Here is a 121,896-nt window from a genome sequence, read left to right as displayed (position 1 = left end):
TTTTTTTAAGTGTATATTTGTAGAGTGAGGATTACCCAGCTGAAAATTATTAATTCTGAGAACTACCAACTTTTGAAAAGCAGTAATCTAGCAATTAGGGCTATGCTGGAGAGTTTCATCTGCAAACCTTCCCTCAGGAACTCTGGGTTCATGAGAATGCCCTGCAAGAAATAATGATGGAGACTTTATGACTAATGGTCCAGCAAAAGAGACTATAAACCTGACTTAGAACGAAAAAGAACAAGGCTCAGAGAGCAAGAAGTTGAATTTGCAGGCAATCTTAATTTGGGGTGAGGGGAACAACCACGGGTAGCTGGGCAATGACCCTGACCCCCTTGCTCAGGGGGGCTGTAATTAGAAAAACTGCTAACCATCTGAGGTTGGCTCAAAGGACTACAAGCACTAGGAGAGCAAAACTTTAGGCACTTAGAAGTAGCCATGAATGATGGTAGGAAGGGTCACACGGCAAGGCAGGTGGTAACAGAGAGATCAAGGGGTGTAGCTTTTCCCAAAACTTCTGCAAGGAACAGTGGGATCCAGCACATATATGCAAAACCCCCTGGGAACCTGCAGGAGCCTTCTGGAAGCAGGATTCTAGAAACTAGCCTGGTTAAGAGACTAGAATAAAAAGCAACTGCAGTTGTTACAAAAGCGTTGATTTTTCCCAAAGTTGATATGTTCTGGGGAAAATAAGTGCCATGCAGGCATATAAAACATTGCTGTATTTGTGTGTTCTATATTTTTCCTGAAGACAAAACATCACAAAAGAATTGTCTTTAAATCTTTTATTTTATGGGGCGCCTGGGTGGCTCAGCCAGTTGAGCATCTGCCTTTGGCTCAGGTCATGATCGCAGGGTCCTGGGATCGAGCCCCATATCAGGCTCCCTGCTCATCGGGGAACCTGCTTCTCCCTCTCCCTCTGCCTGCCACTCCCCCTGCTTGTGCTCTCTCTGTCAAATAAAGTCTTAAAAAAAAAAAGTCTTTTATTTTATGTCTGGATGTATACTTGAGGCCCTAGAAATGCTATCACGTTGTCTTTCCCCTAAATCATGCCTGAGTGCTCTCAGATGAAAATGTCAATATTATTGCAACTTGTGATCTTAAGGAAACTTTCTATTTTTTGATGAACATGTTTGGATTTGGAAAACAGGGGCACCATTTGGGTACTAAGGTTGAACATTTTGTTTGATTATGATTTGTTTACAGAGTCATTTTGTAGGTAAGCTTAAGACTCCACAAAGAGCCATTCTTTGTAGTTGTGTTGCTTTGGAGAATTTGTTAAAGGCCTTCCCACTGTTCAGTTGATTTCACAATGGATAATTGGAAAGCTGACAGGATGATGTGTTTCCCCTCCACACCACAGCCAAACATATCAAAAGGGTTGTCTCCATTTCATCATTCTCTCACTTCTCGGCTCACTCTGCTTGGCCCCCCCTCCATTATTGTTTCATTGAGACCATTCTCACCAAAGTCACAGATTGACCACGTGACTGTACCCAGAGACCATTTTTCAGCTCTTATCTCGCTTGTTGACATTGTTAATGACGTCCTTCCTTTAAACGTTCTCCTCTATTTCCATGACTTTACCCTCTTTGACTAACCACTCCTTGTCAGCCTGAGTTCCCTTTTCTTGCCCTACCTACCCACCTGTTGGCTTTAATTGGATGGTTCCCTATACCCATACTTTTATAGTCTCCTGTAAATAAATCTTCCTCAAATTATCTTATTTCAAGGGGGCCATCTGCTTCCCGTTGGGGCCCTCACTGATAAACCCACTCCCAACCTCTTCTTAAAACCCTTCAATGGTTTCTCATTGCTATGAAGGTAAAAGACCTAAATCCTTTAACATGGCTACCAAGTCCTGCCTATTTCTCAAGCCTCATCATTTATTTTTGACAAGTATGCTGGATTATTTTTTCAGGATTTTTATTTATTTATTTTAGAGATATATATAGAGAGAATGCAAGCGGGGTTAGGAGCAGAGGGAGAGGGACAAGTAGACTCAGCGCTGAGTGCAGAGATTGAAGGGGGAGCTTGAGCCCAGGACCCTGAGATCATGACCTGAGCAGAAATCAAGAGTCAGACACTAAACTGACTGAGGCACCTGGGCTCCCCAAGTACGCTGGATTTTAGTAACAGAAGAGTTCATTATCGTTCTTTTGCATTATTTTAAACTTTACATTTAAAAATAAATATAAAATAATTTCAGACTTACAAAAAAAGTACCAAAAGTAACCCAAAGGGTTCCCATATACCCTTCATTCAGCTTCCCAAATGTTACCTTTATTTATTTATTTATTTATTTTAAAGATTTTATTTATTTGACAGAGAGAGACACAGCTAGAGAGGGAACACAAGCAGGGGGAGTGGGAGAGGGAGAAGCAGGCCTCCCGCGGAGCAGGGAGCCCGACGCAGGGCTCGATCCCAGGACCCTGGGATCATGACCTGAGCCGAAGGCAGATGCCCAATGACTGAGCCACCCAGGCACCCCCCAAATGTTATCTTTAACCACAATATGATGATAAAATTCAGATAATTAACTTTGATACACCACTATTATCTAATCTACAAACCTTATTTAAGTTTATTAATTGTCCCACTAGTGCCTTTTTTAGCGGGAAACAAGATCCCACATTGCTTTAAATTGTCATGTCTTAGTCTCCTTTAATTTGAGACAGTTCCTCATTCTGTCTTTGTCATTCATGACTTTGACAGTGACAGAGCCCTGGACATTTGTTTTAAATGTACCTCAACTTGTATTTTTTTTTCTTATTATTCTTCATAATTAAATCCAGGTAATGCACTTTTGGCAAGAACACCACAGAAGTGATTGTGCCCTTCTCAGTGCATCCTGTCAGGAGATCACGATGTCAATATGGCTTGTTACTGTGGATGCTAAGTTTGATCACATGGCTAAAGTAGTGTCTACCAGATTTCTTCATTGTAAGTTACTGTATTTTTTCCTTTATAATGAATAACTACCTTATAGTAAGATACTATGAGAATATGTAAATGCTGAGTTGTTGGTACTTTTGCCCACCAGTTTTATCATCCGTTGATGGTCACTGCTTGAAACAGTTATGACTGTGGTGTTTGTCTAGCGGTCATTCTCATCTTTCTTTCTACACTATTAATGGAATTCTCAAAGGAAGAACTGTCCCTTCTCCCCCATTTGCTCATTTATTTAATTATTTACTTTTATTAGAGTGGACTTGCGGACATTATCTTCTATGGGTTATAACCCACTGCTATCATTTTCATTACTCAAGTTGTCCCAGATTTGGCCATTGGGAACCCTTCCCATGTCCTTTCACAACCCTATACTTTTTCAGACACTTCTTACTTTCTGGCATCACAGGGGACTCCAGGCTCAACTTGTATTTGTCTTGATCCAGCTCAGGAATTCCAGGAACCCCAATTCCTTTTATTGGAGAATAGTATTTAGAAACCAAGATCTGAGCACTGAGTATCCTCTACTCCCGGGGCGTCAGTGCTTCTGACCCTCTCCGCAGACAGAGCTAGGAGGGAATGGATGCACACACCTGCACACATCTATACTTGTTTCTCCCCACCCCATGTGTGTGATGAATTCAGACTGATACCTCTGATTGCAGTTCAACATCACAAGGTTTATCCCACCATTCCTGCTTTCTTTTTTTACTTATTTGCTCAATCCTAGAATACTCATAGTTTCACAATAGCTAAACAAATTTAATTTAACCTTAGCATATATAGTTAAAATACGGTGTTCCAAAGTTATATTGACTTAGTTCTTTTCTTCCTCATCCATGTCAATCTGGTTGTGTCGTTCATTGTAATTAGTTTGTAATTTGTAATTCATTTGTATTCAGTTGGTTCATATGTTACTGTTTGTATTTCTTTTTGGGTTCTCCCTCCCCAACATCCTGGCTGATTTAAATTTATTTACTTTTGGGGTATGTACAACTAACATGGTTCTAAAAGTCAGAACTATAGAAAAAGTTGTACTCCTAGACCTGTCACTCCCCTATATCTCTTCCACTCCCGTATCCCCTACACCCTATTCTTTCCACTCCATTCCTCCTTACTCACTGTAGGTACCCAATCTCATTATTTTTCCAGTTTCTCACATATGTGTGCGCATGTGCGTTTTGCACAAATAAACAGATACATGCATAGTTCTTGCTTACAAGAAAGGTAGCAAACCATAGCACCGCTTCATGCTTTGTCTCAAGTCTTGTATTGTTACGTTCTGCTCTTGGAGTTTGCACAGTTTCCCCTTCACTCAAGAACATTCATACCCCCTGTTAGCCAGCATCCTCCCTCCCCCCACTTAGTTCCCTGTACTTCTCCTTCAGACCTCGGCCCAAGCATCACCTCCTTTAGGAACGTTTCTTTGACTGCCTTGCCTAGTGCAAATACCACTTTTAACTTTATACCGTATTTCCCCTATCACTTATCACAATTACAGGTTTATATTTATTTGTGTGAATAGTTGATTAGAATCTTTCTCATGCCAACACTATGTGGGCTGGACCATTGTTCTATTTCACTCACTGTTATATCCCCTGACCTAGCTCAGTGCCTGGCACTTGGTATTTGTTTGTTAAATGGGAAAATGAGTGAATGAAATGCTGGTAATATATTTCAGTAACATTTCAATAAAGTCAAGTAATTTGAATAATACAACAGGTTATTATAGGTTATTTTAAAATGATAAGCTGCTTACATTTACTTCACTATGCGACTGCTACCTTCATAAAAACCCAAAGAAATAAATTCAGTTTTTCTTGAGTTTCCATAAAGTATTTAATCTGCTTGTCTTTATTCTCAATTCCCCTTTTTCTTTTTTTAAAAGATTTTATTTATTTATTTGCCAGAGAGAGAGTGAAAGTACAAGCAAAGGGAGCTGCAGGCTGAGGGAGAAGCAGGCTTCCCACTGAGCAGGGAGCCTGACTTGGGGCTCGATCCCAGGACGCCGAGATCATGACCTGAGCCCAAGGCAGACGCTTAACCAACTGAGCCACCCAGGTGTCCCATCAATTTCCCCTTTTCCAAGAGTAGGGTCATCTTTTTGAACAGTAAGCCATGCCATTTCCAATGCCTGAAGAGCCTCCTTTTTTTTTTTTGTTCCCCAGTAATGACTTCTCAGTGACCCTCTTGACCACCTGCCTGTTAATAGACTTGGCCAAGGCTGGTGGATGTCCCCTAAATCTCTTCTTCCCTTCTGTAGCAACAGAACCCCTTATTTTAGCTACATTTCTTGACCTTCCTTAAAGCTAGATGTGGCCATATACCTTAATTATGGCCAATGAGATGAGTGGAAATGGTATGTGTACCTTCCAGGAAGTGTCAGTAGGGAGCGTGCCCTTTTCCTTCCCTTTCCTCCCTCCTGCTGGCTGAAAGGGGGAAATGGTGGCTTGAGTTGGAACAGTCTCAGACTTGGAGCTGGAGCAACAAGACAGAGGAGCCTGATATATACATTACTATATCAGGGATATATAATGAGGGAGGGAAGGAGGGAGAGAGAGAGAATGAATGACTATCCGCTTGCTTAAGCTACTGCTGTTTGGGTTTTCTATCACAGCCAAATCAAATCTTAAATTATTATAGTTTGCCTAACCATAAATTCCAGACCTAGAGTCAATATTACCATTTAGTGGATGGGGTTAAAGAACCTAAACAAACATTTGTTGAATGGAAGATCCCACACAAAGGAAAGCAGTGATTTAGGGATCCTTATAAGAGTGGCCCACTTTATGGGGCACCTGGGTGGCTCAGTCGTTAAGTGTCTGCCTTCGGCTCAGGTCATGATCCCAGGGTCCTGGGATCGAGCCCCGCATCGGGCTCCCTGCTCGGCGGGAAGCCTGCTTCTCCCGCTCCCACTCCCCCTGCGTGTGTTCCCTCTCTCGCTGTGTCTCTCTGTCAAATAAATAAATAAATAAAATCTTAAAAAAAAAAAAAAAGAGTGGCCCACTTTAGGTGCAGGAAGTCAGGACTGTGGGGGAAAGGGGAACAAGCTAAAAGAAACTTTCTACAAGGGGAAAGTAAGACAAATCCAAACTGTGAGACGTATACAAGTTAACTGACCCAAACTGTGATGTAGATCAGTGCAATGCAAGAACTTTGATGGATTCTGGATAGAACAGCAACAATAAAACAGCTATAAAATATTTTTGAGACAATTGCATAAATGTGAACATAGACTAGATCTGAGATAACTTTATGGAATTATTATGAACTTTCTTATATGTGATAACATTGAGTTTATGAAAGACAATGTCTTTATTCTTAGAACCTGCATAGAGTTGAATGTAGGTACTGAAAAACAAGTATCTGCAACTCACATTCAATGGGTTTAAAAATGAAAACAGGCCATATTGTTAGGAAAAGATGAGGGACAAGTGAGAACAGTTAGATAAAGACAGATTAAATACTTGTCAGGACTTTGGGAAAAACTGTATTTATTTAGGTTTTTGGGAGTGTGTGTGTGCTTGTGTATAAACACAGAGAAAGTATATGTAGTAACATTAGTAACTGGTGAATTTTGGTGAAGGGTGTACTATTCCATCAATTTTTCTGTAGGTTTGAAAGTCTCAGAATAAAAAGAGAAAATGTTAGTGATGCTGTGATATTGAATTTGCCTAGACAAGAAGGTCTGCATCAATTAATGTAAATTCTGTCTCATACTGTTTTTTAAAAAGATTTCCTAAGTAATATTGGCCCCTTACAGTAATCTTTTGCTTTTATGGAACGCCAGACCCTGTGTGAAGGGCTCTGCACGCATTATCTCATTTAAACTTCCCAGCAGCCCCGGGAGGTAGGGACGACCGTCCACTCCACTCCCACAGGGCTGCTAAATGTGTTCAGTGTCACACAACTATTAAGACTCAAAGAGGATCTGAAGCCAGGCAGTTTGATTCGTGACCCTGTGCACTTCGCTACTTTTATACTTGTACCCAGTGTCTGTGCCATCATGGGGTCAGAGTAGTAGCCTGACCACACACATCGGCTTATCATATCTCTCAATTGTCCGAATGCAAGGCCACGTCTTCAAAGCATTTAAACCCAACAGAGCTTCACAAGGTTTACAGTCTGGGCTATTTGCATCCATTCTCTTAGAGAGTCATTACTTTTCTATGGCTGAGCCAACTACATGCTACTAATTGTAATTTGATAAAATGCTTTAAAGACCCAGAATAAAATGATATCCTTACTTTCTATAGTATAGTCATAGGTTTTGCTATTGTATTAATGATAAATTGAGGAAAAGTATTAAAACACTACACATCAGAAATATCTCAGTCAAGCAGAAAAGTCAAAATGTTGGACACTATTTGAGATGTCTTTATGATGTGTACTAGGGACACTCACTAGGGACACTGCATATGGTTGACCTGCACCACACAGCGTTGAGAGGCATCAAATAGAGATTTAGAGAGACTGCTTGGTAACAGGCACAGGGGCAAGTTATGCTTCCTGGAAATACTTTTCAAACTTGGACTGGCAAGGTCCCTGCAATTCCATAAAACGTATTTTTATCATTATAGGCTTACAGAAATAGGCCTGAAAATCTAAGACTCCTAAGGAAATATTGATGTAGAAATAAAGATGGAAATGAGACCAAATGCAAGAAAGTGTTAGTATAACCAACACATAATCGCTTTTATTAACTTACAGTGTGACTTTATTAGAAGAGAGCTTCTTCGTTGATTATTACTAATGAGATGCAAATGGCATGCTAGTCTTCTCTGTATCAAGAAAAAAAAATAAATAAAAAGTCCTGACACTGAAGGTTTGCATGGAAATCAAGCAAAATAATTTATTGTTGAGTTCAATAAACCTCTTGTATTCCAGCAAGAAAAGGATGAGCCCTTATAAATGAGCCACTGTTTAGGAGCTGAAAGGCACCAGTTGGACCCAAAGAAAACAATATGTTCTCAAGATGATGTGGCAGAGCTGAGAATGGGGTGGGGGGGAGGACAGTTACAAGGTAAATATGGACACCAGATGTTTCCATTTTGCTCATTCTGAATTTTTGTTTCCTTTTTCTCTTTAATTTCTCTTAATTTTTTAAAGCTCCACTCAACATGGAGCTTGAACTCATTACCCTGAGATCAAGAGTCCCACACTCTTACCAACTGAGCCAGCCAGACACCTCTTGAATTTTTGTTTCTTGTTGACAGATGGAACCTAATGGACATAGAACTCACAGACATCAGGTAAGATCTCCATTCATTTTCCTTACTCTAAAACAGTCCCTGTAGTATCTGGGGTCTACAGACAGGTTTCTGGGGTTCCAAAAACCCCTTGAAATAGGGAACAAAATTATTGGGGGGAGGTGCCTGGCTGGCTTAGTTGGTAGAGCATGCAACTCTTGATCTTGGGGTCATGAGTTCGAGCTCCATTTGGGCATGGAACCATTTTTCTTTTACCTTAAAAGAAATAAAAGTGTGTGTGTGCATGTATTTTTTTGCTAAGAACATCTCATAGCTCTCATCAGAGTCTCAAAAGGATTTATGACCACACAAAAAGGTTAAAAATTACTCTACTAAAATACTGCCATGGGAAATATAGTCTTTACTTGGCAGAGTATGTCAGGAAAAGAAAAATATGGTCATTCTATATTTTTGCCTGTAATTTGTAAAAGTGAACATGAAAGCTGTCCAAAGTTGTGAAAGGCAAAAACTGGGATATTTAAATTGCCTCTTTTAGGTCAAAAAAAATTTTTTTTTTGGTAGGCTCTACACCCAATGTGGGGCTTGAACTCGTAACCCCTAGATCAAGAGTCACAGGCTATACTGACTGAGCCAACCAGGTGCCCATTTTTGGTCATTCTTTTTATATTGAATTGGAGAGATGTTTTGGGATTCTGTCCTTAGACTTAGTTTTGTCAGGATGACATGGTGGAAGGCCAGCCTGAATTAATTAATAACCAGATTTATGCAGTGTTTAAAGAATTTCAACTCACAGGGGTGCCTGGGTGTTGCAGTGAGTTAAGCATCTGGTTGTGATCTCAGGGCCGTAGGATTGAGCTCCGTGTCAGGCTCTGCACTCAGCAAGGAGTCTGCTTAAAAGACTCTCTCTCTCCCTCCCTCTGCCCATCCTCCCCACTCTCTCTCTCAAATAAATAAATAAAATCTTTAAAAGAAAGAATATCAACTCATAATGCTGATTTTAAATAGAGATAAATAGATTAATAGGTAGATGGCTAGGAGGATGATGGATGGATGGATGGATGGATGGATAATAAATACTCAACTATGTTGTCAAAGAGCTTAAGGGAATGGCTTTAATCCAGTGGGATATCCAAGCAGCTCACCTCCCTGCCCTCAGCTACCCCCTCCCTCACACATACCATGGGGTGGCACCCAAACCCACCTCACAGTGACCAGGCCTTTGCCCTTACAGGCCTTTGCTTATTTACTTGAGCACCCACAGACCTGGCAGTTTTGCACCCAGAACTTTCCCTGAGAATGAATCAAAGGAGGCTGAAACTTAACTCTTCTACAGGCAAATCTCTCTGTGCTCCTGAGATGACATCGTCCTTTGAAATCGATCAGTTCAGGCCCAGATGACTGGTGCTCCAGGGACCTGCTGGGGCCCAATATTTTTGACATTCTTGTAGCCCAGTAAGGATCCCTGCTAACCATAGTCACTGACTGAGATTTGGATACCCCATGCTGATTCTTTTCTACAATCTCTCCTTGAGACTCTTTCTTGAGTTCTTCTTGCCTGACTCTATCCCCCAATGCTCCCTTCTTCTAGACTTCCTGCTACAACCTCTAGAAGCCCCATTTCATGATTTACTGATTACACTACTTCTCAAGTCTTCATTGAAATTTTCTTTACCTGCTACTTTATCTGGCTGCCCTCTGAGGATATGATTTCATCTGGAGCCATTTTGAGAGGAAGTTTCACATTCTCAGAATTGAGAGATGGAGTTTGTGTCATCTGTACTTGTGGCCATAACTCTTGTGTAAGAGCTCTTGTGTCTCCAAGCTTCAAGTCTGGCTGTCCTATCCTCTCCTTCTCTATTGCTAACCACCTACTTCTGATCACTCCCCTCAGTTACAGCATCTCTTTTGTTCTTCCCCTTCTCATGTTCTCCTGTCTTCCTGAGAAACTCCAATGTCTAGGTGGATGGTTTGTGTTCTACCTCATCAGCAACAGGACTCTGTCTCTAGAGGTTTCTACCTTCATAGACACACCTAGCACTTGAGGTGACCTAAGAACATCCGAAATTGTGGATTGAAACCCCCACTCAGAGGAGGGAGTCTCTCTAAAACTATGATAGAAAACCAAGAAGCCATGGAAGAAAAAATCTGAAAAATAACAAGCTGGGGAAATTGATTTGCAAATCACTTCACAGACAAAGAGTTGTTTTTCTCAATTAGAAGCTCATATAAAATCAATAAAAAGTACTTGTACCTAGTAAAAAATGAACAGTGCACAGAAAAGTCAATACAAATGCATTTTAAAGAAATGCACCCAAGTTCACACATAACAAGAGAAGCACAAATTTAAAACTACAGTGAGATACTTTTCTCACCAAATTAGGAAAGATCAAACATTTAAGAATATGTTTGGTAAGGGTATGTGTAAGGAAACAGACACTTTCAAAACTATTGAGAATGTAAATTGCCCTCTATGAAGGGCAACATGGCAATATATATCATAATTACAATGCCTGGCTCCTTTGAACCAAAAATTCCACTTCTAGAAATATATATGTATATATGTGTGTGTGTGTGTGTGTGTATAACCACTATTTTCTATGCAGCTATAAAAAAAATCAGGAAGCTTAGAAGTTCTATATTTGAGATAAGAAAGAAAAGAAAGTAATGTGCAGGACAAGCAGTTAATGATGCAATTTTGTGCAAAAATACTTTAAAACAATATACACATACATGTATACAGGTACATGTATATATAGGAAATGCTTTTATAATGCATGGAATATCTCTGGGAATAAACACAGAAGCTGATGGCTATATTTGTCTCCGGGGAGGGGAACTGGGCAACGAGAACAAAGTTAGGAGGGAGACTGTGTCTCTTAGAGTCCCAGCAAGAAACTGAAGGCACACTTGAAGTGGGCATTTTGAAGAGGGGCAAAGAAAGACTATTTACAAAACTGCAGTGCCCCAGGGCCGGCAGCCTCTGAAGTCATAACCACCCCTCCTGCTGAAGGAGAGGTGTATGGCCTTGGTTCCTGGAATCCACTGAAGGTGGCAATGTGGAGAGAGATGCCTGATTGGAGCCATGGCCCAGGTAACTGCAGGAGAAGACCCTACGGCTTAGGCATCCCTCCCTTGTTCTCCTCCTGTCTTCCAACCTCTGTCGTGGGGCAAACTGCATGCGGGACGTTCCAGTGCATACAACCAGAAGCCACGGTGCGAGGAACTCATTGATGTCCTTCATGCAGTCCAGCCTTGGGGGCGAGGAGTAGGGTGGCGAAGAGTCAGAGCACATCTGGAGGCAAGGGGAGAGTATCGGGCACAGAGATCTACTTTTCATTGCATTCTTCTTTGTAGCCGTTGAATTTTGTACTGTGTTCATGTATTTACATTAAAAATAAATCACACAATCTCTTTTTTAAAGAATAGACAACTATTTATTTCCCCCTCCAACTATCTATCACCTTTGCTTTCCTTTTCACAGCCAAATTCATGGTGGGCGTTATCAACACTTTCCGTCCTTCCCTTCATTTTTCAAGCCCAGCTTCCAACCCCGTGACACTTGAATGTGCTTGGCCACCAAGGTCATTAAGGTCTGTGCTGCTGGCTAAATTTATTTTACTCTACTTTTGGGAGCATATAACACTACTGATCTCACTTCACCCTTTCTTGAGTGCTGTTGGTTTCTGCAGCCCAACACCCATCAGGCTTCCCTCCTGGCTCCCTCTCCTTCTCAATTTCCTGGGTGAGCCTCTCTTCCTTTGGCCACCCTCTAGACATGGTATTCTCAGGGTTCTGTCCTTGGCCCATTCCCCTCTCACATAGTGTTGACTCTCACATTCCCATGCCTACTCCCTTGTCTTTAATGTTCCCCAGCCATCTTAATCCCAGGCCCAAATCTCTTCTCGAAACCTCACACTTGGAGATATCTCCACTTGGGCCTTCTACCAGCTGTCTGTTGGGGGCTGAACTGTGTCCCCCTAAAATCCATATGTTGAAGTATTTCAAAATGTGACTATATTGGGAGATAGGCCTTCAAAGAAGAAATTAAGGTAAAATGAGGTCATTAGGGTGGACCTAATCCAATATGACTGGTGTTTATATATATATATATATATATATATATATATAATATATATTCTCATCTATATCTATATCTATATCTATATCTATATCTATATCTATATCTATATCTATATCTATATCTATCTATCCTCTTCTTATAAAAAAAGAAGAGGACGTTAGGACATAGACCTACAGAGGAAAGACCATATGGGGTTGGGGTATAGGGAGAAGATGGCCATCAGAAGAAATCAACCCTGCACATACTTTGATCTTGGACTTCTAGCTTTTAGAACTGTGAGGAAATAAATTTCTGTTGTTTAAGCCACCCAGGCTATGGTACTTTGCTATGGCAGGCCTAGCAAACTCGTGCACTGCTCAGGCTCAAATTCTCCCAAACCCTTCTTATGACCCTGCCCCTCACTCATCTGAGCCTGATTATTATTTGCATATATTTTCTCAGCACCAAATCCATTTTGCAGAAAAAAAATTTTTTTTTAAAGATTTTATTTATTTATTTGACAGAGAGAGACACAGCGAGAGAGGGAACACAAGCAGGGGGAGTGGGGGAGAGCGAAGTAGGCTTCCTGCCGAGCAGGGAGCCCAATGCGGGGCTCAATCCCAGGACCCTGAGACCATGACCTGAGCCAAAGGCAGACGCTTAACGACTGAGCCACCCAGGCGCCCCCAGAAAATGTTTTCTAATAGTTGCATTAAAGATGCACAAGGCCAGCCAATCAGAAAGCAGATAGTCAAAGTCACTTTGTGGTGATATACTAGCTTCCAGCTCTAACGTCGGTGAGGATTCGGGATGCCTGGGTAGGGTAGTGTTAGATCTCTTCCCCACAAGTCAAGCCAAGAAAGCAGAAGCTTTACAATAAAATCCAGGGTAACATTATCAATTAAATTGTTTATTCTTTGAATAATATTTTAATTTCTAATATTTTAGAGATATTTTAATAAAATGACATCTTAAATTTTATAATGTAAAACCAGCAACAGTACCAGCATCACATCCACTTATTATTACCACAGCAGCAAGGTCTTAAATCTTTTAAGCTGTATTTTGAAACATGAAGTATAATATAAATTTTTTCAAGTATCAATAACATTTATAAAAGAATTGTATCCATTTGTTTATGCTCTTTGTGTTGGCACTTGAGAAAGTTGCTATGCTAACAGTAATCTCCCAGGATCCTCTGTCTCCTCCCCCTTCCCACTCCCACTCCCCTCCCCCACAACTCTCCTCCCCATGGCTTCCTCTCTCAGCTCCTAGCATTTGGACTAGGACCTCTCAAAAGTGATATGCATTCCTGTCTCTTCTAATTTCTCCTCTTGAGTCTTGATTCATTTTCTCTCCATGTCTGATTCTGCTGCACCAACCCTTTTATCTGTATCTCTGGTGTTCAAACTCATCAAGAACTGTGACTTGATTGGGCTGGTTTAGAACCATCCAACATGGAGTGTGTGTGTGTTGGGAGGGTCCTTTTAGGCAGAGTCTTTGATCCTCTTCATAAGCTGGTGGTGTAGACCACTTTTATTTTTTTATTATTTTATTTAAATTCAATTAATTAACATATAACATATCATTAGTTTCAGATGTAGAGTTCAGTTGGCTTAGACCACTTTTAATCAAAGTATGGTTTAGTCTTACCAGGAAGCTTGTTAGAAATGCAGAATTTCAGACATCACACCAGAACTACTGAGTTAGAATTTGTATGTTAAAAAGATCCCAAGTGATTCATGTGCACACTAACGTTTGAGAAGAACTGATCTAATTGTCCCTTATTTGATCATTATGGCAGAGCTGCAGCTGATATACATATACAAGTTTGGGAAGCACCGATTTACTTGTCCCTTGTCATATCATCAAAGCCAGGCATAAATAGGCATAGCAGTATTAGCATAAGGAACTGTCTGAGCCCACCTTTCTCCAAAGGTGACAGTATAACTGGTAGGTATTTGAGGATTTGTAGCTATGAGATTTAGACATAGTTCAGAATAGAATGGTGTAAAGATGGAATACCATGGACAGCGCTCTAGCCCTGCTACATTTGAGATACTGTAGATGGTGGAAAGCTCAAAGGGCTGCTGGTGTAAGACACAGTGGGTTTGAATCCTGGCTGTATCATTACCTAGCTCTAGGAATTGAACTTGTTAATTTACCTTCCTTAGCTTCACTTTCCTCATTTGTTGCTGGGGGTGGCAATACTTATCTACTACAGGTTGTTTTGAAAAGTTACTGAAAAAAATATCACCAGACAGGCAGGTCTGGTGTACAATAAATATTAGTCCCTTCCCTTTTCTTGTCTTGTAAAACCTCAATTAGAATTAATAAAACAAAGTCCTTGCAAAAGAAAAATAACAAGATCCCTCTAGCTTGGAGCTTATGTCCATGGTTTTGACACGAAGGCTGTCAGAATTGGTGGTGGTGGTGGAAGAGGTGGACATCTGGCACCCATAGTCTTCATACCATTTCAGTAGCTGAAGGAGCCCTGGGAGGGGGGCTGGAGGGCAGGCGTACTTAGCTCTCTACACCTTCATCCTGCAGGACTAGGAGTTCCGCACAGCCACTGGGGATTCAGCCTGGGATCTGGCCCTACACAGGGGATTGTGAGGAGCCATTCTTTGGAAGACTCAGTTGTTGACCCAGGTCTGTTCAGTTCCCCTCTGGCTGTTAACTACACCACCACCGCTCCCCTGGAGCTGAGCCCCTGCCTCTGAGCCATAGTCTTCCTTCTCTTTACGGGTGGGTTGCATCACTTTGTGGAGCAGCTTGGCCATGTAGGGCTTGTCGGAGCTTGCACAAAGGTTGGTTAAGCCTTGCATGGCTCCTGTGCCTTCACAGCTGTAGCGGCTTTCCTTGTTCCCCATAGCTTTGTTCTGACATTCTCATACCAAAATTTGTCCACTTCTTATGTCTACCGACTCTGCAGAGATTACTCTGCCTCCGTTCACTTTTATACAAGCTGAGTTTTAGTAATCTCTCTTCTATGCCACAAATCTAAAGGCTAAATTTTAATCTGCATCAGATTAAGATTATATTTTAGCTTTTCTCGTGAAATTTTATTTTATTTACATGTGCATCTAAAAGATGTTCCCTTCAGGGCGTCTCTGAAAATTTATTTATTTTTATTTATTTATTTATTTTTAATATTTTTATTTATTTGACAGAGAGAGACACAGCGAGAGAGGGAACACAAGCAGGGGGAGCGGGAGAGGGAGAAGCAGGCTTCCCGCCGAGCAGGGAGCCCGATGTGGGACTCGATCCCAGGACTCTGGGATCATGACCTGAGCCGAAGGCAGACGCTTAGCATCTGAACCACCCAGGCGCCCGTATTTTTATTTTTTAAAAGATTTTATTTATTTATTTGACAGAGAGAGACACAGCAAGAGAGGGAACACAAGCAGGGGCAGAGGGAGAGGGAGAAGCAGGCTTCCCGTGGAGCAGGAAGACCCATGCAGGGCTCGATCCCAGAACGCTGGGATCATGACCTGAGCCGAAGGCAGGTGCTTAACGACTGAGCCACCCAGGCGCCCCGTCTTTGAAAATTTAAACCACATTTGAACTAAAGACCAGGTAATGCTCAAAGATGATCTGATAGGACCAGGAAGCAGCAGTTGGCCGGGCTTCCATGAGTGGGCGGGGCAGGTCTGCCTACCAGAAGAGCTGTGGGAGTAAAATGCAGCAAGTGGCTCTCTGGGATCAAAACATTCAATTCATCTGGTTTCTAACTTGTTTCCTGGACATCAAGTTTGCCAGTGTTGATTCTCCCTTTTGCCTTCCATATTGCTTCACCGCAGGTGATTTATGCTCATCCCCATGACTGAACCTGGACACTCAGGCAAATAATTCAGTACCAAATAACAAATGGTCACTCTTTAAATATTGGCTCAACATCTAATGAGAGCAAAGACTTAGTGCTATGTGGGAAGGGCATAGAAGAACGAAGAATCACTGGTGCAGAGCTCCTTGTCCCATCTCTGCACAGAGCATTTCTTTCTTTTTTAAGTTTATTTATTTAAAAACATTTTAAAAATAAAGTTTATTTATTTAAGCAATCGCTACACCCAACGTGGGATCAAACTCACCATCTGGAGATCAAGAGCCGCATGCTCTACCCACTGAGCCAGCCAGGCATGCCGGCAAGGAGAATTTCTGCGCTGACCCCAAACTTGCCCGCTCTGCTTCCTGAAGCCTTCTGGTCCCTCTCCCAGGAAGAATCTGGTGACCAGCTCTGTCACTCCAGCAGGCCCTTGGGTTCCATTCCTTAGAACCTGCTTATGGGAATTTCGCTTCCAAGCGCACACACTGCTTCTCCCACACAGGTCACGTGTGCAGACACAGTGGTGAATGGGACCCCGCAAGTGCTGGTTCATGGCTAGCATCTTCCGCCGTATCTCCTTCATGGTGGCCAAAAGCCCGTATTTTAGGAATGTGACAGCATTCACTGCTGTTCTAAGGGGCTGGTGTGGTAACGGAAGTAGAAAGGGAGTCCTCCTTTACCCCAGTGTCTGCCCCCTGACGCTAAAGCCTGGAGGGTTCCTATACCCATCCTTTCACCTTTGGAGTGATAGATAAATCCCCTACTTGATTTTTTTTTTTTTCAGTTCCTCCAAACAATTTTTTTTTTTAAAGATTTTATTTATTTATTTGACAGAGAGACACAGTGAGAGAGGGAACACAAGCAGGGCGAGTAGAAGAGGGAGAAGCAGGCTTCCTGCAGAGCAGGGAGCCCGATGTGGGGCTCGATCCCAGGACCCTGGGATCATGACCTGAGCCGAAGGCAGACGCTTAACGACTGAGCCACCCAGGCGCCCCCCTCCAAACAATTTTAAGCTATTCATACTCTTGCTAAAATTCGTGTGTGTATCATAAAACTATGAAACATGGCCCTATTGTTTGGACTTACTAACTTTTCATAATGAATTTAAAAATGAAGTTAAAGGAAAAAAATTAAACACACACACACATGCCACATTTTCTGCACCGAAAAGAGAAGGAAAACAAGCCCAAACACCCCACATCTATGAGTTCCCTGATACTGATTTCAAAGGGGCAATCTCTCTAGAGTACGTTTTTGTTGTTATTTGTTATTTGTCAAACCAGACATCTCTCCGTGAGCACACGGCCAAGACCCAGGTAACTGTGCACTGTAATAAGAGTGTTTTTATAAATTATGCAAATACACAGCGCTTTCCTAATGGCCAGAACAATCTAATTGCCGACCTTAATCCGGGCCCTCGTTCCCAGCCCCCGCCGGGTGGCGTTTCCTGCCTGCCCCTCCGCGCGGCCTCAGGTGAGTCCCGCGCGCTCCGCGCTCTCGGGCCTGCGGGAGGAGCTGGAGCGACAGCGGAGGGCGGGCCGGGGCTCGGGGGCCGGGGAAGGGGGGGGGGGGCGGACGGAGATCCGGGTCCTGACTGCAGCTTCCTCCCCGTGGAGCCGCATTTCCAGGCACCTCCGCAGCCCTAGCCCCAGCGCGCCGAGCCGTTCCCGGCCGTGCCGCCTGGAGGCGCGGAGCCCGCCGGGCTCGCCCAGCCCTGCAGCTCCGGCCGGGGCGGAGGCCGCCGGACCGCGGAGATGCGGGGCGGGGGCAGGGCGCGGGGTAGGTGACTTTATCCCGCCTCTGTTTCCCTGCCCCGGGGAGCAATGACATCACGCGGCCTTCTCCAGGCGCCGACACAAAGAGCGGCGCGGAGAGGCCGCTGCGGGGGGACCCGGCGGCCGCCGCTGCCGCCCCGGGCCCTGGGGCCCCGCCGGCCAGGCCCGCCGCCCGCGGCCCGCGCCCTTCCTGCTCCTCCTCCGCCGCCGCCGCCTCGGTCGCCGCCGCCCGCGCCGCCCGCGCCCCCAGCGCGCCGCTGAGCCCGCGCCGGGCCGCTCCGGCCCCATTCCCATGCGGGCGGCGCGGGCCCTGGGAGGGGCGCCCGCAGCCAGCCGCGCAGCATGCACTGGGGGGTTGGCTTTGCCTCGTCCAGGCCGTGCGTGGTGGATCTGAGCTGGAACCAGAGCGTCTCCTTCTTCGGCTGGTGGGCCGGGTCCGAGGAGCCCTTCTCCTTTTATGGGGACATCATCGCTTTCCCTTTGCAGGATTACGGTGGGATCATGGCAGGGCTGGGCTCCGATCCCTGGTGGAAGAAAACACTTTACTTGACCGGGGGAGCTTTGCTGGCCGCAGCTGCGTATCTGCTCCACGAACTCCTGGTCATTAGGTGAGCCGGAGAGAGGGCCCCGCGCAGGGGCGCCGAGAGGGGCACCTGGCCAGGGCAGGGCTGGCGCGAGGGGGGACCGTGCCAGCCTCTCGGTCACGCCGTGCAAATGCCCAAGAATCCTGCCCTTACCTTTCCTTAGAGGCAGTCTGTGGTCACCTGGCCTGAGGGGCAGTTTCGAGTTGACAGGAGAATTAAACTGGTAGTGGGAGGGGAAAACATTTGTGTCCCAGTCCTTTGGTGCTAAAGAGCAAAAATTCTCCGGGTTGTTGTGGAGCAAGAGTCTATTAGGGAATGCCCTTAGTAAGATCCTAAGTGCAATGTTTGCAACAATAGAATGAGGCCTGGAAAAAAAAAAAAAAAAAAAAAAAAAAAAAGAAAGAAGAATGAGGCCTGGTAGAGATACTAAGTTACACTTTCATGAAATGCCTTATTTGTTTGTAGGTAATAATGCCGGGATATTAACCACTAACCTTATCTTTTACATAAAGGTTAGTTCTTCACTATCCCTCCCCAAATTTCAACATCATCAAAAAGCTGCAATTGCAAAAGCTCCAGAGACCTCTGGGTCCCCGTGAAAGAGGCATGGTCAAGTAGGGTGCTGTGCAGTTTTGACGCAGCCTTAACCTGGTTATCGGCTGCTCAGGTGTTTTCAAGCTAAGCACCATCGTGCGGTTTCAATGCCATTGGTGTGCGAGCAGTGGGAGATCCGAGGACGGGACTAGCACATGGGCGTGCTTGACAAGAACACGGGAGTCACCCAGTGCCGTAAGCAGTGGCATAGGCTGCCTGCCGCAGAATGTTTACAGGACTGACTTGGAAATGCCAGAAAAGGGAGGCCCCTACTGTTGGTACATCCAGAAAGACCTGAGATCTTTGTTTGAGTAGGGTAATGCCATAGGCTCCTAGGATGGGCCTTTGGCTCACTGATAACATCAATTTATGATTAAAATTTCCATGCGTTGGAGCCATATGACCCTGGGAGATGACCAGAAGTGGGCAGTTTTCAATAGCTCAGAATATCCCTGTTGGCCAGTATTTTTTAAGTAGTGACAAATGTGTTCCACACTGCCTTTTTCCAGGGGGGGATCCTACACAATAGCTTATAAACAAAGACAGTGATCCGTGACCTTTAACAGGCCTGCAGGGATTCCAGGACATTGTGACAGGCTAACTTAGGTATTTTGAATATTTCTAGTCTCTTGAGAGGGTGGGAAATCATCTAGGTCTGAGGAAATGTACTGGCTTTCACTATTATTTAGCCATAATTGAGAAGTTTTATTTTAAGCTTATTATGTACCCTGAATTCTCTCACTTAGAAGGTGGCTTGAATCATCTAGTCGAAACACATAAAGATTTTTAAAGTGAATTTCTCTAGATCATTTCTTATTTTTGCTAGTTTTAGAACTTGATTTCAAGTTAGATTTCAAGCTGTATGAAAAAACCAAAACATCTGTACAGTACTTTAAATGGTAACCCAGTTGTTTCTCAATTATATTCCAGTCCAGAACCTTTTCAGGATCCAGAACCATGTGGCTTCTCACCAGTTTAACACTTTGTGGAGGGGGTGAAGGCACGGCTTCATAGGACCAGGTCTAAACCTTGCTTAAATGACCTTGCAGAAATAGCAAGGAGCCCAGAGCTCATCCAGGGAACAGGCCACACCCTGGCAGGTGTGGTCTCTGGACACAGAAGAGCCCTCTGCCCACAGATGTGTCCTTCCCCACTTAGCATACTACTTGGATACTTCTTTAGATTGGGACGTTTTTAATCCTTAGTTTATTCACTTTTGTTTCTTGATGGATGTCTAAAGCCTGGGTAGGAAATATGTTATAATGGAGTAGAAAACCCTGTTATAAGGCAAATAATAAAAATGGCTGCCCACTTTTGATCCCTTAGTAGGGACTCTGTATAGAAGTGCTTTACTTGCATTTATTCCTCTCAACTGTGGTTGGATGCTTGATTCCCATTTCTTAGAGAAGGCATTTACAACTGAGGGAGGGAGGTTAAACCACTTGCCCAAAATCACACAGCAAGAGTAGTAGGATCCAGACCTGGGAATGTGTGTGTGCGGAGTCTGCATTTTTTCCCGTTGCCTCCTAGAAAGTACCAATGACAACATAAGCCTGGCTGGAGGGAGACGAAGAGAAACGTAAAGAATTGGGGCATGGCCCAGGGAAGACAGGCCTGTGGCAGGGACCTGAGTTTTTGACAGCCTCTAGGGACACAGAAAGACAGGGAGAAAGACTGAACAAGTTCTGGGACTGTAAGTCAGAGGTGACATGACAGAGACTTCCATTTAGGGCGAAATCTCAGTGTCAGGTGTCTCTGTAGTTTAGGCAAAACAAAACAATCCAGAATCTGCAGGATGGAAAACACACCTTGAAATGATTACAGTGTCTGAGGTCACGGACAATGGTAAAGTCGTTACCACTCGACTTGGATTTTCTGGGGGAGAGACTTAACCTGAGTGTGTGGCCATGTGTCTAGCGTGTAAAGGAAAGTTGACTGGTGAGAATTACTTAGGAAGTTTCATTAAGGAGTATAACCAAAGGAGGTATTTTGAATTTTATGCCTGCTTTTCCCATGGCAGTATTTTTAACCAAATATTGTCTCAACCCTCTACTTTACTTCCCCTGAGTGGTGACAGCCTAGCAGCTATCTTAAATTCAATCCATTTGAGAATGTGTGGTTTGTAAATTGAATGACTAAATGATTGTGTTGTTGGTAGATCTTTTGCACTTTGGGCCCTTGGGCTCAACCTGTCCTAGAGAATTTAGGGACTCAGAGCAGCCCCCAGGTCAACCAACATCTGACCTCCATAAACCAACAGCTGGTCAGCCGTACACAGAGGCATGGTCATCCATGATATCCGTCATGATGGGAGTAGAGGCTAGTCTTGCTGTTCTGTACGTGCTCTCTTATATAACCCTCATTATAAAGCCACTTTGGAAAGTACAGCTGTCCAGGTATTTTAAAAAATACCTGCTCCTCTGATTCTTCTGCGTTAGAGAGTAGTTTCTGATGTGTGGAAGGAGGGCTCTGGAGCCAGAGTAGGTCCACATTCACTTTGCTTATTTTAACCATGTAACCTTGGAGATGAGAAGAAGCTTCTTGGCTACTTGGTTTTCTCATCTGTAAAATGGGGGTAATCATAGTAGCCTGCCTTATGGAGTTGGTTGAGTTAGCACGTGTGAATTGCTTCGAACAGTTTGACATGGAAGTGAGCATGCAATAAAAGTTGGCCATCATTGGCTATCAAAACTTCCTTCCGTAAGTTCCAGGCTTGAGTGGTCTGAGTCAAACTGGCTGTTTTGATAGAATTACTTGAGACATTGCCCATTTCAGTGGTGTTGAAGGGGCTTAAGGGCTTGGGATCTGGAGCTAATAATGACCTGATCTTACAGTGATACTCCTTGGACAAGTTATTTAACCTCTCTGAGCTTCAGTTTCCTTATCTACTGTATAGTATAATACACTGAATTCAAACTATAACAATATCCATGCTATGGTGTTACTTCAGAATGAAATAATATGCATCATGTATACAAAGTCATTGGCATATGCTTGTCACATCCATTCTTAATATGATATGGCCCAAGTTAACCATTAGAATTAGGTATTTCTGGCCAGCAGAGCAGAAGATTTTACATTTATCTCCTCTCTTTCCAGTTCTTAAATTTTTGTCTGGCTACTTTACATGAAAATACCACTCTGTGACTTGAATTATTGGACTGGACAAAATCAGTTAATTGTCAAATCTAGTTTGTGCTCTCTGGGAACAGTCTAAGACGCTTCTTAATTTTAATATCTGACCTCCCCAACATTTCATCTGAATGAAAGTCTTTGTTTTATATAGCAAATATTGCCGGAAAACAGCAAATATTTGTGTTCTTTTGACTTGAGCAGTGTTTTCCAAGTGAGTCATTCTGAACTCTTTAAGTGGAATGGGCGCTCTGGTGGTAAACTTCTCCGAAAGAGTTGGTTTTACTGAACGCAGATACCTCAGGAGGTGAGCTCCATAGGCTGATGATACAAAGAGCTTGCCCTTGCTTGGGTGGAAGTAGGTTAAACTGGGAGTGATGTGAGGGAACCAGAGGCTCAGGGAAGGCCTAGGGGAAGAGTGAGGTCTATTTGACTGGGAAGTGGTTGGGTCGAGCTAAAGACGGGGAATTGCAAATGGTTCCTGAGGGTGGTGTAGGAGCGAAGCTGTGGGGGATGATGAGATAGTGTAGTTTAAGGGGATAAGACCGTATCTCTGAATGAGAATAGATTTCTACCATTCTTACACGCTGCTGGATAGCTCCACAAATATTTACTGATTTTTAAAATTTAATCCTCATGCTAATTGATGCAGAATTGGTACTGCCCTCACTTTCTGTGGGTGAGAGGAAGAGAGGCCTAGGATAACGTGGCCAGTAAGAAGCAGGGCTTGGATGTGACCCCAGGTATCCACACTTGGAATCTAGCATTTTCTCTATTATACGGTGTCCACTGAAAAGCTGCACCAGGGAAATGCTCCCACCCAAAAAAGTAGCCAAGGGAAAGCTAGACGTGTGGCTGAGAGAGAAGAAAGAGGAGAGGCAGGGTATTAAATTATATGCTGTGTGTCTAGAGTGGGGACCCTGGGAAGCTAGAGAAGATGAAAGAGAGCCCAGAAGCCAGCTTCCTTGGTATCACACAGATGAAAGGCCAGGTGAGGGCACACATGGTTTGGAAGGGGGACCAGAATATTCAGGGTCTCAGATTCCCTGCAGTCTTGGTTCCTAGCAGAGTAAAACTGTGCTGTTATTCCTGGGTTCTAGGGACAATTTCATGGTACAGTCCAGGGGTCAAGAACGTAGACTCTGCTTTCCTGGTTCGGTCCAGGGTATGCCATTTACTAGCAAGGTGACCTTGGGCAAGGCAATCCTCTCTGCCTCAGTTTCCTCATCTATCACCCATGATAAGAGTAGTAGCTTCCTCATAAAGTTATTGTGAAGATTAAATGAAATAATACCTGTGATGCCCTTAGAACAATGCCCGACACCCAGGAAGCACACACTGTCATTTTTATCCCTTCAGCTTGTGCCTGGCCACCAAGCATAGCCCGCTGGAGAAGGGTGGGCCTGTATTACAAAGTACTCTTCCTGCCCCCATGGGCTATAGTTAGCCGAGGGAGGTTGATACATAGCTACTCTCTAAGCCCTTGGGGTCACCGTGATCGTTTGTAAGGTTGTCTCGTGTTTTGGCTAAGCCTCCACTCTGCTCCTGGGTGAGGTGAGCCCCCGTGACAAACAGATCTGCTTGTTCATGGAGGAGCTACAACCCACCAGGGACCTCCGGGGAACTCAGGGAATTGAATGTGTAACACGTGGATTGTTCTTTATTTCTGTTTTGGTTTTGGCAGGAAACAGCAAGAGATTGACTCCAAAGATGCTATTATTTTGCATCAGTTTGCAAGACCTAACAATGGTGTCCCCAGTTTGTCTCCTTTCTGTTTGAAAATGGAAACTTACTTAAGGATGGCTGACTTACCCTACCAGGTACTTGTGTACAAACGTGTCTTATTCTCACGACAGTAACATCAGAGGGGGAGTTCCTCATCTCACACGGTGGGAAGGGCTTGCTCTTGGTGGCCGAGGGGTGGGTATGAAATTAGCAGTGCCTGGTCCTTAGCAGCTACTTAGGAGAGCCTGGATTCTAGGGTCTGTTGGTTTTTACATCCAGTTTAATGGGGGATCCAAAGGGTATGGACTTTTGTAAGTTTCAGGGTCATGGTATTTTTTTCCTGACATAGATTAGGCCTTGGTTAAGCTTGGATAGGCCTCCTGGGCAGCTATTAATAAAGGTGGGGTACCATTGCTCCATGTGGTTTTTTCCTTGAGATTTCTGTTTGATAGCATTATATTTTGTCTCTCATGAATCCTAGGGGCCAGAGCACCTGGCAGGCCACCAGGGAGCTAGCTGTAGATTTTGTGAGAGCTTTTCCACAGTGCTCCATGTTCTGTTTGGGTGGCTTTCAGGGAAACATTCGCTCATTTCGGCACTCAAGAATGAACAGAGGCATGTATTTAACAGTATCCATTCTTCTGTGAGCTGTGTCTCACAAATTTGGCAGGTTGTGTTTTCATTGTTACTCAGTTCTATGTATTTTTTTAAAAAAATTTTCCCTTCTCTTTCTTTTTCACCTGATATCTAGCTATATATACAAGTTTGTAAAGCTTTGATTTTTGTTATTGTTTTTTAATTTTGTGATCAGAGCAGACAGTCTCTGTGATATTGAGTCCTTGAAATTTACTGAGGCTTTAGCCTAGAGTGTGGCTAGTTTTTATGAATGTTGAAAATCATTCCATATTCTCCGTTTGGGTGAAGAGCTCTCTAGATTTACTTGCTTGAGCGTTTGTTTAGTGGATTATTTAGCTCTTGTATATTTCTGCTTATTTTTTGTTTGCCTGTTCTAGCAGTTTCTGAAAGGAGTAGGTTTAAATATCCACGGGTATTTGTTGATTTATCTTTTCTTCCTGCCATCCTCTCAGTTCTTGCTTTGTTTTTTTTTTTTTTTTTTTTTTAAAGATTGTATTTATTTGACAGAGAGACACAGCGAGAGAGGGAACACAAACAGGGGGAGTGGGAGAGGGAGAAGCAGGCTTCCCGCTGAGCAGGGAGCCTGATGCAGGGCTCGATCCCAGGACCGCAGGATCATGACCTGAGCCAAAGGCAGACGCTTAATGACTGAGCCACTCAGGCACCCTCAGTTCTTGCTTTATGTAAGAGATCATAATGGTTAGGTAGATATAATGTGAAAGGTCATATTTATACTCTTTTGTTTCTTCTCCCAGTATATATAGCACATGGCTGTGTCCCCTGCTTTTTTTTTACTTCTTGAATTTTTATATTGTCAGATATTGAGATTGATTCTCCAGCTCTCTTTTGGTTCATATTTGCTTGGGATACCCTTCTCCATCCTCTTTCTCTTTTCTTTGTGTGTATCTGTCTCTCACAGGCAATGTATTACTTGTAGCCAATCTAAGAGTCCTTAATTGCTGCGTTTTTTCATTTACACTTGTAATTATTGTTTAACTAAGTTATCTCTAACATCTTTATTTATTTATTTATTTATTTTTTCCTAACATCTTAATATTTTTTCTCATATTATATTGGTTTTTAAATTTTTTTCTCGTTTCCTGCTTTCTAATGGATAGATAAAAAGAAACTTTCTTATCATTTAAAACAAATTCTGTTTTTGTTGTTATAGCCGTTGCTCTTAAGATCCAAATTGGAGTTTATTTATCCCTATTATCATTTCTCAAATGCCGTCTTAGTCCTCTGATAATACAAGGATCTTACAGGTTCATGTGAACCTTGGGTCTTTCTTTTCCCAGCCCTGATCCCAAGTGTGTTGTTGTTGTCTAATGTTTTTAATTCTGGAATTTTGGAAATCCTTTCCTTTTTTTTCCTGGTTCTTTTTTAGGCAACAAAGCTTACTAAGTTTTTGACCAGCCTTATTTCCCATGTATCTTCTCCTCCTTGATTATTTATCCTTATATTTGAGCACTTTCGTGATGCCCACTTTCAGATTGAGCCTTTATGCAGCAAACCGCCAGTGGCTTTGCATGCCTGAGGACGTCTTTCTTTTGCCCTCACGTTTGAGATGTCTGCGTTCAAAGTTCTTTGCCTTTAGAGCTTTTTTTTTTTTTAAGATTTTATTTATTTATTTGACAGAGGGAGAGAGACAGTGAGAGAGGGAACACAAGCAGGGGCAGGGGGAGAGGGAGAAGCAGGCTTCCCGCCGAGCAGGGAGCCCGATGTGGGACTCGATCCCAGGACCCTGGGATCATGACCTGAGCCGAAGGCAGACGCTTAACCATCTGAGCCACCCAGGCGCCTCCCTTCAGGGCTTTAAGAATATCACTGCCTTGTCTTTCTGCGTCGGTATTGCAGACGCAGAAAAATCTGATGTTAGCCAGATCTTTTGCTCTCTCTTTCTTTCTGGAAGCTTTTAGAATTTGCATTTAATCTCAATATACTTAAATTTCACTATGATGTGCCTTGGTGTGGGTCTTTATGTATCTTGTTTGGTCCTTTCTAAACTCTTGTAGTATGAAATCTTGAATCTTTTTTTTAATTCTGGGGAATTATTAATTTTCTCCAAATACTTCCTTTTCTTTTTTATTTGTTTTAGCCTTCTTCCTTCTTTTTTTTTTTTTTTTAAGATTTTATTTATTTATTTGAGACAGAGAGAATGAGAGGGAGGAGGGTCAGAGGGAGAAGCAGACTCCCTGCCAAGCAGGGAGCCCGATGCGGGACTCGATCCCGGGACTCCAGGATCATGACCTGAGCCGAAGGCAGTCACTTAACCAACTGAGCCACCCAGGCGCCCAGCCTTCTTCCTTCTTGTCCCCTATTATCCGGATGCTGAAATCTCTGCTTTTATTTTCTCTATATCTGAATATATTCCTTCATTCTTTTCTTCCTCCTTCTAGCTGAATCCGTCTTCCTGACATTCCGTCGCATCTCTCTGTCCTCTTCTTATGCCCATCAAGCTGCTTGTCTATTGTGTTCAACTTCTGTATTTTTCTTCTTAATAGTTCTCCGTGATTTGTATTACAATTTCTTCTTTTACACCTTAGAGGATCTCTGTTATGCTAATTAAAATTGGTCTGTCCCCATAATCCTGCTTCATGGTGTAAACATTCCGTCTGATGAGGTTGTACACGTCTCGTATCGACTTTGGTTTGAGATTTCCTTTTGCCAGAGATGTCCACTTCCCTGCCTGGGGGTTTGTACGGGGCAAGGGCCAGAGCTTACGCTACAGGTTGGTGCCTCTGAGGGCATGTAAGAAAAGTAAGAGGTGAGCCCAGGCACCCCCAAACCACTATGGTCCCTCTGGTTTGCTGCCCCTCTCCAAGTGGCTCCGACTGGTCAGGGCTTCACCTGTAAGCTCTGACAAAGTGGCAGCAACGGGAGGAGGGGTCTCCCTTGCTTGTAACAGAGCAGCTGGGCCAAGCTCTTGGCTGCCCGGATGTTAACCCTGCAGCTCCCGGTGCCCCCCGGCTTGTGGTTTCTGAGCCAGTTTCTCTGCAGAAGAGGGGATGGGGCGGCAGTGACCCTCCTAAGGCAGTGCTGGGATGAGATGAGTGACAGCCTCTTGGCTCGGTGAGTGCTATTATGGAGGCGCCACTGGGGAAAACGATGGAGTGGTACCTAACGGACTGTGGGTGCAGGGCTCTGGGAGGGCACGGCATGTTTGGGGACCAGAAGGGGGTTGTTTGGGACTGGGAACTGGAATGCAAGGGCTGAGTCTGGAGAGAGGAACACAGCTATTATTTAGAACTTTCTAAGCCAGGAATAGAGGAGAAAACAGCACTGAAGACAGACAAAGCTTGAAGCATCTAGATACAGTGGGTCAGATCGGAAAGGTCATTGTTGAGCTTGGTGTTGGCAGCCAGCGCTGGAAGATACGTGTCACCGAGGAGCTCCAGCAGCTGCCTGTCTCTGTGTCATCATCACTCTTGACCCAGTCCTGACAGTTAGCTTGACAGCTTTGGGGCAGTTAGGGCGCCGGGACTGAATTTTGTGCTCTGTAGTCTCTGAGGGCTTTCTAGATCTCTTGCGCCCCCTCCCCTTGATGAAGCGATCGCGCTGGTTGCAGGGGCCAGCCCAGCTGCCACGCTGTGCTGCCCTGTCCCCTCTTGCCTGCAAGCCTGCCAGTCTTGCCAATCCTGCCTTTACCAGCAGCCCAGTTGCAGAGCAGCTGATTTTAGTGCGTGTGACTGGAGCTGCGGGACACACGTCTCACTAGGAGCCTGAAGCTGGTGCAGAGGCCTTGGGGGAGGTGACCACTTACCCCCTTGCAGAATTATTATTTCTTGTTTGGTACATATAATATATCTCTCTATAATGTATATATTTTAAAAGAAAGGTGTAGGCGTGATTTTTCTTCTGTGAGGTCTCTGTGAAAAATAAATGGAGGGGGTGTTCAGCTCAGGGCAGAGATTTGTAAGAAAAAAATGGTTCTGTGGTTTAGAAGGCTGCTCTGTGCCTGCCACGGGTGCCTCGGGACCTGGGTGCCCTCAGTGAGGGTTTGGGTTGATGCAGGTGGCACCTGGGAAGTGCTGGGTAGGGGTGGGGGATGCATCCCCTGTGCTCAGCGGTACTGAGGCATTTTGTCGGAGATCCAGAGAGCTCTACGCTCTGCCCCTTCTTTGCCCTGTGCCTTGAAAAAGAAAATTTTAGGGCACCTGGGTGGCTCAGATGGTTAAGCGTCTGCCTTCGGCTCAGGTCATGGTCCCGGGGTCCTGGGATCGAGTCCCACATTGGGCTCCCTGCTCAGCGGGGAGCCTGCTTCTCCCTCTGCTTCTCTATCTCTGTCTCTTATGAATAAATAAATAAAATCTTTAAAAAAAAAAAAGAAAATTTTAAAATGCCATATTCCTAAGAGCACGACTTTATATTTGAAGTTTTTTTTTTTTTTTTACGTTTTAACAAAAGAGAGACTGGAATAAATATTTGATGACCATTAGTAGAAACTAAAAGGCTTTTGTTTTTTTTTTAAACCCTGATCAATGGGTCACAGTTACTATCTTTCCATCTTTTTAAAATCAGAATACACATATTAGGTCAATTTTGAAAACTTTTCATTTTGTAATAATTGTAGATTCATAGGAAGTTGCAGAAAAGGTACAGGGAGGTCCTGCAGATATGGTTAATTTTTTTTCAAAACGAAAATATCTTTATCTTTTTTTTCTGATTACATATAGATGATGTATGGTCCTTATAAGAATTTCAAACAATACCCAGAGTGTAAGTGGGAAGTGAAAGTCACCTGGCATCTTACTAGCTAGAGATTGCCATCACTAACACTCTGGGCCACCCTTCCATACATTTCTCCAGACACACACAAAGATGCCTACATCGTTTGCCGTAACTGGTTGTATTAAGAAGCCTGTATTTCACACAATAACTTTTTTTAAATATGAGAAAGAAAAAGAAAGAAAATGGCTCATTTGGAACTCTACTCTGGCTTTCAGCCCCCTTTTTTTTTTTTAAGATTTTATTTATTTGAGAGAGAGAGAGAGAGCACTAGAGAGAGAGAGAGCGCTAGTATGAATGAGGGGCAGAGGGAGAGGGAGAAGCAGACTCCCCGCTGAGCGGGGAGCCCGCCCTGGGGCTCGATCCCAGGACGTGGAGATCATGACCTGAGCCGAAAGCCGAAAGCCGACGCTTAACTGACTGAGCCACCCAGGCACCCCCAGCCCTAACTTTTGATTGTTCTATTTATTTGCTGATCTTGTCTGTCCCCCACCCCCGCCCCGTCTTTTTGTGTTAAAATTTTCTAAGCTACAGACAAGTTAAAAGTCTAGCACTGTGAATACCCATATGCCCTTCACCTAAATTCATCAATTATTGCCTTTTTTGTTTTATTTCTCTTTATATAAACCATCGTGGACAATTTTTTATGAACCATTTGAAAGTAAGCTGCAGAAATCATGACATTTCACCCGTTAACACTTCAGTATGCATCTCCAAAAAATAAGGACATTTTTTTTTTCTACAAAACTACAACACATAGTTGTAAAGGGAAGTGCTCCGTTTTTTCCTTTTTATATGGGAGAAAACCCAGTTTTCCCTATTGTGTGTTTCTTTCCTGTGAATCTCCTTTACTACTAACATAAAACACTTCATTTCTGACACTTCTGGTCACCAAATGTGTGGACGTTTTCCTCCACACCAGGCAACTCTCTGTGACACAATCTGGGTGTCCTGTAATTTAATTCAATTCTGACACTCTCTACCCAGAGACAGTGTCATATCCCACAGGTTAAGGGCTCAGTCCCACGGACTGTATCCTTCCCCCTCTACAGAATTCAGGGAAGCACTTACGTTTACCAGTTCATTAAAAATACATTAAAAGATACAAATGAGCAACCAAATGAAGTGATACGTAGGGTGAGGTCTGGGAGGCTCCGAGTGCGGAAGCTTCTGTTCCTGTGGAATTGGGGTGTGTCACCCTCCCCGTATGGATGTATCTGCCCATCTGGAAGCTCTCTGAACCCCATACTTTTGGGATTTTTATGGAGGCTTCCTCGCATAGGCATGATCAAGTATTAAGTCCATTTCCAGCCCCTCTCCTCTTTCTGGAGGATGAAGGAGGGGGGCAGGGTTGAAAATTCCTGGCTGCTAATCAAGGTTTGGTCTTTCTGGTGACCAGCCACCACTCAGGAACCATCCAAGGAGCCCACGCAGAGTCACCTCATTAAGACAGAAGATGCTCCTAGTGCTCTTATCACTTAGGAATTTTTATAAGGCTTTTAGGGGCTCTGTGTTGGGAACTGGGGGCAGAGACCAACATATGTATTTCTTATTATTTCATAACAGTGGATGCATGGATTTTTTTTCCCCAATGTGTTCTAATCCACAAAAGTTGCTCAAATTATCTGAAATGTAGCCAGTGGGAGACCTTTCAAGATGGCTCCAGGGACGCAGTGAATGTAATGGATGTATATAAGCTGAAAAGTGAGGGGACCATGGTTAGTGTAGCAAGTCAGCGTCCCAAGACTTTGGGATTACTTTTTTAAAAAATTTATTATTGTTATGTTAATCAGCATACATTATTACATCATTAGTTTTTGATGCAGTGTTCCATGATTCATTGTTTGTGCATAACACCCAGTGCTCCATGCAGAATGTGCCCTCTTTAATACCCATCACCAGCCTAACCCATCCTCCCACCCCCCTCCCCTCTAGAACCCTCAGTTTGTTTTTCAGAGTCCATCGTCTCTCATGGTTCTTCTGGGATTACTTTTAAGGTCTCACATTCTCCATTTCAGAATGGTGATGGTGATGTTAATACTTCTGATGAAGGCACCTGTCAAACACTTCATGTGCATTTTCTCACTTACTCCTGCAACTGTTGTTATCCCCATTCTGTAGATGAGGAAATTGAGGCCCAGGAAAGATTAAGGGAGACCCAGGGAGGACCAGGGCCACACTGAATAAATGATGGAATGAGATTTTTAAACTCAAAGCCTATGGCTTTCACTGCTATGCTAATAATATAGTGTAAGTGTAGATTCTCTCCTAGGGCAAACTTGCAGGGGGAACTTCAGCTCGGGAAAAATATAGAGGATTTACCTCTTCATGTTTCTTCTCAAAACTACTTTCAGAAACTACCCTCAGTGGGCCAGTCAGACTCCAATTGCTTAAATAAAACAGGCCAGGAGTTCTTGAATATATTTAAGGAAGTTAAGGAAAATTAAGTATTATTTTTAAAAGATATGTTTTTATTTTAACACTAATATAACCAATTCTGAAAAATTGAAGTTCCTGGAAAGATCATCTGCATCTCATACTCTTGCCAATTACTTTAAACATTTTTGTGTTTCTCTTTTTAGTATTTTTTGAATTCTAATTTTTAATTAGATTTGATCATAGTGTCTCTAAAGTGTTGTCTCCTATTTTTTTATCTAGCAAGCAAGCAGTTGATCTTTTTTATTTTTATTTTTATTGGAGTATAGTAGACATGCAATGTTATGTTAGTTTCAGGTGCACAACAATGATTTGACAATTATATACATTACAAAGTACTCACCACAATAAGTGTAGTTACCATCTGTCACCATACAAAGTTATTACAATATTATTGACTATATTTCCCATACTGTACTTTTCATCCCTATGATCTTATAACTGGAAGTTTGTACTTCTTGATCCCCTTCACCTATTTTGCCTAACTCCTACATCCCTTCCCTCTGACACCCACCAGTTTGTTTTCTGTATTAATGAGTCTGTTTTTGGTTTGTTTGTTTGTTTTTTTTAGATTCTACATATAATATTCCACATATAAAGCATATGGTATTTGTCTTTTCTGTCTGATTTATTTCACTTAGCATAATACCCTCTAGGTCTATCCATATTGTTGCAAATGGCAAAATTTCATTCTTTTTTATGGCTGAGTAATATTCCATTCTATCTATCTATCTATCTATCTATCTATCTATCTATCTATCCATCCATCCATCCATCCATCCATCCATCCATCCATCCATTCATCCATCTATCCATCCCACATCTTATTTATGCGTTCGCTTATTGATGGACATTTGTGTTGCTTCTGTACCTTGGCTATTATAAATAATGCTGCAGTAAACATAGGGGTGCATATATCTTTTCAAATTAGTGTTTTGTTTTCTTTGGGTAAACACCTAGTAGTGGAATCACTGGATTGTATGGTGTTTCTGTTTTTAATTTTTTAAAAAGATTTATTTATTATTTATTTGAAAGAGAGAGAGTGCACACAGGGGGAGGGGCAGAGGGAGAGAAAAACTCAAGCAGACTCTGCACAGAGCACGAAGCCCAGTGCGGGGCTTGATTACAGGACCCTGAGATCACTACCTGAGCCAAAACCAAGAGTCAGACACATAACTAACTGCACCACCCAGGCGCCCCTCTTTTTAATTTTTTGAGGAACCTCCATACTGTTTTCCATAGTGGTTGCACCAATTAAGTTTCCCACCAACAGTGCATGAGGGTTTCCTTTTCCCTACATTCTTGCCAATGCCTGTTATTTCTTGACTTTTTGATACTATTCTGGCTAGTGTGAGGTAATATCTCGTGGTGGTTTTGATTTGCATTTCCCTAATGATTAGTGACATTGAACATCTTTTCATGCATCTGTTGGCTATCTAAATCTTCTTTGGAAAAATGCCTGTCCTGGTCCTCTGACCTTTTAGAAATCAGATTATTATTATTATTCTTTTTTTAGTATTGAGTTGTAGGAGTTCTTTATAAATTTTGGACATTAACTCCTTATTGAATATATCATTTGCAAATATTTTTTCCCTTTTGGTAGATAGCCCTTTTGTTTTGTTGATGGTTTCCTTTGTTGTGCAAAAGCTTTTTAGTTTAGTCCCAGTTGTTTATTTTTGCTTTTGTTTCTCTTGCTTGAGGAAACAGATCCAGAAAAATATTGTTAAGGCTGATGTCCAAGAGATTACTGCCTACATTTTCTTTTAAAAGTTTTATGGTCTCAGAGTGCCTGGGTGGCTTAGTCGTTAAATGTCTGCCTTCGGCTCAGGTCATGATCCTGGAGTCCCAGGATTGAGTTCCACATTGGGCTCCCTGCTTGGCAGAGAATCTGCTTCTCACTCTGACCCTCCCTACTCTCATGCTCTCTTTCTCAAATAAATAAATAAATCTTTAAAAAAAAAAAGTTTTATGGTCTCAGGTCTTAGATTTAGGTATTTAATCTATTTTGAGTTTATTTTTGTGTGTAGTGTAAGTTGTCCAGTTTCATTCTTTTGCATGTAGCTCTCTAGGTTTCCCAGTACCATTTACTGAAGAGACTTTTTTTCCATTGTATATTTTTGCCTCCTTTCTCATAGATTAATTGACCATATAAGCATGGGTTTATTTCTGGTCACTCTATTCTGTTCCATTGATCAATGTGTCTGTTTTTATGCCAGTACCCATACTGTTTTGATTACTGTACCTTTGTAGTATAGTTTGAAATCAGGGAGTGTGATGCCTTCAGCTTCGTTCTTCTTTCCCAAGATTGCTTTAGCTATTCGGGGTCTTTTATAGTTCTATACAAATTAGGATAATTCATTCCAGTTCTTTGACAAATATTAATAGTATTTTGGTAGGGATTGAATTGAATCTGTAGATTGCTATGAGTAGTATGGACCTTTGAATAATATTAATTCTTCCAATCCATGAGCATGGTATATCTTTCTATTTATTTGTGTAGTCTTCAGTGTCTTTCATCAGTGTCTTATAGTTTTCAGAGTTTTGGTCTTTTACCTCCTTGGTTAAACTTATTCCTAGGTATTTTTTTTCTCTTTTGATGCAATTGTAAATGGGATTGTTTTCTTAATATTTATTTCTGCTAGTTCATTATTAATGTATAGAAATACAACAGGTTTCTGTATATTAATGTTATATTCTGCAACTTTACTGAATTCATTTATTCTAACAGATTTTTGGTGGAGCCTTTAGGGTTTTCTATATGCAGTATCATGTCATCTACTAATAATGACAGTTTTACTTCCTCTTACCAATTTGGATGCCTTTTATTTCTTTCGTGTGATTGCTGTGGCTAGGACTTCCAGTACTATGTTGAATAAAAGTGGCAAGAGTAGACATCCTTGTCTTGTTCCTGATCTTAGAGGAAAAGCTTTCAGCTTTTCACCATTGAGTATGATGTTAGCTGTGGGTTTTTCATATATGGCCTTTATTCTCTTGGGGTATGTTCCCTCTATACACACTTTGTTGAGAGTTTTTTATCATGAATGGATGTTGAATTTTGTCAAATACTTTTTCTGCATCTAAAAATAAAATTTTTGATGACAAAAACCTACTAGAACTTTCATTTCCATAAGAATCAATAATTAATTTTTGTTACTCCAGTTTTTAAAAGGGGTCTAGATAAAATGTACCAAATGCTCAGGGAGGGGGGTGGTCTAGAGGGAAAGGCAGAGGTACAAACAGTAATATTATAAGAAGAGGGGAATATACACTGTACAGTGGAAGTTGGAGGAAAGGAAGTGATGGTTGCACCTTGGGGAAATAGTTCACCAACAAGGTGAAATTTGAACTAAATATTTTAGGATGGATATGACTTGGCAGAGGTTGGGGGAAAGGATTCCTATAAAAGGTAAAGCGTGTACAAAGTCAGAGAGGTGGCAAAGACTTTGATGTGTTTGGGTGTGGGCAGTTGGAATTCAGAAGACTGGAGGGGTTGATAGCAAGGAGGCTGGGCAGGCGGGCAGCAGCTAGAAGGTATAGGCCTAGACTGCTATGTGGAAGGGGTTAGAATAGACCCATTAAAAACCACTGGGTAATTTTGAGCAGCAGAGATCTTGTATCTCATTTGCATTGCAAACAGTTTCCTCTGATGCCAGTGTGCAGGGTAGAATCTGTCTGCAAATGACAAGGGTCCTGAAGGGGATGTGTTAGGATGATATGGGTGGTATAAAGAATTAATCTGAAACAGGTGCTATGTTATATGGTAAATTTACATCTTTAGTGTACAAATTACAAGAATGTCTGATGTACCAGCAACTTTTAGAGGTATGTGACATTTCTCCTGGGCAACATCAAGGGAAATGTCTAGTGCCTGGCCAAGGAGTGGGGGCAGCAAATGTCACTCTAATTCCCAGTGTTCATAAAGTGTGTGACTCCCTCACCCTGACTCCACCCCATCTGGGACCATGTCCTCTGAGACACTGTAAGATTCTAGCACGAGTGTGAATCAGAGGGGAACTTATCACAGATACAGAGTTCTGGGCACCATTCCTGGGATTCTGATCTGAGCTGGGGCCCAGGAATCTACATTTTAGCTGGTACTGGAGTTGAATCTGTTAGATGCATGTTCTTACATCTAAGTGTTATAATTTCTGGGGCCGCTTGTTTGCAGTGTAGTGGTATTAAGCATTATTTAGGCATAAGCTGGTGGGTTTCAGATGAGGTCTTTGGTTAGTAGCCTGGCCAATGTGAGCCTTATTACGGTTTATTTTCACTGTTTTGCATCTGTGGCTTGTTCTTACATTATAACTAGATGAACTGTTACCAGGATCATTTCAGCACTACCTCTCCTCTCTGGTCTTTTTTATAACAATATACCAGAGCTCATGATAAAATCTATGGGAGTAAAGTAATATCTTCATGTGAGGTAAATCCTTTTTTTTTTTTCCTTCAAAAGTGACTATTTATGGTCTTAAAGAGTTTATGTGCTGAGTTCATTCACTTGAACAAGTACAGCCAAGATCAAATATAGGGTTGAAATGTTTGTTTGTTAACCATACAGTGAAATTTAAATAAAACATTGCTTTTCTCTTTTTAAAATTTACTCTGCTTAGAATTATTTTGGTGGAAAACTTTCTGCTCAAGGGAAAATGCCTTGGATTGAATATAATCATGAAAAAGTTTCTGGCACAGAATTCATAATTGACTTTCTGGAAGAGAAACTTGGAGTGAATTTAAACAAAAACCTTGGCCCTCACGAAAGAGCCATCTCCAGAGCAGTGACCAAGATGGTGGAGGAGCACTTCTACTGGTGAGTCCCCTGGGTGTGCTGGGTGAGTGCCCAGGGCCTGTCCCTGGCCTTTGGACTAAGCCCAAGTTCTGTTTCACTTTTCAGACACTCCCCAACCTCTTCAAAGTTTTCTGCATTCTGACTGATTTAGGGGTCAAAGTTATGACCATTAAGTTTCTAGGTATCTAGACCAAGAGTAGACCTTTTTTATAGAGGCCCAGCTAGCACATATTTTAGGCTTTGTTTTAGGCCATGGCTCTGCTTTCGCTCCTTAAACTCTGCCATTGTCATGCAAAAGCAGCATGGATGAATGACACGGAAATGATGAGCAGGACTCTTTCAACGAAACAATAAAAACACTGACATTTGAATTTCATTTAATACAAAATGTATTCTTCTGACTTTTTCCCCCAACCATTAAAAATGTATTTAAAAAATTTTTTTTAACTTTTTAATTTTTATTATTTATTATTTATTTTAGAGAAAGAGAGAGAGAGAGAGAGAGAGAGAGCAAGTGGGTCGGGGGAGGGGCAGAGGGAGAGAGAGAGAGAATCTCAAGCAGGCTCCACTCAGAGCTCCATCTCATGACCCTGAGATCATGACCTGAGCTGAAAACAAGAGTTGGACACTTAACTGAGCCACCCAGGCCCCCCTCCAACCATTTAAAAATATAGAAACTTCTTAGTCTTTGGGCTGTGTTTTGCTGACCCCTGATCTAGACTGCAGCTCACTGAGGTGAGGAAGATATTTCAACTGACTCTGCCCTTTACCTGCACAAATTGCGGAAGTAAAATACTATTACATCAGACACCTAGAGGAGGGAACAGAAGACTAAGTCAGGATAGAAGTCTTAGGTGAAATGAATTATTCAAGCTTTGTAAAATTATCGTCAGTTTTCCTTAGACGACAAGAGCTTCTCCGTGTTCCAGAAGTCAAGTGTACTAGTGCTTTCTGAGTATCTTTGTCCCGCCTGGCTGACTCCTAGGTTATGTCCCTTGTCTGAACCATCATGCGCTGTGTGGAGGAGTTGCCCGTGTTCTGCGTGTGGTATGGTGTTGGCTAGGACCTGTGAGTTAAACAGCTACAGGTCTTCTTGGTTTACAAACTCATTGTCATGTGGGCTTTTTCTTTGCCTTTCATCCATTTTCTGGAGTTTTAGCACCTTTTTGGACACCCCAGTAGGTAAGAGAAATTTTCTTCCTGATTTCTCTAAACTTTTCTTATTCCAGAGATTTAATTAAGAATTGTTAAGCCCACTTTTTGGACATTCATTGTGACTCCTGGGTCATTGCTCACCCAGTAGCTTTCACCTCCCCCACTGAGAGATACCCACTCAGTGAAGGGTTGATTGTAGAAGGTTCTTCCCCATCACCTTCCGATCTCATCAGTCGGCTTTCTTTCTAAATGGAAACTTGCTTGTTCTTTCTAAACAGAAAACTTGCTGTTCCCTCTCTTGGATTTTAAGTGACTCTCTATTTCTCTTTCTGCTTGCAGTTCTTGCCCAGTTTATTCCAGGGCAGACCTGAAGTGCCGCTTCTCTTCCCCCTCTCACTGTAGAGGTGAGGGGGTGGGGGGTGGGAGCAAGGAGGGAACCCGGCAGAGAGTGGAGGCAGGGGTGCAGATTAGCCTGGAAGTCATCACAGACTCCGTGTTCCTGGAATGAACCTGGTCTTTTCTTGAGGATACCTGTGGAGAACTGCTGGGACTCCCGTCTTCTAGAGTGCAGGGGTTAGAGTGTGGGCCAGACGGATGGCTGCATGTGATGTCCTGAGCCTCAGGGAAAAGTCCATGGGACAGAGCCCATCTTCCCTCTTGCCAGGTTCCAGTCCCCACTTTGCAGCAATTGAGGGAAATGAAGAACCAGCACAGGGCCACCCGGACCCTCCCTCTGTGCCTTCTTTGGATGCAGTCCTCCAAAGTGCTACCTTGTTTGACTGATGGGCCCATTAATGCGGAGAGCTCTTGCTTTGTGAGCTAACTGAAAAGACGCTGAAAGTCACCTTTCATTTTCGTTAGTACTTGTGCTACAACTCTTTGATTTTTATAGTGGTTCATGAAATGTATATTCTAGTCAGAAAGACTTTGATCCAGCAAGACTCCCAAGAACCACTTGTCCCTGCTTTTGGCTCTGGGTGTGCAGACGTTCTAGTTCTATATATTTACTCCCTGGTAGAAGTTCATCTTCTGCTCTTCCCCTCCCCTTCTCTCCCTGCACCAGCCCCAGCTAATACTTGATGGGAGGCAGCTATTGGTGGGGGAGGGAAGGGTGGGAGGGGTGAGTGGGAGAGTTGGGAGGTGGTACCCTGCTAGGGAAGAATCTTAATTTTATGGACCATAAAAACCCAAGTGCTTGGGGGAGTTGCTTAGGTCACACAGCGACTCTTTTAAGGATAATTTTGTTTCTCTAATCAACTTTTTGATTACAAAATACATTTTCAGAGGGGGGCAGTTAGCTACTATTTCTCATGTGTTTCTCCTCAAAGGTTAATTTGAGAAAGAAATAGTGAAGGTGGGAGGTCAGATCTTGACAGAGATATAAATGGCCAGTGAACTTTCAAAAAAATTCCTAATTCCTTCAATTCCCTTTGGTTCCTAGCAGCAAAAGGAAAGCAAGCCTTCCTCTGTTTCATAAGGTTTCCTAACCTTTAGCTATGTTCTTGCTTTGGAGAGACCTTGAACAGGCTTTCCCTAGAGCTCTAAATCCCAAAGGAGAAAAGACGCCTGTCCCTCCAGTAAGAAAATGTCTGAGAAGGAGAGTATGTGGACACTCTTCATCAGGTTCCTCTCCTGCTTCCCCCTTTCTTATCTCAGAGGCCACACACAAAATGTGCACCCATGGAAACTGGGGCCAGCATGAGAAATGGACCACCATTTGTAGAAAAATATAAGGATGAGCTTTTCATGAGAGCTTGTTAAATTCTGACAATGCATGATCTCCAAGGTTGTATCTGTGTTTATAGTGGTGCAGGAGATGAAATCAATTGTTTGACTCCATTGATTCGAATTATCTGGAGTTTTCAGATATGTTTATTTTGGTCTGAATCTGTAAAAACTCTCCAGGTATGATTTTCTGAAAAGCAAAGACAATGGAAAACTGGCATTTTTACATAAATACCATCCCATCATCCCAAGGCTCTAATTCTGGTTTGTTCAAATAAGCACACTCTGGTTTGTTCAAATAAGCACTCGCTAGAAAGAGGTTTTTCTTGAACTTGAAATCCATACCAGCCTGTTCCACTTGCATGACTATTATTGAATATGAGGAAGACAGGTTTTTATCCTCTTTGTTCCACTGAGAGCTTAAGTTAGATCCAATGCAGGCAAGTTGGTATGAAGGGCAGTACGAGAGACATGGGGTCAAATTAGTGGAATGAAATCGAGCTTTGGGAACAGACACTACGGCTTCTTCTGTATGACACATTAATGTGGTAAGAGTCTTGTAGGGAGGCGTGAGGGCACTGTGGCAAGCCATCTAGTCATACCACTTTGATCCATTAAAATATAGGCGTTAGAACAGGGAATTCAAATTTGCTTCTAGGTTGGCCATGATTTTTAAATTCTGAATTTGGCTTTTGGTATAGTTTCACTGAATGGGGGAGGTAGGATCCTTTGACTTACCCAAGATCTTATCTAAAAACCAGGAGTCTCTCTCTCCTTAATGACTTAAAATGACTTACCCAAGATCTTATCTAAAAACCAGGAGTCTCTCTCTCCCTGATTACAATTGGATTAATGTGTTTCGCTCTTCCCTGCTCGCCCTGCCCCTAATTTCAGATGTAGTGAGAGCTCCTGTTGGGAGGGGGTGGTCTAGGGCCTGTGCAACTGGGTGAAATCACAGAAGCTTATCATACGCTCCTGCACCCCATGCGTTTAAAAGACAAGCAAACAGTGACAGGGATGGAGCAGGACATGGAGAAAGGTGTCCATGGTCAGGAAGGCCACATGCTAAGGCTCACTCATCAAACAGTAGATTGCCATGGTTTGCACTTTCCCACATGTTAATATCATCTCTGCTATGGGCCAGGGCTCCTGTTAGGTTATAAGGAGAGATATCTTCATTGAAACATCAGGGGTCGGCTCTTCTTTCCTGTCTTCTTGACCTCCTTTAAAAATATTGAACAGTATTTATTCTTCTGTTCTGACTAAGGTAATCAATCTTTAAGAGAAACCTTGACCCCATTTTGCAGAAGAGATCAGGTGCATCAGTTGTTTAAAGGAAATGAGTATCAGCTTTCTGGAAGAGGTTCTCAGAATGACTTAATTGTTCAGCCTCGTCTAGTTTCCAGTTTGGCCCTCCTTGCCCTCACCAGCTCATGATTCATGACTCCTTGTGCATTGGGCCTCTTCCGAGTAGAGAGTGACATGGATCTCAGAAGGGAACAGTCAGCCCCTTCTTCATTCTTCAAAGGCATTTCTCTTTTTCCTTCATTCTATTTAAATATTGTCAACGCTTAGAAACACTACTTAGCAGTAGCTGGCTCAGAAGTGAAGCTTTTTTACATGTCAATCAATAATTCATTCTTTCAGTAAACTTAATGAATGACTGACGCCTAGTGGCCAGACTCCATGCTGGATGGGGGGAAGTGAGGCAGTAAGACGCTGTCTCCATCCTCTGGTGACTCCCAGGCCGAGGGAGACGTCGGGCCATCGTGACGGTGGGTGCTGGGGGAGAGTTTGAAGAACTGAGGAAAGGCAGCCAGCACCTGCTGGAGTGATGAGGGAAAGGCTTTCCCAGAGGAGATGGTATCACAAACGAAGTGAGGGACCGTCAGTGGTGGGTGAAGGGGCTGGACGCCAGGGGAAAGATTAGGATATCTAGGCAGAGGGAGCAGCATCTGCAAAAGTTCAGAGGTAAGACCGAGGAGCCTGGGAAGGCACTTGTAATTCTGTGTGGCAGGTGCACAGGAGGCGGGGGGGGGGGGGGCAGCGATGGGGCCAGAGAATGGCCAGCTGAGTGTGAGTCAGACTGTAGGGAGCGGGGGCAGTGTGCCGAGCTCAGGAGCTAGGGGGCTTCATGAATGAATCCAAGAAGCAGCCTGATAGGACTAGATTTGTGTTTTAGGAGCTCTTTGTGACTGCCTTGGGACAAATGGATTTCTGAAGGGCCTTAGGGGATGTCAGGAGACCTGTTAGGAGGCCACTGTGCTCAGGGCCAAGAAATGATGAAGGGCTGAGCTACATGCTAATTGAGTTGGAGAAAAGGGCAAATTCACAGGGTGACTGGCTATCAGGAGCGAGGGATAGAGAGCAGTGAAGAACGAGTCCTGGGATTCTTTCTGGCTTGGGTGAGGAGAAGCAGATTTGAAGGGAAGGAAAATCATGAGTCCAAGTTTGGAAATATGGGTTTGCAGTTCCTGAGGACCCCTCACATGGATCCCTGGGTGTCAGGACAAAGGTCTGGGCTGGGTGTAGGTTTGAGAATCATCAGTGTGAAATCTCGGGTGTGAATTAGATCATGCCACAAGTGTGGAGTAAGAAATAGGAAGAATAGTGATGAAGATCTTGGGAACATGCACGAGGTGGTGGGAAAAGCAGTAGAGATGTAAGGTAAGGGAGAGCTCTTCTACGAAAGACACGGACAGTGTCACATGTTGCAGACAGTTAAAGAAAGAGAAATATACAAAGAATGTTTAGGGGCACCTGGGCGGTTCAGTCAATTAAGCATATGACTCTTGATCTCAGCTCAGGTCTTGATCTCAGGGTCATGAGTTCAAGCCCCGTGTTGGGCTCCTTGAAAAGAAAAAAAAAAAAAAGAAGGAATGTTTATTTGGATTTTGCAACAAGGAGGTATCGTTGATTTGGGTAAGAGTAGTTTCGGTCAAGTGTTCATAGTTTGCTGGAAGCTTGGTTATGGAAGGAGGTGGATTCTTGGTTTTAAGGATTTGGAAGCATGTGTAAATGAGGTTTGCTGCCTATAGTGATTAATTTAGGATTCCATGAATTACCCATTTTCTTTGGTGTTTAAAATTTGTACCCACTTCATAGGGATTGACCCTTACAGAGCCTGGCTGGCCCTCATTTGCTTCTCTTCACTGACACTGGGCTGCAGTATTAGGCACAGGGAGTGAAAGAGGAAAGAAATCAAGAGCAGGGTGGGAAAGAGAAGAGAGGAAGACCAGATAGTTTCTCAGGTTACCTCTAGCTGCAAAATTCCAGATCAACCCAGTGTTCCTCCTTCTGTGCCCTCTATTCCACCCACTAATGGAGGTAGAGAACCTTACGCCATTGCGTTAGTCGGGGTTCCTCCAGCTTAGCTGTGCGACCCAGGACAGCTGCCTCTTCCATCCCCATCTGCTACTTGAACCCATTAGTTGTGCAAAGCTCTCTGTCCATCACTGCATCCTCATCCTGTGCACATGCCCCCATTTCCTGCTCTATGGAGGAAACTGAAGTCACTTGGCAGGAACTCTGAACCTCTCTGCAGCCCCTTACCCCTTGCGACACTCTCCTCCTCTCTATCTCAGAGAAAGAGGTGTCTCTGCTTCTCTCCAAGCTGACCCTTCCAGCCTGGCCTTCTCACATTCTAACTTACCCTTGACCTGTGGATTCCCTAACACCACTCCTCACCCTAGCAACTTCCTTAGGTTGACTCCTCTCCTCTGACAGCTTTAGCACTCTCGCTGACATGCCCTCACCCACAAGTTCTCTATCTTGAGTCTAAACCTGTCTCCTGAGTTCTCAACCTTCTGGACATTCTCATTTGGGGGTTCCATGGGGCCTTCAAATGCAACAGCTTGATGTGTCCTTCATCATCTGCATCTGTCGCGCCTGGTGTGTACCCGCCCATATTGGTTAATGGCATTATCATCCACTCAAGTCATCGGCCTGAGAGAAAAGACTTAATCTCTCACTCAAGTCATCGGCCTGAGAGAAAAGACTTAATCTCTCCTTATACCTAATAGGTCAATAGACTCTTGGTCAATAGACTCTTTTTCTCATACCCCAGAGTTTCTCTTCTGCATTCTCTGTACACCCTCCCTCCGCCCCCATTGCCCTAGTTCTTAGGTCTTGCCAGAGTCTTCTAGCCAGCCTTCCTACTGGTGGTTTCTCCATTTCCAGCCCTTCCTTCACATTGCCTCAAACCTGATTACATTTCTTGTCTGCTTAAAACCTTTCAGTGGTTCACCTTTGCTTCCAAAATAGAGTTCATCATCCTTTGTCTCAGGCGCATCCAGATCTGGTCCTGGCCCACCCTTCCGTCCTCTGCCCGGGCATCCTGTGCCCCCCGGCCGGTGCTCTTCACGCATACCCTTCCTCCTCTGCTCTGCCTGGTGAGCTTCTGCTCATCCCTCAGGATCACTTAGGCTTATGATGAAACCTGTGTCATTCATCTACAAAGAATGTATTTTTTCACATCAACCTGTCAGTTTAGAGCCACCACATTCCTCAGTTTTACTCTTTAGACACTTCCTGGATGCTCTTATGACCTGGTCATACTTCTTTTGGGATAATTTAGTTTTATTCTCAGTTCATGGACTTGCAAAATAATCAAGGATGGTCTAGCTCTTTTATTGTGCCTTTCAATCCAGTACAACTTGAATCAAAGTGCTGAATTATTCTAATGGAATGAGAAAATTGATAACCTTAATTACTGCAGGTGTAAAAAGAAGAGCAAGTAGGAAAGTATTTAGTTTGCATGTTTATAAAGAATTTACCAGAGTAAATGTGAGATCTTTTACGTCAAAAGATCCATTGACTTCTCTGTCCGTATGTATTAGTTACCGTTGCGATGTACTTTTTCCTATTTTCAGCAAAATCCATTTCTTGACTCAATATTTTGAGAGACTTATAAAAAAGAGGTACACAAAGCTTTTTTTTTTTTTAAGATTTTATTTATTTATTTGACAGAGAGAGACACAGCGAGAGAGGGAACACAAGCAGGGGGAGTGGGAGAGGGAGAAGCAGGCTTCCTGCGGAGCAGGGATCCCAATGTGGGGCTCGATCCCAGGACCCCGGGATCGTGACCCGAGCCGAAGGCAGATGCTTAACGACTGAGCCACCCAGGCTCCCCGACACAAAGCTTTCTAATAAGATTTGTAGGCATTATTTTAAAAAGGTGATAAAGAAGAGTTTTGGGTATAGTGCAGAGAGTTATGTTGAAATTGGTTGTAGGACTTTTCAGTAAAAATCAGGAATGCTTAAAAACTTTTAGAGAAATCTTCTGTTTCTTATTTTCTTTTTTATAGAGGAAAGAACAGTGGAAAGAATAGAATTATACAAAATGATCAACATTTCAGGGACTTTTTTTTTTCTTTAAAAAATTGAGGTGGCAAATAGCCATCATTTATTATAATTCCTTGTGTTTTCTCTGTAAAAATATTTTTCAATCTTTTGATTTTTTTCAAAGTGGCCATTATTGTTCTATGAACCAACACTAGGAGGAGAGACGACTGCTAGTACATCTTTTTTGCTCGTTATGGGGTAAAACTAAAATATCTTCTGTTGGCACTCCCACAGCTACATTTTTCCCAGCCTTCAGTAGGAACCCCTTTTACTTTCTGTGTACCGACACTATTAGCCAGAGAGACATTCCTGCAGTCGCGTGGGTTCAGAGCCCCTAATCAGCCGAGGCCCGAGTGTTGTAGCCGGCAGCCCACGGGAACTGAGTTGCTGCTCAGCTGGGTCTCCGTGTTCCATGGCCACACCTGGACAGGAGAGTTGGCCACAGGCACCACCCCGATGGGAAAAGTGACTCAGCTGAGTTCCTTCGGTCTTCGTATTCACTTTAGAGATCTGGAGCCCAAACTGAAATAGTTCTCCAGGCTTTCTGGAGAGCAAATCATATACATAATATTTATAATTTATATAGTTTATACCAACATGAGATAGGTATATCTACTCCCTAATCCTCTGTCAAAAAGGCAAAAGTTTTCTTTTTCAAACAACTCTTTGATATGGTAAAATCTAAAACGCATACACAAATTGTGCGAAACAAAAAGGTGCAGCTTAATTAATGAACACAGAGCATATATCTGCATACCCATTCCTCAGATCAAGAAAGAGAATGAAGCCAGCCCTGTAGTCCCTGTGCCTCCTTCCTGGTGTCCCATTGGGTACGCACGGTTCTGCCTCAAAACCTTTGGAAGTGCGTTTCTCCTGTTTTCTGTGGGGTTGCCTCAGAAGGTGCAGAAGCCGGCCTTGGGAGGTGGGGGGGGCGTGGATCTGAGGGCGGGGGCCCGGAGATGTTTGGTGGAATTGTAACATGGCATCGTTATCTGGATTTGTTCTAGTTTCTCTTACAGACCCGAAGTCTAGGCATTGGCCAGAAGCTGTTGTCATATCTGCAGAGACTGCTCTTTGTAAAGCTGCTCTGGCTCATTTCCTCTAGAGTGTGCTGACTTGTGACGCACTCACTGGAAATGGACTCTGAGGAGCTGACATACATCTGATGCCCAGTAGTAACCTGTTTCCACACAATTCCAGGACGTTAGCTTATTGCCAGTGGGTGGACAATCTCAATGAGACCCGGAAGATGCTCTCTCTTAGTGGTGGCGGTCCCTTCAGTAACCTGCTGAGGTGGGTCGTGTGCCACATAACGAAAGGAATTGTGAAGCGCGAGATGCACGGCCACGGCATTGGCCGCTTCTCAGAGGAAGAGATTTACATGCTGATGGAGAAGGACATGCGGTCCTTGGCAGGGCTTTTGGGTAACGTACCACACCTTCTATTCTCTATTTTATATCTGTACTTTTTTGCATGATTAGTAAAGCGCTGTTAGTTGACTGATTTAAAGTTTTATTTGGATTGGTTTCTTTGCTTCCACGTGTAGGTGGCAGTCCCACCATTTAACCCGACTCCCTAATTTTCAGGAGCAAATGTCTCTCTCCTTCGTCACTAGCATGAGCCAGGCTAGTGTGGCGAGGCCGGTGTGGAGAGGACACAGAGCGGGCCCCCAGCGGCTTGGAACGTGTTGTGAGCCAAGGGTGATTGTGAGCAAGGGAGCTCTTCCATTTATACACAGGCCAGGGTGACAGGGCTGCTTGTAAACACCTCTGCTGGAAGAGTCAACTGCGTGTCCGTGGCCATCAAGCCGGTTCTGACCCATTCCGCGTGCACCTGCCGCGTGTCATTTCTCATGCCTGAGTTTCCATTTGTGATCTTAGCGCTCTTCTTACGAGCGTGTTGTAGTTCTTCTGATTTTGCATTTACTGTGCACAGTGGGTTTCCCTGTGCTTGGGAAGCCCCTCCAGGAGGAGCCTGGGGCAGCATACGTGTGGGTGGGTGAGGCTGCTGAGAGTGGAGTTCGGTGTCTTCGCTCCCCTGGTTGGCTGGAGATGGCTGGGCTGATGTGCCTCTGTGCTGGGTGGAGCTCGAGTCTTACCTGTGTCAGTTCATAAACACATCATGTGAGTTCAAGAGCTTGTGTGTCGGAACTGATGGTTTCTCCTGGGGACAACTAAGGTCTAGGGAGCCAAGCCCGCTATGTGAGCAGTCACGTGACCTGGTCCTTTGGGACTGCTTATTTTGCCCGGGGAAGGTGAGTTTCCACCTAAAAGGCACCCTTACCTCCATTCTAGAGCATATTACGTTCCTCACCTCCTCCAGGAAGTGGGGTTAGGGTCTGTTTTGTTGAAACCCACGTGGGGCTCCCTCCAGGGTGACTCGTTCTGACTGGCTCCTTCCCTCTTCTGTACTCCAGATGTTTCCTGGACCTGGAGTGCCCCCCTGAACCCTGGGCTGCAGGGGAAGAGCCCAACAGCATATCCAGCTCTTGGCCAGCTTTGTTTTGGGGGGGTGGTTTGATGCTGACCAGACCTTCTGGTGCTTTGCCTTTCTAGGCCCAGAGGGGCCTGCCTGACGTAGATATGAGTGGAATTGGCCTCAAGTTTGCCTCGTTCCCGTGGAAACAGTCCTGGACTCACAGCCTCACAGAGCAGGTCTGCCGCGGGCTGTTTCCTCCTTAGTGATGGCCCTACCTGCTCACTGCTTCCTTTCTAGCCCATGCTGTCGGAGCCCCAGAAGCCAGGCACTGAGGCCTCAGAGTTAAGCCAGAGATTATGCAGTAAAGTGCTGCTCTTCTCTAGAAACTTCACAGTGTTGGTTCCTTAACCAGGGAGGGCTGATTGTCACTTTTCTGGAATGCTTCTTCTGGTTGGGAGAACCAGGGAGCAGGGGGATAGCCATTCTCTGGTACTTAATGACTTAGCAAAATGCTTCTTCCCCGATTATGGTGGGGTGGGAGGTAGAGCTATTGTCGGCAGCTAGGTTGGATATCTGGCAAGTATTCCAAACAGCATCAAGTCTAGATCATTTCCTGAGATGAGAAATTGATTCGGCTATTTGAGGGCCACCTGGGTGGCTCAGATGGTTAAGCGTCTGCCTTCGGCTCAGGTCATGATCTCAGGGTCCTGGGATCGAGCCCCGCATCGGGCTCCCTGCTCAGCGGGAAGCCTGCTTCTCCCTCTCCCACTCCCCCTGCTTGTGTTCCTGCTCTCGCTGTCTCTGTTTCTGTCACATAACTAAATAAAATCTTTTAAAAAATATTGATTTGGCTATTTGAAAAGCAGGAGTTTGCTGGAGTTCTATTCCACGTGGGAGCTCGGGGAACAGTCTAGGCTCTCATAGGAGAGGCACTTTTGCTGCCTTTGGGGAGAGAGAGGCTCCTTGGCTGAACATCAGAGGTTTTCTTACTAAATGAGGCAGAAAGCATCACCTCCCCCCTCACCTGGAGATATAGCTTACTTTTAAGGCCCAGGTGCCTGAGAGACTCAAAATGCATAATGACTTTTTGTTAAGTAGTTCAAGATTTGGGGAAATTGTCTAGGGATGTATTTGAGTCATCAGGATAAATTAATTATTGGTGTTTCAATTCAGTTGACTTCAAGGATTGAAGACCTTCTTTGGGGCAGGATCTAGGGAATACAAAAGTGAATAAGAGATGGTCCCCTCTCTCAGGTAGCTTACTATCCAGTGGGAGAGACGAACTTATAAACCAGGAATAGGTGAATTATGGCCCATAGCTGGTGGCCTGTTTTTTTTTTTTAATGGCCTATGAGCTAAGAATCATTTTTATATTATTAAAATGTAAGGAAAAAAATGCAACAGAGATCAAATATGGCCCAGAAAGCCTAAAATATTTACCATCTGAAGCTCCATAGAATTTTGCTGACCTCTGCTCTAAATGAGTACCCACGTTCAAGTTGGGCTCTGACAGGTGTCATGACAGAGGTTTGTGCTTGGTGCCCTGGAGACACAGGAGTAGGGGTGAAATGGCAGCGAGAGTTTGGGAGGGCCAGAGAAGAGGCAGCAGGTGTTTTGGCCCCAGAAAGTAAACAGTTGTCCCAAGGAAGAAAATAGGGAAGGACCATCTGGGCAAATCATGAGAAAAGGAGTCACAAGTGAGGGGCATTTTGTAATCATGGTCGAAATGAAGGTTTAAAGGTAGTTTGGGGCCATATTATAAAAGGTAACAATTACGCTGAGATATAAAACATGTAGGTGGTGCAGACTTCTAATATTAGAGAGAAAGAGGCATATTTGTGATTCAGAAAAGTGGCTGTTGCTGTCATGGCAGACGGCTTAGGCCTGAGGGGTGGGTGGTAACGAGAGACTGAAGAGAGGCGGTACATATCTTTGGATGTAGTTTAAAAAATTGTGATTAAGTTCAAATTAAAATAAAAAATTAAATTCAAACAAAAAAAATTAGTTGAGAAAGATGATATCTTTGTGTTGGAAAGGAGACAAAATTATTATTTATAGAAATTAAGAGATTATGTAGCTAAAATAGGGGCACCTGGGTGGCTCAGTCGGTTAAGCATCTGCCTTCGGTTCAGGTCATGATCCCGGGGTCCTGGGATCGAGTCCTACATCAGGCTCCCTGCTCGGCAGGAAGCCTGCTTCTCCCTCTCCCTCTGCCTGCCGCTCCCCCTGCTTGTGCTCTCTCTCTGTCAAATAAATAAATAAAATATTTAAAAAAAAAGAAATTATGTAGTTAAAATAATGGAGAATTGAAATTACAGTTAATGAGAGAGTTCAGTAATTTTACAAAGTTACAGACATCCAGATGGCCAACAGACACATGAAAAGATGCTCAACATCACTCATTATCAGGGAAATGCAAATCAAAACTACAATATATCACCTCACAGCTGTCAGAGTGGCTAAAATTAACAACACAGGAAACAACATGTTGGTGAGGATGTGGAGAAAGGGGAAACCTTTTGCACTGTTGGTGGGAATGCAAATTCGTGCAGCCATTGTGGAAATCTGTATGGAGGTTCCTCAAAAAATTAAAAATAGAACTACCCTTTTTTTTTTTTTTAAGATTTTATTTATTTGAGAGAGAGAGAGAGAATGAGCGGTGGGGACAGGCAGAAGGAGAGGGAGAGAGAGAAGTAGACTCCCTGCTGAGCAAGGAGCCTGATGTGGGGCTCACCTGAGCTGAAGGCAGACACTTAACCGACTGAGCCACTCAGGTGCCCCAAAATCGAACTTACCTATGACCCAGGAATTGTACTAGTGGTTATTTACCCAAAAAATAGAAAAACACTAACTAAAAGGGATACAGGCACCCTTATGTTTATTGCAGCATTATTTACAATAGCCAAACTATGGAAGCAGCCCAAGTGTCCACTGATGAGGATGAATGGATAAAGAAGATAAATATGTATATAATGGAATACTATTCATCCATAAAAAGAATGAAATCTTGCCATTTGCAACACCATCGATTGAGCTAGAGAGTATTATAGTAAGTGAAATAAGTCAGTCAGAGAAAGAAATACCATAGGATCTCACTCATATGTGGAATTTAAGAAACAAAACAAAGGAAACTAGAGAGAGAGACAAACCAAGAAACAGACTCTTAACTATGGGGAACAAACTCATGGTTACCAGAGGGAAGGTGGGTGGAGGGATGGAGGAAATAGGGGATGGGGATTATAGAGTACATTCATCATGATAAAATAAACTAAAATAAAATGATAAAAAGTTTACAAAGTTACAAACATGTAAATCTTGATATCTCAAATAACTGATCAGGAAATATAGTTAAAAATTTCCATTTATAATAATAATAAATCAAAATATTAGAAATATGATGTATTAGAAATATTCAGGTCCTACAGAAATAAAATTAGATAGTCCTAATAAGAGATAGTAGGTTTTTTAGAAAATGGGGAGTATACCTTCATTCATTCATTTGAGAGTGATACCTCTGGAGCCAGAGGTCAAACCTAGCTCCATCACTTCCGAGCTCTGCAACCTTGGGCAAGTTTCTTAACTTCTCTAGGCCTCAGTTTCCTTATGTGTAAAATGGGGACAATAATGGTGAAAAGAAAAGTAGCACATGTACAGTGCTCAGAGTAGTGCCTGCAGGTCGTAAGCAATCAAGCAACAAGCAAGTGTAAAACACAACTGCAGTGAGGACAGGAAGCAGAGGTCCGCGGTGCTGCGAGGGCTGATGATGCGGGGAGGGTTGCCCAGTGGTCAGTGTTAGTCTCCATTCAGTTCTGCATGTTCCCGTGTCCCCATGGGGCAGGTGTGTGCGTTGGAAGCAGAGATACGACCTGTAGTGGATGCCTGACTTTCACGTGTGCAAGAAGTGCGAATGCTGTCTATTTCTATCCCCTCCCCAAAGGGTGAGAATCAGAAAAGCATGGAAGACATAAAAATCAAGAAGAGAAAGGTTAGGTTTTTGGGAGGCAGTGTGGCTGGAGACAGGAACTCTAGTGGCCACATGAGAGAGGTATTTCTGGAGGCAGATCCCCCGGGGTTCGCATCTTGGGCTCCGCCACTTAGCAGCTGTGTGACTTCCCATGAACCACCTGAACTTTTTCATCACAAAATGGGGGTGAGAACAATGCGTCCAGCATAGAGTGCAAGGACTCAGTGAGCACTTCTGTAATGTACTTACTACAGCGTTTGGCACATAAACAATGCTGAAAAGTATTAGCTATTATCATTACCACTGTCACAAGTTTTGTATGTAACACGACTCCATGAAGAACATTGTTTTCTGAGAAAAAAGTCTAAGGAAACCTTTTCTCTGATTTTTACATGTATTAGTTAATTGTAGAAACTTGGGGAAGTTCAGAAGCACACAGAGAAGGAAACTAAGTCACTGTAATCTTATAACTTACTGCTTGCTAACCACAGTTGTCCTTTTGGTACACATCTTTCCAATATTTTTATGTGTAATTTTGAATCATATAGATGTATTTGTGTAAATGCACACATACACATAATTTTCCAACCTGTCTTTTCCTCACTTAATATATTGCAAATATTTTTTCCTATACCATATAATGCTATGTGCCTGGTATCACATAAAACTGACATAAATCTCATCAGCCTTCTGCCTCTTTTATATTTCTGTTCTACCATTAATCCTGAGTCTACAGGTATGAACTTGAAGTGGAAGGGAAATAAGACAGAATGAATATAAGAAAATAAGAATATAGCTGTGTCCCACATTAGCACAGAGATCCCCAGCTGTGATCATTTGATAGATTAAAATAAGAAAGAAGATGGAATCTGGTACACAGTAGAAGTAACACCACCCATTTGGCAGATGAAGAAACTGAGGCACAGAGAGGTTGAGTGGCTTGCCCACAGTTACACACAGTAAAAAGAGACATTGGTGAACAAGTTGATTACAGGCCTGAGCTGCTAGAGCTGCCACGCGATGAAGATACTGTTGCAAACATTTATAAAATGGCAAGACTTGTGAGAAGTACCACCTGGAGAAGTACTAGGTGCAAGGAGGGCGCTTTTGCGAGAGAGACTAGTGTGGTCAGGGAGGTTATGCAGGACTTCTTTGAGGACATGATACTTCTGGACTCTGAAAGATAAGCTGGAGTTAGGCAGGCATGTGTGTGAGGAGGAGGAATGGGATGGGATGGGAGACCAGCTTGGAACATAGAAGGGGCATCACGTGTGAAGGCTCTGACATGAAAAGCAGCTGGAAGCCTTCAAGGAACGAAAAGATGGCTAGTGTGTTAGTAACTGTGAGAACCGAAGTGTGGCATGAGGTAGAGGTGGGTGGGGGGCTAGATCACACAGGTCTCCTATATCACTTAAATAATCTTGGCCTTTGTTCTAACAACAATGGAAGCTGTCAGAGGTTGAAATCGGGGAAGTGGCATGATGCCCTAGAGGGGCCAATAGTGGATGTGGGGTCCAGTGAGGAGGCTGTTGCAGTCCAGGAAAGGTAAGATGGTGTTGTGGGTTACAGCCATGGTGACAGAGGTGGACATATGATGGTGGTTTAGAGCTATATTCTAGAGACAGAATTGACTACAGTTTGGTGACTGTGTGTGGTGGGGGGAGAGGCGGGGATGAGAGGGCAGGGGTAAGGAATAACCAGGTTCTTGACATGAACACTTAGTGAACAAAGTAGCCATTCAGAATTGGAGAATGCTGGAGTAGAGGGGATGATCATGAATTTCAGGGGTGGGTACGCTGAGTCTCAGATCCCTGTGAGACAGGCATGAGTGGAGACAAAGCATAAGATAAGGGCGCCCTTTTTTTTCTTGACTCATTAAAAAAAAATTTTTTTTTAAAGATTTGAGAGAGCTAGAGCACGTGCGGGGGGAGGGGCGGAGGGAGAGGGAGAAGCAGACTCCCCGCTGAGCAGGGAGCCCGATGCGGGGCTTGATTCCCAGGACCCTGGGATCATGACCTGAGCCAAAGGCAGACGCTTAATGACTGAGCCACCCAGGCGCTCCATTTAAAAAAATGTTTTTTAAAAAGATTATTTATTTGAGAGAGAGAGCACTAGTGAGGGGAGGAAAGGCGGCCTCTTCAATCAGTACAGAAAAGACAAATTAATTCAGTAAAGGGTGTTGGGACAGCTGGCTGACCTTTTGGAACAAAATAAGTACAGTCCTCCTGACTTTATTCATACACCTGAATACATTCCAAATGGAGTAAGCATTTAAATGTAAAAAATAAACCATAAAGGTGTCAGGATAAAATATGGGAAACTTTTATATAATCTTGAACTTGGGAAAGTTTTTCTAAGTATGGTACCAAAGGAAGAAGTGACAAAAAGTTGGATTGCTAGATTTCTTGGGACAGATAAAACCACCTGGATGTCAATAATCACCATAAATAAAGTTAAAATTGAAACGGAAAGCTGGAAAAAACGTTTGCAACCTGTGACAAAAGAATTAATGTTACTATTTGAAGAACTTCTGCAAATCTGTAAGAAATGTGAATACTTGGAGAAAAGTGGACAAAAGACATAGAGAATTTGCAAAAATGACACACGTGATGAATAAATATATGAAAAATGTTGAACCTCTTTAGTAATCAGAGCAATGCAAGTTAACAAAGGAGGCACCACTCTGTCCATCAGATGGGCAAAGTTTTGTTTGTTTTGTTAATGTGATGAACTGGTGGGGGTGTGAAGGAGGCCCTGGCATACTGTACTGATAGGAAATAAAAACTAGGACATACTTTCTGGAGTTGAGTTCCACAGTTTTAAAAGTCATAACATCTTACATATTTACTTATTAAATAATTCAAAAAATCAGGAATTAAAGCTTTGAACCTTAACAAGAAGAAATAGGGAGAAATGTCAAATTCTGTACTTAGGTCCCCAGATTGAATTGCACAAATATAGGGTGGGGGAGGGACATGTGAGAAAGAGACTTCAGGATTTTAGTGGTTTTCATCCTCTGGATGTCACCAGTGTGATGGACTGTCAAAAGGCTAATAAAAACCTAGCCTGTTTAACGCAGCGTAGTGTCTATAGACCTATCTATAAAAAGGATTGTAATACTGAAACATTAAAACCTGAGCAGTTATTAATAGTGTGGGTCCCTGGTTTTTGTTTGCGATGGTAATGGGAAACTAAAGTTATTTAGGTAGAAAGGCACTTGCAATTTTCACTGCTTTCAGCTCTTTAGGTGCCCACTTGCGGGTCATTTGTGAGTAATTGGCATTTTTCTCTAGAATGGTATCATTCCATCAGTTCTCTTTGGTCACAGACATACCTAAAATTATTATTACTTCAGAATATGTTCTAAAGGGCTAAGCAGTGATCTGTGGTGTCAGGAGTTGGGAGTCCAGTGGACTAAGGTTCCTAGTTTGTAAAACAGCTTGGGACAACTAAAGGGTTTTTTTTTTTAAGGGTACAAAGTTAAATGACGACAAGGAGAAGGTCAAAACACTCGACTCATAATTTGCTTCTATATAGGTAAGAATGGAAATCCAAACTAGGTGAGAAGGTCGCAAGAGAGCACTTCAGTATTTTCAAACAACTAAAAGACTAACAAGCAAACTAATTATTTGAGCATTATTTTGTATTAGTTTCACACTAAGTGTAATGTTAGGCTCTTGGGAAACAAAGATGAGTAAGAATGGTCTCTACCTTGAAGAAGCTTATAAACCAGTAGCACTTAAGTCTCTAGGTCCAAACAATGTCCTAGGATGTGAAAAATTTTCCATGTGATCTTGGAAGTTTGAATGTAACCCTTCAGAAACAGGAAGAATGGGAACATATCAGAAAATAGAGATAGGAAATTGTCCCCATTTCCAAAAGGGGAGGGAGAGGTAGATTCTGATAATGAAATAAAATACTAGAATGAATTATTAGATAGATGGTTAGTTTTCACAAAGAACTATCTTGGTTCATTGTGAATAAATCATACCAAAATGACTATTGTGTCTTGACTTGTTGGATTTACCAATTGGATAGACCATGTCTTGATTTATTCAAACCATTAGATACCATCTCTCAAGATATTCTTGTAGGCAAGATGACTGGTTTTCAAAGGGGGCTTTCATGGGTGCATACGTTGCCACCAAGGTTCCTTAAGTGCTCTGGTGGGGAGGAGAGGAAGCCCTAGCAGGTTGGACTCTCTCCACCCCCTCTTTTACCTAGAACAGCTCCCTTGTTATCTGTTTATATATTGGAAATCCGTTTTATTTTGGTTTGATAGAGAACTTTCCCTACCAAAGATTAACTAGTGGATTTGTGGCTGATTGAGTGACAGTATCTTTACAGTGCCAATCAACGGCTTGGTATCGCTTAAAGAGAGCTCTCCAGGGACTCTGCTCTTGACTTTTCTCAGTGACCAGTTGACAACTTCAAAGGCGTGCTTAGTGGTTTTTGAATGACTCTAGGTGGAAGGACAGCTAAAAAACTGGGTGGGAAAATCAGGAATCAAAGCTTTGAACCTTAACAGGAAGAAACCTAATAGGGAGAAACATCAAATTCTATACCTAGCCTGTTTAATGCAGTGTAGTGTTTCAGCTTAAAAGTTGTTTTCTTAAGGAAACCTTTCTGGACCTTTTCTCCCAGTGTGTCAGGCAAACCTGTTCCTTGCCCCCAGGCACTTGGTGCTTTCTTCCTCAGAGCACTCTTTGCACCTTCTTTTAATGATTTGGTTTGTCTCCTCAGCTCAGCTGTGCCAGGCCTGGTGTTTTCATTTCTATCTCTAGGGCGTGACTGAGTGCCCGGCACACATTAGGCATCAAGCGAGTGTTTGTTGAACAAAGGAGTTCAATGTTAAGTTCTGGGATCCGTCTTTTTTTAAGATTTTATTTATTCATTTGAGAGAGAGAGAGAGAGAGAGAGACAGAGAGAGCACAAGCAGAGGGAGAGGGAGAAGCCGACTCCCTGCTGAGCTGGGAGCCCGATGCAGGGCTCGATCCCAGGACCTGGAGATATGACCTGAGCCGAAGGCAGACGCCCAACCATCTGAGCCACCCAGGCGCCCCTGGGATCCGTCTTTTAAGGGAACTTGACCAAACTAGGGTGTGTCCAGAGAACAGTGGTTAGGAAGGTGGTTAAGTCTCAAAATAATTTCATGCAAGGAATTTGAGGATCCTGGGGGAGGATGGTCTGCAGAAGTGAAGATGTATGGGTCATATACCGGCGTTTTTCTGACTTAGGTGTTGTGGCAGAAGATGGACATATTTGGGGAAGGGGGAGGGGAACAGAGGAGAGGGTGGAGTGTGTATGTGGGGGAATGACAACAGATTACAACTCGGGGTAAGGCAGCACTTTAAACAGACCAGTCCTAAATGGGAAGGGCTTGTCTTGTGGAGCAGTTGTTCTTTGGGATTACTCCGCGGTGAGGTTGATGACCAGCACCACCAGTCATCAACCACCATCACAGGTGGTGAGATCTTTCACTAGAGATGGTCTCTGGTGGGTCCTTCCAGTTCTGATGGTTTCATGATTTTATATTCACTCTCTAGAGAGGAGAGCAGAGATGTTTCCACGTTACGAAACAAGGCAGAGGCCAAAGTGGGGATCCCTCGAGTTCTGGTTGGTCTCTTGGACTGTGATTTATATTAGGCTGCCGCTCCTGCCTTCGGCGGGCCCCGTGCTTTAAATGATCTGTGTTTACGTCTCCAGCCAACAACGGTGGGTTCCCAATAAACCTCTCTTCTAATCTTCCACTTTTTAAAAGTTATTTTGACTCGAAGGTTTTTGGACAGGGGATTTTGTTCTGTCTTGTTTTTAAGCGAGCTTGGGAACAGGCTATTTTAATAGCTGCTCTTCATACCCTGTTTAATTATATTATGCAAACAGCACTGCAGCACGCAGGTGTGGAGGTCTAGGCTGGGAGCCACCTGGGACACACGGTGCCTCCCAGGGAAAGTGACGGGGCGGCAGGGAGGCCTTCAGGACTAGGCGCTGGGAAAGGACGAGAAGCGTTAGGTTTTATCTACCACATTTAGCATATGTTGAGTAACGGAGCAGAGGGCAGAGGAATAAAGACAAAGAAGTAATTTTGCCTGTCAATCTAGCTAGAAAGATAAACACACAGATACAAGAAGAAAATAATAGACACTAAAAGGAATGTTTCGGAACCTCAAAGCAGTGTTTCCTAATCGGGGTTCTAAGCCCTCTCCAACTTACCGGCACTATCTCGCCTAATGGTGGTTCTTGGCCCTGATTGCTCATTAGATCGCCTCAGGGGCTTATAAAAAACAGCTGCACAGGCCCTGTGCCAGGCCAAATAGTTCAGATCTCTGGGAGTGGGGTCTGGGGAAAGGTATTTTTTAAACTGAGCAGGTGATTCACATGTGTCTGTAATCTAATACATAGGGCAGCCAGGGAGGTCAGAAGGGCTGACCTGGGTGCTGGCAGGAGGACTGGAGGGGGGCGGGGTAAAGACTGGGGAGGGGTAAATACTGGTGTTTTGGGGGGGGGTAAAGACCATGGAAGGGACCCCAGAAGGGCACTGGGCCTTGGTCTGGGCAGGTATCAGAAGGGAGAAAATTCAGAACAAGCCAAGCCTACTTGATTTTTGTCTCGAGGCTAACCCTGGTTGGGTTTGTAGGCACATTGCTTAGCACAGGCTTTCCTTCTTTCCACGTCAAAAACCTAGTAGGTTGATTTTTCGTGTGGATAAATCTCAGATATTTAGATACATTAAAGATCTTTAACAGCATCTTTGAGATATTGTGTCTTACAACACCCCCGAAAGCTAGTTATTTTACAGATGAGAAAGCCCAGTGAAGGTCAGAGAGGTGAGGGAGTGGGTCTGAGGCCGCTTAGATAATGGTGACATTTTCTTTGGCTCTAGTAAGACTTCTGTATGTTTGCATTGGTGGCTTGTTAAGATCACATGCAGGGAGAGTAATAATTTGACCTGGAAACCATAAATTCTATTTTTACCTGTACTGATTGGGTTCCAGGGAGTGCCTAAGCTTTTTACAAGTTCCTCCTGGAGTCCTGTACTCACCTCCTGAAGTGGAAGTGATTTACTCTCCAGGTATTATCCAGTAACTCTCAGTTGCTTGCAGCCCACTACTGGGCATCAACTCTTCTTTTCAGGTATCCTCTCCAGTCTAGATTTCCGGGAGGAGGAGGGAGGAATGGCTGGCCAGGGGCTGGTGGGGCCAGGCCCTGCTCATGGGGTTTGTGCCCGCATGGGAACGAGACAGTTGGGGTCCAGATTGTGGCTTGTTCCTTTTCCATTCTCATTGTTGCTATCTTAGTGGGTACAAATATGTTGGTTATTCATGAAAACAATAAAAAAGGACTTTTAGCACAATAAAATTAAATGCTAATGAGTTTTTAGAAATCTTTGTGGCTTATTTCGCAACACAAATTGGTTGGTATAATTCTGACGGAAGCAACCTGATCTCTATCCTGGGGGCATTCTGGCTGTTTCTTCCTCTGAGAGAAGTGTCTTTGGCTTTGTGTTTAAAATGTCAGGGTTCTCATTCCTGAATGATTAGAATAAGAGAATGAAAAATTCACAAGATAGCACTCTGTGGATAACAGGCTTTTAAAATCGTCCCCAGTACCCGTCCTTTCCTTGTGTTGCCAGATATGGAAGCCCTTCAGCATTTGTGTTCTGTTTGGGCTGATCTGCCTGAGTAGAATGCCTACCTCAGGGAGGAATTAGAGATCAAGGATGACCTGATGTATCATAATACATTAAGTCCTTGGTGAACCCAACCACACTTTTATTTATTTAAAAATTTCAATTTGTATTAAAAAGACTAATCAACATTTAAAACATTAGGAAAAAATGTAGATCTCTTTCATCATTCTGTCACCTAACTCAGTAACCATTTTCTATTTCCCTACATCTTCCACATGCATATTTTTAGGAAATATCATTTCTGATGGACACATCTTTGTATTCTGTTCATTTTTTTTTTGAAGTAAATACTAAAATGTGCTTTACTTCTGAGGAATTATTTACTTGAAATAGACTCATAGGAGTGAAATTACTGGGTGAAAGATTATGAACGTTGTTAGGTCTGTTCCTAGGCACTGCCATGGTGTTTTCCAAAAGAGAAGCACAGATTTACGAAGTGACCAGTAAAAGACTGAGGTACCAGTTTCACTGAAGGCTTACCAGTAACCATTCTGAACACTAAAAAAAAAAAAAAAAAAAAAAAAATCATTTACCACTTTATTTTATTCATTATAAACTGTTATCTTCAGGTTAGTCTGTATTCTGATTCTTTAATCACCTGTAAGAAATATTTTTCCTTTTTATTTTTCCTAATTGTTTCTTAGTGAATCAGCTGTTCCAATTCTTTTGTCCACTTTTCACCTGAATGAGGTTTCCTTTAAAATGTAATTGGTCTATTTATATCTCACAGATCTACTCAGTGATGTCTGAGGCAAAGATTTTCTCAATCTCACTTGGAATCTTAAAGATGTATGCAGAGGGACAGTCTGATTCATGGTTGTCCTCGTCCATCCTGACCCCGCTGTAGGCATCCACAGCGCTTGTGTGGGAGTTTGTCCAACACCTCCCAACCTTGAACCCAGCCCTGCGGGGACCTCTGCTCCTTCCACTGAGCTGCCTGCCTTCTCCCCGAGGCCGGCTCCAGACTCAGAGGGCACCTGGGGCTGTTGACTTCTGACCAGGACCTCAGAGCCTGCTGGAGCACCCCGCGTAGCCCACCTCACTCCCACACTTGATCACTGACTGCCTCCCAACCTCTGGTTCCTTTCTCCATCACCTTCTCCCCACCCCACCATTTTGTTAGCCTCTCTTCCCCTACTTACTTCACTGTCACTCAGCCTAGCCTGAGATCCGTCATGGAAGCTACTCTCATCCCTAGTATCCCCCATTTGCTCACTTTCCCCACCCAGCAGTGCTCCAGGTGGCCTGGTCAGCCTCGCTCCGTGGAGTCCCGGCCCTTCCCTTCCTTCTTCAGGAGTTTGAAGAAAAATCCTTTCCTCTCTTCAACCTTTACTTCTTTACAGATTCCTCCTACTTAACATATAAGTCTCTCCCTCCCTTAAAAACAGCACTCCAGTTCTGTCCTGTCTCTTGCCTTCCCTTCACACAGCTTGTCTGAGAAGTAATAACAGTCACACTCACCTCCCATTTGCTCCTTGCGCCGCTGCACCCAGACTCCTAGCCCCCGCCCCACAATCGCTCTTGAAAGGGTAAATAACAACCTGCCTGTTCACCAGATCTACTTAAAGGCCTTATTTTTATGTCCGTTTTTTATTTTGACCTTTTGGAAGAGGGAAATGTCTACCTGAGGGAGAGACTTTGAGGAATCTCTCTTGCCTGCTGTAGGCTTAAAGGACATGAAATTTCTTGGGTGTGTTGAAGAACAAAGGATTGGGGCGCCTGGGTGGTGCAGTTGGTTAAGCCACCAATTCTTGGTTTTGGGCTCAGGGCATGATCTCAGGGTCCTGGGATCCAGCCCTGCCTTGGGCTCCGTGGTCAGCCTGCTGGAGATTCTCTCTCCCTCTCCCTCCCCCTTTACTCTCTCCCTGTGCTCGAGTTCACGCTTATTCTCTCTCTTTCAAATAAATAAACTTTAAAATAAATAAATAAATAAAATCTTTTTAAAAAAAGAACAAAGGATTCAGCCTTTCTCTGGAGGCTTCATTTTTCTATTTTCAACTCCACAGATTCCCAGGTGCCCCCTGAGGAGGCATTAGTCTCTTGCTGTTTCAGGTGGTGCCCCTGTTCTTGACTTTAACCTACCAACACATGCAGGCACTTCATTTTTATTAACTCATTAGTGCTCATAATGATCTTTTTTTCCATGAAGAAATTTAGGCACAAAGAGATACCTTCCCAAGGAACACCCAGCTAGTAAATGGTGGAGCTTAGACTTGAACTAAGTGGTCTGGGAGAAGCCAGAAGTCCTTGCTGAACACTTTTTTAGCCTTTATCTTACTTATCGGATCTGTCTGACCCTTCTTTCCTGTTTTTCCTTTGCAGGTTCCTTAAATACTGGTGGGGAAGGGAATGAGAAATTATTTCTATCCTTTATGTTCTTCTAGTTGGGCTAAAAATTAAATTTACTAAGATTAACAGGAGAAAAAAAAAGTTTTATTACATGTGCAGAGAGGCCCAATAATGAAATTGAGAACGAAAAAAATGACCAAGGCAGGCAGTTTTTGTATGTTTTAGACAAAGAGACAATAAATCTGTGAGGACCTGATAGGAAAAAGAAAACTTTGGGAGCTTCAGTTAGTAAGGAATTCTAAACAGAATTTGGGCTGGGGTAGTAAATCAGTAAAAAGTAACATGGGTTGTTTATATAACCTTCTCGGCTCTAAATCTCCCATCTCTGGGGGTAAGATCGTTTCTTTAGCTCCTGGTACAGGGAGGATGCCTTCCACATGGGAGATTCATTTCCTGTTTTCAGGGGGACGGGAGGGGCTGAGTGTGCTTGCACAGGCTGTCTCTAGGTCACTTTTATACAAAATAATCAATATGCCAAAGCGGCACGTTTTGGGGCAGCCTGCCCTTGGCCCCTGCAAGCGTTCCTAGGATTCCATCCGCCACCCTTCCGAGTCCAGCTCCTTTCTGTATCTTCACTTAGATGTCCCACAGCCGCCTCAAATTCAGCACATCCTGAAAGAACTCCTCACCCTCCCAGGAGACCAACACGCCTTCCCATGACCTCTCTGTGAATGGCTTCGTCATCCATTCAGTTATTCAGGTTGGATGCTAAAAAGTCATTCTAGATTTCTCCTTTTCCAGGAGATCCTCCAGATCTTTGCATTGCCAGACCCTCCTTGACATTCATATCTCTGAGTAAATATCACCTCCACAGAGAGGCCTTCCCTGACTGACATAGCTGTTTAATGTAGCTGTCAGTCACCCGCTATCCCAGCACCTTACTTTAATTCTCTGCATGGTACTTATCACTTATTGATTGATTTGTTTATCATTGCTCCATGTGAAGTAAACACCACGAGGGCAGTGACCTTGTCTGTTCTGTTAGTCCCTGTATCCCAAGCATCCAGAGCTGTCTTGCATATCATCAAAATAATATTGACAAGAGCTGACATATATGGAGAATTGCCAATGTGCTTAAGCAAATAGTAATACAGTATATAATACTTACCCTCATATGGTAATCTCTACTTTCATAATAATATACATAATGTATATTCTACATTTATTATATAATTAGCATATTTATATGATATAAAATATCTGATATATAATATATGTACATATATGTGTGTGTGTGTATCCTCACAGTAATACAATAACAGTACCTATGCTCAGATGATTTTGGTGAGAATTAAATGAGGCGGGAACTATTCTCATTAATTTTCACCAATGTATATGAGGGTAGGGATATTGTTATTACTATCAGTAGTATTATGCCTGGTTTGTCGGTGAGGAAACTGAGGTACATAGTGGTTAACTAACTGACCTAAGACCACAGAGCTGATTCGCGGTGGGGTCAGGCTTGGACCCTGGCGTCGGGCTTTTGAGCTGGAGGCTCTATCAGTGATCGCTGAAGGATTGGCTATACCTCGTCACCGGAGTGCTCCCCAAGTCCCTTCGTCTCCTGTCCTTTCTGCCCCACAGCCGGAGGAGGGGCTCCCAATGTCTCTCGCCTGGATTTTGCCACAGCTTCTTAGCCGATGTCCCAACCTCTAGGTTTGCTTTTTAATTCTACTAGTGTTTAATCTAAAAAGCAAATCAGAACTGTAGGCTCCCGATCTTGTAGACTAAAATCCACACTCCCTTTCTTTACAACCTGAATTCTGCTCACATCTCTGTCCTCCTTTCCCACGTCTCCCTCTCATGCACATCTATTTTTCCCACACCAAATGACCCTGGGATTGCTGAAGCATACAATTTCGTGCCTTCACATGGGCTGTTGCCGTTGCCTTGCTTCATCCCACAGATTCTCAAGTTTTATTTCTACTTAGGAACTTTCTTAATGTTCTCCTTAATCTCCTCCAGCCCATGGGGCTCCCTACATTGGGTGTCTTTCTTCTCTCCTGTTTCATTTTGTGCAGACTTACATCATGGAACTACTATATGGAACTTGTCCAGTCTCCTCCTCTGCCCCGCCCCCCCCCCCCCGAACTTTCCCCTGTCCTTGCCTGGGAACATTATTATTTTGAAGGAATTGGCTGACTGGCTTCCCTCTGGCCCTGGTATCTAACAGAAGGCCTGGTAAATAATAGGCACTCTGTAACTGTTGGCTGAGTGAATACTAACTTCCAAAAGGAATTTGAGGCAATCCACAGATAAGAGAGGGCATAGTCAACCATAATATAAAACTTTCAGAAACCAAGTGAAAAAATCATGTTCTTGGAATGAGTTTATTCCTGGAATTGGGCACACTTTATCTTTGAGTTTTTTGGCTACCGAGATAAAAAGGGAAACTTGAACTCACGACCCTGAGATCAAGAGTTGCATGCTTTTTTTTTAAGAATTTTTTTTTTGGGGGGCGCCTGGGTGGCTCAGTCGGTTAAGCGTCTGCCTTCAGCTCAGGTAGTGACCCCAGGGTCCTGGGGTCGAGCCCCACATTGGGATCCCTGCTCCGCAGGAAGCCTGCTTCTCCCTCTCCCACTCCCCCTGCTTGTGTTCCCTCTCTCGCGCTCTCTCTCTCTCTGTCAAATAAATAAATAAAATCTTAAAAAAAAAAAAAGAATTTTTTTTTTTATTTATTCATTTGAGACAGAGAGATACAGAGAGAGAGACAGAGTGGGAGCAGTGGGGAGAGGTGGAGGGAGAGGGAGAAGCAGACTCCCCACTGAGCAGGGAGCCTGATGCGGAGCTCGATCCCAGGACCTGGAGATCATGACCTGAGCTGAAGGCAGACGCTTAACAACTGAGCCACCCAGGCGCCCCAAGAGTTGCATGCTTTACGAATTGAGCCAGCCAGGTGCCTCTTATAGACAGTGTTTTTGAATATAAACATTTGTAAGTTTTCCTTAATAAAAGCTCAGGGTTTAGCATTGAATTGCTGTTCCGAAGGCACTTTTCTGGGGACTACTTTAATATAGTTCCTATATTTTTCTGATGCAATTTATTATGGGGGTGGAGCTTGGAGAGCCTAGGGGTTTTAGTAACTTACTCCACAACCACAGCACAGACGCCTCATAGATACACCTTGTAATGTCAGTGTTAGGGGGAGAGGTTGACGGCAAACTTCAGCTAGTTCTGAGTCACGCTATTTTACATTTAGTTCTGTGGTGACTATAGTTCTTCCATGTTGTTGTTTAAAGAGGGTTCTCCCTGCATTAGAAACCAGGTGGTCCAGGCTTGGATGTTCTCTCATGAAAACTTAAGGACCTGACTTGTTGGGCTGCCCGGTTAGAAGGCCGTCTTGCGTCCACGAAGCAGTGAGCTGTAGCTGTCTGGGACCGGGCCGAAGTAGCTCAACTACCTATACAACACCTTGGTTGAGCCCCAGAGTTCTAGATCCTAGAGTTCTATGCCATCAAATATGGGAGGGATGACTCTGGTCCAAAAGATTTAAGGCAAGGTATTATAAAATACTTGTCATTCACTAAAAAATATACTTGTTTTTTAGTGAATGGGTACCTACTGTGTGCAGGGGTACCTACTGTGTGCAGGGCACTGGACTTGGTACTGGGGGGTACTGTGTTAGCACTCGAGTGGGGCTCATTGTCTAGTATGATTTCGTTCTTCACTGAGTTCACAATCTAGACAAAATCACAAGGAACCATTCCAGTGATATGGTCCGGGCCCCTAGGTACCAAATAGGCCCCCAAGTAGCTGAGTTCATTCACCTGGTAGATGAGGGGGGTTAGTATTGTCCATTTAAACATTGAGGGACATCTGCCAAATGTTATAATTTAACTTAAGATTTAGCTTAGTTGATGCAATTTTACCCCTTGATCCATTGTTGGTGAACAAGATCATGTGGTTTTGATTTTTTTTTATTAGGAAATTTTCAAACACACAGAAAAGTACAATAGTAGTACAATGAATAGCTTCATTATCATCACCTTGATTTCGTAGTTAATATTTTGTCGTATTTGCTTCAGCTGTTTTTTTTTTCTTTTTTGGTGTGCATTTTAGAATAAATTACAGATATCATGACATTTAACTTCCAGACACTTTTGGATGTAGCTCCAGTAGATTGCTTCTGTAGTAGGCAGCCTCCAAGATGGCCCCCAGTGTTCCCTGCCTCCCGGTGTTCATCCTCTTGTGTAATCTCCTCCCTGAGTGTAAGCTGGACTTATTGATTTGTTTCCAACAAATAGAATATGGTAAAAGCAATGGGATATCCTTTCCAAGAAGAGGTTGTAAAAAGACTGTGGCTTCCATCTTGGGCATCCTCTCTCTCCTCCTCTTGCTCTCGGTTGCTTGCTTTGACGGAAGCCAGCACTGTTGTGAGCTGCTCTATAGAGAGGTCCATGTGGCAGAGGATGACACTCTCTGGTCAAGAGCCAGCGAGCACCTGAGGCCTGTTGGCAGCCACGTGAGTGAGTCTGGAAACTCTCTCCCTGAGTCAAGCCTTGAGGTAACTGCAACCTTGCATAACTTGTCGATTAAATCCTGTGAGAGACCGTGAGCTAGAGGCACCCAGCTAAGGGCCTGGATTCCTGACCCACAGAAACTGAGATAATAGATGTTTGTTGTTTTAAACTGCTAAGTTTTGGGGTAATTTTGTATTCGGCAATAATAAGTACACGTACATAACTCCAATCCTATTAATCCCGGTAGGAAACTCTTTCAGCTGCTGCTGAGTTGTGAGGAGTGAAGCCAGGCTGTCAGCCAAGGAAAGAGTGTTTATCCTGCGATGGTGGGTGGCAGGCATCGGATCTCAGTTGCCTCAAGTTATTTAAATAAAAGGTTTTACATCTTTTAGAAGTAGAATCTTATCTTTCTGTCTCTCAAGATACTATTATTATTGCCCATTCTGATTTTTAAAGGCTTATTTTCATCTTGGCTCTGAAGAAATCTGTATCTATGCCAAAGTAATAGAGCTTGGCATGTAGGAGGTTTCTGTCTCTGGATTCAGTGATCTTTGAGAAAGCAGTCTGCTCTGAGGAGAGAGCTATGTGGCATGTTTTAACCCATTTAATGGTCAGGATACATGGACAAAAGCATTCAGTATAGGAGTAATAGCTCTCCTATAAAGTAGGATAAAGACTCAGTCCTGCACTGAGCATCAACAGAATTTTGATGTGATGTTTAGCACATGTGTAGGAGTTTGTTTGTTTGTTTATTTACTTATAGAGGGGGAATTGGAGGGGCAGAGGGAAAAGGAGAGAGAGAACCACAAGCAGGCTCCACGATCATCGTGGAGCCCAGTGCGGGGCTTGATCTCAGGACTCTGAGATCATGACCTGAGCTGAAATCAAGAGTCAGACGAGCCACCCAGGCACCCCAGGATTCCCATTTTTAAAGCTAAAGTCTGTAGTAATTTGATTTCCCCCCAAGGGATCTGTGCCTATTGAGTGAATCTGAGTAAGATCCATCACACTGGGCCTGCCTTAAACGGTTCTGGTGGTTAAAGATCTTTACCCGGTTTTGGTGCTTGCTCTGATGTTTGAAAATGGTTGAGGATCTTGGGTTCCAACTAAGGTGAAACCTGAGATCCATAAAATGAATAAAAGTTCTTCAGGATTGTGGAGTCTGTTTCCATGGCCCTGATGGCCAAACACAAAACCTCCCATGGGAATGAATCTATTACTAGTCCGCTTTCTTAAAAGAAGTTCCTTACAGAAGGATTTGAACTTAAATTTCGATGTGACATCGAGTTCTGCCTGATACGTTGTTTCATTAACCAAACCAGAATGTGGGAGCTACCAGATAGTCTTTATTGAATAAAGGGATGAAACAACTGGCTCGTTTGCCCAAATACAGGGCAGCCAAGGCTGAAATGAAAATAAGGGGAAAGCATCTCCTGGGATGTAGTATGAGTTGAGTGATCTATATTCTTTACCCTCAGAAGGTCTACTTGGGAAGGGGAGATTGGGGAGACTTTTATACCCCTCAGATCTCAGTCCAGTGTGTAGTCAGACTCTGAAGCAACAATATTGCAGCAACGTCAAGGAGAGAGAATTAAGTGAGTCGGTGACGTTACGTCACCCTTAGAGATTTAGTTGTAGTGCGTTCCGACTTCGAGGAGCTGCTGTTTGTTGCTAGGAAATGAGAATGTGAGTCTGAGCAGGCGTTTGCCGCCTCCTGAGGAATACTTTCCTAATCTAGATTTCCCACGTATGGAGTTTTTCCACAACTGGTGCAGATCCTTCATCCCAGTGTTCTAAAGTTATAGTATATGCCCACGGGGGCTTTGGGTGTGTGGAGGTCAGAAGGCGCTCAGACACATCAAGAGGGCTGACGTTCAGAAGAGCAAGCACAGCTCCTTCCTTGTCATGGGGAAGGGATGTGCTTCCTCTCTCATCCCAGGGAATCTGAAGAGCTGGGACATCAGTAAAGAGGAAGAGGAAGTGAGGTGATTGGTTTTGGTCTGTGGGGACAGGGTCAAGATAGTTCATACAAGCTGAGAAAAATTCTTTCTGTGGGTTCTTTCAGAAAATCCTACAGAAAATTGCAGGAGCATCTGGTTGCTTTCCAAAAATTAAACCTGAGAGGGATTAAATATACGTGCTGCTTCTGGTGTGTCTCCCGATGGTTAATAACCTCACATATAAGATAGCAACCCCTTTCCCCCCCATAATTGAAAGACTCACATACACAGCAATTTTAGAATATGCTGGGAATATGAACAAGAGCTCTTTAAAGGAACTGGCCTGACAAAAAGTGTCTGATCAGGAGTGTAAGAGAGAATAGAAAGTAGAATAGAACTGTCTAACCACAGAATAGTCTGTCCTGCCCAAGAAGTGATAGAGACGACTCTAGCAGCGTTGGGGCTGGGAAATATGGGGTAGGGAAGTGGGAGAAGGGATTTCTACCCTGCGAGAGATCTTGGACTGGTTCTGTCCACAGTCAGTACTTGTTCTCATTACTGGTGATGAGTAGAAGATCACGTCTAATGTTAAAATAGCACTTCTAGCTTGCAAAGTACTCTCACATTAGTCTATCTTCTAATACTTGCAATAGCTCTCCACTTTAAGAAAGGACAGAGATCACACATATTTAAAGCTGTTATCATCTAATTGACAGTTTCTACTCTGATAGGTACCCGATGGACAGAAAAGTAAAACTGAGGGTTATTTGCCATCAAAGAGCTGAAAAACTACTTGAGGAGATAGCACATACACACAAATCAGACTAAGAGATAGCATGTGTGAATTACTTAATGGTGAGCTAGATCGGTGGTTCTCAAAGGGTGGTCCCTGGACCAGCAACATCAGCATTATCTGGGATCTGTTAGAAATGCAATTTTTTTTTTTTTAAAGTAGTTTCTATGCTCAGCATGGAGCCCAGTACAGGACTTGAACTCACAACCCTGAGATCAAGACTTGAGTTTAGTACAAGACCTGAGTTTAGTACAAGACCTGAGTTGAGATCAAGACCTGAGTTGAGATCAAGACCCGAGTTGAGATCAACACCTGAGTTGAGATCAAGAGTTGGATGCTTAACCGACTGAGCCCCCCAGGTGCCTGGTAGAAATGCACTCTTGAGTCCCACTCCATACCTGCTGAATCAGAAATTCCTGGTGGGGTATCAATCAGTGTTTTTAAAAAGGTCTCCAAATGATTATGATGCATGCTCGAATTTAAGATCGCTGATCTAGTCCAGACCAATACTTCTCAAACTCTGGCATGATAAGAGTCACCTGGAACAGTGCTATTTTTTTTTAATTTTTTCAAGTTTTTATTTAAATTTTGTTAGTTAACATAGATAGTAAAATTGCACCTGAAACAGTGCTATTTGAAATATGGGCCAAGAACTGCAGGCTCTCCAGGTGATTTTTACGGACCTGAAAGCTTGTTAAAAGACAGATTTTCTGGTCCTACTCCCAGACATTCTAATTCAGTAGATGGGACCTGAGAATTTGTGATGCTGAGGGGCTCAGACTGTTCTCTGAGCAACTGTGCTCTAAGCGGTTGTGCCTCTAGGGTTTAGTAGAGGAGTGGGCAGTGAGACGGACTCATGCACCAGGTCTGTGTGGGTGGTCTTCACAGAGTAGAGGAAGGAGGACGTGTTCTGAGCCTGATGGGAAGATTTAGGTTGGGTAAGAGGAAGTTTATTTGAGGCCAGGGGGAGTAGGATGAGCACCCAGCATGTTTGACTGAAGTAGAGCATTCATGCTAGCTAGACCTTGGCTCGTCCTGCCTGGGATTGGGGCAAGTTAGCAACTGTCTGCTCTCACGCATCCTCCCCAAGGAGAGAAGGCTGAGAGCCAGGCAGCAGGCAAACAGCCTAGGACCAGGAGTACTTTCTTTTCTTTTCTTTTCTTTTTTTTAAAGATTTTATTCATTTATTTGAGAGAGAGAATGAGATAGAGAGAGCATGAGAGTGGGGAGGGTCAGAGGGAGAAGCAGACTCCCCGCTGGGCAGGGAGCCCGATGTGGGACTCGATCCCGGGACTCCAGGATCAGGACCTGAGCCGAAGGCAGTCGCTTAACCAACTGAGCCACCCAGGCGCCCAGGAGTACTTTCTTAGTTGTGCTGTTATATGGTCCCACCCTCTAAGTGGGACTTTTAAGACCTATTACTGCTTTCTTCTTTTCTCCTCTTCCCTTAGTTCCTCTGCTCACCAAGTCTGGCTTGCTTGAACTCTACAGCTTGTTCTCTCAGTTTGGCCTGAATCTTCAGGCTTGGATTCTGATCATTCTTCTCAGACTCCATGTTGATTTAGTTCTCCCTGGACAACTGTGTGGCTTTGCTTTCCATATTCACCCTTCCCCCTCCTCTCCCACCCATCACCTCAGTCAGTCCTTAGTGGGGGTGAGGAAGCTGGCCAACATGCTCCGTCTTCTTCCAGATACTGTCATCTGTGTTGTGTCCTGGTGTCTCCTGGTCAGCTCTGTGTTGCTGTCCATGACAAGAGAAGCGGAAGATAATGTGGCAAGAGCCAGCTCAGGCTTGGAGGTCAGGATAAGCAGCCTTGGATTAATGGGGTCACTTAAGATTTTGACCAGTGATCTTGTAAAATCCAATCACAGCTCAAGTCTGAGGTACAAAGAGCGAATATCCTTTAGGGCTCCAGAACATTTTTGTTATCCTTGACTTAGCACTCAATCTGTGGTCATCCTTGGTGCCCCAGTGGTTATTGCATCTGCATCATGGCCTTTTCCATGGAGAAGAGCTGCCCACACCACCCAAGAGAGGTAGGATCAGATTCTAGGAACACCCAGGACCAGCTAGTATTCCCTAGCCCTTGGTGGAGCCAACTCTTATTGCCCCTGCCATGGGCTCTTCTCCATGGCCCCTCTCCCCTGGCTGTTTGGTCACTGTCCTTGCATGTCCTCACTGGTCTCTGCTCGCTAATGGCCACTTGAAGATACAGGCATGGAGTTCTGTGAAATCACCGTGGGCACCTGAAGTCACCCTGCCTTCATTGGCTGGATGTACTCCACACCCTCTTGTGATGTGGGCTTGCCCTCACAGTCAGGAGGGCTCTGCACCCTCACGGAGGTTTTCCAGATGCTTGGAAGCTGTCCTCTGGTGGAGCACCCCTCAGGGAGTCTGATATCCCTCACCTCCCAGGGTTTCTGATATTTTCAACCTTCATTTGCGCTCACCAGTGGTTCTGGTCCACGCTCCCAACCTGGAGGCTGGCAGGGAGTCACAGGTGCTCAGGTAGCTCTGAGCTGCTTCTGTCCCTCCCTACAGAAGCCAGTGGGGATAGTTTACCTACTGAAAATGAAGCTTGAGTTGCTTCATCCTCCAAGCCTGTTCCTTCAGTGCCCTTTAAAAATGCCCTTAGTGTTTTGTTTTTGCAACGTCTGGCCGCAAGATCTGGAACCACTTGGTGAAAGCTGAGAGTCCTGCAGTCTTGAGACCTTAGCCTGGCCTCTTTGTCTCTAAGCAGAGTCCAATCTAAATTCAATTTCCCTCTTAAAATTACTTCCTGCCAATGTCCAAAAGGCCAAAGCTAGAACAATTTGAGCAATAAAAATATATAACGAAAGTACTGGATTATAAGCCATAGAATAAAATAAGTGTTGATGAATACGTACTTACATAAATAAATAATTGAATACATTAGTAAATGGGGAATGTAGGGAATAGTAGGATTCTAATCAATACATGTAGAAGGAGTGAGAAAAATAGAAAATCCTGATGAGGCAAACATCATAGTAATAATTGTTTCAGAAAACATCCACCAGTGGATGCTGAAATCAGTGGGCCAGAGTTTGCAGGGAAACATGATATTTATACAGTTTCAAAAGATCTCACCCAAGATTATTAGTTGCAAAGGAAAAGTAGTACCACTACAGCAAAGAGCCCTCACGGGCACCACCTTTACCACATAGTCAAGGTTAACATCACCAGTGATAAGACACATGGACATTATGGACCCTCTGAGAGGGTGCCCTGAGAAGGTATATTAGTCAGGTTTCCTAAGAGAAACAGACCAATAGAATGTATGTAAATATATACGTGTATATTCGGGATGTATATATTTAGTATAAAAATGTATAAGGAATTGGCTCCTGCAGTTACAGAGGCTGACGTGTCGCAAGATCTGCAGGGTGAGTCCGCATGCTGGAGACCCAGGAGAGCTGAGGGTGTGGGTCCAGTCTAAAGGCTCAACACCCAGGAAGAACTGATGTTTCAGCTTGAGTCCAAGGGCGGGAAAAAACCCATGTTCCCCCTTGAAGGCAGAAGGAATTCTCCCTTACTCTCTGGAGAGTCAGCCCCCACCCCCTTTTTTAAGGCCTTCAACTAATTGGATGAGGCCCACCCACATCAGAGATGGTAATCTGCAATACTTAGTCAACCACTTAAATGTTAACCTCATCCAAAGCACCTTCACAAAAACACCCAGAATTATGTTTGACCTAATAACTTAGCACTCCGTGGCCAGTCACATGGACACATAAAATTAGCCATCACAGAAGGTGACATTATGACTTCCATGGTATTCTTGCCAAAAATGCATGACCTGATCTAATCATAAAAAACCTTAGGCAAACTCAAATTAATGAACGTCGTACAAAATAACTGACCAGTATTCTTTAAAAGTGTCAGGGTTATACAAGACAAGGAGAGACTGAGGAATTTTCAGATTGGAGGAGAGAGTAAGGATACATGACACCTACAAGCAATGTGGGATCCTAGATTGGATCCTGCAACACAAAAGGGCATTAGTTGAAAAACTAATAAGATGTGAATAAAATATGAAAACTAATAAAAATAGTGCAGTTAATAGTATTGTATTAATGTTAATTTCTTAGTTTGTTACATGGACTGTGATAGTATAAGATGTTGATATTGGCAGAAGCCGATTGAGGGATATACAGGAGCTCTGCTATTTTTGCAACTTTTCTGTAAATCTAAGATCCTTTCAAAATAAAATTTTTAAAAAGCTTCCTGCCATTTGGTCCTTGAGGACTTTTCGATAACAGTATATTTTGATATTCTTTAAATTTATCACTGTTGTGTGTGTATACACTTGTGATTTTGTATCCTCCATTCAACGTTTTCCACAAATGCTAAATTCCATCAGTTTTTTTGGAAGCACCTTTAAAAAGCCCTAGACTTCTTTTCTTTTCTTTTCTTTCTTTCTTTCTTTCTTTTTTTTTAAAGATTTTATTTATTTATTTGAGACAGAGAGAATGAGAGAGAGAGAGCACATGAGAGGGGGGAGGGTCAGAGGGAGAAGCAGGCTCCCCGCTGAGCAGGGAGCCCGATGCGGGACTCGATCCAGGGACTCCAGGATCATGACCTGAGCCGAAGGCAGTCGCTTAACCAACTGAGCCACCCAGGCGCCCTTCTTTTCTTTCTTTCTTTCTTTCTTTCTTTCTTTCTTTCTTTCTTTCTTTCTTTCTTTCTTTCTTTCTTTCTTTCTTTCTTTCTTTCTTTCTTCCTTCCTTCCTTCCTTCCTTCCTTCCTTCCCCTTTCTTTCTTTCTCTTCTCTTTTCTTTCTTTCTTTCTCTTTCTTTCTTTCTTTCTTTCTTTCTTTCTTTCTTTCTTTCTTTCTTTCTTTCTTTCTTTCTTTCTTTCCTTCCTTCCTTCCTTCCTTCCTTCCTTCCTTCCTTCCTTCCTTCCTTCCTTCCTTCTTTCTTTCTTTCTTTTTCTTTCCTTTCTTTCTTTCTTTCCTGTATTCCGTACTTCTTCCTCTCTAAAGCATTGTTTTTGGTAAATGATCACAGCTCAACCCTTCAGGTGGTGTTTGTCTCTGAGATGATGACCCAAGGGGCCTATTACACAGAGCAAGGAGCCTGAGGTTGGAGGTCGGAAGACCTGGGAGCCAGCCTTCTTAGTCCGGTTCTATTACTAACTAAATCCATGAATTTTCAGTGTTAATGTTCTGATGCCAAATGGGAAATTCGGGTTGAATACTGTATGCATAGTTGATGTATGTATTCAAATGATTACATTTTTTTTTAAGGATTTTATTCATTTATTTGTCAGAGAGCGCACAAGCAGGGAGAGGGGCAGAGGGAGAAGCAGGCTCCCCACTGAGCAAGGAGCCCAATGCAGGACTCGATCCCAGGACCCTGAGATCATGACTTGAGCCGAAGGCAGCCCCTTAACTGAGCCACCCAGATATCCCCAAATGATTACATTTTTAATTATTTATTTTTTTCTTTTTATCAAGGTCCCAGGTGCTCTATGTTTAGGTTCCCAAGTTTTTGTTTTGTTTTTTTATCTGTATGTATTTTTTCCTCTTGCCTCCAAAGTCTTTGGGTTCTACAAAGACTCAATTTACACACTTCATTCTGGCATTTCCCTTAGACAATCCCTCTCCCTCTTTCTCTTTTTAAATCAAATTAAGGAGATCAACATTTTCTTTTTTTTCCTTCTGAGCAGGAAGCTCCTGCAGCTGTCCTCTGTCTTGTTTTTCTTCTCTCTGAAACAGTGTGTGGCCCTTCTCACAGTCCCTAAAACTGTCCCATGGCTTCTGCATTGTGGGCTTTCTTAGGTTTGGGCCTTGACTGGGCTGAGCCCTGGCACAGTCCTATAGGGATCACTGGCTGGCACGCCCCTTCTGCCCTCTCAGGATGGCACAAGAGCTCTGGGTCAGGGTCCCCCGGCCATGAAGTACCACCTGCTTCACTAATGCCAGCCCTAAGGAGAAGGCATGGAGCCAGCAGGGTGCATTAAGAAATAATGGACACTTTTTTTTTTAAGATTTTATTTATTTATTTGAGAGAGAGAGTGTGGTGGGGAGGAGCAGACAGGGAGGGAGAGGAGGAGAGAATCTTTTTTTTTTTAAAGATTTTATTTATTAGAGCATGCGTGCATGTCCATGAGTGGGGGAGGGGCAGAGGGAGAAGCGGACTTCCTGCTGAGCAGGGAGCCTGATGCAGGGCTCGATCCCAGGACCCTGAGATCATGACCTGAGCCGAAGGCAGATGCTTAAGGCGCCCCAGAGAGAGAGAATCTTGAGCAGACTCTGCACTCAGCACAGAGCCTGAGGCGGGGCTCAATCCCACAACCTTGAGATCATGACCTGAGCAGAAACCAAGAGTCAGACACTTAACCAACTGAGCCATCCAGGCACCCCAAGAAAATAACTGACACTCTTGAGAACAAATGATTTACCCCGGTTTGCTTTTTTATTTTTGTCCAGGTATGGACAACTTGCTTGTCCTCACCAGAGTAGATAGTTTGGTTACGTTGAGCATATTGTAGGGCATTCCTTGGTCCCTGTGGAATATAGAATAGAAATGATTTTTTTTTAAAGATAATCTCCAGTTCCATTTGTTGTTGTTTTTTTGTTGCTTTCAACTTATTTTTAAAATTGAGATATAATTGGCATAAAACATTATGTAAGTTTAAGGTGTAAAAAATGTTGATTTGATACATTTCCATATGCTGGTATTGTGCTGTGTTGGTCTGTTAACTGGCATTCCCAACTCCAGCCATTTCTCCTAGCTTGTTTGTACGCAGTCATCAGATGCTTAATTTTTGTCCGCTTGCCACTCAAGGACAGTGAAATGGGTAGATATTTGCAGAGTACAGCCTTTAGAACCATGCCTGGTATGTAGTAAACATTGCATTAGAGTTTGCTTAATAAAAAGAAATTATTCTTACTTTCAAAGAACTTACCATTTAGCTGAAAAGACAAAATGCACAAACAAGCAAAAACCAACCAGCACATAGCACAGTATGGAGACTGGGCTAGAAGAGGGAAGACCTCTCTGCTGTGTGCTCTCCTTGAGTCACCTCACTTATTCGCCTAAACAACCAGCAATTCCTCCCATTTTATGGTTCAAGAAATTGAGGTTAGTAGGCATAAAAGGCCTCTTACGGTTCTACAAGGTCCTATGTATAATAGCGGCATTTGAACATGGGGCTATCTCAGCTGAGACTCCCTTACCACCAGATAGAATAGACAGAGAAAGCTTTGGAAGGAGGCTCGTGCTGGACCTCGAAGGATGGATAGAATTTACCAGATGAGAGAAGTGGGGAGCACATACAGATAGTGGGGGGCAGGGAAAGGGGTGGGCGCAGCCTGGGCAAAGATGTGACCTTGGGAAGCATGAAGTGTGGGAATGGGCAGTGTCCCCCAGGTTTGCTAGAGTAAGGAAGGAGCGACAGAGAAAGCCGGAACATGGGTTGGAGGCGGAGCATAATGAGCTTGAATTCCGAGTTTGGACTTTCTTTCCTAACCCATTTCATAGCCCATTGACAGTATTTGTGGGAAGGGGAGTGACATGGTGAAAAGAGCACTGTAGTGATTTAAGTCAGGTGGGATACGGAATGGGCTGGAGAAACAGAGGGGATGCTATCATGAAAGCTAATGCTTGAGGTCCCGACATATGGCGCTAAGTGCTTCATGTGCATGATGCCATTCATCCTCACAATAGCCCTGAGAAGTGAGCACTGTTAATATCATCCTCATTTTCCGGATGGGCAAACTGAGGCTCTGAGAGCTTAAGTACCGACCAGGCTCCCACATGGAGTAATGGTGTTGCCAGGATGTGAACCAGGTGGGCCCAGTTCCACCTGTGTTGCCTCTGTTCGCTACAGTGCCTGCCAGTGCCTCGGGAGATGGACTTGGGACAGTGTTAATGGGTCAGAGGGGACGGTCCAGGTGATGAGGACTGAGCTAGTTCAGTAGTGATGGAAAAGGAGAGATGGGGGCAGCAATGCGACACATCGTTGTACGTCAACCCGATTGCAGGGCGGGGCCTGTAGTTTCATAGTTTCTCTTCCTGTGGAAGCTGGTGTTCAGTGGTGAGGGCATTACCAAGACCATGGTGCCGCATGGAAAACCTTACCACGTAGCCTAGACTTCTTGAGTTCTTCCTGAGGAAATGTTTTAATTTAATAAAATAAGTGCTGAGGTCGGTGTGCTTGGTGTGGGTTACTTTTGAGATGGGTTCAGCAAATTTCCAGGTGTTCTCAAGCATCTCAAGTTTTAATTACTAGACTTTGAGACAAGGAGGTGCCTTCAGAGGTCTGTGGGTGATCAGATTTCCCTTTTCCCCATGAACTCTCCTCCCTTACCTGCTTTTCTTGATATGTTTCCAGTTATTTCCCTGTTTGGCTATTGTATGGGTTGATCCAAACAGAATTAATTTGTTTTCCTTTTGTTTCTTTTTTTTTTTTTAAGATAAAGGGGGTGCATGCATTTTGACTCTGCAAAGCTTTTGACACACAGTTAAATGAACCTATAGAGTGTGCTGAACGCCATGGTGACCACGTGGGGCAGTGCAGGCCAGCCCAGTGACCTCTCCACTCTGTCTGCTGCAGGTGATAAGAAGTACATCATGGGCCCCAAGCTTTCTACTCTCGACGCCACTGTCTTTGGACACTTGGCACAGGCAATGTGGACCTTACCTGGGACAAGACCTGAACGGCTGATCAAAGGCAAGCCCTACAAACCTCTTCAGGCTTTAGGAGTTGCTGTGGGGTGAAGGGTAGGGGTAACACAATGGAGAATTCTGGGTCAATACCTGTGAACTTGACTGTGCTTTATGGAGACACCAGGCTGTGGTGTCCAGGGCTGGAGTCAGTTTATTATGCTCAGGATGTGTAGGGGTTGAGGAAGACCGGGCTTCTCACCTGCCATCTTGCCGAGACTGTGTCCTCAACAAAGTTGACACAAATTGTACTGTGTATTACACCAGCTCCTTACATAGTGGACTTAATACTTGTTGATACGGGGCTTAAATTCCACCTAGTTCCCTTGTTTAGTTGGTCTTCCTTAATTTGCTTGGGACATTGGTGCCAAGTCTCGCCACTTTCTGATCTATCTAGTTCGGCAGCAAACATGGTGGGCTATGGGGCTGATGGACACATTGCCCATCTAGATGCTGTTTTTGAGTCTGAACTGGTGTTACATATTTCACATGTAGGTATAAGTACATATGTTTCTATATCATTTGAATTCAGAATGTTCTTTTCTCCTATTCCAGTGGGTATCTGTAGATTATACATTGAGAGTGGTAAAGCTGGTAAGTTCCAGATTGTGAAAAATGGGGGAAGTGTCAACAAATGTTTTGTAAGTCTGATACTATGTAAAATATTATTATTAGTAATAGTAATTGTTGTATATTTTGGCCAAAGAAACATAATCTTGTATCTTTGTAGTATGATCTTGGCTGTAAGACCTGCCAGAGTTACATTATGGACTGGGGGGTAGAAGTGGGGATGAATGGGACCAGACGTAAAGGATGAATGAACATATGTGTGGGGTTGGAGGGAGTGGTAAGCCAAGAATAAAATTCATGTTCGCAAGGGGGCAGGGAAAGTAAGCTCAACGTGGGTCGATGTCAAGGGACCAGATCTTGGTGTGTGTGTATGTTGGTGGACAGACTGGTGGGGTGGGATGTACATGGAAGCTGGGCCTCTGGGAGAGGCTTCTCCTGTGTTGGTAGATGGGAACTGTTTGGAGTCATCTCCAATTTTTTTTTAAAGATTTCGTCTATTTATTTGAGAGAGAGCAGAGTGAGAGAGAGAGAGAGCAGGAGTGGGGGGTGGGGTTTAGGGGCAGAGGGAGAGGGAGAAGCAGACTTCCCGCTGAGCAGGGAGCTTGATGTGGGGCTCGATCCCAGGATCCTGGGATCATGACTTGAGCTGAAGGCAAACACTTAACCAAATGAGCCACCCAGGTGCCCCGAGTCATCTTCAGTTTGAAGAAGTACCTAAGCAAGTGCCTGGGAGCTGGGGAAATAGGGATCAAAGTCCAATATTTGGGTTTGGGAAAGGGAGTGACAGAATTGACCAAGGTATTTGTGCCCCAACTGAGAAGGCTGGGGGTGTAGATGAAATCACCAGTGAATAGCATATAGAATGTTTTTAATGTTGATGGATTGATGGTCGGAACCAAGCAAGGCAGAATCATACAAGAAACTGAGACAGGTGAACACCACTCGTGTGGTGGCCACAGGTGGGTGGATAGGAAGGTTGGTGAAGGCTGTAGTTCTGTGTGTGCATATGTGTGTGTGTGTGTGTGTGTGTGTGATTCATGTGCATGCCCAGAAGTTCAGACCAGGCTAAGGACAGGAGGAATCATTCCCCAGATTTTCCTATTGGTGGGGATGGGGCTTCAGATACATTACCAAACCTCATTGGAATGGATCAGGCATTGACTGAAGGTCTTCCAGAACTTCAGCTGGGTGAAGCTAGGGATAGTATGGACTAATATTTAATTTCCTATGTGATCAGCATAGAGCTGTTCCTTGTCTTGCAATGTGTTGGAAGTTACCTAAATAGAACATGTTATCCTATTGGTGATATTTGTAGCATTTAAAATAGTTTCTCTTCATTTTAATCATCTAAAATATATTGGTTCCCTTTAGTTCATTTAGAGGTATGTTTTATATCTACACTCTATTCCTGTTTCTTCCTACTCCCTCCCTCCACTTCCCTAGCACACCACTCTTACACACCCATGAGCACACACACTGCCACATCTCCTCACCTACTTCTATACACATATACCCCAAACACACCCACTTGTACACATGCATGCAAGCACACTAACACACACGGCTGACGTCATCTGTTATGAGTCAGAAGCATTTAGGTACCCATTATGAGTAGAACTATCAAATTCTATAGAATCCCTTCTTATAGGAATGAAGAATCTTTTGTTAAATTATTTATGACTTGGCCCTTTTCACTTTTACTTCCTGGAAGGACTCGAGACATTTAGTGTTCTTTTTAAAGAAATGGGTCAGCCTTTTTGGAGGATCAATTTTGAGTCCCACCCACACATTTGGGGGAATCCGACACCATCATCTGCGAGGGACTTTGGCACATAGTTAGTTGCATGTACTTTGGTTCTCAAACAAGTTAGCAGCTTCCAGCTCTCCTTGGGGACTGGTGTAGCATGAATCATTAAAGTCCACAGAGGGTCTCTAAATCTCATTTTGGTCATTGGTTGTATGCCCTTCCAAAGCTTCTGATTGTAACTGCTAATAGGCAACATACTACTCTGGTTTCTGCTTCTTTCTCCACCTTTGCTCTTTCTATGGTGGAGACTTGCCCAAGAGGTAACAAGAGGAGGGAGAAGCAGAAACAACTAAGCACCTGTATGCTTTGGAACTGGCTCAAATCCAGGAGCGTGAATGCTTGGATCAGGCAGTTTTCTGCCTTAGCTTTGGAACAGCCAGAGCACTGTTGGCCTGGCCGCATGTGTAAGTGTGTGAGTGTGTATGTATAATATTAGCTTCTGGTTCTAGATATTAGTTACAATATCTAGCCACATAGTGTACCGGAGCCATCTAAAACAGTGAGAAATTTTCCTTAATTTAGGTAAGGTGACAGACGTTGAATATTCAGCAATTCTTAAAATATACTAAGTATGTGTTTGTGTATTATAGATGTAAATATATGAAATATTATTTCCTTGCTGGAGAAAATTTAGAAAAGATAGAAAATTAAAAAATATAACTTGTGCCCCTTGTCACCCACAGAGAGCTACTGTTAATATTGTGGTTTGTGTCCTCCTCTTTCATCAAGTACATGTATGTGTATATTTTCAAAAATTGGGATCACGATGTTGATACAGTTATAAACCTATAGTTTTAATTAACTTTGTGTCCTGGCCGTTTCCCTTGTCATTAAATATGCCTTAAAACAACATATTTAGTAGTTGGATAATATCTTATCCTATGGCTACATTGTAATTGATGTGATTAATCTTCTTTTTCTGGACTTGTGGCTTGTTTCACATAATTTTTTAACTAATATTCTCTGGTGAATATTGTATAAAAATATATTCTTGCTTATTATCTCTAGTTATCTCCTTAAGCCAAATTTCTAGTTGGGGAATTTCTATCTCAAAAGGTCTAAGCTCTTGGTCTGTATGGCTAAATTGCTTTCTAGAAAGACTTCTAGCAGGGCGTCTTCTCATGAGCAGTGTCTGAAAGCACCTCAAATTTTATTCCTCCCTTAGGATCGAATATTTATTTTGAAATTTTTGCCATTTTTCCAGTAAAAAAATCTCAGTGTTACTATCAGCAAGGTCGTCGAGTGACATTTGACATTTTGTTCGGAGAGTCCTTCTCAGAGAATTGCGCGTGGATCCGGGCGCTCTTTGGGACAGGCACGGAGAATGGCAGAGCCCAGAAAACCGGACCAGAAGCGGCCGACGGGCAGTTGTGCCCTGCGTCCGCCCGCCACGTGGCGCCACCTCAGAGCCGCACAACCTGATGCTCTTTTTCGGAATCTGTGACAACCACACCTTCTGTGTGCTTCTGGAAAACTTTATTCAGGAGCCCTTTTACCAACAGTTATTTATTGCTCTTGGATGTCTTTTCTTGCTTATTATCTGATTGATTGATAACTTTTTCCACCTTTCAATCAAGTGCTGGATTTCCTTGAGAAACAGTTGAGTCTGTCCCCACCCCTGCACTTACTGTTCTCCATCTGGAATGTTCAGGAAGAGGTGGCTGTGGGGCATTCGGGGCTCGGGGAGGGGCTGGCTCAGGTGACTTTTGTGGGTATTTGTATTTTGCGATCTCTGAGTCAGTACCCTTTAGCTTCAGGAGATGAGGGGAAGGTGGTGTCCTCATCACACCATTCAAGTTTGTTTCAAACTTTTCTGGAAGAGCACATGCTCCATGCCCTCCCTGCCTGTGACAGAATGCTAAAGAGAGCGAGCACGGGCATGGCCAGCACCTCACACAGGTCTGCAGCAGGGAGGTGCCGAGTAAATGCCTGCAGATCAGATGAGTTCGTGTGGGTGCCGGCCCCATGTATTCCAAAAACTTGCCGGTTAATGACCGAGGGCTGGGCAGGGGGAGCTGGGACATGCTGGCAGGCTCCCCCCTCGCTTCTCCCTCCCTCTCATTCCTGCTGTGCACAGTTGGCAGCTGGGAGAAATTGAGCCCTGGGTTCTGGGCCTGGTTGACAATGTTTTCAGTGTCAAATTGTACACAATATTTTTGAATATTAGAGAAATTGCAGTGATACAGGAAAATAAAATGAGTCACTTTTTTTTCAAAGAGCGGCAGGGGATAGTTCCATTTGAAGAAACTCTGAGAAAAGCTCTTTATTCTTTTTGGGAGTGACCTCTGGGTCGAGGACCATTTGGCTTTCTGATAAATAGCCTCTCAAGCTGTCTGAGCATATCACTTATCACTCATTAGTATTTCACTAATGTACTTTATTGGAACTTTAAATTTAAAAATACATGATTGTCAAAATAGGTTGAATTATACAGGAATATTTTAAAAGATTTATGACTTCCCCCTCATCCATGTCCAATATCCACCCCCATGGAATAACCAATATTAAGAATTTGGAATGAATCTTTCTGTGCCTTTCTTTTTCATGTGCAAATTTACATACACGTATATAGTAGTTTTGGTTTGTTTTTACTATTTTTAAACTAAACAGTGGAATTGCATTATACACATTACTTTATAACTCCCTTTTTTCACTTACTAGAATATCATGCCTTTTAACAGCTGCAAAATATATAGAATTGATACACCATAATTTCTTCAGTCAACCCCTACTGATGGACATTCAGGCCATTTTCATCTTTCTTTTCTTCTTTATTTTTTACTGACACAATGCTCTTGACATCCAAATACATATATCTTTACATACTGGTGCTTTTATTTTAGTAGAATAGAGAAATAAAAGTGGAGTTTTGAACCAACAGTTAGAGAATTTCAACAGATGACATTGGATTACTTTCCAAAAAAGGTTATAGCAATTTATAATTCCACCAGACATGTAGTTACAATGCCTGACCCTCCACATTGGATGTTATCAGATTTTAATTTTTACCAGTTTGATGTATGAAGTTGTAATCTGATTATTGAGTACACTTTGAAAAAAATGCAGTTTTTCTATTATTTCACAAGGTTCACACCTTCAACATAGACATTTATGTTAACACAGGCATATCTCTGTCTCTCTCTCTCTCTCTCTCTCTCTCTCTCACACACACACACACACACACACAGAGCCTGTTTCTAGTGCCAACTTTTTTCTATTCTTTTGGCTGGTAGCACGGTGAGTGGGTCAGGGACAGAAGGGATTGGCAAAGCCAGACAGGGTAGAACTCAACCAGAAAATTTCGTTCTTTATTCCACTGTTTTTATCAGTGGCAGGATATGAGGATGGGTATGTGGGCTCCCAGTTTTTGCTTATGAAAAGCAATCCCTTTCTGGACTGCATAATAGAATGATCACTTCTTCTTGACAACTCATTATCTTTGAGGGGCAGCACCTATCTCCTCATAATTCTTGAGATCCTGAAAAGAATTACAGAACAATCTTCTGTGACAGGGAGTATGCAGCTATTAATTCCCAAGCCAGGCTGTCGGCTCATCAGTAGAGAGAGAGAGAGAGATTAGATTTGTGGTGAAGGGCATGGAGTCTGGAGACTGGGTGTTTGAATCCTGGCTCTGCCACTTTCTAGGTATGTGACCTTAGGCAAGTTAATTAACCTCTCGGTTGCTTCAGTGTTCCCATGACAGATGGGGATAATAATAGTTCCTGCCTCATAGGATTGTTGCAAGGACTAATTCAACAGATGAATAAAGCACTTCAAACAGTGCCTGGTACGCAGTAAGGACTATATGCATGTTTGCTGTTATTATTAATTTTTATTGCACGCTGAAGGGGTATTCATGTCACACAGGACGAAGGCAGGGCAGCTCTCCTGGAAGAAAAGCGAGAAAACTGGCAGTGGAAAAAACAGCCACAGAAGAAGTGGCTAGAACCATATATGGTATAGATCCTGTGGATACTGTGAATAGATTATGACTTTCTAGCTGCTTGCTAACCAGCTCATAGCGAATGGTCTTGATTGAGGCAAACGCAGCTGCCCCAGACCCTGCTGTGAAGTGACCATAATCCCCCCCACCTCCCCGGCCAAACTTTGCAGTTGCCTCCACAGCTTTGTCCAAGTCTGGGTTACCTGGGACTGGCAGCAATACCTGGTGAGGGGTTTCCTGACTGCTTCCCTGTGGGAGAATCTAAGCGAAGGCTTTGTCTGCATCATTTCAAGGAGCACGGGTGTTGGCTCCTCGGCTTCTGGCTCCTGGGCATGTGTACGTACAATCCTTGAGTATGGGGCAACCAGAATGGACTCTTGCATAGGGTGAGTGGAACTGTTACGATCTGAGGCAACTGAAAATGGTGACCTGGAACCAATATTAATCCACCGGTTTTTAGGGTCCATGGAGTAGAGGGATTTGCTTCATTTTATAGGGAACAGCTTTATTGAAGCAGAGCAGCAATCAAGTTTTGAAAAATTTTCATGGGAAAATGTATATAATAATGTTATGCAAAGTAACAGGAAGTAGTAATAATGACAATAAATAAATAGAAAATATGCTGAAATAAATTACACCAAAATTTTAATTGTGATGACCTTGGATTGATGAGATTTATAGGTGCCTTTTGTTTTCTTCCTTATCTAAATGGTATACATTTTTATATACAGACTTCTAATTTTCCAAAATGAGAATGTATTCTTTTTTTTTTTTTTAAAGATTTTATTTATTTATTCATGAGAGACAGAGCGAGAGAGAGAGAGAGGCAGAGGGAGAAGCAGGCTCCCAAGGAGCAGGGAGCCCGATGCGGGACTCGATCCCAGCACCCTGGGATCATGACCTGAGCCGAAGGCAGATGCTTAACCATCTGAGCCACCCAGGCACCCTGTATTATATTCTTTGATAGAAAATAAAATAAAGACTATAATCAATAGACGCATTAATATAGAAATACCCTAAATGGCCATAAAGGGGGTGTGGTAAAAACAAAATGAAACTATGGTACATCTGAATAATGAACTACTGTGCAGTTATCAAGGTGGAAGTGTGAAATTGAAAGTTTTTTATTAAGGTTGTTAAGTGGGAAAAAGTAGAGTGAAGAAACAGAATATATAGTAAATGCTAAATAGCAAGTATAAATATATGTAAGTGTGTATATAAGTATATACATTTCTGGAAGAACATAAAAATGTTATTACAGTGGGTGTGATTATTGGTAATTCTTTTACTTTTTGCGTATCCATCACTTTCTAATTTCCTGCAATAAAACATGGATCACCTATATAATAAGTAGATGTTTGTATGACTTCTAAAAAAACAAACATCCAAAGAATATTCTTAGGGCAATGAAATCCTGTAAGGGATAGTGACAAATTATGTATTTGTAAGCAATGTTGCCATCTGGTGGATCAAAGGCAAAAACTCACTCTCTTCATTTTTCATCGGGAATTAGGAAATGAATGTCAAATTCTGTGTCATGTTTCAGACAAATGCTTGGACAATTTTAGCAACTTAACAAAAGTGTTCCTTTGATTCGCATGAAAAAGAAGTAGCCCAGTGAGTGGGAATGTAATTATGGGTGTAGCTGTTCAGTTTTATTTTAAAAAATTAAAAAAAAATACCTGTTTTACTAAATGTGCCTGTGGGCACACTCATCCATAGACAGTTCTGAGTTACCCATTTTACTTAGGATTATTTAGGGAAAAATTTACATCTTAACATAACTTTTTCCAACTACTTGGCCTAGTACCCAGTTCTTAATAACACTACAAATGTTTGTGAAATGAATGATTACTTCTGGCTGACTTAACCCAACTAACCGTTGGTGTATTTTCATGGGCTATAAATTCATTTAAATATGAACCGTCGAAGCACCAGTTCTCTTGATAAGCAAACATAAAATTATAATGCTTTACAGAGCCAAATGATGGTAGTTTAGCTGCCATTTTGGATAAACTACCCACCTCCCCTCATTACCATAAGATTCTCTCCCGAATCTCACTCAGCCCACTCAGAAATTTAACTTTTCCCACTCACCATTCTTCTTATGTGCATGAAAACCTAAATATCTGATGGTCCCTCTGTGGAAAAACATTGTAAACGTCTCCCCGACCGTATTCTTCCCAATTCCCTGGGCCAAGTGGCTAGCTGAGAGACTGCTGCCTTTGAGAATTAACCCTGGCTTTCCTTACCCCCCGCCCCCCCACAGGTGAGCTGATCAACCTTGCCATGTACTGTGAGAGGATAAGGAGGAAATTCTGGCCCGAGTGGCATCACGATGATGACAACACCATCTATGAATCTGAGGAGAGCAGCGAAGGAAGCAAAACCCACACACCCCTGCTGGATTTCAGCTTTTACTCAAGGACAGAGACCTTTGAAGATGAGGGAGCAGAGAACAGTTTTTCCAGAACCCCAGATACAGATTTCACTGGACACTCGCTCTTTGATTCTGACGTGGACATGGATGACTACACAGACCACGAACAGTGCAAGTGATGTTCAGCCTCGCTGACCCTCTTCTGCCACACCCTGGGGTTGGTCCAATTTCCCAGGTAGAAATCCATCTCAGCTGGGAGGAAATCTTCGTGCTTGGCACACTTCTCACAAGCTAACTGGACTCTAGCAGCCTTATTTCCTTTTGTACAAACAAAACACAGAACCATTCAGATGGCTCCATTTAAAACAAACAGGCAAAAAAAAAAAAAATGTCAGCATGGTTCCTGAAATCCATTTTTGTTTTCATTAGAAAACTAACATTGTGTGGTAGAGCCCATGCAAGAACAGGTTGTCTGTGGATCGTGTTTATGTAGATCCTCTTCAACCCGAGGGCTTAGTTGTGAGACGGATTCTCAAGCATCCTTCATCCACGTGGGTTCGAAGTAATGAGCGAAGTCATCAGGAGAAATGTAGGAGACAAATGTTCTATGGTGACTGCTTGTATTTTATGTGTGTATATTGTATGTTGAGATAATTCAAATAAAATCCATAGATATTCAGTGAACACCTACTATGTGCAAAGCACTGTGCTAGGTGCTAATCAGTATAAGTTTTCTTCTCAGTCCTGCCAGTGACTAGCTGTGTGATTTTGGGCAAGTCCCTTAATTCTTGTGTGCCTCATTTCCCCCACCTGTAAGGTGGGGCTAACAATACTCTCCACCTACCTACCTCACAGGGGTGTTGTGAGGATTCATGTGGTAACATTCGGCGCTTTAAACCTCTTGGAAGAGCTATGACATAAACACAACATTTTAGTCTTGATTGTGCTTCCGATGTATGAAGAAGATTCGAGGGCAAAGGAATTCCATATCCAGCCAACAACAGCCACAGTCACTTGCAAAAGCCCAGCAGACGAAACACATGCAAAGGCACAGCTAAGACTCTGTCCTCGTTCTTCCCTGTGATCTTGCTTGAATTGAAATCTTTTGTTGAAAGAACCTTGAACATATTTTTACAGATCATCAACAGTTCCAAACAGTCTTCAATGCTGTGTATCTGCAGAAGTCTTTCTTTCGTTGCCTGAACGCACACTGGAATGTTGTCCTTTGTTGACTCCCGAGGGTTAAGTTGCCTCTGTGTGGTTTATCTGAAGGGAGTAAAGCTCAGAAATATGATGGGTTTCATAGAGGTGAAGGGGAAAGGATTTGACTGCTTTTTCTAAGCAGATGCTTGCCAGCTTGTAATGTCTTTTTGAAAACAAACCTTGCAAGATGTATTGAAAAGATGAAGTATGAAGAGGATCATGTTACTGGTATCAAAGCACTTTGTGCAGTGTAGACTCTATGCAGTTTTACTAATGCAACTTTTCTGGCGTTCTCAGGCATTGTCCCGTAAAAGGAAGGCAATGCTGAGGACAAATCTTAATGTTTCTTAAGGATCTCCCATAGCCTCCCTGGGCTCCCTCTCCTTCCCCGTAGAGCACATGGACCCTTGCGGTTACTGTATTTACTAAGGCACTCTGTCTCTGAAGACATCATTTTTGTTGACTTAGAACATTTTCCAGTGAAATATGGGATGAAGATGCTGGGGTGAGGGCCATGCATTTGGGCTAGGAGAGTCAGTGTTAAGATTTACAACTGCAAGCAGAACTGCTGTACTCCTGATCACCACAGACTCGCTGGGTAATGGCTATTCATTGTGGGGCTTGAGAGGCACTGCTTTAAAGACCGCAACGTGTGCTGAGAAGTTCATGTACTATGCTTGAAAAAGACTCTCTTTGCATATGGCCTTTGCAAAAACAATCCTAAAATGCTGTGGATTCAACAAAGAGGTAAAGGGGGAGAGTTGCTGAGGCTATTTACCATTGAAGCAACCATGTAGGACATATGTAACTGGGAGGAAATGCGGAGTTGCCCTGAGTTAGAAATTCTTACTGCACAGGAAACCCAGTTGTTAGTAGCTTATTAAAACCATTCATCTTTGAGAGGACTGTTTGGTGCCTCATGAAAATGTGGTGGAGAAGATAGGAATGGATGAGCGTGTTTTATCTCCAGGGTCACTTGGGAGGACTGTTCACCTCTTTTGTTTCTAACAAACAAGCATGTTCCAAGGTCAGCTGGTGGTAGTTCTGTGTGACTAGGGAAACTTTGGGCTTGAAAATTTCAATACAATAAACGGATGGGCTGTAGACCTAGCCGCACAAAGACCGAGTTGCCCTGTCCCTACCCTTAGCTGGAAAGAGTTGTGTTTGAAATTTTGCCTACAATTTATTCTTACTATATAGCACCAGGTGTGTTGTATCTTTACTTCAGGAATGATTAAGTTATGACTGTGTAGAGCCCCATATTTTTTATCGTGCATTGCTTGGAGGACGAGTACATGGAGAGCCAGTGTTCATTATAAAGTAAGTGATTCTATCCAGGTACCTCTCACAGGGCTTGAATGGACATTACCACTTGGAGTCTTGGGTACTAGCCTGACAGCTCATGACTGGGTAGCCAACATTTTGTAGGTGTAACTTGATTTGGAACCCTGGAATAATATCCCCAGGTTTTACCTTTCCAACGTGGGTTATGGAAACAAAATGACCAAGACAGAATTGGTATGGTGTGGATGACCTGGGTAGTCTTTATTGGGTGGGCTTTAATTTTATCTTTTTAAATTTTAATTTTATCTTTCATTCTTAAGCTCTCCAGATTTGAAGTATTCTCCAGTATGCTGAACAGGTGCTACTTATAAGAAAAAATAACAAGAAATTAGGGGACATTTTGGTTATCTGGCTTACTTGTTCAAGTTGTGTTTCTTTTTTACTGGAAAGTAACTTAAGGAAAGTGTGATCTTTAATGTTAACAGATGTTTTTGGTTGGGCAGAAGACCCGCTAGCCACCTGTTCTTTTTTTTACCTGTCATTGTAAAAATAAATTCTGCCCCTCCATCCCTCTCCCTTTGCCCCTCATCCCCACTCATCAGAATTGAGGAACAGCCACGGTATGATTTAATCTGCATATGGCAGAGTAGATATAAGGGCAGTATAAGTTTATAGCATTTTGTTGTTGTAACATAATGAATTGTGAACAGTGATGCTCCCGCGGCCATGAGCTACCCAGGTGACTGATCATAGACTTAGAACAACTTGGACTCGAATCACAACTACAGTCTGGCTCTCCAGTGAGCCCTGCCTGTGTGTACTGTGGTATTTGGTATTAGGATATGTTTTCCTGAAATAGAGTTCAAGGAAAGGAAGAGCTAGGGATTTTAGCTTCCTGGGTCTTGCCTAGATTATCTGAGAGAAAGTGTAGAATCATAGCAATGTATAGCTGGGCCATGGGTTAGTTGTAGAAAGCTCCTTACAAGAGAGCCTCTGAGGTTGTTACTGGCTCCGTGTCATATGCACATTCATTTGCAGGGCAGGACCCGGACTGAAGTCTTTCACCTTGCCTTAGATGGTTCTTGCTATTACACCACTTTGACTTGGTTTCCTTTTCCACGTCCCCTGAGAAATCACTCCGCACTCATGGAACCAGCATGTCCCCAGCCTCTCTCGAAGAGTGCTTGGAGTCTTCCACTCTTGTCCTCCATGTCTGTTCAGCCGGGTCCAGATCAGTTCAAGAGATCTTTCGTTAGGATTTACTCTGTGCAAGGCACTGCTAGGCTCTATGAATGATACCAAGTCACCAAGACTCCTTATTCTTTGTTACTTATCTTTTAAGAATCCATTCCCATATGCTCACTCATTGCATATTTACTGAGCACCTACCCTGTGCCTGGCCCTGGGACCCACACTGGATATAGAGTGGTGAACAGAACAGACATGGCACCCTAATTTTAGGGCATCCTCTTTTGCTTAGACTACTGTGATAGCCTCTTTTAAATGCTTAGTCATTTCCCTGATCTATTCCACCCATCACCATTAATTTTTTTAAAAAGCTCTGGCCCTGAGGGCATGCCATATTGCCTCAGGGTGAGGGCCACTCCCTGGGGCCTGGTATTCTCACCTCTTCCTTCATCTCATTTCCTGGGGTGTCTGCCAGGGCTCCTCCATGTGAGCCATCCAGTGCATCCAGGTTGGTCTGCTTGCCGTTGCCTAAACATGCCTCATGTCCCCACTCCGCCTCTGCTTATGCTAGCCTCTCTCCTGAAATGCCTGCCCTTCCCGTCCACTGGCCCAACGCATGCCCACCTCTCAAGGCCCAGCTTCATGAGTTCTGCAAGAAGACTTCCCAGCTCATTATAGTCTCCCCTTCCTCTGGAAACACAGCACTCATCATTTCCTTCCCTGATGGCTGCACGGGAAAGGTATGCCCAAAAGCAGGACACACACTAAAAGGTAGTGGTTTTAAATTGATGTCAGAGATGCCACTGATAATCCTATGAAAATCCTCTACCTTATTACCAGAAAAATACATATATGCAAATATACAAAATGTTACATATAAGTTCAGATTTAGAGACCTGAAATCATCCCTGGATTCCTTAGGGGGCTCACGGACCCCAGTTGAAGAAGCCTTCTGTATAAAGAGTCTTTAAAAGTGACCGTTGTTAGTGTTCATTCTTTCTTGCCTTTGACCTGTTCAGAGAGGAGAAAAATTGGTATGGGACATGTGTGCAAAAGCAATCTCTTATTATCCGTGTTGAGTGACAGGGAAGGAAGGAAGAAGAGCTGTCTTACATTAATTGAGAAAATAGCTTTGTTTTGACAGATTTGGCATTTTGAAACTGACAGGGTTTTATTGTTATTGTTTTTGTCGGTTATCTTTAAACCATCCAAAAAGTTGGTTTATCAAAATCAATTCAGGGCCACGTGAGCTTCATATCCGCTCTTGAACCCACCCCTTCTGCATGGGTAGGCTGACCAGCTGGGGGCTTCAGGGAGGAGAGCAGAGGCTGGATTGTTCCTTATAGGAACAAGAGCTGCACAATCACATTTTCCTGTATTCATCCATTCATTTATTCATTTATTCATTCATAGGATAATTGTTGAGTGTACTTTCAATAAAAGGACGGTGCCTTTGTTGATAGGTAACTACTCAGGTTCTTCTCTGTCGTTGTCGTTGTCGTTGTCTTTTTTTTTTTTTTTTTTTTTTTACAGGGTGAAGTTATTTTTATTGCTCCTGACCACGATCCAAGATCCTTTGCTCTCCTTTACGTGCAGTGCTGTTTAAGTTGAACAAGAATCGATGAAAGTACATTTGATGACAAATACTTCTAAGTCTGAATGCTGAACTCTGGCAACCCATCTTTAATAGGTCCAGCCATCAATTATGTATGATTGTGGAGTGCTTGACCTTTATTCAGTTGCTTCCAGTGGACTGGGTGAAACTTGGCGAAGTTTGAAAGGATCCCCTTGGTGGGTGGGGCAGGAGGTCCCACTTGCCTGGAGCGCTCTTGCTAGTGCCAGGAGTAAATGCAAACACATCATGAATGTTTTCTTCATTTGAATTCCTTACCAGAAACCTGGGTTTTTAGTCCCTGACTTCAAAGAATATCTGAAAGATAGTTAAGGTTCCTTAACCTTCAGGATAAGATAACTGGAATGAGTAACATGTTGGCCTTTGTCTTTACAGATGGTTACAGAGGAAACTGAAAAATAGCTTAAAGGAAAGTGACTCAGCTCTCTTGGGGCTGACACTGTGACCCCCTCAAGCATTCTTGCTCTTGCCAAGGCAGGGGACTTGTCCCCAGAACAAGGCTCTCTGAAACTTCCGTTGCTGGCTAGATTATGACAAAGTGGGATGCTCAAATTTCAAGAAGATTATTGTCCTAAATTGTAAAACTTGTAGATAAATAGAGGGGCCCATTGCAATAATAAACTAACTTATGAATGTGGTCTAGCCAGCACCAACACTGTGATCATTTTTTTTTTTTTTAAAGATTTTATTTATTTATTTGACAGAGAGAGAGACAGCAAGAGAGGGAACACAAGCAGGGGGAGTGGGAGCGGGAGAAGCAGGCTTCCCGCGGAGCAGGGAGCCCGATGCGGGGCTCGATCCCAGGACCCTGGGATCATGACCTGAGCCGAAGGCAGACGCTTAACGACTGAGCCACCCAGGCGCCCCCACTGTGATCATTTTAATGGGAGAGACAAGTTACCTAGAATAAAAGATTGGTAGAGACTTTAGTGTTCTTACATAATTAAATAATGTCAGCAATGAACGTGATGGCCTTCTTGGATTTTTAAAAATTGTTGTTGTCTCTAATTGCAGCTTTAAATATTTTGAAACAATCCACCAATTGTAGAACAATATATATTTATGATAATGGCTAATTTTATAAAAAGTAGTATTACTAAGTATGACTAATTCACCTCCCCCCGTAGCAAGCATCTTTTTTTTTTACTTTATGGTCGGAATAGAGTAACTCATTTATCAATGATAGTTAAACCTTTTCCTTTCTTTAGTGTTTTTAAAAATTACCTATGGCTTTAAAAACAATAGGATTTAGCTCCTGAATTGCCATGTTAATTAGCTGTGTCTAAACAGATAGCAGAGAGAATACAATTGTTCAGTGGAGGGCTAGGAAAGAGAAATCCTTTGGATATTTACCCTCCTCTTAAAAAGCAAAACAAAACAGAACAGCAATCTGTGGACTTTTCCCTTTAACAGTTCAGAATTGGAAGTGTTGTGTCCTATTTGCTTCTGTCTCTCGATGAGAGATCCCATTTGGCTTATTCAAACACAAACCATGTCCAAATGATTGTATTTTTACTTTAAACAAATTGTATCTGACTTCTCTTGCAGCAATAAGATTAAAAACAGTGCTCAAATTTTTGAGACATCTCTGCTTCAGTAGGGGCGACATGTTTGTGTTCCTCCTGTCAAAATGATTACCTCAAGTAATGCATCTCACGGGATCATGCTTATCGTAAACATGTGTTTTCCCCAGAGATGTGCATCATGCAGAGCGTCTGACAACTCACACGGTGGTGATGGTCGGGAAGATGAGGGTCTGAATCCTTCATCGGGTGGTGTTAGGATTTCGTGGAGTGGGAGGTGACAGATGCGACGGCTTCAGGCAGCCATGTGGTATGGCTGTGCTAGAATGTGTCAGGCACATCAGAAGTTGTCTCAGTGGTGGCTTTAGTATCACAGTACAGCATCCAGGCTCATCAGTCAAAAACACATGCAATCTGTGGGGCAGGGTTGTTTGTGGATATACAAGACCAGTGCAGGAAGTGCTAAAGTTACGTTGATCTTTGTCTTCATTTATATGCTCAAGCTCCGGGACTGTCCTACCTGAAGCCAAGCCTGGGAAGTAGGGGAGCAGCTGAGAGCGGAGCACTGGCTGCCACCCCATTCCTTTGACTCTGGAGCTTCCTTCTAGTTTCTCAAAAGGGTTTGTGGCGTCTGGTTTCCGTTTTATAAATATAAAATGTACAAAGGAATGTATATTTGTTTTATAGATGTCTTTTAAAGGGAGACACCCCAAATGATCCGTATGGAGGTAGCGTCTCCAAACCTTTCTGCTCATTTACCCCCCGGTAAAACTTTCTGAGCTTGCCCTTTAGTATATTTATTTGTAAACACACACACACACAGACACACTGCACACACTGCTGCACTGATATGTACATTAAAAACCATGGCAAACAGAATTTTTCAAAGACTATTCTTCTGTACTCAGTAGAGTTTAGGGAACGGGGCAAGGTGTATTTAAGGGTAGCGCCTAGAAGGCTGCAATCGATGAAAGAATGTCTATGTAACATTTGTGGCAAAGTGGCTGTAAAATAGGCATGGGCGCATGATCGCAGGTCAAGGAATGTATGTATGTGTGTATTTACTTTTACTTAAAACGGGCATTTTTGGCTGGGGAAGAGAATAGTGAAGAAAGAGATGTCCCCTTTACACGAGCTATTTTTCATTCTGTTTTTTGGGACCACTTGATCTAGAATGTTTTGGAAATTTCTGAAAGATTTCACAGTCCATGGATTTAAGCAAAATAAGAAAACATAGGAGGGGGAGAAACAAATAATGCAAAGACGGGATGCATTGCTTGAGAATTTCAGTACCGATCTGAAAAGCATGTTCCGATAATTCCTGGTACCCACCATCTCACTGATTATATATCTCTCTTCTATTTCTTTATAACCCCATGTCTCCAAATGTGTGGAAGATGCACAGATTCATTTTCAGATATCTGAGGTAGGAAGGACCGATGTTGGTATCATTCAAACCCACATTTCAGCTGCTTGGGGGCTGATGGGTGGACACGGCCTGGAAGTATTTACCTACACCATCTGTTTTGCAAACACAACGAATAGCATCTTGCTGAACAAGGGCCTCAATGTGGAGGTGGCATTCCAGTGTTTATTTCTGGACCTATGAGTTACTTTAGCACAGTTATTGTTAGTAGTTTATAAAGCCATATTTAAACTTGTACACTTGATTGTAAGATAGATTTGAATTGTGCACTATGTTGATTACTGTATATAAATGTGGAAATTCTGTACATTTGGTCTCAATGCTGTATGTATTTGATGTGTAAATGATAACTAGCGGTTATGAAATAGCTTGCTGTGAATGTCTTTATTCCCATTTGCTTCTCTTTTGCAAATTTAAACTTTACACTCATGAGAAAAGTCTGAAATTTTTGCAGCTAACATACTGTTAAGTGGTGGTCTCTTAGATTCTTGGGAAGATCTTTTCCTTCTAAGGCTCTGGTATAGTTAAAACAGAGGTAATGAATTTTTTAGGCATATAACTTTTGGATCCAAAATTCAAATGAATGTGTTTTAAGGAGAAAAACAGGTCTTTGAATATGCTCTCCTACCCTCTCCTGCCTTTAGATCTTGCCCAGAGCTTTTGGGGAGTGATGTCCACTAGTAGAGAGAAGAAGAGGAGAGGGTGGGAGCAGGACACACGTTAAGACCTTCACCTTGGGCACTAGGCCTGATGAGAGAGCAATTTCCCCTTCCATTAATAGTGTCTAAATTAGTTTTTGTACCTCTTCAATGAAGTAATATGATTCCCACTTTGTAGATGAGGAAGGAGACTTAGGGAGGTAAATTAGGGTAAAGTGACTAAGATGTGCTCAAGTCATAGATTTGCAGTGAGGTTTTTAGAAATACAAATATTACTAAGTGTTCCACACAGACGTGCCTGGCAATGAACCGCAAAAGATAGCTGGGCCTCAGGGCATGTCGGGATTGAGAGAGACATTTAGGATGTTCGAAATCCTACCTAGAAGTTTGACCAACTATTATCCACATATTAACATCTTAGCATTTAGAGAATATTACAATAAGGTAACAGCCAAAATCCCAAACTTCCCAAACCATGGGAATGTCTATTAAATAGAAATTGAGAGAACACTGTAATCCCACATTCTAGAGATAATAGTCTGGTTTTTAGACTTCCTTTCTCTCTTGACTTATAAATCCCAACTAGTCAGCCCTGCTTACTAACGTAGACCCTTATTAACATAGGCCCATAACTGAAAATGCTTTGGGACAAATCTATATCCACTTCAACTTAAGTTAGCTCCAGACCTTCTAGAACTTGTGTGGAGGTCCTGGACTCAAGCCTGGTGTCTGTCCCCTTAGGGAAGCTTGCTCTCCTTGCTTTCAGAGGCATCAGAAGGAAGAGGGTTGCTCGCCTTCCCAACGCACTGTGCTCTCAGAAGTGTTAAGAGAAATGCCTTGCTGCCCGTTATACTGAGTAATCCCATGACTTGATTTTTCATAGTTTTGTCCTTTTCTTTTAGAGAAGAGTCAGGGCAGTTGGTGTCCTTGCTCTCCCAGGGCCATCTGTTTTGTTTGTACAAGATGCCACTGTCAACACCCATGAAACACTCTCCAGCCATGTGGGGCTGGTTCCCATTAGCCACAGACTTTTCTTTTAAAACCTACCAAAGTTACAGTAGCTGATCCCGTGGATGAAAGAAAACTCTGGAAAACAAAGGAAAGAGGACCAGCTTCCTCCCTCATGGTAATGACTGTTGCTGCCCTGTGTGCCCAAGAGGTACCTGGTCTATTTTCGTGGTGGTGGTGCGCTCGTTGTGAAGACTTAGGGGGTCATCTCCAGTTGAGGGCCTGTTAGACTGGAGGTTCACCTACCCGGGGGGTGTGTTTGGTCTGGGCAAGCACACTAGGTAACCCAAGCTCAACATGTAAACATCCAGGTAAACCCTGACTAAAACAATGTCACGGGCAGCCTCGAAAGGGAGGAGGAGAGTTGAGGGAAGGGCTGTCGGTGGCAGGGGGCAGCCCCGGGCCCCTGCCCCAGCCCTCCTGTGTCCTGTATTTATTGTGTGGAAGCCTTGCTGCTTCCTTCTCCACCCTCACAGACCTCCCTCTAGCCAGCCGGTGTGTTCCAGGGCCAAGAGTGGACATTTTAGGACTGCTCAGGGATGTCAGAGAGTCCAGATTCACTGGTGGCCCAAGCATAAGAAGGGGGGAAGAGGGGAGGAAGACTGGGCCGGATGGTTTGTAAGTCATCCCTCTGAAGGTAAGGAGGGCTTCTGAGCAGGGGACGAACACAAGGAAAGAGTATTTAAATAAGATGTGCAGCTGCAGGGCTGCAGGACGAGTCAGACAGGACAGAGCAGCTGGGCCTGATCTCAGCGGCTGGAGTAGAGGCGAGAAGTGGGGCAGGGGTGCAGGGGGAATCAGGAGGGGGAGCCGCCAGCCACAGAGCGCAGGAAATGCCGACTCCTGGATGTGGGGAAGGAGAGGACCCTGGTAAGGAGGTAATGCTGGGAGACTGGGGACGCCCGCTGCCAGGTGTAGGAAATGTGGAGAAGGGGCACTGGTGTTGGGGGGGGGAGTGGTGTTTGGGGTTAGCCACACCGAACATGAGGAACCATGCGGGACTGGAACTTGTGAAGCGGGGGAAAGGGACGCTGCAGCCCCCAAAGGCATGGTGGAAGCAAATGGGCTGGAGAGAGATGAAAAGGCTTTGGCACCCTGCATTTGTATAATGTTTCACTGTCTTTAGGATACTGTCTCAGCAACTCCCTGGCCCAGACACCTGGTGTCCTCATATACAAAACGAGGGCTCTTGCAGGTTGATCTTCAGGTATCTTCCAGGTCAAACCTCCTTTCATCGTCCCCCACGGTTGAATTCCACTTCTCTGTCAAGTGATTTCACCTCCTGCTTTGTTGATTCTCATCATGTCGGAAGGAGGAATTTCATGATCCAATCAGCTACTAACAGCTAACATTTACGTATCACTGACTACGTGCCAAACGCCATGTTCTTGGCAACCTACGTACCTTAGCTCATTTAAGCTTCACCACGACCCAGCGAGACAGGTGCTGACCCTGTCACCACCACCACCTTCCTCAGCATCCTCACCATGAGCACCATGTCTGGTTCACAGATGAGGGAACCGAGGTGAAGAGAGGTTAACTGACTTGTCCCGGCTCTCCGCCGAGGGAACGGCAGAGCTGGGGTCTAAGAGCTGGCTTTGACCCTGCCGTGCGCCGCTGGCCCCACACCATTCTAGTGGGTGTGTGGCTGGACCGCACAACCTCTTGAGGAAGGGGCTGTGAGGATGGAGGGTGCTTGTGTTGAAGCAGAAATGACTTGACCTAATTAACTTCTGCCGAATCATTCTCAGCCAACTGGGTGGGCTTTGCCTTCTTCTAGAACACACACAGACCCTGCCACCAGGTCTTGTTCCATGTTCAGACAGACCCTGGCTCTCTGTTGGGGGCTGTCTGAGATGCGGGGTATCCCTGGTTCCTGCACTTCACTTCTGGTGGTCATGGCCACTGGCCCCACACGCTTTATTCACCTTGACTCCTTAGAGAGGGAATTCCTGGGGGGATGACTGAAAAAGGAGAAAACACCCCTAAGTGGCAGGGTTCTTAGGAGATGAATTCAGACTGGCTGCCTACCACCTGCTGCCCAGAGGAGCTCACCACGCACACTGCTGGCCACCTTCTATAAACAGATGCTGCACACTTCCCCATCTCTAAGCCCAGACCCGCATGTACATATGCCTGTGGGGTGCTGCCTGTGGATGTCTCCACCTGTCCAGATGTGAGCTGATAATCCCCTTTCCCCCCGTGTTTCTGAGCCTCTCAGTAGCTAAGCAAGACCCCTGGAGTCACCCAGTCCTGTGGATTCTGCTTCCTGCAGCCAGTTTGAATTCATCTCCTCCTCAGCTCAGCCTCACCTTCTGGGGCTGCTGTCTTCTCTCCAGGCTCCTTCCTTCTGGTCTGCCTCCCTCAAACCCATTCTCCGCCTTGCTGCCAAGCTATTCCCGAATTTGCATGTCATCCTTGCGCAGGGGCCATGCTAATCTTCTCTGTATAGTTCCAGTTTTAGTGTTTGTGCTGCCGAAGTGAGCACTGCCAAGCTACTCAAAAAGGGAAAGTGTCCACGTGGCTTCTGTAGCGTTCAGGATAAAGTACAGGCACGGAAGTCTTTCTGTGCCCTGGAACCTGCCTCCCTCACTTGCCATATTTCCCACTGCTGCCCTTTCCATCCTCACACACCAAACCCCAGAGCTACCAAACTATGAATTTGCCACTTTGTTTCACCTGTCATTCCACCACTGAAGGGATGATGCTGTTGTAAAACAAATTTTATTGGCGTTTTTTTTTCTCTTCTATTCACATAGATAACAAATGGTTGACTGTAGTTGATTTTTTTCTGTTTTCTCAGCTGAATGCCTTCTTTTCACCAGACTTCCCCCAAGGAGAGACAGCCAAAGAGAAAGGTGTTCTCTTTCATTTCTTTAATCAGACACCGACTCTACGCTCACTGGCAGGTAAGACATAAAACTCCGGTAAAAGATAGATGCTGATAAATACCACAAGAGAGGGACAAATAAGATGGCTTAGACCCCATGGTGGGGGGAATTCTTCCGGCGCAAGAATGCAAGAGAGGGAGCCATCCTTGCCTCTCTCTACTGTTCTCCTGCTTTTGCTATACTGACGGTAACTTACTTTTCCAACTCGTCACACTTCCAGATGTGCCCTCTTTCTGGCACAGAAAACAGGAAATGTGTTTTTCTTTGGTTAAAAGGACTTTCAGAAGATTGGATGTTTAAGAATGGTGGTCCAGAGACCACGTGATCTGAGCTGTGATAAGTGTAAGGTACTGCTGGAGCCTCATCTTTCTGAGATGACCCCCACTGTCAAGGACCCCATCTCCACTGTCAGCATCTTAGACAGGTAAATACCATTAGACTGAAGGGATACAGGAGGCAAAAAGCTGTCTTTAAAGGGCGAAAATGGACATGGAACACATTTGTGGTGGGGAAGGACAAGACTTTCCAGCAGCTGCTTGATGGCAGGTGGTGTGGGCTGATTGGGTGCATGTACCTTATGTCTTAACATCCGCTTTTTTCCTTAAAAGCAGCTTCTACAAGTCACTGTGTTGCAGCTTTTCCTAGGAGTGCGTATTAGCTTCGGGAGACTCTTAGACAGGATGGAACACTCTGGGAACGCCACCTACAAACATGTGTAGTTGCACCCTCATCAAGCATTTGCTTCACTCGTTGTGGGGTATTTATTCCCCAGGCAGGGCTCGCTCACTGGCTGTAGGATGTCTGATTTCTGCTGTTGGATAACTTCAAGGGTTTAGGGTTCCGAAAGGAACCGCATAATCCCCTTCTCCAACAGCATAGTTCATGTAGTAAATGCTCAATAAGGATTGCTTACAGGAATGGACATATTCTCTGGTAAAAGACAGATCAAATTGCAAAGAAATCTCCAAAGTTTGAAGTTTGACATGATATACTGGGCAGAGGCAGCCAGTAAATTACTCATAGAACAAACCACAGGTGACTGAAATATGGGGTAGTAATTTTTGTAGGCTCAAGTGGTTTTATGCAGTCCTCAGGATCTCTCGATGGAGTTATAGCCCCGTAATTCAAATAGCTCCCATTTCCTTGACACACACAGACCATGGATCTGAATCCCACATCCTGCCCATGGTTGGCACTGCGTTTTTCTCCACCCCTGCTGTCTTATGCTGCCCCACAAATCCTTGTGTTGGAGCCTCTAGTATGAGGTACATTCACCATTTCTTGGTTTTATACTGTTTCTATGTATTACAGCGTATTTAACATATGAATGAGACTACATCCATTAAAATTGTGTATGGCTTTCTTTGGGAGCCTTGGAAGTTTATTCCTTTTAGCTATCAGTTTTTGCATCCTATAGAAAGCAGAGTGATGTTAGTGATACTTTCTCAGCTTGAGTGTTGGCATGTATGGATTTAGCCCAATCTCTGCACACAAAAGTGGAGAAATCCCTGGTAGGTAGGAGATAAGACTTCTTTTTTTACTTTTTCCTCCTCCTACTTCAACTCTTCCCTGATATGAGGAATTTGAGCTCATGCTATTGTTGTTAGCTCTCTTTCCTATACAGTCTTATATATGCAACTGGTACTTTAATATTTATATATATATAATATATATTATATAATTTATACATATGAATATATATAATATATTTTATATTTTATATTATATAAATTATATAATATATATAATATATATTATATATATATTAATGATTTATTTATTTGAGAGAGAGAAAGAGAGAGCACAAGCAGGGAGCAGGGAGAGGGAGAAGAAGACCCCCCACTGAGGAGGAAGCCTGATACGGGGTTTGATCCCAGGATGCTGGGATCATGACCTGACTCGAAGACAGACACTTAACTGACTGAGCCACCCAAGCACCCCGCAACCAGTACTTTAAAAGCTGACATGTCACATATGATTATAAACAACTTATTATTATTGGTTTTTAAATTGCCCCGTCAAAGTCAGTCTCTGTAGGGCTAGTTTTCCCCCTAATATTGGATGAAATTTTAGTCAAGCCTCATTGTTTATCTACTTACTTTTGGGTAGTGAAAAGTTGGGGATCTCTTTAGTCTCTCAAAACAGGTACAGTTCTGTTATGAATATGTGCAGTCATGTAATAATCAAAATTCTGAATTGCATTTAACAGGGAAGCTGCTCCCTTGCTTTGCTTGAGTCTCCATCAGAAGGGCATGGGACCTTTATTTTATGTCTTCTGTCAACCCCTACCTCCTTACCCCTTCCGCACTTCATACATGCATTGGCTAGCTGTGACTTCTGACCATTCTGGGGTTAGAGCAGAGGAAAGCATGTCTAACTTGACTGCCACCAAAATGGTTGTAGATATTTATAGATTTTTTTTAAAGATTTTATTTATTTATTTGAGAGAGAGAGAATGAGAGACAGAGAGCATGAGAAGGAGGAGGGTCAGAGGGAGAAGCAGGCTCCCCGCTGAGCAGGGAGCCCGATGCGGGACTCGATTCCGGGACTCCAGGATCATGACCTGAGCCAAAGGCAGTCGTTTAACCAACTGAGCCACCCAGGCGCCCGATATTTATAGATTTTAAAAAAGATTTTATTTATTTCTTTATTTGAGAGAGAGTGTGTGTGTGTGTGAGAGAGAGAGAGAGCACAAGCAGGGGGAGTAGCAGAGGGAGAAAGAGAAGCAGGCCCCCCCCGGGGGCTTGATCCCAGGACTCTGGGATCATGACCTGAGCCAAAGGCAGACACTTAACTGACTGAACCACCCAGGTGCCCCTATATGTAGATGTTTAAAGATGACTCTGGGGGGGGGGGCACTTTCACAGAACCTTTGGAGACCTCCCTAGTACTAGGGATCTTTCATCTGGCAGTTCCCATGACACAGGCAAATGCATCTCCCTGGCTGATCCTTTATGACTCTGCCATTTCCCCTTGGTTGGAATTCTACCACCTTTCCCTCTTGGGCAAAGTGCCTTTAAGATGGTGCCATGATCTCTGTCTCTTTTAATGCTAAAATATAGACCTTGCCACTAAAATGTTGAGCTCTCTACCAAACCCTGTTCACTAAGCTTGAGGTGATTGGAAACTACCCTCACCCTTCCCCCACCTCTGCTAGACCTGCTTCAGTGGTTAGAGACCCTGCTGCAGAGTGGGATTCATTCGTTGGAGCCTATTGTCCGGGGGACTCAGTAGAAGGTGAGAGTACACTCCCAGTTTTACGTCCTGTAAAATGTAGCATATGCACGTGAAAGAGAACCAAATAATTTTTATGTGGGTTTGATAGTCATAAGTCTCTGGAGAGCCACTGATGTCCTCACCTAAATGGGCAGGACTTTGGTGTCTTTTCTCAGGCTGGATGTGGGAGTCTCTTTCCACAGTGGTTCTGCTCCAAGCAACTGCACCTTTCCTGTTCCTTCGCATGGGCTTCTATTTCTTCCTTTATCATTGCAAAATAAGAGAATGAAATATTCTGTTAGTCCAGTGAACTGGTTGATCTTGCCCTCAGATCTTGAGGTACTCTGAAGCTATCCCCTTGGCATGTAGGAGTATTTCCAAATATCCTTTTCTTTTAGTAACCTAGAATGCAACTAACATCCACATATAAAAATCAATCATATAATCAATCAGTCAATGGATAATCATGGCTCACCTTGTGCTCTCTTCTGTGCTAGTGATTTGGAGGGGCTAAATAAGGTCATTTTTTTATATGGGAATATAAACTATGTAGATGTGAAAAGCTATCTGGCAAGTGGGTAAGGTGACTGTCAGGGGGCCTGGCTTGGAGATTGACTAGTAGGAGGCCTTGGCTTTATGGAAAGCTGGTGGAATTTGATGGGACAGGTTAGTGGTTTTGTTTTGTTTTGCTTTTGTTTTTGTTCTTCTTAGAGGGAGAGAGAGAATCTTAAGCAAGCTCCACGCCCAGCACGGAGCCTGACATGGGACTCGATCTCATGACTCTGAGATCGTGACCTGAGCCGAAATCAAGAGTCAGATGCTTAACCGACGGAGCCACCCAGTTGCCCAGGGAAAGATTAGTTATTAAAATTTCTCATCTAAAGCCAAAAATGAAGGGTAAATTGTTCATAAAGGTTTATTCCTGAATTGTGATTCAGGGAAGTTATAATGATTTATGTTTTAATTCTGCCTATGTATAAGATTTGGGTTAATCTAAGACTTATAAAAATAGTAGAAATCTATGCTTTGAAAGTTTGGCTACTCTGTGGGTGCTATAGTTGTGCCCCCCGACTGCTTGAATACAGTGGAGGGGTCCTGTTGTAAGTGGCAAATGAGTTTGTAACTAGGTCTGTGCAAGACACTAGAAGAGCATGGCAGAGGCCAAAAGGAGGAGTTTGGACTTGTGTGGGATGCACTGAGGACTTTCAAGTGGATGATAAAGATCAAGATGATAAAGAAAGATGAATCCTGCAGCAGTGGGCAGAGCAGAAGGGAAGAGCAGAGTGTCTTCTAAATTTGTTCCTTCCTTTCTATTCACATTGTTGCTCTTACCTTGGATCCTTATTGCTTCTTGTCAGAACTTCTTGCTTTGATGATTCCTCACCCTCTACAGAGTAGTCTCAACTCTTTAACCTACTTGCCAAGGGCTTCTGATACCTGGTTCCTAAATTCTTATCTTCCCGCTCACCTCTGTGAAGCTTGTTTATATGAACTCTGTTCTCCAACCAGAAAGTTGAGTTATCCAAAATGGTGTCTACCTTCATGTCTTAGTTCATAGAGTTTCCATCCTGATGGTTTATCCATTCCGATTCCATGCATTATGGGCATATCAAATTCATCCTTCTTCAGGAAATCTTCCTGCTCTGAGAAATGGTCCCTTCTTAATTTCTGAAGTACTCATCTGTTCATTGAGCACCTAGCATATGCCTACATGCTTTCCTATTCATCTCTTGTTGTATATCACATCCCACATTCTAGATTATAAACTTCCAGAAATAACACCCGAGTTTCTAAATTTTTAAAAATTTCCTCTGAGGCTTTAGTATATGTATGTTGTCCAACGCAAAGACAATGGAAGTAGAAGGAATGAGACAGATGCATGAATGATTTTGGAGGAAGAATTCACAGAACTTCGTGATTACTGACTTATCGAGATGCTTCTTGGGGACTTAATTTTTATTTGTATGCTGTTTAAACTCTTGAGATAATGGGTTCCATATACATCCATACTCCTGTGCAAAGAAATTCTTCCTTTTATTTGTCCTAAATTGCCCTTTATACTGATGATCCTATTTAAAGCATAAGGTCTATATGCCTTTTAAAGGTTAGGGCACTGTTTAGCCAGACGCCCAAATATTTATATACTGAGACCTACACGAGTGTTGTCTGATTAATACCTGTCTTCTTGGGAAAGCTGTGAATAATGTCAACATGAACTACATTATTCCTGCTAAAAATTCATCCATTTAGTTTAACTTGCATGTAATGACACCTGAAAGTCAGGAGCTGTTTGCTGAGCGCTATTGCAATCCTGTTGTAGCTCATTCATAACGAATGGCAATGAAGTACCTTCAGCATACCAAATGGGAGCATCAGCATAAATGGGAAATTTAGGGGCTCCTGGAAACCTTTAATAAGTGATGAATATAAAAGGAAAATGCAATGGGTCTCAGAGAAATCCTTGTTTGGAAAAAAAAAAGACACCTTCAGTAATAAAACTGAATTGGAAGTTATAACTATGGTATTAACCACATGCTCTATGTTAATGCCAGCTGAAATTTATCAAAATAGCTGAACAATAAAGAAGGTGGAGATGGAGATATTAAATAGGCCTAGGAGGGGCTGGGGAAGGGCAGAACCCCTCCATTTTCTTTCCATCTTTCTCTTTCCTCCTTTTGATTCCTTCTCTTTTCTCCAGTTACAACATCAGCCTCTCTTTCCTCTAAAGGCCGCCTCCTTTCTCTCTCCCTCCTCTTTCCTACTCTGTGAGCCTACCCTTCCTCCTCCGCCATTCTGTTCCCTCTCTGTTGTGAGTCATAGCGTTTTGCAATTTGAGGGACCTTGAGACCATCTAATTTAGTTTCCTTCTTCTTATAGATGAGGCTGAAAAGCCCAAGAGGAATTAATGTACTTGCTCAAATCACCCAGACAGTGAGTGAGAGGATCTGCCCAGGAAGTACCACATCTTCGTCTTGAAAGGGACTGGGATGTCCTCTGTGCCACTCATCCATCCAACGCGGAAGCACTTTCTAAAATACCCGGAAAGAGTTAGCTTGTTTGAGAATATTTCCAGGGAGGGTAGTCTACTTCTTGGTTAGGTGCCTTATTATATTATTGGAAAATTGTGATAGCAAGCTATTTTTTAGGTTAAATTCTGCCTCCCTCCAATTTTCTTCCACTGTTGCTACTTCCATCTACTGAGTTTCAGTGAAGGTTTTCGTTCATGTGCTTGTTCTTTAAACATGTGATGAAGCAACTGGACTCTCTTAAGCCTTTTCTTCTGTAAACCAAACGCCCCTGATTCTGTTAACGGTTCCTCATGTCACATGGTTTACCCACCTCTCTTTGAGCCCTCCCCTTGGTGATCTCTAAACAGTGTCATCCTTATAGAATGATAACAGATGTAGACACCATACTTCAAATAATATTTAATCCACACAAGTTGCAGTGTCATTATTACCTATCAAGATCTGGAAATTTGATCAGTTTATTAGTGCTCATCATTTTAGCTTATCAGGAGATTAGACTCAGCAGAAACCCTCACGTCTCCTCCATTTACACTGCCAACAAGCCAGATTTTTCCAGCTCCTCATATTTGATTATGTCGATGATTATAACATTATGTCTTAATCGCTATTCCCATAAAATCTGATCATTTTGGTTTTGTACCATTTTCCCCATCAACCTGTGTTCTTTCCGGGTTGGTAGCTTTTGTCCCCATTCCCGCATTTTACAGTGCACCAGCAGGTTCCTCCTGGTGAGCAGCCAACTTTGATCAAGGTGTAAATTTATTTTAACTACAACTAAGTGCCCATACAGTGATATCTGCCAGATAGGATGTTGTGACAGAGTCACTTGCTATGGAGTGGAATGGAGTACTCCTTTGCTTGTATCAGTTAAGGTTCATTTGATTACAAACAATAGAAATCAATTAGAAAAACACCTGGGGCCCCTGGGTGGCTCAGTCAGTTAAGCATCCATCTCTTGGTTTCGACTCAGGTCATGATCTTAGGGTCGTGAGATCAAGCCCCACGTTGGGATCCACACTCAGCAGGGAGTCTGCTTGAGATTCTCTCTCTCTCTCTCCCTCTTCCCCTCTCCCCTCCTCTAAAATAAATAAATCAATTGGTGGGAAAACCCTTGTGTCTCACAGAGCTAGAGGAAGAATGGGATGAGCAAATCTCAGACTGGGCAACTCTATGGGTAAGTGCTCGATGTCTTCTAGAGACTGGGGATTCCTAGTGTCTGGGTTTTTTCATTCTACCTTTCAAGATTCTTGGTGAAAAAAATCTGATTGATCCCATTTGGGTGCCACTGAAGTCCCTGGCGCTGTCTTGGTTCCTGCTTTCCCCACTCTTGGTTGTCTCACTTTGCTCTGAATCATGTAGTCAGAGGTACAAAGTTTTGTTACATATATGCAGAGCCATCGGACCCCACTCCTGGGCCTCTGACTTCCATATCCCTTTCCATATCCCTGATAATTCTGGTATTTGCAAGTGAATCACAAACAAAGCCAGTCTGGGAGCTCCGCCCTAGAGAGATTGCTGGCAGGTGATGACTCTCGACATGGCTCTGAGAACTGGTGGCTTTGGGGGTACGGATGAGGCAGTAGTCCTTGGAGTTATCCAGCTTGGTATGGATGTGTTCAGAATAGCAGAAGTTTAGATTTTGTTTCCAAAAGCTTCATAATGAAGACTGGAAGGTTCTGACCCCCCTATTCCACTGCCCTGTGTTGTCCACCATTTCCCCATTGGCTCCCTTCTTAGACACAGGTCCTGGAAGGACTCAGAGTTCTCAGAGATCATCAGGCCAGAATCTGCATTTGAAACATGAGAAAACTGAGCAGTCAGGTGCCTTGTGTAAGATCACACAGGTAGTTAGGGCTTCTCCTGAGGTTCTGACCCAGGTTTCTTGTTCCCCAGTTCGATCCTCATTCTTCCAGATCACCCTGGCCCTGAAGACAGAGGAGGTATTTTTTGAGAACTATATTTCAAACTAGGGTGGGATCAAAGTTCACATTTATTGTTAAAATAATTATTTTATAAAACTTCTAAAGATAAAATTATCAGTAGATAAGAAAATATTTTATAATTAAACAGAGTATATATCAGTAAAATATACTATTAAGAACAATTAACAAGTGAAAAATATTTTATAAAAATAATAAACAGTTATGGAATTACTCACACAAGGCCAACTAACTGGGTAGTTGTGGGGAGGAGGAAAGTGGATCATGGGAAACTGCAGGGAGGAGCTGATACTGAACCTGAGTCTTAAAGGGTGAGTAGTAACTCACTAGGGAGTGCCGGTGGAAAGTACAGGGGAGATGTCCCAGGGAGATTAGCATAAGTGGTGGGTTAGGGGGCCATGTAGTGGGGCAGTTTGGAGAGAGAGGCCAGAGTGGAAGAGTAAGAAGGCAGATAGGACCAGGGGGTTAAGAACCTTGTTTGCTTTGTGAAAGGTTTTAGCCATCCTATAGAGAAAAATGCCCTTCAAGAGTACTTTCTGTGATCTTGGACATGTTTGGTATTTGCACTGTCCAATATGGTAGCCATAGGTAGCTACTGAGCACGTGAAATGCGACTAGTGCAATGGAGGGTCTTTAATTTTAATGAATTACAGTGTAAATTTAGATAGACATGCACGGCTAGTGGCTACCATGTTGGACAGCTTTAGAGCTTTAGAACACTGTGGGGCCATGAGAGGTTCTAGACAGGTGAGTGATGCAATTAGATGTATGTTTTCTGATTCCTCAAATGGAGGAGTCGTTAATATGAAGCTGTATTTATGCAATTCTAGGACAGTCAGCCAAATACGAAAAAAATAAATTTCATTGCTTTCTGCATGGACTAGCCTTAGAATGAAAACAATGGTGATTTGGGGATGGAGGATGCTCATAAAACAGGCTTTTCTAATGTGCATACCCCTGGGATCAGAAGGATTGTTCCAGTCCTAGTGTTAGGAGCCACTGCATTGTGACATGTCAACAAAAAGATAATAGTAAATAAAGTACTGTTTTATTAAGACTCCCCTCTTTCCTTAGATTGCTAGAATATGCTGTTGCATTTCTGTAAGATTTCTGAAATTTCATGTATATATTAAGAATGTAATAATTAAAAAAATCCATTCTGGTTCATTTATCTGTCACTAGTTAAGTTGCAAATTACGTGGCGGCTAACAGGGAAATCTTAAATCTTTCATTAGCATGGGGTAGTCTCCAGAGAGACTGTGACTTCAACACACATTTTGGATATATTCCAAACCAGGGAGGATAACTTTCAACATTCCTAAAAACAAAAACAAAATCCTTTTGCTCCTGAAGGGCTAAAGTCTGGTTTGGCCCACTAGGGATGAGCCTCGGGCTGCAGTGGGGGGCATAACATCTGGTTCCTGCCCAGGCTACTCCGTGTGAGTTCACCTCCCCTCCAGCTCCCTGGAGCCTGGTTTGGTTGATGTGGTTCAGGATTTGATGACAGGCCTAAGCCCTGGATCTCAGCTACTTTAGAGAAGATGTAACTCTCAGAATTGGTTCCGGAATACCTCATCCTGCTATCTGTGCCCACCCCCCACCCCCCTTAACTGATCCAGGGTTAGGTCAAGAGCCCAGATCCAGATTTGCACCATAGGAAAATGATAAACCATGACAAGTCAGGCCTCTTATTGTTTCTCCTCCTTCCCCTTCCAAGGCTAAGGATAGACCCAGACTTCCTTTGAGTACCACGGGCAGTGGCCAGAACTAGACCCATATCCTGGCACCCAGGATGGTTGGGACCAGGCAGACGTGCAGTTGTTCCAGGTCCTTTGCAGAGGTGAGCAGGGCTTCTGGACATCATGTGTATTCCGCCCCCCCCCCCCCCCCCCCCCCGCCGCCTTTTACATGTCCCTGAGTCTTGCAAAGCAGAGGGGAAGGATACCAAGTCACCCACAAGAGGGCAGCAAATGATTTCCATTCTAGTTTGGTTTCTCTTCCACGGAGCTTCTATCTAGTCAAGAAATAAAAATTTGATGCTGATGGGTGGACTGGGGCCCAGGTTTCATTTCCCTGCGCAGCTTTTGCACATTTCTCGTGTACCCTTGTTAGTACAGCTTATCGCTGGAGTGTGGCAAGTCCCAGCTGGTGGTGTCCTGGCCCAGGCAGGCAGGATGGGAGGCCAGTGGGGACCAGGCCTTCCTCTCTGCTCTGTTTTCAAGATGGGGATTTATTCCCTAGGAAAGGATCATCATAGACCTGCATTCAGGATTATTTTCTTGTTTCAACCTCCTTGTTCTGAAAGATTCCTCGGATTGTGCCTCTGCCCAAATGATCAGATGCTGCCTGGTTGCCAGTTTGCACACACAGGAGACCGAACAGCTGGAGATGTCTCCTGGGCAGAGGACTTTCCCTCATTGGTCGTCATGAGGCATGCTGCCCTGTTGGTGAATGGAGAGTATTTACTCCTGTGTGCCCACAGTGTGAGGTTCAGATGGGCTTAGGCTCAGTTGTGAGATGGCCCTCACCCGGCATCCTTTGATAACCTCCTTCTCTCTGCCCTTCTTTCCCACGAGAGGGGCTTTCTGTGGTCTCCAAATCCTAACCAACAAATATTTATTAAGCAGCCCCCGGAGATGCTCAAATGACACTAATAATAAAACTGATTTATTAAATGTGTGTGCTCAGCTGTTATCATGATATTTAATGAATCTCCTGAACAACGCTATGAAGTAGATATTCCTCCCAATTTCTAGATAAAGAGATCGAGGCTGTGAGAAGTTAAGCAGTTTGTCACTTAGTCAGAGGGAGGAGCAGGAATTTGAACCCACGTGTGGCTGACTCCAGGACCCTAACTGTGGTGCTCCATTCATCTTCTTCCTAGAAAGGCCTTTTGTCTCAAAGACCTTGTAATTTAATGCAGTGGTTTTCCGTTTGGGTGCACATCAGAATCACCTAGAGAGCTTTTAAAAAAAACCCCAATGCCAGGATCTTATCCCAGGCCAGTGAAAGGTGTGTGTGTGTGTGTGTTTGTGTGTGTGTGTGGGGGGGTGATGTCATAGACACTGGCATTTTAAAAAAACTTCCCAAGGGGTACCTGGGTGGCTCAGTCGGTTAGGCATCCAGTTCTAGGTTTGGGCTCAGGTCATGATCTCAGGGTTGTGAGATCGATGGAGCCCCGCATTGGGCTTGGTGCTCAGCATGGAATCTGCTTGAGATTCTGTCTCTCCTGCTCCCTCTGCCCCTCCCACCAACTTAGGCTCTTCTCTCTCTCTCTCTCTCTCTCAAATAAATAAATAAAATCTTTAAAAAAAAAGCTCCCCAGGCTATTCCTCTGTGCAAGCAGAGTTGAGGAGTCCTGCCCTTGTGGAGGAGATGGGGTGGGCGATGTGAAGTCTGGGCAGCAAAGTTAAGAGGCATAGATTTGTTTTGGTTGGGATCACCTGTCCATGTTGCTCACCCCTCTCTAGCAGACAGTTGACTGTTCCTGTCAATGTGGGTACTTAACTACAAAAAAGCTCCCATTTGGTAACAGTTACCATAACTAACATTTCCCCCAGTACTTGCCCCCTGTAAGGCAGTTTTACATTTTTTTTTAAAGATTTTATTTATTTATTTGAGAGAGAGAGAATGAGAGAGAGCACATGAGAGGGGGGAGGGTCGGAGGGAGAAGCAGACTCCCTGCAGAGCAGGGAGCCCGATGCGGGACTCGATCCAGGGACTCCAGGATCATGACCTGAGCCGAAGGCAGTCGCTTAACCAACTGAGCCACCCAGGCGCCTGCAGTTTTACATTTTGATCAATATTAGTTACTTTAATCCCTCCACAACCTAACGCAGTAGGTCCTACCTCTTCATTAAGTCTAAGATGCCATGGGTTCTAAATGCACCATCATTTTATGTACACTAAGAAAGAAGGAAAAAACACTACCTACTAATTGTAAGTCACTGTAAGGGATGATTTTTTTTTTCAGAGATGTTAAAATGTGAGAAAACATGCATAGTAAAATGAATGAAACGTGGTGGTGTCTCACTTAGTAGATGAAGAAGCAGAGGCGAAGGAGGCGGAGTAACGCCTCCAGGATCGCCCAGCTGGGCAGGCATGTGAGCATTTACCAGGCTGTCAATATTCTGCCTCCACATAATTTGTAATGGCAACATTAAGTTTCATATAAATATGCCCTAATTACTTTAATTACTCCCCTAATTTTAGTTGATTATATCTTGATGTAGGTTTTTCTATGTGTCTTTTCCCAGGGCATTGCCAACCATACATTAGGTGCTGACTATTTTACAGCTGATAATTCAGTTAAACCATCCCCACTGATTCTCAATGTGACTCATGTGAGATCGATGCTGGGACATCCCAGGCCTCTTGTAGAGCTTTCTCTTTCACCACTTGCTCTCTTCACCACTGTTGAACTCTGTGGATGGCGGGATGACGATGGGCCGCACATGGCTGGTTTCTTTATCCAGCATCTCCGGTCTGTCAGCCTCGGATTGTCCTCTGCTCTGCACTCACCCCGCTGCTCTCTGAGACCTCGTGACCAGTGGTTGTATAGTGAGTCAGGTCTTGGGAGCATTGCTTCCCATCAGCATCAGGAAGTGAGTGGATGATGACGACCTGAGGGGTGAGCATGCTTGATCAGGAAAAAGTTGCCGGGGCTTTTTGATTCTGGGAGATCCAGCCCTTCTCCCTGCAGACATCTGTAGACATTCCTCACACGTGAGCCCTGATAAGATATTGGCATTTCTATAAGAAGCCTGGCCAGTTCTTAGTAGAGCCTTTCTTTCTCTTCAGCAAGGTGATGTGGTTGGGAGTTTAGACCTTAAGGAAAACGACAAAGTTTATAGTTTTGGGGGGAAGGTGGTAGGTTATCTCAGCTGTTTGAGAGTTTAGTTGGTCATACCTGAAAACAGTCATCACCTCACTTTGAAGAAAGTACAGCTGGACACTGACTTCCTTGCCTTTATCAATCCTCCTCTTTTAGGTGGATATTCATGTTTTTCCAAATGCAGTGGGACCACAGCTGAAACATCAGTTGGCCGCTGGTTGGTCACAGGGCCATGTTGCTTATTTTTTGTCACATGAGGCAGATTTCTAACAGATAGGGCTAGCATCTTGGGATTCCAAGACCCTTCCTGATTTACCAGAAGTACATTGTTTCGGTTATTTATTGTTATGTAACAACCTTCCCCCCAAATTTAGTAGCTTAAAACAAAGGCCAATTTATTAGCTCTCATTTGGTTCTGTAGGTTGACTGGACTCGGCCAAGCAGTTCTGCTTGTGTCACTCGGCGTCTCTCACATGACCAGAGTCAGATGGTAAATGGAACTGGGCCATCTGAGGCTGGACTTGGATCCTGGGAGGGCTGAGCCTGCCTCCCTCTCTATAGTCTCAGAGCCTCCCCAGTTCATGGAGTTTCTCCACCAGGATAGTCAGAGTACCGACACGGTGACTCAGGGATCCTGAAAGAGCAAAGATGGAAGTTCCCAGGCTTTCTCCAGGCTCAGTGTCATATGTCATGTGTCATAGTATCATGTCTCTTCATTAGAAAGTCACAGGGCCAAAGTCTAGAGCAGGGGAAGGTTAATAAATGACACCTTATGGAGGGAGTTACAAAGAATTTGCAGCTATCTTTAGTCTCCCACATATGTTCACACTTTGGGTGGTCATATTGGTGAAAGTAGGCTAAGAGATAGACCCGACCCAAGGACTTCAGGGTGTGCAATTGCTTCCCTACCGTTGCTTTGATAAAGATGTCAGAGGAGTCTTGTGTGCATTGGCAAATGTTTTATTAGGAAGAAACAGGAAAGTGTAGTGGATGGAAAATGGTGTTTGGTGTCTTTGTGCTTTGGGCATTGACCACCTAATCCAAATACAGAAAGGAGAGATAGGTATGTTACCCAATTAACAATGAGATTTGATTTTACCTCTAATAGCTATAATTTGTTGTCATTTTTACTCCGTTTTGGCCGATTGAAGCCCTTTTCTCAAGTGTTGGTGCCCTTGGAGAGCTCACAGCAGAACCTCCTGTTGGGGTGAATGAGAAGAGAGAGTCTAGCTCTACCCATTTAGACTGCTTCTCCTGGAGGACAGGGCCTGTCTCTCACCTACCTTTGTGACTATAGCTCTGGGCACAGGATCCAGCATACAGTAGACAAGCAGTGAATTGGTTTTTGTCCAGCTGCGAGGGTAAGGAACGAGACGGGGCAGACCTAGGTAGGCTTGGATGATGAAAAGCACAAGAGCCAGAAGAAGCAAGTGACGTCTTCCTACACACAGCTTCATATGCTGTGAGAGATAGGGCAGAAAGGGAACTACTTGAGACTAAAATCGGGACAGGATCACTAAGAAAACCTTCAGTGATGCTAGTAGAAAGAGAACTCAGGAGGGCCAAGTGGGTTTAGGAATAGGGAGAATGTAACGTAGCACAAGCGTTGCAAAGTTCTACGTGCAGGGAAATCACATGGAAGTCCTGATAAAAACTGAACTCTTTTTTTTTTTAAGATTTTATTTATTTATTTGACAGAGAGAGAGAAAGAGAGAAAGAGAGCACAAGCAGGGGGAGTGGAAGAAGGAGAAGCAGGAACCCCAGTGTGCAAGGAGACCAATGTGGGACTTAATCCCAGGACCCCGGGATCATGACCTGAGCCAAAGGCAGTCACTTAACTAACTGAGCCACCCAGGTGCCCCAAAAAGCAAATTCTTATTTAGCAGTTTTGGGGTGGGGTCTGAGAGTCTGCATTTCTAACAAGCTCCCAGCTATTGCTGACACTGCCTGTCCAAGAAGGATCTGGTTAGTGTAAAGAAACATTAGAAAAGTTTTCAGAATGGAGAAAAGTAGGTGAAGCTTGGAGGTGGTGCTCGAGGATACTGCTAATGGGATTTAGGTTTTCTCTGGATAACTCTTACCACAGGAACACTTCTGTAGCAGGACTGAAAGATTAGGAGGCAATGCCCTTCTAGAAGAAAACTGTGTGGGAGTGAATGGGAGAGAACTGTTTCAGGTTTTTGTCTATTTATTTTGTATAACAGCAGGTCGAATTCAGATACTTTCTTAAATAATTCTCCACTCAGCACTCCCCTCCCCCACAGTATATTGGGATTCAGTTTTTCTAGCATCACCTGTAAAATGGTCTCAGAGATTCATTCCTGGGGGAAAATAGGGAATTTGCTAATTTTGAAACTGCTGTGAGATTATGGACAGATGCTGGGATAGCCCAAAATTCATTTGAAGATGAAAATGATGTATAAAGACCTCAGGTGATCAAAAAATATGAGAAACACTTGAAAAATCGATCAAAAGACTATTTCTTACTTAAGGTTATTATTTATTTTCAATAAGACTTTACCTTTTCCAGTCAACATGGTAACCATTTGAAGTAATGCGGGCTTACTTCTACTTTAAGAATATGTTTCTAGGCTCCCAATAAAATCCTGTTGATCCTAGGGCCACTTGACAATGATGGACTAAAGGTATAATAATACCTGAGAAACCACTGGCCTCCACTGTAGCTACACGGAGTTCTGTGTCTCCATTGCACCTGAGATGGATGGGCGCATGGTCGCCATTACTTCCTTGGTGAGAGCTGTTCTAGACTGTAATGGGCGGTTAACACCTGTGCGGATTTATGACCCCCAACCACCCCAAGGGACTATTCAGATAGACAACAGCTCCTCTTATCACATCTCTTCTGTCAAAGCATTGGAGATAGTGACTGGGGCCCAGATGAATAATACCACTTGAGTTCAATTAGTGATTTTCCTATCATAGTAGTTATTTCAGGCAGATTCTCCCAAACTCTGTGAAATGTGGTCTCGTGTCTTTCCTATACTGTAGGGACTGCTGATTTGTAACACTCATTTTCCAGATAATTGTTTTCCTTGGTCTTGTATTGCTGCAAACCACTCCCTGGAAAGCTGATACTGTATCTTCTTCTTTTAAAGTGGCCCAGTTTAGATAAGGAAACATGATTTCAGATTCTTATCCAAAGCCTATGCAAACCACTTTGGTTGAGAAAATTGGTCTGTAAATCTTACAGGTCCAGGATCTTTTTTGGCACTTACATGGGTTCAGGTGCCTCAGAAATATTGATGCAGTCTGTCCTTCCAATGACAGCATTGCTCCTTGAAGTCAGCCTGTAATTGCAAACACTGGGCATAAGTACGAAATGGAAAGGAGAGGTACCTGGGTGTTTTGAACTCTAAAAAGAACTTCTGTTTAATTTCCATTTCAGCTGAAAGTTTAGTCCTCTCCAAAGGCAAAGCTTAGTTTGTCCTCTGGGGCTCACCTGGCCTTGATAAGAAAGAGGGCCATAGCTCCAGGGGCCACAGCTGAAGGCAGTCAGGTTGAAGTCATGGTCCATCTGCCTCATCTGTTGAAGTTGAAGTGCGTGGGCTGCTTGCGGGGGTGGGGGGGCGGTTAAAGGGACAGTCACAATGGTGTTCAGGTGGCTGATATGCATGACTTGTCAGGGGAGGGCACAGTGGTAACTGCTCCCATTTATTTGTGCACATACCGTACGCTGGGCTCTGTGTACTCATTGTATCATTTAATTCCCTCAGTAGCCCTGCAAGATAAGCCTTGTCATTCCCACTTCCCGGTGGAGGAAGCCACAGCCTGAGGAAGAAAGCTCTTCAGCTTTCTGCCAGGATGACAGTGGAAGGTGCTGGTGATACAGCTAACTTTAACAGAGGCGAAATAGTAACTGAATTGGTCTTCACCTCCAACCTCATTTATCGCTTTAGCTTCTTTGTCCTGCCTGCGCCTTCCCCACCCCCAACCCTGCTTTTCCCCTTTGGGAATCCAAGGAGGGCAAGAGGGGGAGAGGGGGAAGGAGCAGAACAAGAGGATGATATTAGTGGTTCAAATTAAGAAAAGGACCGCACAGACTGAGAGCGGAGGTGAATGGAATCCAGTTTTGCCCCATCTGGGTCCTCTAGCCACTGATACATGTGAATATATATATATATATTTTTTAAAGATTTTATTTATTTATTTGACAGAGAGAGACACAGCGAGAGAGGGAACACAAGCAGGGGGAGTGTGAGAGGGAGAAGCAGGCCTCCTGCGGAGCAGGGAGCCCGATGCGGGGCTCGATCCCAGGACCCTGGGGTCACGACCTGAGCTGAAGGCAGACGCTTAACCGACTGAGCCACCCAGGCGCCCCCATGTGAATATTTTTTTCACGGGAAGGAGACAGGAGTCTCCTTCTTTGACTTCTTTGTATTCTCCTTTTTTCTTTTTAAAGATTTTATTTATTTATGTGTGAGAGAGAGAATGAGAGAGAGAGCATGAGAGCGGGGAGAGGCAGAGGGAGAAGCAGACTCCTGGCTGAGCAGGGAGCCCGATGTGGGACTCGATCCCGGGACTCGATCCCGGGACTCCAGGATCACGACCCGAGCCGAAGGCAGTCGCTTAATCAACTGAGCTTAATTAACTGTATCTTCTTTGACTCGTCAAAGAGTAAAGAGAGCAGGAGTGGAGGAGAGGCTCCCTGAGGCCAGCGCTCTTTGGCATTGTTGCCAACGCGGAGGATGCTATGGTGTGGAAGATACAGGAATCTTCCTTTAGTGTAGGCGGCACTCTCCTATTCTCTAACACTGGGCCAGTGGCTTCTATCTTATTAACATTCAGAATTCAGATAGTTTTTTCACTTTTTTTTTTTCCAATACAGGGAGTCAGACTTTGGTGGGGGGCACTTCCTTTCCTTTGTCAGGTGTACAGTCTGCCCCAGGGGGGAGGATGCTCCTGCATGGTGCTTCACACAGCTGTGCGAGGAGGCACCAAGACCCTGGTTCTGGAAAGTCGTGTCTTCCTTCTGGAATTCTCCATAGCAGCTCTGGGTTTGCAAGGCAGCTTGTCTCCCTTCTTTGAAACTGGGATTATTTGCTAAGCAAAGGCAGCACCATCACATCTTGCTAACGCTCCGAGCAAACATCAGTAGCAAATGATCCTCTTAAGCAAGTGCAAGTGGCTGGAGGCATTGCTGGGGGCTAAAAATACGGAATGGACTAAAACCAAAACAACCGCTCAGTCTCAATGCCACCGCATCAGAGGACCCCTTCAGCATACTGATGTGGGGAAGGTGCCTTGAAAAACTGCAGGCTGATGGAATGGGAGAAGGGGCTTCTTCCCTTGTGAACAAACTGCTCTCATCCTGGGGCACCGAGTCAGGGACTTTCAGCTCTTCTGCTTTGTCTTTCTGGCTGGAGAGAGGCCCAGGCTCCGAGACCAACTTATGAAGGTATAAGAGGACTACTGAGTGGAAAGGCAAATGCCTTCTGTACGTTCTGGCTTCTTGATTTCAGTAAAGCTGAATTCCTGCGAGTCCAGTGGACCGCTTCCCGTCTCTTCCAGTGGATGGCAGAAGTCCCTGCTACTTGAGTGGATGGTCTGTGTCTCGACTTTGGAAAAGAAAACCTTTGGATATTTTTCACATAATCCTTGCTCCGGTGCAGCGTTCCTATCGGCAGTTTATTCTAAATCACGGGAATTCTCTTTTCTGACAGAGGCCTGGAACCAAGCTTTTTGCATGGAAGGGAGTCAGGGAATGTTGATGGCTGGCGGCACACGTGTTATTAGGCTACTAGTAGTAACACTAGATTATTGACATAATTGGAGCATATAGAAGGGGATCACATGAGGGTTCAAGCTTCTCAACTGTGGAGCTATTTGTCGGGTGGATATGTTTTCAGATGCTTGTTGGAATTGTCCATGATATTTGATGTTTGTATTTTTCTGGAACCCCATCTCAGTTCTCCTTTACTGGAGTCATTAAGGTCCTGTTTGCTTCCCAGGTTGTTTGATTTCCAGCCTCTCTTGTCCCCTCTCCCCACGGCTGGATCTTCCTGAACACCTCTGTCGTCTCAGCTCTGCCCTGGGCTCTAGGACTAAATCCTTCTCCACGTAGGAGAGATTTAACCAGTTTCAGGTTTTAGCACCAGTGGTCTTTGGTGCTAGTATAGCCTTGACCTCATGCCCCAATTCTGATAAATTGAAGTTTGTGTGCTGGTCCTGAGACAAGGTCTCACTCTGTGCCTTAGGTCTGAGAATTGAGGTTCTGTCTGGTGCTCAAAATCCAATTGTTGTTGTTTTTTCATCGGAGAGTTTAGTTTTTGTGTTACTTGCCTCATAAATTACTATGTTGATGATCTTCCATTTATTTTGGTTTCTCCAGCATGGAGGTTCTGCTCTTATTAGCTGCCTCCCTGTTCTTTCTCTCTGAATACCTTCCACCTGCTGATGGACAGCTCTGGTGTTGCCTGCCTGTTGGGACTGCTGAGTTTCTTTTGTGTCCCTCGTGTCCCCTAATTGGCAGTCCATTGCCTTAACCACTCGGCCACCTCGTCCCTCATGTCCCCTAATTGGGTGGCTTTCGAGGTAACACACGATCTCTTTATGGACTCTTGACTAAATGCCCATCCATCCTTCCACCCACCCACCCACCCATGCATCCACTCATCCATCCAACCACCCATCCCTTCCTCCATCCACCCCAGAGCTACTGAGTGCCTACTGCAGGCCAGGCATCATCTTCTGTGACGATATTCTTTAAAGACCATGTTGCACCTGGCAGCCCTGTTTCCTTCCAGTGTGTATAACTAGCTTTATGTTGCAACTGCTTTGAGCGGATCCAGTCCTGGGACATTCTTTCCTGATGTCAGGCCTTTCCAGCTGCTCTGTCTAGTTATACTTTCCCAAGCTTTCTTGCTTGCCCATATATGGCAGAGTCTTTAATTCGGCTTTTTCTTTCTTTCTTTTATGATTCTGATCACCATATAAAAATATTTAGTTTAACATTTTAAATTCAATTATTATAAATTCCATGGTATTCCTGGAAGTTTGTTTAGTAAGACACCTGATTCTCTTGTTCTGGACATGTTCAAATTCCTTCTAAGTTGTACAATTAGGGCATATTAATTCCACTCCTGCTTTCATCTTGATAAATTTTAATATGTCCTTCTGAGAAATTTTGTACTGTTTTGTCAAAATCGCTCATATTTTAAAGACACTTCTGGAACAGTTGTGGAAAACACTTACAGAACACAACAAGGTGAAAAGGAGTAAGTGTATTGCCCCACTCAGGCAACCTCAGAGAGCGACGAGATCAGAGAGAAGCCACTCAGTGCTCTCTCTTCAGACTCCTCAAAGGTAATTATTGTTCAGCTTTGCAAATCAATCGTTTAAAATTATTTCCTTTGAAATGGTAGATTTGTTCTGCAAAATAGCAAAATGGTAGAAAAAAGTTAAGAAATTAGGAAGACATAATAAAATTATTTGGTTTGAAGGCGTATGAAAAGACAATGATCTGAAAATATGGTGAAGGGATTTTTTTTTTAAAGTTAAAAATTAGTGGCATGTATAACAAATTAGTCCAATAGCAAGTGCTAAAATGCAAATTAAGTGCTAAACTCAGTGAACTGGTAGAATCCATAAATCTCTCAGAGGGAGGACATTTGTCATTTCGGAGGAAGACTGTTGGACTCTGGTGACATTCTCCGGAAGGTCAGAGGTCCTGGGGATGAGGGCGGAGACATTTAAAGCGAGCAGACCCCACTGGAATCCTGGGCACTTTCATTTAAGCTTCCAGACAGTGTGTTCTGAACAAGCACTTGAATAGCTCCTCTGGGCAAAGTCCTTAGATGTGGTGGCTGAAAGCCAGTTCTATTATCTCCACAGTCCTCCTTTTCTCTGTTAACTTGATAACAATTCACTTGATTCCCCAATGAAATGTTTCTCACCCGTCAGAGTCTTTGATCTGGCATGTCCGCGTCACATCAGATTGCGTCACCTGCTCTCTTCTCTCCTTGCTATATCATCTGACTCTGTTTCTTCTCAACTGCATGTCCCTTCACATTTGGATGATTATGTTTGAAAATGCTGCCCCTCGACATTTTCCCTATTGTATCATGTGTCTTGTGCTCCCACTCTCTGTTGGAAATGAGAATGCACAGTTAAAAGAAACCCAAACATTTTAGTTAGTAAGATAGGACAGAAACATCCCTATTTGTGCTATGCACTGGAATACATCTGAAGAGAAACCCTTAAAAGCAAGCCTCTTCCCTAAAGTGTTGCATCTAATTCATTTAAAGTAGTTAAATTTCAAGTCTAGAGAACTCTGAAGTCTACATGGACTCTGATTGGTTTATTCTCTTCTGCCCTTTTTTTTTTTTCCCAATTATTTAGCTAAGACCTACCTGCTAAGTTATATGGTTGTGTCTGCTCTTTATTATAGCATAATATATATTACTTATTATAGAATAGTGTTACGGTCTATCATATGTTACCAAGTGTGATCACAATCATCTGGACCCTCATCAACTTATAATTACCATAGATACTACTTACTAAGCACATACTATATGAAATAGTGGTTTTCAAACTTATGTACCTCAGAATCACCTAGGGAGCTTTTAAAAATCCCAATGCCCAGGCCACACCCCAGACCAATTAAATGAGAATCTCTAAGAGTGGGACCCAGTCATTAGTATTTTTAAAAGTGTCTTGGCAAGGGGAGAGGGGTAACCACACTCTGAGCTGAGTGCAGAGCCCGATGCAGGGCTCCATCTCACGACCCTGAGATCATGACCTGAGCTGAAATCAAGAGTGGGATGCTTAACGGACTGAGCCACTCAGGTGCCCCATCTACTAAGCGTTTTCAGGTCACTCATTCACAAACAATTTATTATGTTTCCACAGCATGCCAGGCACTGTGCAAGGCTCAAATTCATCATTACCCATCCAAAGAGTATCTGAGCATTATTTTATGAGGAAATTGAGGTGTGGTCAGGTTAAATATCTCCAAAAGGCTCAGCCAGGATTTGAACTCTGGTTTCCGTTACTCTAAAACACAAGCTTTTCCTGCAACACCAAGCTGCTTCTTATTGTAACTCTTGGATATTTCCTACAGTAAACCAAGTACACAGTACTTCCTTATTAATGACATCTTTAATCCTATTTATCAAGAACAGAATTCAAGGTAAGATTGCCTTGTGAAACATGGAGTTCCTGGCAGAGAAACATAGGAAGGTGATGAGTTGTACGTCAGTCAGTGATGCAGAAAGGCAGGAAGCGGGACAAAAATATTCCCCTTTGGTTATAAGTGAGTCCCAGGGGACCCACTGAATATTCATTTTAAAGAGGAAATATCTGGGTGCCTGGGTGGCTCAGTTGGTTAAGCGACTGCCTTCGGCTCAGGTCATGATCCCAGGGTCCTGGGATCGAGTCCCACATCGGGCTCCCGGCTCGGCGGGGAGCCTGCTTCTCCCTCTGACCCTCTCCTCTCTCATGCTGTTTCTCTCTCGCTCGCCCTCCAATAAATAAATAAATAAAATCTTTAAAAAAAGAAAAAAAGAGGAAATATCCTCAGTGAGTTCTGTGGGGGCTCTTGTGTGCCTAACTGGTCTGGAAGAACCAAAATTGCCTGTGGGGTAGCTTCATGTAATTCGACATACACTCTTGTCATCTCATTCATTTGTTTGCCTCAAGGGCATCATTCTGGGGCTACTTGTTCCAAGATTGTGTGTAAACAATTCACGGGGACTCTAGTAGCTAGGATGTGAGGGATATTTGATATGACTGAAAATGTGCTCAACGATGTATATTGCATGTACTCATATTATTTCAACTAAATAGTAAGAATGATCTGCCACCGTAGTTCTCTTCCACAAATCTAACTCTTGGCTATCTTGTGTCCTTTCTCTTCCCAAATTAGAGACGGTTTCAGTGGAACACTTCTAAGATATAGTAGATGGAATAAAATGGAATAGGTAAAATAAACCCTACCTTTTCACTTAATCTTAAGTATTTTTTCCTGTCATTAAAAACCATAAACATGCAACAGATTTTTAAAATTATTGTTCAATATTCCTCATAAATAATAATCTAGGGTAAAAGACATGAAGTCCTCTTCCCCCAAATCCATACCAATTTCTGAAAATGATTGTGATGGGCTGTGTTTATGTCATATTTCCATCCCCGAGCTGAGCCCTATGTCCTGGGAGATGTATATTCTGATTGGCCAGCCAGAACCATGTACCCACTTCTGGGTTTGAAAATTCCATCAGCTAGAAGGGAAGCTACCCAAAGAAAAAGTTGGACAGACAAAAAGGTAAATGTGGAAGACAGAAATCATTCATTGTTTGACAATCTGGGCTCCAGTTTCTTCAATAATAAGATAAAGAAGTTGGATGAGATAAATCTCTAAATTAAAAAAAAAACA

General features: G+C 43.4%; 1 protein-coding gene and 1 non-coding gene across 10 annotated transcripts; one reads left to right on the top strand and one right to left on the bottom strand.

The window, feature by feature from the left end:
• The first annotated feature begins 2,779 nt into the window (after positions 1–2,779).
• On the top strand, positions 2,780–94,291 carry FAXC (failed axon connections homolog, metaxin like GST domain containing). Of its 9 annotated transcripts, XM_064597897.1 has the most exons (8): positions 8,070–8,201; positions 15,597–15,798; positions 18,307–18,428; positions 23,815–23,950; positions 36,266–36,462; positions 45,865–46,088; positions 76,860–76,976; positions 85,559–90,868. In XM_064597897.1, the coding sequence occupies exons 3-8, from the start codon at positions 18,322–18,324 to the stop codon at positions 85,846–85,848; spliced, it is 1,071 nt and encodes a 356-aa protein (XP_064453967.1). In that variant the 5' UTR covers positions 8,070–8,201; positions 15,597–15,798; positions 18,307–18,321; the 3' UTR covers positions 85,849–90,868. The 9 variants fall into 9 exon arrangements, 7 of the variants coding, with proteins under 7 accessions (XP_064453969.1, XP_064453967.1, XP_064453971.1 ...); XM_064597899.1 differs by lacking the exons at positions 15,597–15,798; positions 18,307–18,428 and adding an exon at positions 2,780–2,943 and having other exon boundaries at positions 8,059–8,201; XM_064597901.1 differs by lacking the exon at positions 18,307–18,428 and having other exon boundaries at positions 8,077–8,201.
• A 3,683-nt stretch (positions 94,292–97,974) lies between these two features.
• Positions 97,975–98,081, bottom strand: LOC123838026 (U6 spliceosomal RNA). The gene has a single exon (XR_006789368.1). It is a non-coding gene; the product is annotated as a U6 spliceosomal RNA (small nuclear RNA).
• Between the last annotated feature and the right edge of the window lie 23,815 nt (positions 98,082–121,896).

Source organism: Mirounga angustirostris, unplaced genomic scaffold, assembly GCF_029215605.1.
Source record: "Mirounga angustirostris isolate CCGP_5_RB_7025 unplaced genomic scaffold, mMirAng1.0.hap1 SCAF_8, whole genome shotgun sequence".
NCBI classification, from domain to species: Eukaryota; Metazoa; Chordata; class Mammalia; order Carnivora; family Phocidae; genus Mirounga; species Mirounga angustirostris.
The sequence above is the reverse complement of the archived record's forward strand: the minus strand, read 5'-3'. Positions and strand labels throughout refer to the sequence as shown.

What these genes read in the sequence shown, in the direction of transcription:
- FAXC (XM_045867258.3), top strand. Translation starts at nt 18,163, where the DNA reads ATGCACTGGGGGGTTGGCTTTGCCTCGTCCAGGCCGTGCGTGGTGGAT. An exon ending in CACGAACTCCTGGTCATTAG is followed by an intron (nt 18,429 to 23,814) that starts GTGAGCCGGAGA and finishes TGGTTTTGGCAG; the next exon opens with GAAACAGCAAGAGATTGACT. An exon ending in ACCTGAACGGCTGATCAAAG is followed by an intron (nt 76,977 to 85,558) that starts GCAAGCCCTACA and finishes GCCCCCCCACAG; the next exon opens with GTGAGCTGATCAACCTTGCC.